Genomic DNA, 128918 nt, shown 5'->3' on the forward strand with positions numbered 1-128918 from the left:
TTCGGAATAAATGTGCATCTCTGAATTATAAAACAACCATAAAAAGACTCAAAGGACCCGTGTATGGCGCTTTTGGCTGGACTTTCAGAATCTCTAAAATCACTGCTTTGAGGTGTAAATCTGTAAGATAACTGGTTTTCTCCCCAAGGCTTTCTATTTGTGAGGGAGACAGACACTGCAAACAGCTTCCAGCTAAGAATCGCTGTAGGAGACAGGGAGAACAAGAGAGCAAGAAACAGAAAGGAAAAAAGGAGAGAGAAAAGAAAGGGAGAGGACGTGGGAGGAAGAAAAAAATAAAAGAGAGGGAGAGAGATAGAAAGAGAGAGAAAGAGCGCAAAAGCGTCTGATATAGTAAACATCATCATTGCCATCCGGTAGTGTCGTAGTCTGTCTAGCTCTGCGCTATACAGTACATGTTACTGGAACACTGGAGGGGCAGTGGAGCAGCAGCAAGATACATCTAAATCAATCAAGTGTCCGGTCGGTGGGGAGGAGGGTGGGCGGGTGGTAACAGGGTGTACCCAGCCTCAGGGCGTGGGAGGAGCGTTTGAGGGGAACCAAGGGAGGGGGTGAATGGTGCACAGTGTCAATGGCCCTATTGAGGAATAGCATGAAGAGACAGTGCTAATGAGAAGAGCACAGTGTAAAAGTCACATTAGTGTTGTATTGTGCAGTAGATAAGAGGGAGAGAGACTGTTTAATAGACTTATGTGTTTAGCAGCTTTAATTGGCTCATGGCCTAACTTTATGGTAATGATAGCCATCTTGTCCATATTACAGTCTTATAAGAAGTTGCTGTTTGACTTAGTAAGAGTGGGCTCGTGATCCCTGTCATTATACTGTAAAGACAGATATGTTATAATAGGTAATTGATGAACCTATGATGAACCTACATACATACTTCTAAAGGTCCAAAATCTGTCAAAACAGTGGAAATATATTTTTCCATTCCTCTGAAACGCCATAAATAGAAAGGTGAAATATAGACTACATGGCAAAAATAAAAACGTTTCCTACCATGAGCTTTACCACACACAACACACAAACATAGAGCTCATTAAAGCAACAAAGTCTCACGAACTGAGAAACACAGTTATCCCTGAATCCCCCCTCCTCTCCACCAGATCCTCACCTACAAAACAACATCTCCAAAACGAGGTGAACGGTCGCTCAAAATAGGCCCTGTACAAAATAACCATAAGCCATTACACCTCCAACACCAATTGATCAATTGTAATTACCTACCTGTGTATTAGCCTAGCACTGCTAATGCTGCTTCTTAGGCACCTGGGGCTGGTGCTATAGACAGACCTGGAGCCTGAGAGCCAGTCAGTAGAACTCCATAGGAAGGAAGGGAGAAGGAGCTTTTAATTGCTTTGTGCACTGTGTGTAATTGAAGGTTGAAGTGTGTTTGCCATGAGGAGTGTGACTTCACTTGGCCCTGTCTAATTAATCCTGTCACACGAGCCTTCTGCCTTCAATTTTCACTTTGCCGCTCAGCATTGCGAGGTGAGAATACAACTGGAAAAATAGGTTGGTAACTGTATACCGCTCACTGGGCCAGATGCAGCTCAAAAACAGCAATATGGAAGGGAGAGAGAGAGAGAGACTCTGTTCCTGTTTTTGTCAATGTGGGGGGAACACATATTGGGAGATGTTTGATTCAATCATCAAGCTTTAGCAAAGCAACTGTCCCAGTACACACATTTGATCCCAGTTTTTTTTTGCTATAGGACCAATACTGTAGGTTCAGGTGTATCAATACTGCTTCATTAGCATAGAGATTAATTACATTTTTAATGAGTGAAATCTCATATAGGATGAGGATGACTCATTCAGACCTTCTGGCTTGAAGATGTATATATCTTTCTTATATGATGAAGTCTTATCTAAAGATAAGAAGTATGCAGATGCAGAATCTTAATTTAACCTATATTGTCACAGCAAAATCCTGCAGCAACAGGATTTGAAAGTTTTGTCCATAATGTTGCTTGATCGGTGGTTAGGCTATTAACTGGCCAAAAGCAGGCTACATGAAAAGTGCAATGCTGTTAATATAACCGTGTGAAAGTGCGGGTTTTCAGTGAATTTATGTAAATCACGAAGCTCATCTGCATTTCCTACGGTGCAGGAAAAGTCTTGGCAACAAAAGAGTGATCAAATTAAAATCCTACATCTGTAGATAAATACTTGACTTACTTCTCAGTACACTAGAAAATAAACACCTACTCATAAAGTAATCACACATCTTATAACCATAACCTCTCCATCCTACAGACACTGAAGGGCAGAGCCAGAGACAAAACAAACAACCTCCTGCCTCCCCACAGACGTAATGCTGACATCTTTGGCCCACATTCTGCACAAAGACTTCTGATCATTATCACTTTTTACTATTTTTTCCCCATTTCCACTGTTTTCCCTGCCTGGACTTGCAGGAGGAGTGAAGATGAGTCGTTGCCCATAGTGAGTCTCCCTGGCACAGATATACATGGGATGGCCATGCAACAGTATGTACAGCCTGTCTTCCTTCTGTTAGCAGTGCATCTGAAGATAGCAAACTGCACTGTTGCTCGCACTCCCCGATCCTGTTGTTGTCATTGGCCAGCAGCCACCACTATAGCGAGCCAACTGAGTTAACAGACACTTCCGCTCGGCACATAAGGAACCATCTGTTTAAAGGCAAAAAATAAATAAATAAAGGGCCTCTCTATACCACCCGTTTCCTCCCTCCTCCCATCATTCTATGGCCATGCTACAGTAAACAGTGTTTTACAACAGGGCTACTCCTCATACTTCACTGAATAGCAAATGAAATAGTGTTAAGAGTGAATAATGTGCCTATTGTCTCTATCTTAAAGGAATGACTTAACAACTATTTCTCGACACCTAGATGGGCTTGATTCAGGACTCTCATCGCTGTCTAATAGGCTTTATTTAACCTCAAATGTTGATTTATATTATCCTTTTCTGGCCGCAACATTATTAATTGGTTGATTTCACACAATAAGTGTTGTTGTCCCTTATGAATGATTTCATTGTCATGTTACTTACTATGGCAGAAATAACAGACTTCTGCCAGAGTCTTTGAGCAGTAGAGTACTGTGGTCAATGTCAAGTAGGGTTTTGAAGCCTGATGATCCTAATGTCTCGTTGTGTTTAAACCATGGTTCCACAGTAGCCTTGGCTCTGTAAATCACCTCAGACATGCCAGCTTGTAGCTAAATAAATATTGGCTGAGGGGCATTTGAAAAAACATATTGTCCTGGCTCGACATCCCTCTGCCCTCTGTTGCCAAAACAACACGATGGGGGTCTACAGCAGAATTTCTCCTCACATGAGTGGGTTTGTAATGGTCAACTCAAACTCACTGCCATGGCTGTCTCTCAGGCTTTGTTCAGGTTTTGTGTATATATCATATACTGTTTATATCATATATAGGCACATATTACACTGTCATATACAGTTCCTTCGGAAAGTATTCAGACCCCTTGACTTTTTCCACATTATGTTACGTTGCAGCCTTATTCTGAAATTGATTAAATAAAATAAAAATCTACACTCAATACCCCATAATGACAAAGCAAAAACAGGTTTGTAGAAATGTTTGCAAATGTGTTAAATATTAAAAAACAGAAATACCTTCTTTACGTAAGTATTCAGCCCCTTTGCTATGATACGCTAAATTGAGCTCAGGTGCATCCTGTTTCCATTGATCATCCTTGAGATGTTTCTACAATTTGATTGGAGTCCACCTGTGTTAAATTCAATTGTTTGGACATGATTTGGAAAAGCACACACCTGTCTATATAAGGTCCCACAGTTGACAGTGCATGTCAGAGCAAAAACCAAGCCATGAGGTCGAAGGAATTGTCTGTAGAACTCCGAGACCGGATTGTGTCGAGGCACAGATCTGGGGAAGGGTACCAAAAAATGTCTGCAGCATTGAAGGTCCCAAAGAACACAGTGGCCTCCATCATTCTTAAATGGAAGATGTTTGGAACCACCAAGACTCTTCCTAGAGCTGGCCGCCCAGCCAAACTGAGCAATCGGGGGAGAAGGGCCTTGGTCAGGGAGGGGACCAAGAACCTGATGGTCACTCTGACAGAGCTCTACATTTCCTCTGTGGAGATGGGAGAACCTTCCAGAAGGACAACCATCTCAGCAACACTCCACCAATCAGGCCTTTATGGTAGAGTTGCCAGACGGAAGCTCCTCAGTAAAAGGCACATTACAGCCTGCTTGGAGTTTGCCAAAAGGCACCTAAAGACTCTCAGACCATGAGAAAGAAGATTATCTGGTCTGATGAAACCAATATTGTACTCTTTGGCCTGAATGCCAAGCGTCACATCTGGAGGAAACCTGGCACCATCCATATGGTGAAGCATGGTCGTGGCAGCATCATGTTTTTTTTTTTTCAGTGGCAGGGACTGGGAGACTAGTCAGGATCGAGTCAAAGATGAACGGAACAAAGTACAGAGAGATCCTTGATGAAAACTTGCTCCAGAGCGCTCAGGACCTCAGACTGGGGCGAAGGTTCACCTTCCAACAGTACAACGACCCTAAGCACACAGCCAAGAAAATGCAGGAGTGGCTTCGGGACAAGTCTCTGAATGTCCCTGAGTGGCCCAGCCAGAGCCCGGACTTGAACCCGATCGTATATCTCTGGAGAGACCTGAAAATAGCTTTGCAGCAATGCTCCCCATCCAACCTGACAGAACTTGAGAGTATCTGCAGAGAAGAATGGGAGAAACTCCCCAAATACAGGTGTGCCAAGCTTGTAGCGTCATACCCAAGAAGACTCGATGCTGTGATCGCTGCCAAAGGTGCTTCAACAAAGTACTGAGTAAAGGGTCTGAACATTTATGTAAATGTGATATTTTCGGTTTTTATTTTTTTATAAAATTGTAAACATTTCTAAAAAAAATGTTTTTGCTTTGTCATTATCGGGTATTGTGTGTAGATTGATAAGGAAAAAAAACATTTAATCAATTTTAGAATAAGGCTGTAACGTAACAAAATGTGGAAAAGGGGTCTGAATACTTTCTGAAGGCACTGTATGACGTTACGTCATGTAAGCTTGTGGAGGAGCCTGGGTGTGCCATTTACAATATCACACAGTGCCTTTGTTGTTCCCGATATGGTTAACGAGAAGAGGGGGGTTCTTGTTCTTCTGTCTTCTGTTTACACCTTGAAAGAAACACATTCAGAAATATATTTGTCTCCCTTGTTTATGACATGTATTTTGTGTTCTAAATCTGACAGGCGCCACACTGAGGTTTATTTTTCATCTTTAGATATCATTGGCCAGGGTCTGTGTAGGCCTCCGCAGACAATTGTTTGCTTGTGCAATTTCATATGTACACTCTTTTGAGCATTTTGTTAAGCTTAAAATCATAGTGTTTCTATTTTTGGTTTAGCTTACTTTATTGACTCTGTTAGGTTCCAATATATGCACATTCTTAGAATCTTGCAAGGTCCTGGATTGAGCTAACAAACCAAAGCTAACTTTTCTCTGCCTACCTTATTTAACATTAGGGAAACTTTACCATTGAGCTACAAAATAATAAAATAACTTTAAGAGAAGTATGATTAGAATATTACCACCTGTAGTCAATCTCACAGGTGAATGTCCCATAAATTCTCATCATAAAGAAATTAAGGTGTATTGTAATAGGTGCATTATTTAGTACATTTGACATGGCTGCCATATATTAACACAGCGACTGCGTCTGTAAAAACTCCACAGAGAAAGAAACGGATAATTTTCTCAGAACCTATTTCTATTTCTCCTCTTAAGCCTATTTTAAGAGCATTAGGTCGTTATAAATGTGAGGTGGTCTAAATTTAGCCATGCAACATCTATCATCATCCGACTACATTAGTGTACTTTCCAGGCTCTGCACTGACTAAACTCTCTCTATGAATTAAACGAGTGGATTCCATGACTCTTATATTTAAAAAAAGTTACTTCTCCCAGATAAATTTTTCTTAGAGTTGTCTTTATTATTATTTACACTACCATATCGTATCTATACAATACATATCTATATTGCAGAAAATATTTGTTAAACGGCTGAAATGGTAGAAAAATGAATTATGTATGTATACACTGAAAAGCAGCCGTCTGAGAATTATGTAGCTAGGACTCCATTTTGTGCCTATTAAGAGCCCCTCTGAGGTACAGTCGCTGTATATAGCAGAGCTAATGGTCCAGGGGAGGGGAAACTGTGCGTGCGGAGGTTGGGCCCAATGCTGCTAAGGTTTCCGGGCCCGGCGACAGATGGTTAGCCACCACACTGACACTGGGTGGCTGTGTGTACTAGGGTCTGTGGTGTTGGCGTGGCAGAGATCAAACGACATTGTGGAAGGTGAAGAGACGGGTCGAGCGCCAGGCCAACAGTGTGACACCCGGAGAAGGAGATGCGAGACGAGGCGCTATCGTGGCAACCCTGCCTCGACTGTTGGTTTTGACAGCCTCCCGTTTGTGTGTACAAAACGTCTCCGGAGTCGAGCGTTGGCTGGCAGTGAATGTGGCATGCCACATGGTGTGTTGGGGCTGTCGTGTGAGAGTGTTAACCCTCACTACTCGTAGTCCAGGCAGGAGATGAAAAAAGTAGCCACACTAGCAATAAGTACAACAACAAATTATCACCATCATCATCACTAAATGCAAAAACAATTTGCAGATGCAGGCAGCAATCATGGCTTCAAGCTCTGTGAACAATAGATGCCATGCTGCTATACAATCACAGATCATCATCATGACACAAACACAGTGTCAGTAAAGGGGTTGTTTAAATATATCACCCATTTTGACAAAGGATATTGTGTAAACGTAACAAAGATAGGCCTACATATTGAATGGCAAAATACATTTGTTTTCATTTAATGGTAGTAGACAAAATTAGATGAATGTGATACATCCCCATTGAAAACAAGCAGGGTATCCATTCTACAATAGATCCACCCTCTGGATAAAGGATAGGGCCGCTAAGCGATTACTACCCCGTCTTACATTCCCAATGATCAGATTATCTTCTGCCCACAGTCTAGTCAGAAACCAATTCGACCCGACGCTCCCACCTAAAAGCATCTCAATATCCAATTTCACAACTTTCTAAACATGGATCATGCCCCTGTTTATTACTACCATGATCTTTGTGTCAGTCTCAGTCAGTCAGCCCCCAGTCTGCTCTTTGTGTTTCATCTGCTCCAGAACAGGAAGATGGCAACCAGATCAACAGGGGGAACAGTGTAATGAGCGTGGATGGAACCACCGGCGATGCCTGGATCTGAGAGGGCTCCTCGTAAATTACAGACGACGCTGTTCGTCTCAGGAGTCAGCAGCTTCTCTGAGACCTTTGATCCATTTGCTGTGAATGAGTGGCTACTGGAGAAAACAATTACAACAGCCTGTACAGTACACAATCTGGATGTGCTTGGTGCAATTGATGAAACTGTTGTAGATGTAGGCCCACCTACATTGGACATTAAAGGGCCAATGTGAATTTATGAAAATGAGTTTTTTCAACCAGTTCAGAGAACAGAACAGAAAACTGGCAAAGAATGACATTTTTCAAGGAACAAAAATGGAACCTGGAACGAAAGTGATCCACACTGTTCCAGAACATAACTGTTATTTTAAAAGCATGGAAACCGGTTAATAATGTTATTTTAAGTTCAAGGCATTTCTTTCTATTCCAACAACAAAACGCAACAAAGCGCCTGCCTGCAAGCTAAAAATCTTTGCCTGTGAGTGTTTAGGCTACCTGCCCCTCCCCCTCCAAAGCATAGTCTACTATAGCTACTGACGTTACAAGCATGATTCAGAAATTAGGGAGATAGATTTTTATAAGCTAGAGAAGATTGGATTAACTTGTTCAATGCTAGTTAAGGATCCTATTGGCCTAGTTACCACTTTTCACGTTGGATTAAAAAATTACAAAAAGGTAAGATGTGTTTTTAATTCTGGTGCCGCTCTGAACACACAAGCTTGTTAGCTAGCTAGCTCAACCTTGTTAGCTAGCTAGCTCAAAGGACATTCAAATTTCCTCTATAGAAGTGGCTTCTCCTAGGTATAATTCTGTAGACCTAGTGCATATAATGCATGTCATAACAAGATGCCCAGCACTTCAAGCCTCCTCCTCAACCCTCTCTCACTCTCTCCCCACCTGCAAAATTTCAGTTGGATCTTGCGCCACAGGCTACACCTTTTTTTTTGGTTCAATCCGGTTCAGAACTTTAATTTGTTGGTCGGAACAGTGGAACGAAAAAAATAAATAATGTGTTTCTGTTCAGAACGAAACAATTTGAAAATATTTCGGTTCCAACCCCTGGTTATTTTTTTTATCAGCGGACAGGGCCTATAACTGTACCATCAGCTGTAATGGGCCTGCTATTACAGAGGCTTTATTATCTCCCTGCTTTTCCTTGTAAAACCACTGTTGTTCCTCTGATTTACCCCTGAATGATTTATGCTCACTGGTCTGGCCACTGATAGACCCTGGCAGGAAAGATAGAAACACACTTAGGGGCTTTCTCGTGGGTAAACACATCATATTAAAAGCCAACTTGTTTCGAAAGCCCAAACACATTTGCTACCTGGGGGTGGCCCAATGTCATTTCACTTGTCAAATACCACAGTGTCAGAGCCAATCAGGCAACACGGCTGGCAATACAAGCCATTTAACCTGAGCAAACACGGCGTGTCATAAAGCCCAAAGAGAACTTAGAGCCTCTGCAAACACCGGCGAGGTATAGCGAGGACCATCGGGCACGAATCAAGGCAGCCACGGTGAACACGAGTCACTCCCGTAATGGGTTTGTGATGACTCAAGAACCAAGGGCCATCTGCTTGCTCCAGTGGGGGAGGACAGAATGGACAGAATCACAGTTCAGAGACACACGAATCAACCGATATTAGCATGATTGGTAGTAAAGGGAAAAATTGGGCTACTGTCACAGAATGCATAAGGTTGAAAAATATTTACATCTTAAAGTGATAGTTCAGTGATTTGACATATTAATATACGTGTTTTCTTTGAAAAGCAGTATATGCACAATGAACGAAAATATGTAAAATAGCTGAACTATCCCTTTAAGCCATATTCTATGTATTGTAGCCAGATAACAGGATTAGCATGGTGATTTTCAGCTACTATACAAGAAGCCTAGAAGACATCACAAAATTAACCCCTTTCTCCGAAACCCATTTCTTTCTTTGTGAAATAAAATGTTATAAGATCTCTATAAGCTCTCTTGCTTAGTGCTCTTTTGTAGGGTATTCAATTTCCCTGATGACATGAACGCTCACCACGTATTTAAAACACAGAGGTTTGCATGGGATTTCAATGTGGAACTTTGAATAAACCACAGTCATTTGTGTCCGCTCTGCAACCGTGAAGTTCATTTCAACAGCCAAAGTCAACCACAGCCTCGGACACACACAACTGAGATGAGGCACCAGAACAAAAAGGCTTTTCTCCTGGAAGCACAAGTTTGACTGTACGGTCGTTCCACAAAAAGAGTGCCTTTTGCTTACTTTTAATATTTTAGGTAGAAATTGTGCATCAATATCTAATTTTAAAAGCCTGCTATATCAAATGAAATGCCCTTTAATATAGACCACATGGAGAATTCAGTAAATCACATTTGTAATATGAACAGAGGCTTGCTAAAGTGAAAAAAGTCCAAGTTTCACCATCATTGTAAAGCCCTAGTTATTTTGTTGCTTTGATAAAGTAATTTCTGAAGACTATTATTTATTTCATGTTGATTAGTGACTCTGTCCCTCATTTTAAGGTCAACCCTGTTACATGAACTGAACTTTTGTTTGAATATAGTGAAACTATTCCTTGCATTTTTTTCAAAAGAAGCATTGAACATCTAATAGTAAAATCATAGTGTAAAATCAGGAGAGCTGGTTCGACTCTTTTTGGCCATTTTCTGATGTTTTGTGGTGGAAAACTGAGCGAGTCGAGCATACCACGTTAACCCTGTTACCAATAGATAGACAGGCTATAAATATTTTTGCAATTAATTTGCCACTCCCTGTTGCACACAACAAGATTCCTTCCTCCTGTCACGAGGGGATTTATGGCTGATTTAACATGAAATCTCTAACCCTGTTACGGTCAACCCTGTTACTTTTATTTGGCATTTAATAGGCACTTACTATAGTCCGTTTTTATTTAACCTCTTGAGATGGGAAACTTGTTTTTTATGTATACTGAACAAAAAGGAGTATTTCTGTTTGTAATAAAGCCCTTTTGTGGAGGAAAACGCATTCTGATTGGCTGGGCCTGGGTACCCCGTATGCCCTCCCAGGCCAAACCAGGGCTGCGCCCCTGCCCAGTCATATGAAATCCATAGATTATGGCCTAATGAATTTATTTCAATTGACTGATTTCCTTATATGAACTGTAACTCAGTAGAATCGTTGAAATTGGTGCATGTTGAGTTTATATTTTTGTTCAGTATAGTTGAACATGTGCTCTTTATGAGTTACACTCAAGGCACCGAATTGGTGGAACAACCCTGTAATCAAATAATATGTAATCCATCATATTAAAAGTTAGGTGTTAAATGCTTCAAAAAAGCAATCAGATGGATAAAGTTAAAGGGGCGATACATTGCACTATAGGCAATCAATAAAAACATCTAAGAGTAGGACATATAATAGGGTTTGCCTGTAACCTGGCCTGACAAATTAAGGCAAGCTGTGTTTTTTCATTACTTACACATCCGTTTTCATTTTTCCCCCAGTGAAACCAATTAAACAACGCTTCCTTAAATTAGCCATTGATTTTTTGCGAGTGACACTTTACACGAGGCAATAATAACTTTAAGGCAGTGTTACTTTTTCATTACTGACACTCCAGCTTTTTAAGAGTAGGAACAAAAGACACAAACAATTGTCCAACATGAAAAAAATACTGCCTTAAATTAGACATTGATTTTTCTTTGGGTGTCACTTTTGGCTAAATGCTTTGTGGTAGGGAGTATCCCCACCAACCTGGAAATTGACAAGTTACTTTTCTCCATTGCACTTCACTACACCAACACACACATGCTTGGTTGAACTGCTCTAAATTTGTCTGTGCCTGTCAGTAAATCTATGAACTACAACCTATTATCCTTACTGAGTAATGTGGTTTTGAAACCTTACAGAATATATGTGTTTTATGCAACAAGAGGTTTCGTGGTAAGATTGGCTGTGGAAATGACGACAAAAATGTTATTTTCTATTTCAGTAGTTGCCATAGATAGCTCAACCAAGATCCCATACTTCGATTCTCTTTAAACATGTTTACTTGTTAAGAAACTTAAATAAATCTGAAAATATTGTATTCATGGTAAAAAAAATACATATATTATTTTCATGGGTGACAATCACGCATATACCAGTTTTTCAGCACTATTTTATTACAGAATTTTGGCTATTGCTAATCCCATCCCAACCTGTATACTTTTTACAGAACTTCATCATGGTGACTTATTTTTTTTCATTTTCGAAGAAAACAAAACATATGTATAAACAAAACACTTAAACATAGAACGCAGAATTGCAGATTGCAGTTGCCATTATTTTTAGACTATAAAATGACAGTTACAATTAGAAGCAGCAACCAATTTACCTGATTATACATGGAACCCTATTTCAGATATAACATGGATCTTTATCATACTATAAAATTCTAAATATTTCTGATATCTTTTTATCAAAATGCAACCCAAGTGATGGCAACGATGTATGCAACATTTTCATAATTTGTCTACAAACAAAAAGGAAAAAGTTAGATATTTTTGATTTCATTTTGCATGTTTTTCTCTTTTTTGTATGCATTCCTCAAATTACATTTGATTTTAAAAGGGGAAAGCAACATCGTGTGATAGGATTGATTTAAAATAAATGTTTGTTTTGTACATTTAACCCATTGTGGCCTTCAAATATCGGATAACTAGTGAGTGTTATGGCTGAATTTATACACATCATTAACATAAAAACCATTTGTGTCATATAATGTAGGACAAATCAGAATTAAATGTTTGTTATAAAAATGTAATTCATTAAGTTGACTGCTGGTGTGATATACACAAAAATGCAAAGGCTTAATGAAGGTACAGTGTCTGCATTACATATGCAATTATAAAGTATGTTTAGGGTGAATTTGATTGCATCTGATCGTTTGTGTCGAATTTCTACAGGTCTACACTGTCAATGCAGTTTTGAAAAGGAACCCAACATCCAGTCATATCATGATGTACTGTGGGGCAGTCAGTATTGGCAGATAAAGGGGCACATTTAAAACAGGTAACAAGGCAGCATGTAGATGTCAACTAAGAGTGTTATAATTACATTACTGTTTCAAGTCTATAATTATGTCACTTCACCATAAAAGTATCTTAAAAGCATGTCATTACAATACATTGCATTATTCACACAATGAGTAAGAAAGTACACATGATGGAGATAAAAGGGTAATTGAACAAAAAGATAATTGAAAGAAATAATTGAGGATGCTTCCTGTAACTGTCGAAAAGATCAGGATGATTTTTTTCTTTAAGCTCTGAGGATTCACCTGCCTAGACTGCAGGAATATGTCCATATGTGACCGTTGGTCTTTGAGTCCTGTCTCATACAAATACGGCATGCTCGGGGGAAAAAAATCCCTCCTTTAATATCAACATAAACATCTGAAACGACCCAATTACATAGCTAGCCCCCGCAGGTTCACACACTGTCAGTCAGTCCATAAAGTGCACTCTCCATCCTGCAGTACAGCTTGGACGTCAAAAAAATAAGAAGAAAAAAGTTTGTGAGAGAGGGTGAGTCGGGGTCCTCTGAATGACAAAGTATTTTCCCCCGCTCGTAGCCACTGTGAAGTACATTGCAGTTCGGCGGCTTGGGGCTTTATGTTAATAAACGTAACCCTCGCTGTACGGGTGTGGCGGGTTGCAGTAGGGCCCCGCCTCCTGCACGTAGGTCATGTTCTCGTCAAAGTGTGACAGCGGCACTGTGTCCTCCTCGTTGATCTGCCGCTCGATGTCCGTCTTCAGCACGGGCCGCTGATTGTCAGGGAAGGCCATGGAGAACAGAGCCTCGGGGTCGCACACAAATTTGTACACGTATCTCTCCCCTGCCACCTGGAGATAAGATAAGATTAGATGAGATAAAATCAGATTAACTTTATTGTCCCCAAAGGGACATTTGTCAGAGCACATGGTTGACTATGGAGAAGAAGGTATTACAGCTAATCAAACGCAGAAACATTGTCATATGTCTCTTGTCAGGGTGCAGCCTTAGGCCTCTTTTACCTTCTGCATAATGCCTTTTTCGTAGTAATAGCGTAACGATCGGCTGAGTTTGTCATAGTTCATAGCTGGTCGATTCTTCTGGATTCCCCATCGACGTGCAACCTTTGTTACACACACACATTAACAGACAGACACAAAGGGGAAATGGTCATGGTGTTCATTATTAGAACCAAAATGTCATAGAAATATCACATTTATTATGTTTTGTACAGATTTGTGGCATTAGTCTTGTAAAATATTCCTTATCCATAATAAGAGCTGACAACATAACACACTTCCTGTTACACAACTTCCCAGTAAGAATGCAATGACGTTGTCTAAATGTCAAAGCTTACTAATCCATATTTCCTAATAACAGCAATTAGAGTGGATCCAGACTCCACACCCCTTAACAGGGATGTGTTCATTAGGAACTTGTCACCCACCCAGTGGAGCAGGCAGCAGATGTTACAGCACCTGTCTACCAGACCACACACCCTCACATCCTCCATTCTAAAGCCCTACTCCTACTCTGTGTACAGCTCTCTCTCTCTCTCTCTCTCTCTCTCTCTCTCTCTCTCTCTCTCTCTCTCGCTCTCTCTCTCTCTAACCCTGTCTCTCTCTCTCTCTCTCTCTCTCTCTCTCTCTCGCTAACCCTGTCTCTCTCTCCCTCTCTCTAACCCCCTCTCAATCTCTCTCTCTATTTTGCTCTCTCTCTCTCTCTGCCTGGACCCAACACTAAAAACGTTGCACCCACTTTCATGTCCTCATGCTCATTCATGTGATACACCTGCCCGGGCCAAAGGCAGAATTTACGGCCACCCAAAGCCCAAAGTAAGCGCGTTTGGTCACCTGATGGTATGAATGGCCCCCCTGTTCGCTGCAGCTGGCTGGTCCCACTGAGTTGGGCCATGTGGACTGATGCCAAGTTACCCCCCCCACACACACACACACACACACACACACACACACACACACACACACACACACACACACACACACACACACACACACACACACACACACACACACACTCCTCTAACCATTACCCTACCAACACACCGGACATTGACCGTGCCTCTCTGTCTGCTATGTAAGAGCACAAACCCAGACCTGTTCCATTTCAAAGGGCCGAACCGTCAACACCGTTTATATTTTTAGGAACAGGTTCATTTAAATATTTAGTAGGCCACTCTCCGGTTGACAGTGTGTTTGATTTGATCAGATTACATACTTTTAGCACGTGGTGGGGCAATAAAAAAGGAACTTCAGTACGGTACATTGCTTCGTTCAAACATTTCCTAACATGTTATTCTGACCCTTTGAAGAGCAGATTTCACCTCAAATTCACATCAATGATCAGAATAATCTGGTCACTGTTGCTTGAAGGGACTAAGATACTCTATGTGGAATATGATGAGACAGACATGCTCTCACCTCCTCTGGCTCGATGAGTTTGAACTCCATACCCCGGCCGGTCCAGGCTATAAAGTGAGAGTTGGACGGGTCGTCCAGGAGTGCCACCAGGAACTGCCAGAGCTGCAGAGATCCTCTGCGCTGGTAGGTTGGACCTTCACGGTACAGACCTGACTCCTGTTTTATATCACCTAGTGGAGGGATGGAGGGACGGGGGGATGGAGGGAGGAGGATGTCATTTCACATGTTTTAATTACTTAAAATGTCTTTGATTGAAATTACAAGTGAAAGCAGCAGTTTAGGTTTATGTAACGACTCTTGGACGACTCACCTTCAACCTTTTCGGGGACCACGCAGGTGTCGTCGTAGAAATGTCTCGTGACTTTATCGAACATGCAGCCTGAGAGACGAGACAGTGTTGAGAAATCACATTAGGAAAACGGCAACTTGAACAGGATGAATAACCCAACCAACATGCATATCTCCAAGTGTCATCCCTCACCTTCAGTCCTGCTGGTGTGAGCCAGATAGCCGTCTTGCCTCAGGTAGACAGAATGGCAGCTAGGCACTTCTGCTGGAGACAGGGAAGAATGGGTGTTAGAAGCCCTTAAGGGAGCATTAGGACAGTATCAGCTATCTGAGAGCAGTCAGTTACTGCTCACTCACTGCACCACTGCCCCTGATTAAAGAACATGTCTTCTAGCATCACACTGGAGCTCAGCCAACAGTAAGTGTACAATATTACACTAGTACTGAACAGTGTAATATCACAGTCTAGGCTAAGCTCAGGATAACCTATTAGCAGCATTGGAGTAAATGTAGCATAACATTTTGGGCATGTTTTCTGCTTGTTCTGTTTCTTCAGCAGTGAAGCATGATGGCTGTGATGGCTTTGTTTCACTGGTACTATTTACAACAGTATAATACTATACTGTATATGTCTGGGCCTCCTACAACATTACAGATGCTGGTTACAATCAAAGGGCAGAAACAGTTACAAAGTGAATGTTCAATAAAATGACTAACCCCGTTAATTTAGGGCCATCAACATTTCTCTGAACTTCATCAAAGTAATGGACTTGTGGAGGAAATTACTTCTAATAAAATTACCAGGCTCCCTTCCCATCCTCTCAACAGGCCTGTTCTAGTAAACAAGCTGCAGAATGACTGCTAATAAATTCCCCTAAATGGTCAATCTGGTATAGAAAAGATGCTGGAAAAGGCCTCCTCCCTCAGTTCATCCATGCCATTGAGAAACATGGAAACCTGGGTAAATGTTTGCAGGGTAGTGTTCATTAGGCACCAAACTGAAGAAAACAGACTGAAATAAACTGTCCAGTGTGGCTCAGTTGGTAGAGCATGGTGCTTGCAACGCCAGGGTTGTGGGTTCCATTCCTCCGGGGACCAGTATTGGAAATGTATGCACTCACTACTGTAAGTCACTCTGGATAAGAGAGTCTGCTGAATAACTAAAATGTAAATAGTGAGGACTACCTGGATATAGAAACATTTGTTTTCTGTTGCGTGCTCTTATGAACATGTCCCTGTTGAAAAGGGCTCATGTTACAGAGAGAAGGCCAACTCAAAGGGAGCTCAGTGCTGTTTATATTGAAATCTTTCTCTGCAGGAGGCAGCAGAGTGGACGCCACATTCCACTCTGACTGGGCACACTATTACACCACTCCACAGTAATCTCTCCTTGGCTCTATGTTATGAATGAAGCCAGCAGTCCAGTGCAGGTTCATTCATTCATGCCCTGGCGTGGCCTCAGGCCTCAGGCCTCTGGGACCCGGGGGGGGGGGGGGGGGGGGGGGGGGGATTATAACCCCCCCACCACCCCTTCTGCGGGGGCGGACTGTGACCAGGCACAGACATTAGTGCACCACAGGAAATGGAGCCCGGCACAGACACCCAAACCAGAACCCCCTGCGCTAATAATGGGTTAATCCAATCAACATGCTCATTCCTCAAATGACAACTATCTGGTTTGATTAAAAAGAGGGTGGCTTGATGCTGTGGTGGTTCCAAATGCACAAGTATTTGGTTATGTTATTGAGTGAAAAGAGTGTTCTTTGGTTGAATTTGTCATATTTCTCTAATGGTGGACACTAAAATATAAATATACAGTAGGCTACATTTCTTTACAGTCCTTACCCTAGTTATAGATTCAATGGTTGTAAAGATGGGGAGAGGTCTGTCCGTAATAAAGAGATGTTCTGCTTTTTTGACATGTAGACTATGTGTGCCGTTTTTAAATGTATGTAGTTCTGTCCTTGAGCTATTCTTGTCTATTAATGTTCTGTATTATGTCATGTTTCAAGTTTTGTGTGGACCCCAGGAAGAGTAGCTGCTGCTTTCGTAACAGCTAATGGGGATCCTAATAAAATACCAAATACCAGTTACAATGACATAATGACATCACAATATTAAACACAACATATTTTACTGTATCTCTCTGACAACCACCTCCTCCCCCCAAAAAGAAGAGGACACCCAACACACCCACTCACCTGAGTCATAGGTGAAATCCCTGGGCTCTTGTTTGATCATCATGGAGGGGGGGTACGTGTGGGGGATTGGGGCCCCCACCATGGCAGGGTGCTCAAACAGGGGGTCGGGGTACTCCTGCTTGAAGCCTTGTGGGGGGAAGGGGATGTTGGGCTCAGACATCTGTCTGTGGTACATGGGCCTTCCATCCCGAGACATCGCCGGTGGGGAAGGGAACGAGTGACAGGGCTCCGACAGCTGACGTCGAAATCTGTCACAAATATTTTCACTCATTTTCATGATAACTGATTGAGACAGACGGACTGACAGAAAGGCACATTTTTAAACCTTAACAATGTATACAACCCGTTGTGTCTAATTAGAATGGTACATCTAGATTCTGGTAAACTGTACTGAATGTCCTAAAATTATCAAATAAACGTCAAATGTGCACTTGAAACTATGTCAATAATGTTTTGTTAGTGACATTTTAAAGAGGATGTAGTGGTAGCCTACAGTATACAGTAGCTGTGTAGCACAGTACCTGTGGTCCATGGAGTAGGCGCTGTCCGGGAGGGGCTGGGAGGGCTGGAGGTGGGGGTACGTCCTATCTGGTTTAGGGGTGGGGACGGCCGTGGGGGAGCCATGATGAAGGGGGGACACGGGGGTGCTGCAGGGGGGTGTCGCTGGGCTGGAGGGCTTCATGCCTGTGGGGTGTTTGTGCTGCTGGTAGGCACTGAGAGACACACGGGGTGGAGGGATCAGTCTCTTGTTGTTTTTAGATTATAGCCATGCATGTCATTTGACAGAAGCCATTGTAGTGTGGCCTAGTATTTGAACGCTGTCAATCTTTTTTTATTTAATAGTTATTGTCAAAATGACAGTTTAAAAACTTTTTTGACATAGGCTCAGAATACATTTTGACCAAAAGCTTGACGAATTTGAATTCTGACACATTTTCCTTCTTTAAAAAAATATATATTTTTGCGTATGTTGAGGGTTTCAAATAGTCTTGTGTCACCTCTTCTAGAATACTTCTTCAAGATGATCCTTGACGTACATGGTACTGTAATATCATAAGCATATATCACAATGCCATATATCACAAGTCAAATAAATTCAAGATTTAATGTAACTAGGCAACTCTTGTGCCATGGGCATTTTGGTTCATTTGAAAAAGCAGTTCATTGAATTTAATTGAACTTGCACCTTAGGTAGACAGTATATTATCGTAGATTCCCCAAGTCAAGTGCATCCCACTTGAAACATTTTGCACAGCACCTGGCCTTTTGTTTCATAGGGAATGGCTGCAATTCCAATGTCTTGAATTCTCAAAATGGAAGGAAGTAATACAACATTGAAAACAGAGTGGGAAGCCAGAAGTACTGTAGTTTATCAAGCAATCATAATGAAGTAGTCATTATCCATCCAACAGTGTGGAGATATATTAGACAGCCCGTGGAGATGAAAAAAGACTGTACAAAGTGTGTTTCATATTTTTTTCATCAAACCACATTTACCTGCAGAATCCTTGTGAGTGTCACTAAAGGTAAAATAAATACTACAATATCCCACAGGATATTTTCCAAATCACCAAAACCTATGGTGTTCATTTTTGGGTGTTAGTCTATTTCTTTGTGTGCAATCTGGCACTGTTGGTTCCAGACTGGGAAAAATGGAACCGCATCTGATATCATACTGGCTGATGCAGAGAACTCTGATGTTTTCAACCTGTTAATACTTATTTTATCAAGCTGAGGCTGGTGCTGTGGCTTACCTACCTGATGTTGTACAGGCACTTCTCCCCATAGTGGAGTTTGAAGGGCCGCTCCTGGTTACAGGTGGAGCCCAGCTCGGAGCAGGGGCTGTGGGGCTCTTTCTTGATCTTCAGCTGCAGTCCGTGGAATGCTACTACGACATATATGTGTGAGAAGGAGGGAGGGAGGGAGGGAGGGAGGGAGGGAGGGAGGGAGGGAGGGAGGGAGGGAGGGAGGGAGGGAGGAGACAGGTGGAAAGGTACATTAGATAGGTGATGTTGAAAAATTTATTCAGTAACTAATTCATTATTTATCAGTACTCTATATGTCCAAATGTACAATAGTCATATCACCATGGAAAGTAAACCTATTCTGAAGGCCCTTCCACCATATAAAACATCCTTATTCGACACTTGGGTAATAGGTATACATAAAAGCATGTCCAGCACTTCATCGTACACCACTGCTGTCCCCAAGGACAGGGCCGGGAATATCTAGTCCAGAATCCCAGTCTTCATCACTCACTGTAACTCACAATGGGAATCTCTTCCTTCATGAAATATGACAATCTCAAAGCAGGTCTAGACTCCACTAAATCCCTATCATGTTTCAGCTAACTGCCAATACTGTCCAGACAACAACAACAAGGCCCATTGATCTGAGCCCACTCTCTGTACCTATGCCCAGTTGCCCACAGTGGCCTGTGCATTTAAGAAGCTGTTAAGTGCCAAATCAGTCCTGATTAACGTCCCATCATCTTGAGTCATGATCAACACTAATTCAATTGGCCACGCTGATGAAAACCAAGTCAGTCAGGATCAAGTCAGTCCTGGGTACCTGGAGAGCTAGCGTGTCACCGCTAATAAACACACATAGGCTATGAACGTGCACAAACATGCACACACAGTTGCACCAGGCACACGCACAACTACTGAGGAGAGTATAAACCCAAAGTGCTTTACTTATGCAGAGAATAGGGCACAATCATTTCCTCATTACAGTTGACAGGAAGAGGTGTGTCAATCTTCATTTCAAAATCCGCATCAGACACACTGTGACGTCAAAACAAATTAAATACCGATCTTGAAGGGAAGTGAAAACCTAAACAAAAAAATAAAATTGCTTGTCTTTTCTCTGGTTATTTAGGGCTAGAACCATGCTAAAATGTCTACCTGGGGGATTGCCAGCCCAGTGTATGTTTTTCTTGAATGGGCCTTGTAAAACAAGTCCATTCCGGGGCTGATGACTGAGGAAGTAGTTTAGGGGTTGAGGAGCTGAGGAGCTGAGAGAAGCGGATGTTTTGAGTTTCTCACTGCTGACTGACAGCTTGCCCTGTGTGACAGTGTCACAGTCTCTTTGTGTGGATGAGTCGATCTGTCAACACCCCATCTGACGCCTGGGTCCCAGGGGACTGATGCACGGGGCACGTTGTGGCAAAGCACAGGGGATGTTCACAGGTCTCCCTGGCCTCAGTGGGGCGCGACCTTTACGGGTCATCGATCGGAGGTCAAAGTGGTACTTCCTGAGGGAGACCTTTGACGAGGTCGAACGGCGTCACAGGCGTCGCAGACACAGAGGCTGCAGCCTTATCTGGCTAATTAAAGGCTTATGACAAGAGGGACAATAAGTAGCAGAGACTTATTGTGATGATTGTGTCTGTTCATTTCACTATCGAGAAGCTAAAGGTACAAGTTGTTTACTGTTTTATGATGTACATGTATTTATCAATGGACATACACTGAACAAAAATATAAATGCAGCATGTAAAGTGTTGGCCCCATGTTTCATGAGCTAAAATAAAAAAATCAAATTCAAATTCAAATCAAATTTTGTTTACATCAATGTTAGTGACCATTTCTCCTTTACCAAGATAATGGCATGATAATGGCATGATAATGTGTGGCATATCAAGAAGCTGATTAAACAGCATGATCATTACACAAGTGCACCTTGTGCTGGGGACAATAAAAGGCCACTTTAAAATGTGCAGTTTTGTCACACAGCACAATGCTACAGATGTCTCAAGTTTTGAGGGAGCGTGCAATTGGCATGCTGACTGCAGGAATGTCCACCAGAGCTGTTGCCAGATAATTTAATGTTCATTTCTCTACCATAAGCTGCCTCCAACGTTGTTTTAGAGAATTTGCCAGTATGTCCAACCGGCCTAACAACCGCAGAACGCCAGCCCAGGACCTCCACATCCGGCTTCTTCACCTGCGGGATTGTCTGAGGTGGGGGGGGCCTGGCTGCCAAGTGGATGGCCTATGCCCTCCAAGGCCCACCCATGGCTGCACCCCTGCCCAGTCATGTGAAATACATAGATTAGGGCCTGATTAATTTATTTCAATTGACTGATTTCCTTATATGAACTGTAACTCAGTAAAATCTTTGAAATTGTTGCATGTTGCGTTTATATTTTGTTCAGCATAATTATGCATTATGAAATTATGTATTTGTTATACAACATAGTAAGTTAATATGTACATGAACTGAATGAGCTACAATGTTAAGAATAGCTCATGCGCTCTAAGAGAGGCACCTAAAATAGAGATGGAAATGTCACAATAGATTTATCAGTTGGGTGCCAAGGTACACCAATCAATAGGGAAGACATCACCTGTAACTAGAACAGATGAATCCCTTTTTAGAATGTCAGGTCCATCAATGTTAAATTGCTGTGATTATCTACAGATTGATTTATCTAAATGACTGTGTTTTTTAAGAACAAGCATTTATGACTTCTTTGGCTGGTTTTCTGTACACAAATGAATATGTGTTATGCTTGCCCACATTAATTGCATTTTGATAACAAATGACTAGTGTTTGTTTAGAGCTATTCCTTATTTAGAAACCAAAGCATACATTTGGTTCAAAACAACCTTTTGATCATAGATTTTTTTAAATACAGATTTTAGTCTATTTGCATTTTGTCTCTGACTTTATGCTTTGCAGTGCACAAAGTAAGTGCACACACTCTCTTTCATTGATTATTTTGGTTCCCTTATTTAAATAATATTTGAAATACCCCCCAACCAGCTATGCCATTCACAGTGAATTTTCTCAATACAGCCACTATATTAGCTGCAAGCTAAGAAATGTCATTTTGGTTCCAATCATTCCTAATTACCACAAAACACCCTTGAGGGCAACAGTTGTGTGTGTTGGGTTGCAAACTGTGTATTTTGCCATTTACAGTGAAGTCTACTTTTGGCAGATATTTCTCCAGTCCATTCATAAAATATCTGTTTTTTGGCAACAGGGAAAAAACCCTGCGAATTTTCACAAACTGTAAGTGCTCGCCATTACTGTTAATGTTAAATGTTAGTAGCTCTTATCCGCTGATTACATGTGGTCTCATTTTACACCACCTACAGTACTTCTTCATACCCTGCTAAGTTATGCTAATGAGAGCTTGGAAACCACTAGAAAATATTTCCTCCATGTGCACAGCCTGAAGATTCAATGGCTGGTGTGTGGAAGTTTCCCCTTCAAATTTGATGATAAGTATGGTCGATGGACCTGGAAAAATTGTCCACAAGTGAGGTGATAAAGTGAGGACATGAATGCTTCTTTCATCTCTATGAAGCGCAAGAACATATGTCAAAAATATCTGATTATATTAACAGTGTTCTCAAAGTCTATTTCCACGTTTCCACCTATTCTCAATGTCTATTTCCTCATACTGTAAGTGACTGCCATACACCTCGTTCTACCTCTATTGACCTCTAAACAATCCCACCATCCTCTCTCTCTCTCTATCTCTCCTTGGTGAAACCCATATTGGAGTGCTGCAGGCTGGGACGCCTGCTCGAGAGCCCAACCACGGTGCCCTCGCCCTCCCTCCCACCATCTGTTTGTATCTCTTCAGTCTGGTCCAGCATGCCAACAGGACATTTCCTATGGTCAGCAGTCTCCTACTACAACGGACATGATGGGCCCTGGATGGCTTTGAAGGACATGGGGATGGTTTCTGTGACCTCAAGACCTTATGGATGTTACTGTGCAACCATTTTGGATCCTATAGTGGATATGTACCACACTGTACGTCTATGGAGCACAGAGAAACTGGTATGCGGTTCCTCAAAGCCAAACAGTTCCTTGAGACAAATGTAGAAATAAAAGTAGTGAAATGAATAAAATATTCTGAGGTGAATATCAAACATGTGAGTGATAGAGGGAGGTAATAGTTATTATAGACAGATAGAGCACTAAGGGCGTGGACACAGTTTCCTGCTTTCTCACTGTTGCATAGGCCTTTTGTCTCATCTGAAAGACATGTGCTAGCACTGGATCCCACTGAGCTCCACTCACTCCAGTTCTGTCTACACGCTGGCTGACTTGACTCATAACCACATTGTGCCAACAGCCTCGTCTCCACTCACTTTAAAGGCTCACTGTACTGTACCACCAAGTGCATTATAATGTCTAATGAATACATTTAAGTAACGATATATTTGATTTTTTCCAGTATAACCATCACAACAAATACTGACAGTTACAAAGATGTCTTTGTTTCAGATGATAAAAACCTGTTGGAAAATATTGAGTTTGAGAAAAAATAAAATAAAAATTAAACACTATCTGATTATTATCACTCATTGCAAATGACTCCAAATATTTTTATGTTTTCCTACATAAATAAACCCCAGTGCTATAATATCACAGCTACCTCTTCCACCCCCTCTCTTCTGCACCTGTCTGCCAACCCGCAAGACTAGCTCTCTGGAGAGCACATGTGAGAGTGAATGTGGGGGTACTGAGAGACATGGAAAAACACACACTCACACATACACACAAGTGCAAACACACACACACACACACAAACACATAGACTCACACATGCATACACAAATACAATAACATTGTGGCATCATATACTCACAGTTTTCAGTCTGGAAGTCTGGGACAAACTGCTCGTCATTGTCGGGAACTTGAGCTAGAGAAAGAAGCAGAGAGGAGAGGAAAAGGTGATTTTCATGCCGATGGACAACACCAAACAATGATATCTAGTCTAACCGTCTCAATCCTTTCCTTTGGCGAAAAGCCTCTAAAGACATTAAACATCTCTTTATGGACATGTATCTATTCATGAACAAAGCAATGTAACTGTAGAATCCTCCCAATGTTTATCTAATGTATAATGCACCGATGGACAAATAGAATGCAAATGGAGCAGCTAAAAGCTAAAATAATGGTCTCTAGGGAGAAATAATGTATTGGTTGTCTAGTCTGTTTTTTGATTATGCTGTAGCTTCAGGAGGAGTTTGCTATCTCCACGCCGATAGCAATAACACCAATTGTTAACAGTAGCTAATTGGGTTCCTCCCCACTGCTGAATCCACCTGTACCTGCCTAGTTAGCTCTATTCCAATCCAGAGTGTTTCACCTATCATACACTCCTGTGCTTTCGGCTAATGCTAAGATAATGAAGGCTCTGCACAGGGTCCAATTAGGCATGTACATATTTATATCACACATATTTGCACTTTTTAGGTCCCTGAAGTTTGACGAGTTTGGAGAATTGTGGCAAACGGCAATATGAGAGATTTAAATGTGTCATTAGCGCGTCTATTTTTAAGCACAAAGAGGTGGATTCTCATTATCACTGAATCAGTAACATGTTGAGGCAGGTCTGTATCACATGATCAAATTCTGTACTTTCACTTTCAAAATGATCTTGATGTTTTTTTAAATCTGGTGTGAAATGATGAGAGAGAACAAACAATACAAGAAAATAGAAAAATAAAAGCTCCTATTTTCTCACAATATAAGTGGTGTAAAAACAACTGAAAAACTATTACATCAAGCCTTGTGTGAACTAATGTTCACTGTAACCAAGTGTCAATACAGTACACTGTTCTGATACACACTAGGAAATACGAATTATATTGTATGGTGCAATACTGTATAGTAATAAAGATCAACATAACAGCAACTGAAGTATAATTGTAAAACCCTGTGCACCTGCTGACTTCAACTCTTTGTGCCAGCCAAGCCCCCTCTTGAGGGTGTGTGGTGTGCACTGTGATTTCTGCATCAATATGGCCATTGTAAGAACTTGAACCGCTTCATACAAAGCACCCTTTAGTGCAAAATAATGTCATACCTTGCCACTATATATAATTACAGACCAGAACTTTCTCTCAATTCAAAATACTGGCTCCACCACAATACCATGACTGGCAAACATTCACCCAGTGCAAGCCTGACCACTCAAAGAAAATAAAACAACAACGTCTCCACCACAACCATGTACAACTTCTTTCTACCTCAAGTTTGCTAGCACTGTGTAACACACGCACACTGCAGACATCACAAAGTCGCAAGGTTCAAAGCGAGAGGGGAAGAAGAATGGAGACGGACAGGCGGAAACGAAAGGAGAAGGGGAGAAAAGTGATATTGCAGCCAGAAGGAGCTGCAGCAGGATGCATGAGTCACTGGACCCAGTCTGTGAATGGGCCAGCTGATCCCTGCAACAATTCCTGGGGAGAGCACCAAAACTGGAACTCTGCCGCCATTCACAAAAAGAGAGAGAGTGAGAGAGGGAGAGAGAAAAAAGAGAGAAAAGAAAAACAGCAAAGCCCCATACACAGGCCCTGAGTAGTAGTGGCACATCCTTTGTCTTTTTCTCAACCCGTTCTTTTCATCTCAGCCCTGTTGTTGGCGCGCTAGCTAGATTTGTTTGAAACCCAACACCATCGGCCTCCTGTACCTACAAGTGCTGTGTGTCTGATTGTGTTGGGTTTCAAACAAATCTAGCTAGCGCGCCAACAACAGGGCTGAGATGAAAAGAACGGGTTGAGGAAAAGATTTACCGTCTCCTTTTAAAACTTTGAATTCAATAGACCAGACTACATCAACTATCATTTTCACATTTGTGTCAACATTTTCTTTAAAAAATGACAATATTCTAAAATTGTGGTAACCTCACTGAATAGATCTCAAAGTCAAATTGATACTTGAAGAGCTCCCAAAAAGAGAGAAAAAAAAAGCCTTGGCCAAAATGGCCAGGTTAAGGACCCTTCAACCTCTCAGACTATGATGTCGGAAATTCAGTCCGTCTCCCATAGTTCCTCCTCTTATTTCCAATTACCTGAATTAATAAATCTTTGAAATAGGTAGCTAGGTATTCCTTTTTATCTTAATGGACAGGAAGTCATTTATTAAATCTACTTCAATCTTGAGACGTACATCACATTGATCCACAACAGGCAGAACTGTACTCCTTACAGTAATATCTATATCAGGAACCAAGGGCTTTTTTTCTCACTTAAATATTAAAACGACGTCTTATTCTTTTATAAGCCCTGCGGTATATACTTCATAATCTAACTGGCAGAGAGTAGCTGGTAAAGTATTCCAATATCTATTTCAAAGCATACTTCTCATTTTTAAAACCACTAAATTACACTGCAAGCATTTTTAAATGTATTAAAGAATAGATGAATCTCATCAATTATTAAGTTGCCTATCCACCTGTGCAAAGCAGGGAGCAATATTTTTCTACCTCTTTGGAAAATGTATTAAGATAACCTCAAAAAACTTACCAGAAAAACATTAAAGTTGATAGAGTATAATAAAACTGTATACTATTAGTTAAGGATCTGCTGTACACTTTAGACCTTAACATTACGACTAGAATCATCTGCCAGTAAAGACTAAGGCCTACTGGATAAAGAAGCAGGTTGTCTTGTTCAATTCTAATATAGTGCAACAGTAGAGCTGAAGAAAATATTCAAAAAAATGTATGATAACTACACATTTTTCTATATGAATTAGAAATATGTGGTCTGAATATAAATAATCAAAAGGTCAATCTGTCATCAAACCTTGATTCCCCTCAAAGCTTGAGAGACCAACAAAGGAAAAAAGCCATGACACTGACATAGATTGAACAACAAATGAATGATGTCATTACTGATACCAAATGTAGCATAATTCTAATCCAAACAATATTTGTTTTAAATAGTTAGCTGACACAAGATGTTGGCATGTTTTTATCTTCCATAATGCAGTCCACATAAATCAACTATGTGTTGAGCATATAAGGGGAAAAGTAAATATGCAGTGCATTGAGAAGGATGTCCCACATACAGAGATAAACGCTGTTATACTATGTGTAGAAAGGGAACTCATGGTACATTTACAATACGAGTTAAGGTGATGGGCCCAAATTATACAGCACAAAATGTTGTGGGCTTGTTTTGGTCCCTAAGCAGGCAGCAAGTACAAACGTCAAGATTTGTCATGCATGCATACAATCAGATTGACATTGGAAATTATAATGATTAAAAAGTAATGCAGATTACTTTTATAAAAACTACAAAGAACTCACACGTTGAATCCACATCCTACTTCATATTTACACCACTATTTACTCAGTCAGAACCTTTGTGATTTAATGTTTTAAAACCTAATGCCAATAACATAGATTGGACATACGGTATATTAGAATTTATAGGTCACTCTAAATGTAATCAAAACAATAATAACATCCATAACTGTAGCAACAAAAGTTTTAAAGAATAAAAGGCCATGTTTTTCTGTAAACGCATATTGCAGCTTATTAGCAATCAATTGTAAGGAAGAAACATTGCAAACTAATAAAAATGTTCCATGCGAAGGAAATAATTTTCAATATGTAAATGATATTCAAGAGAAGATGAACAAACGTAGATACAAATAGCAGACTAATACGTTTACAAACTTAGACATGCACAAACACATGAAACATGCATCTTACGTAAATGTTACAGGCACAATATGATCAATATTCTTTACTAACCAAAACTTCTGTGCTGCAAACAGGGCGGAAAGAAGACACCCGCGCTTAAATCCTGAAGCATCACGTCTGAGTTATACCACACAGAGCAAGTCTTGCCATTAGAAAAAAAATGTTAAATAAATAAATAAACTCTCAGAAAAAATCTCTGTTGCTGATCACAGACCAACTGATTTTTCTAAGTAAAAAGTAAATCCGTTCTTTTTCTTCCAAAAGAAAAATAAAGAAATGGAGAGGACAGCTGATACTATAGATATAGCGGATGATCTTTAGAGAGAGATGCACTTTGAGGAAAATAAAGAGATTGAGTGAGGGAGTGTGAGAGAGAGGGAGCAAGAAAGAGAGAGAGATAGAGAGTGAGTGAGAGAGAGGAGATGGTAGAGGACCGGTGGAGGTGGTGCGGTGGTGGCGGCTCACGTGCGTTAGCTCTTGCCAAAAGCAGAAGAGACAGTGAGCAGCGGAGAGCTTTCTCCTGGTAATTTGTGATGACACTCTGGGTAGAGCCTCCTCAGTCTCCCTCAAGACCACGCTCATCACAGTCTCTAATGTATGCATGACACACAAGGTGCCTCTTCCACACAAGCTTTAATTGGACTGCACGTTAGTAGGAATGTAACTTGGGGCCGATTTTTTCTACGTCTCTACCGTTCCCTTTCCCTCTCTTCAATTCTCTTACTCTGTCTTTCAAACCAAGTGAGCTTGTTGACCTTCGACACTACAGTAAATGGGTAAACACTTACCTTCAGCCAGCCAGGTCTCTTGCAGTTGACTGAGGTCCTGGAAGAGTTCTAGGGGAATAAAACAATGGAGGACAATCATGGAGGGGAAGAAAAAACACGACAAAAAAGCTTCAGACACAATTCCTTCCACTATGACAGAATGATAGGCTTAGAGTGTCATTGGAGGCTTGGCCAGATGATTCAGAGGCACGTGTGCAGCTAATAACAACTCAATTTGTGTCTGTAGCCACTGACAGATGCTACTTGCAATCTTCACAGGTGAGTGTGTTGTAATTGAGATTTTGCTTAAGAGTGCAGGTGGCCACAAACCAATTGAATTTTGCTAAATGTTAAGAAGCCGTGAAATTAACTTTTCCCTCCCCTCTGCTCTACCTACCTTCAGTGTCCAGGGCCAGGTCAGAGTTAATGAATTTTCTTTTTCTGTCATTTGCTGGTCTCTCGCTGCAAGACGTCTTCCCTTGTGGCCTCTAAAAGGGAGGAAACAAATCAATTTTTCCCACTGGAGTGATTCTGTTGTGTACTAGCACACTTACACAGAAGACAGCTGAGAGAGCAATATATGGCCATCAATCACACAGCTCACACACTTTTAAACTTGACCATGTCCCCTTTCTTTACCTATAACTACAGAGGGAATACAACACTTCAGTGATAACTAGTAATAATATTATTACAATATTTCTTTGAATATATAACATCATGTTTTACACAGTAATAGTTAAAATATTAGGCTATCCGTTCAAACATCTGCACATGGATGTGACTGAGGATGTGACTGAGTGACCAGCTTGCAGGTTTTACATCAACTTAGTAACACAATGATGAATAACAATTTCCTGATATCTAAGTGCTGTTTATTTGTTATTTGGTCTTGGGTTATACGTAAAAAAAAACGTGTCTCTCACTCACATTGGATTTAATATAAGGCACTTGTTGGTCTTGAATCCCATCCATTCTGCAACGCTAGTGCTCTACTTTAATTGATAAGCAATTAGCCAGAAATGTCCGCCGAGTGTGCCGTCTGACCACCCTATATCAAGATGGATTGGGGGGAAAAAACATGAATGGACCGTCTAAACCTGCCGAGGTAACCGACCTAAAACAGTTTCATTCATAAAGGAACTTGTACTACGATTAGCCCACTACAAAAGTAAATAAATGATATATTAGCTGCATAGCTCACAATGAGTTGTGTTTACTAACCTTTGTAAAGAGGTAGGCTACGCACAAGGTTGTTTACTAACGGTCCACTTCTAGCTATAGGCTGTGCGCACGGATGGCGATAAATATTGAGAACAACCACCTAACGTGACCAAAAGCTCTCCTAAATAATATTCAAAGGCATGTTGTAAACACAAAATAGAAAAGAAAAGGATAGGATATGGACACTCACCTAATTAATATACGACGCATTCATTCACGGGTTTCTGTCTGTACTTAGTAAGAAACAAAAGTCAGCGATGTGAAGCCCACTGCTGAATCTGCCGGCTGAAGCTCGCGCACACTCAGCTCTGGTGTCGCTTTCGCGCGGCTTGGCTTCTCCTCCTGGGGCCTCCCATGGAAAAAGAAGGCGCTCCGTTTCCTATTGGTTGTCAATGTCTTTCACTGGATCAGATTTCCACCCTTCAATCAGACACAGTTTTAATCATGTGTGTTGAACTTCTAAAGAGAACAACTTGTGAAGAACAGTGTCACAACTGTGTGTGTGTCTGTCTGTCTGTGTTTATGTGTGTGTCCGTGCGCATGTGCGTTTTAAACTTTTATCACTTTGCACAATGTTTCTCAAAAATGGCATGGGGCTTTTAAAAAGCCACTTTTTATACATTTACTTGATGCTACATTTGAAAGAAGGAAATAGGCTACCTGTGTACAGAACCTGTTTTGTTTTGTTTGAGAGCATGTTTCTCAGAGCATGTTCTTGATCACACACACACCACTCTCTCGATCTCTCTCTCTCTCTCACACACACACACACACACACACACACACACACACACACACACACACACACACACACACACACACACACACACACACACACACACACACACACACACACACACATTTATGTTCTTCTATTTTCCCTAAACCCTAACCCTAAACCTAACCCTTACCTTAACCCTAACCTTAACCCGTAACCCAAACCCTAAACCTAAACCTAACTCCAAACCCTAAACCTAACCACTAACCCCTTACCCTAAACCTAATTGTAACCCTAACCCTAACCCTAATTGTAACTCTAACCCTAAACCTTAAACTTAAAATAGCCTTTGTCCTCATATTCCCACGAGGAAAAATCCTTGTTCTACTATCCTTGTGATTTTAGGTCCCCACAAGGATAGAAGAACCAACCCCCCCCCCCCCCCCCCCCCCCCCCCCCACCCACACACACACAGACACACACACACACACACACACACACACACACACACACACTCTCACCTGGACCCTTAGCCTTAACCCAAAAACCTAAACTTAACCCTAACCCTAAACCTAACCCTAGCTCCTAACCCTAAAACTAACCCTAGCTCCTAACCCTAAACCCAATTCTAACCCTAACACTAATTCTAACCTTAACCCTAAACCCCTAAGAAATAGCATTTGACCATGTGGGGACTAACAAAATGACCCCAGTTGGTCAAATTTCTGTCCCCACAAGTATAGTTAAACATGTCCACACACACACACACACACACACACACACACACACACACACACACACACACACACACACACACACACACACTCAGACATGCACGCACACACACTCATACTCACTATCTCACACACAAACACACACTCCCTCTGTCCTTCTTTCTCATTCAGAAGCAACACACACACGTGAACACACACACTTTGTGACCATGGAAACAGTGTTTTGAAGTGTTTCCAGAGGGACTTGCTAAAGCTGCAGCTCTCCCCTAATGTAAGGGCTACATTATTGAGTGTGCCTCAGACCTGCAGAAGGCACTGACCTGTAAGTAAATCACAGGTCACTGGGCAACTGAGGACAGGTTTGCGCACCGACAATGGGACACTAACACACACTGAGAGCAGTCTGGTGCTTTATAGGTAGCTTAGTGGTTAAGAGCGTTGTGCCAGTAACTGAAAGATCGCTGGTTCTAATCCCCGAGCCGACTAGGTGAAAAATCTGTCGATGTGCCCTTGAGCAAGGCACTTAACCCTAATTGCTCCTGTAAGTCGCTCTGGATAAGAGCGTCTGCTAAATGACTAAAATGTAATAAAAGAAAGATATCACTAACACTCACACTTGACTCCCCCCCCTTAATAGCGCTGACTTTGCTGATAGCTACAGTTGAAGTCGGAAGTTTACATACACCTTAGCCAAATACATTTAAACTCAGTTTTTCACAATTCCTGACATTTAATCCTAGTAAAAATTCCCTGTCTTAGGTCAGTTAGGATCACCACTTTATTTTAAGAATGTGAAATGTCAGAATAATAGTAGAGAGAATGATTTATTTCAGCTTTTATTTCTTTCATCACATTCCCAGTGGGTCAGAAGTTTACATACACTCAATTAGTATTTGGTAGCATTGCCTTTAAATTGTTTAACTTGGGTCAAACGTTTCATGTAGCCTTCCACAAGCTTCCCACAATAAGTTGGGTGAATTTTGGCCCATTCCTCCTGACAGAGCTGGTATAACTGAGTCAGGTTGTAGGCCTCCTTGCTCGCACATGCTTTTTCAGTTCTGCCCACAAATGTTCTATAGGATTGAGGTCATCGCTTTGTGATGGCCACTCCAATACATTTACATTTACATCATTTAGCAGACGCTCTTATCCAGAGCGACTTACAAATTGGTGCATTCAACTTATGATAGCCAGTGGGACAACCACTTTTTTTTTTTATGGGGGGGAGGGGAGGGGGGGGGGGTAGAAGGATTAATTTTATACTATTCCAGGTATTCCTTAAAGAGGTAGGGTTTCAAATGTCTCCGGAAGGAGGTCAGTGACTCCGCTGTCCTGGCATCATGGGGGAGCTTGTTCCACCATTGGGGTGCCAGAGCAGCGAATAGCTTTGACTGGGCTGAGCGGGAACTGTGCTTCCGTAGAGGTAGGGGGGCTAGCAGGCCAGAGGTGGATTAACGTAGTGCCCTCGTTAGGGTGTAGGGTCTGATCAGAGCCTGAAGGTAAGGAGGTGCCGTTCCCCTCACAGCTCCGTAGGCAAGCACCATGGTCTTGTAGTAGATGCAAGCCTCAACTGGAAGCCAGTGGAGTGTGCGGAGGAGCGGGGTGACATGAGAGAACTTGGGAAGGTTGAATACCAGACGGGCTGCAGCGTTCTGGATAAGTTGTAGGGGTTTAATGGCACAGGCAGGGAGCCCAGCCAACAGCGAGTTGCAGCCAAGGTTCTTTGCACTCTGGGAGGAGGACACAATGGAGTTATCAATCGTGATGGCGAGATCATGGAGCAGGCAGTCCTTCCCCGGGAGGAAGAGCAGCTACGTCTTGCCGAGGTTCAGCTTGAGGTGGTGATCCGACATCCACACTGATATGTCTGCCAGACATGCAGAGATGCGATTCGCCACCTGGTTATCAGAAGGGGGAAAGGAGAAAATTAATTGTGTGTCGTCTGCGTAGCAATGATAGGAGAGACCATGTGAGGATATGACAGAGCCAAGTGACTTGGTGTATAGAGAGAATAGGAGAGGGCCTAGAACTGAGCCCTGGGTGACACCAGTGGTGAGAGCACGTGGTGCGGAGACAGATTCTCGCCACACCACCTGGTAGGAGCGACCTGTCAGGTAGGACGCAATCCAAGAGTGAGCAGCGTCGGAGATGCCCAACTCGGAGAGGGTGGAGAGGAGGATCTGATGGTTCACAGTATCAAAGGCAGCAGATAGGTCTAGAAGGATAAGAGCAGAGGAGAGAGAGTTAGATTTAGCAGTGCGGAGAGCCTCCGTGACACAGAGAAGAGCAGTCTCAGTTGAATGACCAGTCTTGAAACCTGACTGGTTTGGATCAAGAAGGTCATTCTGAGAGAGATAGCAGGAGAGTTGGCTAGAGACGCCACGCTCAAGAGTTTTGGAGAGAAAAGAAAGAAGGGATACTGGTCTGTAGTTGTTGACATCGGAGGGATCGAGTGTAGGTTTTTTGAGGAGGGGTGCAACTCTCGCTCTCTTGAAGACAGAAGGGACATGGCCAGCGGTCAAGGATGAGTTGATGAGCGAGGTGAGGTAAGGGAGAAGGTCTCCGGAAATGGTCTGGAGAAGAGAGGAGGGGATAGGGTCAAGCGGGCAGAATGTTGGGCGGCCAGCCGTCACAAGTCAAAAGATTTCATCTGGAGAGAGAGAGGGGAGAAAGAAGTCAAAGCATAGGGTAGGGCAGTGTGAGCAGGACCAGCGTTGTCATTTGACTTAATAAATGAGGATCGGATGTCGTCAACCTTCTTTTCAAAATGGTTGAAGAAGTCATCCACAGAGAGGGAGGAGGGAGGGGGAGGAGGAGGAGGATTCAGCAGGGAGGAGAAGGTGGCAAAGAGCTTCCTAGGGTTAGAGGCAGAGGCTTGACATTTAGAGTGGTAGAAAGTAGCTTTAGCAGTGGAAACAGAGGAAGAGAATGTAGAGAGGAGGGAGTGAAAAGATGACAGATCCGCAGGGAGTCTAGTTTTCCTCAATTTCCGCTCGGCTGCCCGGAGCCCTCTTCTGTGAGCTCGCAATGAGTTGTCAAGCCACGGAGCAGGAGGGGAGGACTGAGCCGGCCGGGAGGATAGGAGACATAGAGAGTCAAAAGATGCAGAAAGGGAGGAGAGGAGGCAGAATCAGGAGATCGGAGGGAGAAGGATTTAGCAGAGGGAAGAGATGATAGGATGGAAGAGGAGAGAGTAGCGGGAGAGAGAGAGCGAAGGATGCGATGGCACATTACCATCTGAGTAGGGGCAGAGTGAGTAGTGTTGGAGGAGAGCGAGAGAGAAAAGGATACCTTGACTTTGTTGTCCATAAGCCATTTTGCCACAACTTCGGAAGTATGCTTGGGGTCATTGTCCATTTGGAAGACCCATTTGCGACCAAGCTTTAACTTCCTGACTGACGTCTTGAGATGTTGCTTCAATTTATCCACATCATTTTCCTTCCTCATGATGCCATCTATTTTGTGAAGTGCACCAGTCACTCCTGCAGAAAAGCACCCCCAAAGCATGATGCTGCCACCCCTGTGCTTCACAGTTGGGATGGTGTTCTTCGGCTTGCAAGCCTTCCCCTTTTTCCTCCAAACATAACGATGGTCATTATGGCCAAAAAGTTATATTTTTGTTACATCAGACCAGAGGACATTTCTCCAAAAAGTACGATCTTTGTCCCCATGTGCAGTTGCAAACCGTAGTCTGGCTTTTTTATGGCGATTTTGGAGCAATGGCTTCTTCCTTGCTGAGTGGCCTTTCAGGTTATGTCGATATAGGACTCGTTTTACTGTGGATATAGATAATTTTGTACCTGTTTCCTCCAGCATCTTCACAAGGTCCTTTGCTGTTGTTCTGGGAATGATTTGCACATTTCGCAACAAAGTACGTTCATCTCTAGGAGACAGAACGCGTCTCCTTCCTGAGCAGTATGAAGGCTGCGTGGTCCCATGGTGTTTATACTTGCGTACTATTGTTTGTACAGATGAACGTGGTACCTTCAGGCGTTTGGAAATTGCTCCCAAGGATGAACCAGACTTGTGGAGGTCTACAATTTATTTTCTGAGGTCTTGGCTGATTTCTTTTGATTTTCCCATGATGTCAAGCAAAGAGGCACTGAGTTTGAAGGTAGGCCTTGAAATACATCCACAGGTACATCTCCAATTGACTCAAATGATGTCAATTAGCCTATCAGAAGCTTCTAAAGCCATGACATCGTTTTCTGGAATTTTTCAAACTGTTTAAAGGCACAGTGAATTATAAGTGAAATCTGTCTGTAAACAATTGTTGGAAAAATTACTTGTGTCATGCACAAAGTAGATGTCCTAACCGACTTGCCAAAATTATAGTTTGTTAACAATACATTTGTGGAGTGGTTGAAAAACAAGTTTTAATGACTCCAACCTAAGTGTATGTAAACTTCTGACTTCAACTGTACTTTATTGAGGAAAAAAGTACTTGCTATGTGATATGAGGTTGTCCTACCTAGCTATGAATGCACTAAATTAATGCACTATCTGTAAGCGTCTGCTAAATGACTAAAATGTAAATGTCAAATATCAAAATCAAATGATTTATGGGAAATTCTAAACAGTTATTCCTAATATTATACAAATTGGTTTTTACATTAATCAATTCACTTGCATGGCTGATGAAAATACCACAGAAACACATGTAATGTTCAGTTGAAATGGTGCTATATGTCAGTAGCAATATTGAAGCCATCCTATGGACATTATTTAAAAGAAAGGTAAAATATGTTTTATTGTGACATACACTGGATAGGTGCAGTGAAATGTGTTGTTTTACAGGGTCAGCCATAGAAGTACGTCACCCCTGGAGCAAATTAGGGTTAAGTGCTTTGCTCAAGGGCACATCGACAGATTTTTTCACCTTGTCGGCTCGGGTATTCAAACCAGCGACCTTTCGGTTACTGGCACAATGCTCTAACTGCTAGGCTACCTGCTGCCTAAGATGTTGATGGGGATAGGAAGTGAAGTATCATGTCACTCCAATGGAACCCCCCGGAGGCCTGAGAAACACAGGTCAAGCGTAGGTGTCCTGTCCATCTGACACCAAGCGAAGAGGTAAACACTAATGCAACACTCATTTGCAACATCCCTAGAGAGTTAGGAAAACAAGCATTAGCTGTGTGTTCCAGTTGATATTTTACATTTTATTGAATGAGTAGCAATACCATGTAGTTACTTAGTGCAGAAGGCATTCATTTTTGTATGTATAACATAAGCCCACAGTAAAAATATAAATGAGATCATAATGAATGAGGAGTTAGGAATGAAATTATGTAATCTAATCAAGATTATTTTCATTATTTTAAAAGTAGTATAGGCTAAGGGAAATTATTAGGTTTGGTAAGGGACATTTCTGACTAATCATATATCGATTTAGTTGAATCAAGCAACAAAAAAAAAAGCATGTTAAAGGGTAATTGAAGGGTCATCGCAGGGTCAGGGTGTAAACTGTACACAGCACTGTCAAGTGTGACATACCATGAGCCATAAGACAGTTTGACAAGCATCTCTCGTGGCTTGAGTGTATCCACTGTATAAATAGCTTTAGAGCAGGTGTAAGAACACTAACAGGATAGTGAGTGTCCTGTCGGTGACAGTCAACCCGTCTCAGGTGACATTGAGTGACAGGGTTAAAGGTAAAAACTCATGTAAGCGAGCATGTCAAACGACAACAACATTTTATTATTTTATTATTAGTTTCTCAGTCAAAATAGGCAGGCTCTTTTTGAACAGAACAACACATTGGCGTGATTTACAGAGAAGAGCAATGCGTTATGCAGAAAAATAACATTGTGTACAAAAATACAACTTCACTGTACTAAGCCAACACTGCACTTACAAAGCAAAGTCATGGAAAACTTGGCGGAACCAAATCTTCCATAAGCAGGATGGCACTTTGAACAGAGACAGAAATCCAATACAGTAATCTTCTATCCTTGAATTGTACTTAGAAAACATGCAGGAATGCATTTCAGTTGAAAACATGTATCTATTCATGTACTGTATGTGTGTCATTCATGTGTAACAGATTTGAAGAATTTCAAACAGTGTATGGATCTGATCTGAATATGGCCTTTTGTTCTGTTTATCTTTGGTAGTATATTATATTGAGGTAAAATGGGTCAGTGGTTTAGGTGAAAACTGGAGGAATTATGTCAATATAATAACAAGTCACTATAGATTTCTGAAATTAAAAATACAAAATACTATTCAGAAAAGGTTCACAATATCAGGACCTTCTTATAGATAGTCTTACTTATATGCACATCTAGTGCAAGACAAAATAGCCTCTACAGATATCTAGAGGCAGGACACAGAGCTTATTCTTGTCTCTGAATAACCCAGTCATGCAAATTGATTAGACTGATTCTCAAGATGGATCTTCAATTCCAGCTCAATAGTAATTTCACATTTGGACTTGAGTTCTAATTGGTTAATGTATGCATGTATGAGTGATGTATTGTAAACATGCTCAATGGCAAACAGCTAAAAAAGACTGAACAAATCAATGACCTAAGGAGGTCAAAATCTGCTCTGGAGTCTCGACTGTGCTAATTGTACTACATTTACATTACATTTTAGTCATTTAGCAGACGCTCTTATCCAGAGCGACTTACAGTTAATGAGTGCATACATTTTTTCATACTGGTCCCCCGTGGGAATCGAACCCACAACCCTGGTGTTGCAAGCACCATGCTCTACCAACTGAGCTACACAGGACTACTACATGGTGTACTCAATTCTATTCTTTGAAAGGTTTTTGTATAATAATAGTTATTGTTTAAACCTTTGAGCAATATTATATCTTAAAAATACCTGAGTACCTGCCCTTGAAAAACAGGACTCCCTGACCACAAAAGGTTGATTTCAGGTTGATATGATTTCATATAGTGTGAGAGAAAGGCAGTAGTTGAACCCTGACAAAGTATTTTACTTTCAAAATGACCAACACAGTACAATTCCACAGGTTCAAAAATAGATCTTGGTTATCCATGCAACTCAAGATGTGCACAGCACAATTAGAAGAAATTGTCTGGATATCCCGTGCAATATAGAAAAAGTGTATATGTCATGTGACATGTGTCATGCATTTGTTACCAATTAATATTCCTTAATTGTTCTATGATCCTTAATATAAATAGTTTATATGATCCAGCTGCAAGACATTTGAGCATCAACCTGTCAAACATGTTTAGTGGGAAACCTAACAAAGCCTTTAAGATTCTTAAATCCATTCTCTGATAAAGTCAACATTGAAGAGAAAGTCAGTGCCCGAAGAATTGCGTAGCAAATAACCTGAAACTTTACCTTAGACCAAACACTTATACTATACGTCAACTCAATGTCATCACTGTCCTTATGCACCCTGAAAGATATGTTCACCCCATAAACAGTAATCCAAAGTCCATCATGCATTGGGGTGTTCAAATGCAAACACATGAAAAACATTGATGCAGCATAAATCAATACCTTCTCATACAAATGACTTTCAATGATTGACAGAAATGTGTCGCTTCCTTCAAAGGACTTGATCCACATGGCACGTTGCACAAGACCTCTCTAAAAATGACATTTCGAAAAAAAACATGCCATCGTAACGGTATAAAGTTGTAATCTGGGAAGGTAAAAAACTGTTCCAGAGGGACAATGCCACTGCGTTGGCATTGTGGAGTGGCACCACATCATGAACCAAAGCCTCTGTTCCTCACTCTAATTAAGTAAGGGGGGGCACTGACATTTCCATGGCAGCTGTAGCATGCACAGCTACAGTATGCTATTGAATGGAGCTAGGCTAAGAAATTGGAATCCTAGCATCATAACGTAGTGACCCAAATGGAGCTAGGCTAACAAATTAGCATCCTATCATCAAACCTAGCGACCTCCATGGGTAAGAGGGCTTGTTTCTCTGGAGAAGAAGTCTCTCTCTCAGTCTTTGCTCTCGCTGCATGTTCGTCGGATCACAGAGGAGAAGAAGCTGTTGCCTTGTGGGGGACCCATCAACATCGGGGCCTGGTTCTTATGCACTATTTCAATCTGGTGTGGACAGAGAGTGAGGGAAACAGGATAGAGTTACATGGTGGTATGGTATGGTATGGTTGGCTGAATGCTTTCAAAACATGGAGCACACACATTTTTATGGACCCACTGAACATACACTGTACAGCAAGGGAGGTCATGGTCTATGTGTAATAATGTAATCATGCCATTCCAATAAGCGACCACAGAGAAAAGCTTAATGCTTGAATTCTATGAGTATTAGATGCTATTAGTATTTCAGAATAAAAAAAAAGTGAAACTACCACAGATCAATGAAATGGTGAATACCATCCATCAAGGTATGCCCTGACCTGTATGTAGCTCATTATACTATAGCCCTCGTTGTACAAACAAGCATAATGAGCAAGGTAAATGGAATCATCAGCATAAAAGAAACCCTTTTACTTTAAAGAGAAGCATGCCATTCATCGTTCCTGAACTCTAACACTGTAGTGGACGTTATTGTGTATGGGCTTGATGTCCAAATTATATTCAACATGATTGAACTTAATGTTACTGGAGTATCACTTAATTGACAAATTAACCTTTCCATGGGAATTGAGGTCAAAAAAAGGTTCAGCACAAAAGAAGGACTTGAAAGAGAAGCTGAACATGTTTGAAAGCTTAAAGGGCTAAAATAGTTTGTATTTTATGGTAAAGGGGAAATATTTAGTTGAAACCACAATAAAGCGGCTACCCCGCCACTGTTTTGGTAAATAGCTGAGGGATGGGGCTGGAGAATGTAACCACTCTGAAATTCATCAAAACTGGGATTGACCATCCATTAGATGAAAATATATTTTTAACCATGTTTTAACGCTACACAGTCAGTGTTTGTTTACAATTGCATGGTTTACAAACAATAGAGTAAAACAAATGTATATTTTGGGTTGAACTAAGATAATTAAGGAATTTATAAGTTATACCCTTCAAGAATCAATGACTATATATAATTAATTTAAAAAATGTATTCCCCTTTAATGGTTATGCCAGTGTACAATAGAGATGTAGTAATACATGTTATAAGTGCAAATTAATGGGGTTAATTATCTTATGCATGCAAAACATGATTTGCATAACCGTTCTTGTTAATAATTAGTTGGATATCATCCCATTTTAATTGTACTGTTTTTGTGAACATTTAACAGGTTGACTGTAACTCACCATGGAAATCACGCAACACACAATTATGTATTGTCAGAGCCTAACTTTGATTTGTGGAGTTTTGCCAACAGACACAAGTGCACTTATAAACTACTTGTTTTGTCATGCACTAGATTCTCCCACATTGACTGAAAGATCTGTATGTAAATTCTGTCTCCACTTCATCTGTGATGCTGTCAGAGAAGTCACATTGTAATTAAAAGTAAACACTGGTTTAATCAGCACAAATTTAAAACAGAATAAACACTTGTACTTGTGTAGGGGAGTTGTATGAGGGACCAGGTGAATACATTAAAAGAAAAGGTTTGTATTATTACATATCAGTTATGATAAATTACGAATATGTATAAAACAATGCAACTTCACTCTCAAGAACTTTAAAGCATTAATATCTGTGGGAGCTTAGAGTGCAGCAGATGATGAACTTTCTATATGAACCACCTGTGTGTAGCACATTGTACATGCATTAATACCACAATAAACGGAACATTGACATGACCTACAGTACAGGGAGTCTGCATCCAGGGCTCTCCATCAATCTGCATGGGGAGGGCTTTGGTAGTCCTGACAACGACAAACAAAAATCCCTCTTAAAACATTATTCTTGACTTCTGTAATGTCTTCCATCTAGATTGTTTCTATGTTGTTAAAAAGTCTGAAGGTTGAATGGATGGGATAAAACAAGGTAACTTCAAGTTCCTTGGTGTCCACATCACCAACGAACTATCATGGTCCAAACACACCAAGACAGTCGTGAAGAGGGCACGACAAAGCCTATTCCCCCTCAGGAGACTGAAAAGATTTGGCATGGGTCCTCAGATCCTCAAAAAATTATACAGCTGCACCATCGAGAGCATCCTGACTGGTTGCATCACCGCCTGGTATGGCAACTGCTTGGCCTCCGACCGCAAGGCACTACAGAGGGTAGTGCGTACGGCCCAGTACATCACTGGGGCCAAGCTTCCTGCCATCCAGGACCTCTATACCAGGCGGTGTCAGAGGAAGGCCCTCAAAATTGTCAAAGACTCCAGCCACCCTAGTCATAGACTGTTCTCTCTGCTACCGCAAGTCTAGGTCCAAAATACTTCTCAACAGCTTCTACCCCCAAGCCATAAGACTCCTGAACAGCTAATCATGGCTACCCGGACTATTTGCACTGCCCCCCCACCCCATCCTTTTTACGCTGCTGCTACTCTGTTAATTATTTATGCATAGTCACTTTAACTCTACCCACATGTACATATTACTTCAACTACCTCAACTAGCCGGTGCCCCCGCACATTGACTCTGCACCAGTACCCCCCTGTATATATAGCCTCCCTACTGTTATTTTATTTGACTTCTGCTCTTTTTTTTCTCAACACTTTTTTTGTTGTTGTTTTATTTTTACTTTTTTTTGTTAAAAATAAATGCACTGTTGGTTAAGGGCTGTAAGTAAGCATTTCACTGTAATGTCTGCACCTGTTGTATTCGGCGCATGTGACCAATACAATTTGATTTGATTTGATTTGAACTGTGGTCAGACAGTGATCAGTGGTTGTGGTCAAGGGGTACTGACCTGATGGTGACCGAGGAGCACTGGGCCAGGCGTCTTCCTGCACTCCTCAGGCCGATATGGATCTGTCCCATCTCCATGGCTCCCTCCAGACCCACCACCTCCAACAGCTGGTCTGACGGGTCTGCAGACACAGAGCCATAAACACACTTACACATAGAACTCAGACCATCTCTCGAACATCCTGTTGACCTGAGCTGAGCATTACAGTTTGAATCGATCCTAAATCAAGCCATTGGTTAACTCAGGAATCCATTCACCTTGAGTAAGAAGAAGGAGGAGGAAGAAGAAGAAGAAGAAGAAGAAGAAGAAGAAGAAGAAGAAGAAGAAGAAGAAGAAGAAGAAGAAGAAGAAGAAGAAGAAGAAGAAGAAGAAGAAGAAGAAGAAGAAGAAAGATGGTGAGAACAGGAGGGATAAAAGAGGCGAAAAGGAGGTGTGCCTCATTTTCAAGGTACACAGTTTGCCTTCCGCTCTCCAAAGCCTGAATATTCACTGTTGAAAGGAAAAAAAGAAGCAACAAGAACAACAACCAGCAGCCATAAACAAAACACCTATTAATTAGATTGCGCTGGCAATGCAAACCAATCTTGTCTTCCTATAATTATTAATTTATTTTCTGTTTTGAAGTTATGAGCATTGATTTTGCCCCTGCTGGAAGCCCAGTGTCGCGCTGAGCCCATCTGTTTCAGCAGGCCTGTTATTCCTCCTACTCTCAGACTACTCGCCCCTCCGCAAATTAAGCCCTGTTGGGAGTGCAGAGAGACACTAATTGAAACTAAGACCCATTTTAGGGCCTTGGTGGGTATGGTAGAACAAACTAGCATGCTGTCATTGTCGTGCTAAGTTGCTAATGCTAGGTTGCTGCTGCTAGGGCCAGGTTCATGTTAAGGACTTCTAAGATGTTTGAGTGTTGCCTTAGATTACCATAGTTACCATACAGTGAGGGAAAAAAGTATTTGATCCCCTGCTGATTTTGTACGTTTGCCCAATGACAAAGAAATGATCAGTCTATAATTTTAATGTTAGGTTTATTTGAACAGTGAGAGACAGAATAACAACAACAAAATCCAGAAAAACACATGTCAAAAATGTTATACATTTATTTGCATTTTAATGAGGGAAATAAGTATTTGACCCCCTCTCAATCAGAAAGATGTCTGGCTCCCAGGTGTCTTTTATACAGGTAACGAGCTGAGATTAGGAGCACACTCTTAAAGGGAGTGCTCCTAATCTCAGCTTGTTACCTGTATAAAAGACACCTGTCCACAGAAGCAATCAATCAATCAGATTCCAAACTCTCCACCATGGCCAAGACCAAAGAGCTCTCCAAGGATGTCAGGGACAAGATTGTAGACCTACACAAGGCTGGAATGGGCTACAAGACCATCGCCAAGCAGCTTGGTGAGAAGGTGACAACAGTTGGTGCGATTATTCCCAAATGGAAGAAACACAAAAGAACTGTCAATCTCCCTCGGCCTGGGGCTCCATGCAAGATCTCACCTCGTGGAGTTGCAATGATCATGAGAACGGTGAGGAATCAGCCCAGAACTACACGGGAGGATCTTGTCAATGATCTCAAGGCAGCTGGGACCATAGTCACCAAGAAAACAATTGGTAACACACTACGCCGTGAAGGACTGAAATCCTGCAGCGCCCGCAAGGTCCCCCTGCTCAAGAAAGCACATATACAGGCCCGTCTGAAGTTTGCCAATGAACATCTGAATGATTCAGAGGAGAACTGGGTGAAAGTGTTGTGGTCAGATGAGACCAAAATTGAGCTCTTTGGCATCAACTCAACTCGCCATGTTTGGAGGAGGAGGAATTCTGCCTATGACCCCAAGAACACCATCCCCACCGTCAAACATGGAGGTGGAAACATTATGCTTTGGGGGTGTTTTTCTGCTAAGGGGACAGGACAACTTCACCGCATCAAAGGGACGATGGACGGGGCCATGTACCGTCAAATCTTGGGTGAGAACCTCCTTCCCTCAGCCAGGGCATTGAAAATGTGTCGTGGATGGGTATTCCAGCATGACAATGACCCAAAACACACAGCCAAGGCAACAAAGGAGTGGCTCAAGAAGAAGCACATTAAGGTCCTGGAGTGGCCTACCCAGTCTCCAGACCTTAATCCCATAGAACATCTGTGGAGGGAGCTGAAGGTTCGAGTTGCCAAACGTCAGCCTCGAAACCTTAATGACTTGGAGAAGATCTGCAAAGAGGATCCCTCCTGAGATGTGTGCAAACCTGGTGGCCAACTACAAGAAACGTCTGACCTCTGTGATTGCCAACAAGGGTTTTGCCACCAAGTACTAAGTCATGTTTTGCAGAGGGGTCAAATACTTATTTCCCTCATTAAAATGCAAATCAATTTATAACATTTTTGACATGCGTTTTTCTGTTTTTTTGTTGTTGTTATTCTGTCTCTCACTGTTCAAATAAACCTACCATTAAAATTATAGACTGATCATGTCTTTGTCAGTGGGCAAATGTACAAAATCAGCAGGGGATCAAATACTTTTTTCCCTCACTGTAGATACAGTATATAAATCAACCATAGTTGTATTTCTATGGAGGTTTCTGTTGAGGGGTAGTGTCCAGCTGTCACTATAGCAACAGGCTGGGTCCACACCCTCTGTGTTAAATTGCGAATGGAGAGCTTGCCTGGCATGAGAGCTAAAAAGAGAGTTTGTGTGCGTTCGCACATGCGTGCTTGTGTGTGAATACATGTGTGTTCACACCTGTGTGTGTATGTGTGTGTTTATGCATGCATGCCTGTGTGTGTGTGTGTGTGTGTGTGTGTGTGTGTGTGTGTGTGTATGCATGTGTGTTTGCACGTGCGTGGCTGTGAGTGTGTGTGTATGCCTCCGTGCCTGTGCATGTACACAGTGTGCTAACCACCTGACACTGGGCCCTCCCTCCCAGCATGCCTTCTCACGTTAGCGCTGCTGGCTTACGCAGCCCCTGGCTGACACGTATGATGGACAGTGTCACTATGGCGATGGATAAACGTGTGGAGATTCCTGGTTGCCCGGGGCTACACACAGGTCATATAGTATACCCCAGAGTGCTTACTGTGGGAAAGGCCAGGAGCGTGATCTGCTCTCAGCAACCAAGGTCAGGGCAGGGAGATCATCAATGGACATTTATGAATTTGCCTATGTTTGAAAATAACAAATGATGGGTATATGATTATCATAAACAGTGGTGGTTGTATTAGTATTTTCATGAGGCTACTTCAGTTGTTTAACCTCTAAAAGCATAAGCCGTTGGGGGGAGGGGTGGGGGACTAAGCTAACATATGAAATTATTTTAAGATGGTCATACCATGGATCATTTAGCTATTTGATTTTGAATTTTAGGACCCCTTTAGGTATCCCCCCAAAATAAAACGTGTACTATTTTTGGCCTTTACTACTATTGCCCATAGAAACACATTGAATAACACATTCATTAATAGCAAAATACACAGTAAAAAAGATTTAACCCCGTATTTTTGGGGGCACAAAACTACCTCCATACTTCCATTCGTTTGTATGGGTTACCTTCAGACGAGCCCCGTGACACTTGTGGGTCGTAGATATCTCTAGCTTTAACTGACAGATTTTGATGGGGATTTTTTTACTATGTTACTTAGATTGACGCACAGGTGCGTCAATAGACTCTTAAGGATTAATGAATGCGTGTATAATACAATCTGACTGTTACAACCAGTGCAGTGCCTGTTTAATAATAGTGATGGATGCCTGGTCTGTAGTCTATAGTCATGGAAGAAAGAACAGACTCCAGTTTTGATTTGATTTGAAAAGGAAATCATGTGAGCTCAGAGGCACTAGTTGCACATGTCAGACGAGAGAGAGATTAAAGATATATTTTCTTTCTTATTTTCAAGTGATAAAAAAAAGAAAAGGTCAACACTAGTGACACCAGCACTTCCGGACAGGTTTCTCTAACTCAGAGCCATGTAAATATATGGGTCTGCTCTCACTAATCTGTCTACATCATTCTGGTCAAGTGTTATTGGTTGAGAGTTGGTGATAGCGAAGAGGTTTTCTAACATATCATCAAGTGCTGTACTCTGAGAGAAGACCCACATTCACTCATCATGCAGTGTTTAAATGGGTAAAAGGTGGAGGGTGAAGTGGAAACATAGATCTAGCAAAAATAACAACTTGTTAGTGTTGAGCGATTAGTGCTTTTTGAGGTCGGTTCTGTTTCGGTTCGATTACTACAAAATAATCATGGATTTCGATTATTATAATAATTTTTTACATTAAATTAATTATGAAATAATGACATTTAAATGATTTTAGAGCTTTTTAATGGAAATTGCAAAGCCAAAAATAGTGATCATTTAATCGCCAAAACATTGAAAATATTCCATTGTCTCTGTCAGGTCCACACTGGGTAGACATCAACAGAAACATAGGAAATTACTATGAAATAATACAATATTTCAGTTGTGTATATTACTTCGTTTTTATTTGATGGCTTTATTATTTTTCATTCCTTAAAGTCATCATCTCATCTCTGCTTAGACAGTAGCAGCCATACTGTACTGTCTGTAGTCATCCTATTTAACTAGGCTAGCCTGCCTAAGTATGCTGCAGAGCTGTCTGACGAAATCATTTTACTAGTTCTTCAAAGTAGATAAGGCATACTTTCACAAGCTGTCTCTATCTCTCTCACTCGTAGTTGTGTTGTGTACATTCCTCTCTCATGTGGTCTATGCGGTCTCTGTGTATCTAATCTAATGTAGCAGGCGTAAAAGTGTATCCATCTCTGTCTGAGCCGGAAAGAACAGGTGCAATAGGTTATGGTCATTATAGTTAATTACCACATTGCTGCTCTGAACTAGGTTGAATATTTGCTTACTGAAAACTACAAGTCCCTTCAGCCCAGCATCCCACATAGCTCTTGACTTGATTTCTCTCATTAATAATTTGATTTTGCTCTAGAAAAATGGCGCATTGTGCTCACAAAAAAACATAACTAAATGGAATTCAAGTAATTGAACTAAAGTCTGTCAATTACTTGTTTAATAACCGGGGGGGGGGGGGAATGACATTTTAGTTAATCGCTTAGCACTACAACTTGTCCTCTTCATACATCAACCCCACTTATCTTAGATAAATGGAAAATACAGAGTCATACAAGTAATAGGAATTTAGTTTTACACTCATAGTAGTTTCAAAATAATCTGTTTAGAAGAGGGGACCAAATAAAGACCAAATCATTCCTGTTCACACATCAACATCACTTATCTCAGATAGAAGACAAGACCGAGTCACAGAGATGTTGCAGTTGCTTACGCACACAGCCAAGTCCTGCATTAAGCAGCCCACGCCTCATAATCGAGTTGTCACAGTGCAAGATTAGTCCCAGCATCTTTGTCATTGTCAAATACCTGTCCAGGGCAGTCTCTACTACACTGACAACATGCAGAGTGACAGAGAGGGAGTGGGTGAACTACGTTGAGACCACCTTTGGAATCTCCGTGGTACATGTCTCAGGGCATCAATCCCCCACACCCACCCTCCACGCCCCCTCACCCTCCCCTTGTTACCCTTCCCTTCTGCCCCCGTTCTAAATAATTCACCCATAGCCATTCCCTTCCACCTGAGGGGCTTGTCTCCTGGCGTCAACAGCGGGACGACTTAACAGCTCCAGAAAGGTCAGCCGTTTTTTCCCAGTTTGATCCACACTTTGCGCTCCGTGCTCTGGGTATGCGTATAGCCACCAGCCCCCATGGCCCCCAGCCCCAGGGCCCCCCAGGCTAATGCACTCTGTGTTTATGGGCCCCTCTAATACGCCATTCTCTGATCTGACAAGTTGGGCCTCTCACCTTGAACATACCTTCAGCAAGGGCAACCAGCAACCAGCACTCACTCACTGGCCACTAAGTGCCTTTTCAGGTTCAGGCTGAGGGTTAGGATAAAAAAAATCCTTTACACCAAATCAAATGATTTTTGGGTGAATTAATGGAAGGGAGTGACTACTGTAGTGTATCGATGCTGTGTGAATTGATCATCTCCGACCACCACTACCATCTTAAGCCCTCTTGCCAAAGCCGTCATTTACAGTGAGGGAAAAAAGTGTTTGATCCCCTGCTGATTTTGTACGTTTTCCCACTGACAAAGAAATGATCAGTCTATAATATTAATGGTAGGTTTATTTGAACAGTGAGAGACAGAATAACAACAACAAAAATCCAGAAAAACACATGTCAAAAATGTTATAAATTGATTTGCATTTTAATGAGGGAAATAAGTATTTGACCCCTCTGCAAAACATGACTTAGTACTTGGTGGCAAAACCCTTGTTGGCAATCACAGAGGTCAGACGTTTCTTGTAGTTGGCCACCAGGTTTGCACACATCTCAGGAGGGATTTTGTCCCACTCCTCTTTGCAGATCTTCTCCAATTCATTAAGGTTTCGAGGCTGACGTTTGGCAACTCAAACCTTCAGCTCCCTCCACAGATTTTCTATGGGATTAAGGTCTGTAGACTGGCTAGGCCACTCCAGGACCTTAATGAGCTTCTTCTTGAGCCACTCCTTTGTTGCCTTGGCTGTGTGTTTTGGGTCATTGTCATGCTGGAATACCCATCCACGACCCATTTTCAATGCCCTGGCTGAGGGAAGGAGGTTCTCACCCAAGATTTGACGGTACATGGCCCCGTCCATCATCCCTTTGATGCGGTGAAGTTGTCCGGTCCCCTTAGCAGAAAAACACCCCCAAAGCATAATGTTTCCACCTCCATGTTTGACGGTGGGGATGGTGTTCTTGGGGTCATAGGCAGCATTCCTCCTCCTCCAAACATGGCGAGTTGAGTTGATGCCAAAGAGCTCCATTTTGGTCTCATCTGACCACAACACTTTCACCCAGTTCTCCTCTGAATCATTCAGATGTTCATTGGCAAACTTCAGACGGGCATGTATATGTGCTTTCTTGAGCAGGGGGACCTTGCGGGCACTGCAGGATTTCAGTCCTTCACGGCGTAGTGTGTTACCAATTGTTTTCTTGGTGACTATGGTCCCAGCTGCCTTGAGATCATTGACAAGATCCTCCCGTGTAGTTCTGGGCTGATTCCTCACCGTTCTCATGATCATTGCAACTCCACGAGGTGAGATCTTGCATGGAGCCCCAGGCCGAGGGAGATTGACAGTTCTTTTGTGTTTCTTCCATTTGGGAATAATCGCACCAACTGTTGTCACCTTCTCACCAAGCTGCTTGGCGATGGTCTTGTAGCCCATTCCAGCCTTGTGTAGGTCTACAATCTTGTCCCTGACATCCTTGGAGAGCTCTTTGGTCTTGGCCATGGTGGAGAGTTTGGAATCTGATTGATTGATTGCTTCTGTGGACAGGTGTCTTTTATACAGGTAACAAGCTGAGATTAGGAGCACGCCCTTTAAGAGTGTACTCCTAATCTCAGCTCGTTACCTGTATAAAAGACACCTGGGAGCCAGAAATCTTTCTGATTGAGAGGGGGTCAAATACTTATTTCCCTCATTAAAATGCAAATCAATTTATAACATTTTTGACATGCGATTTTCTTGATTTTTTTGTTGTTATTCTGTCTCTCACTGTTCAAATAAACCTACCATTAAAATTATAGACTGATCATTTCTTTGTCAGTGGGCAAACGTACAAAATCAGCAGGGGATCAAATACTTTTTTCCCTCACTGTATAAGGCTCTGCCAATTGCCTTTCTCCCAGCCTATAAGAGTAGAACTCCATGAAATGGATGATGCCTTAGGATATTAGAAAGAACATGCATGATCCAAATGGGTGCATTCATCAGTCCTTGACTCATATTGACTGAAATTAAAGAGCAGGGGGAATCTCTTCGATACTCCACTGTTGGCGAAGCACACAGGCAGATAATGGATTTGGTACATTGATTTTAACTGAGAAGGATATATATATATATAATCAATGGGTTGCCTATTATAAAGTGCAGTGTACATCGCAGTGGTACTAATTCATGAAAACATCCTTGGTATAATTTTACATTTGACTGTAAAAAATTGTCACATGCCCAGTCTTGTGTGATTTGACTTTAACTATACACTGTATGAATCTGATTTGGTTGATCTATGATCTAATCAAGCCTGGACATAACACACCAGCAAAATACTACCACATACTACAGATGTAGAATATTAATTTGATCACTCTTTTGTTGCTGAGAATCTTCCTGTGGCGAAGGAAATGCAGATTAGCTTAGTGATGTACATACTTTCGCTGAAAACATTAACATTATTGCACTTTTCATGTGGCCTACTTTTGTCCAGCTAACAGCCTAAACACCAATCAAGCAACATTATGGACTAAATGTTCAAATCCTGTTGCTATTATTTCGCTACAACAATACTGGTCAAATTAAGATCCTGTATCTGTACAATGCCCTTGTAATAAAATACTGTACACCTTTCAATACAAATACTCCCCTAACACCTTGATCACACCTACAGCGTCATTGCGCAAAATGGTATGCAGCATCATCTGGATATGCGTGCAACAAAAGTTTAACATTCACCTTCTGCTACCATTTCTGTCAAGCGGTCTACGCATACAGTTTGATGCATACGTTTGATTAATCCAACGTATGCACCTCACAGAACGCACTGCAACTGCCTCTGCAACGCAATGCTGCGACGCAATGACGGTGTGATCGAGGCGCAAGGAGTAACCCTAGTCCACTGTGAATTACACTCCCCTACATTATGCTGCTCCATGTGAGGACAACCCTCTACATAATATTGTATAAGAAGTTGATAAATGCTTGTTTACAGTAACTTAACTAGTGACTAAGGTGATCATCCACAAACTAGACATGAGTAGACAGTTTACCAGTTTACCGTCTGACGTTAACTCCTCCTAAACAATCATCTGTGTTAATTCATAGATTCTCATTGATGGGCTCCCTTCTGACATATTTATGTATTCAGTGCCCACAAAGGCAGCAGAATTCACACTGAGCTCCCACAGTCTGCTCCTATTAGGCTAGGTTGTCCACTGCCGCCTACACAAGCCATTACCAGTCTAGTGACAGTGCGAATCAGTGACATTAAACCGTACCCCTTCATCCCAAACCAAATCTAAGCACTGTGATTTAACTTGTCATTGGTGAAATATTCATACCAGTGCCATGGAAAACTTGTCCCAAAGTTTGTCTCTGATCTGTCTAATGTGAGCTTGGACAAGGTCTTGCCTCTTAGTGTCACAGATTATTAGGAGAAAGGGTCTTCTATGCTCAAAAATCTATACACAAAATGGCAGCCGATCAGCCATGGAGTTGTAGCATTTCAAGCCTGGTGTTACCCTGTGTATGCTTGGTTGTAGTACTGATCTGTAAGAGGCATACCTGAATATGACCTAGCCTTTGACATTTTAAAAGACCTTAAAGGACCTATGTAAAATACTCCATGTAAAAGAAATTGACAATGTGAACAATGTTTCCTCAAAGTTGGAATTGCAATAAATACATTTTAATTTCACCAGTATCCATCATTACAATAGCTACCTTGGACAGCAAATTGAAGCTCTTTGGGGTCCAGCACTGTTGTCCTCTTATCCTGGGTCTTCTTCCCTCCCCGGCGGTTGCTCCGCCTTTTCCTGCTCTCACCCCACAGGTTGGAGCCGCCATGCATGCTGGGAATGTTTAAAATTGCGATACCTTCCAAAGAGATGCTGTCTAGGTCCAGAGTGATGCCATCGCACTTTACAAAGGACAAGGGTCAGGAAAGAAAGCAAGAGAGAGGGAAGAGGGAGGGAGCAAGAGAGAGAGTGATTACATTTACGTCATTTAGCAGACTTACAAATTGGTGCATTCAACTTATGATAGCCAGTGGGACAACCACTTTTATTTTATTTTTATATGGGGGGGGGGGGGGTAGAATGAATTAATGTTATACTATTCCAGGTATTCCTTAAAGAGGTAGGGTTTCAAGTGTCTCCGGAAGGTGGTCAGTGACTCTGCTGTCCTGGCGTCGTGGGGGAGCTTGTTCCACCATTGGGGTGCCAGAGCAGCGAATAGCTTTGACTGGGCTGAGCGGGAACTGTGCTTCCGCAGAGGTAGGGGGGCTAGCAGGCCAGAGGTGGATGAATGTAGTGCCCTCGTTTGGGTGTAAGGTCTGATCAGAGCCTGAAGGTAAGGAGGTGCCGTTCCACTCACAGCTCCGTAGGCAAGCACCATGGTCTTGTAGTAGATGCAAGCCTCAACTGGAAGCCAGTGGAGTGTGCGGAGGAGCGGGGTGACATGAGAGAACTTGGGAAGGTTGAACACCAGACGGGCTGCAGCGTTCTGGATAAGTTGTAGGGGTTTAATGGCACAGGCAGGGAGCCCAGCCAACAGCGAGTTGCAGTAATCCAGACGGGAGATGACAAGTGCCTGGATTAGGACCTGTGCCGCTTTCTGTGTAAGGTAGGGTCGTACTCTGCAAATGTTGTAGAGCATGAACCTGCAGGATCGGGTCACCGCTTTGATGTTAGCGGAGAATGACAGGGTGTTGTCCAGGGTCACGCCAAGGTTCTTTGCACTCTGGGAGGAGGACACAATGGAGTTGTCAACTGTGATGGCGAGATCATGGAGCGGGCAGTCCTTCCCCGGGAGGAAGAACAGCTCCGTCTTGCCGAGGTTCAGCTTGAGGTGGTGATCCGACATCCACACTGATATGTCTGCCAGACATCAAATCAATAATCAAAGTGTCCCTCTTGAAACATTTCTTTAGCAATAAAATAACATAGATCATGCTAATTATGCTTGTGTAACAGTGTTGCTTCCATCCCTCTCCTCGCCCCTACCTGGGCTTGAACCAGGGACCCTCTGCACACATCGACAACAGTCACCCTCGAAGCACCGTTACCCGTCGCTCCACAAAAGCCGCGGCCCTTGCAGAACAAGGGAAACAACTACTTCAAGGTCTCAGAGCGAGTGACGTCACAAATTGAAATGCTACTAGCGAGCACCGCCAACTAGCTAGCCATTTCACACCGGTTACACTCACCCCCCTTTTGACCTCCTCCTTTTCCGCAGCAACCAGTGATCCGGGTCAACAGCATCAATGTAACAGTGTTGCTTCCGTCCCTCTCCTCACCCCTACCTGGGCTTGAACCAGGGACCCTCTGCACACATCGACAACAGTCACCCTCGAAGCACCGTTACCCGTCGCTCCACAAAAGCCGCGGCCCTTGCAGAGCAAGGGAAACAACTACTTCAAGGTCTCAGAGCGAGTGACGTCGCCGATTGAAATGCTACTAGCGCGTACCGCTAACTAGCTAGCCATTTCACACCGGTTACACTTGAGCCAAAGCATCTCAGTTAGGTGTTTTCAAAACTTTACATGCTCATCTGACAGCGTTCACTGCTGAGTGATGATTTACCATCTATGTCGAAGCCATTTGATCTTTGGCAAGCTGGAAATGTCCACCAGAAGGGGCCCTGCCACCAGCCATGACTCCTAACAACCTTATACTAGTACGGCATCCATATTAGGAATTCCCTCAGTTGCCAGCTGTATAATAACAGGCCACTTCTCTGTCCTCTCTCAGTTGATTTTAATACAGAGCCTGTATTCCACACTATACCTGCTCCCCTTCAGTACCGTACTGTCCACAGCTAATTAATGAAGACCTCTGCCACCGCTGATGGCTCTGAGGAGGGGGAGATGGATCGGATAGACACCACCTTCATTATCCCTCAATATCACACACAGCAGGGTCGTGCCGGGATAATTACCTGTGTGTTGGGCTGAGGATCAGTTAGGGGAGTGGGAGGGGGAGAGGGGAGGCCTCCCTCCCTCCTCAACACTTCCAGAGTGAAATTGGTACAAATGGAAGGCTATTTGTGGATCAGGAGGTGGCTGGTGCTCAGTGTCTTAAAATGGTGTGCACTAAATTAGAGGCATTATTCTCTCTCCCAGGGAGATTGTACATAGGTGTTTTACTTTTTGCTTTTTGTTCTCACTGCACTGATGTGATGATTGTGTCTGCTTTCAAAGACTTCATTTTTCATGTTAACAGTAGGTGTTATTGTTGCAGAGAACAGTACAAGTGAGAATAGTTTGTTATATTATTACTTATTTATTACACAGTAGTGCAATTAAATGGTGACAAGTCATAGCATTAAATAGCATACAAATACTTAGTCCCAATCTCCCAAAATTGAAAGCAGGCAGTTGTATTTACCTCAACCTCCAGAAAGTCGTGGAGCTTCTTGCATGTGGCCGAGAAGGTCTCAGAAGTGCCAAACTCAAAGTACCACAGCTTATTCTTTGTTCTGAAAAACAAAACAACAAGAAGTGTAAGGGGACTAGGAGGAAACAAAAATCTATCTCTCCCCACATCAAAATCTACTGCCATACAGTGAGCAATACAAAAAGTGGACAAAAAGTGGATAAAAAGTGATTTCCCTCTCTCTCCTCGCAATTTCTCTTTTAGTCAGTCTGGGTTTTATGGAATAGCTCTCTGTCTATAATAGCTTTGATTCATGTACAGTTTGTCAGAAATGTATTTATTTCAGACTTTTCAGAATTTATTTGGAAGTATTCTCCACCATTTTTTATCAACAAAAATATATATTACAATAAAAAAAGTTTTATTGTCACATACACCAGATAGGTGCAGTGAAATGTGTTGTTTTACAGGGTCAGCCATAGTAGTGCGGCGCCCATGGAGCAAATTAGGGTTAAGTGCCTTGCTCAAGGGCACATTGACAGATTTTTCACCTTGTCAGCTAGGGTATTCAAATCAGCAGCCTTTCGGTTACTGACCCAACACTCTAACCGCTAGGCTACCTGCTGCCCTACAACCCACTACTGTAAATACCATCCACTATTGTTTGAGAATTTAAAATACATTTGATATTGGATTTAAAACATATTCACAACATCTCCAAAAACATACGTCATTCATTAACCATAATGTCTCACACACGTAGAAGCCCAAAGGCTAACGTAAAGCCGATTAACCACCAGAGTATGTGGGGTGGGTACCTAGCATTAAAACACAGCAAGGGGTGAGAGAGGGTAATCTAACTGGCCCTTCAATTAACTGAGGACTGAGGTGCTGCTCCCCTGTTTTCCTAGGGGCACACTCTCCCAGAGCTAAGCCTGATGATCAATGACCCTGCTAGTTAGAGTCACCATCTGTCTTTATAACAATGTGATACTCTGTATAGAGACTATATGCTTTTACTTTACTGAGCCGTGTTGTATTTATTAAGCGTCTCAGAATAGGAGTCCGGGACTAGGATCAGGTTCCAACTGTCCATTTATTACAATCTAAAAGGCAAAACTGATCCTAGACCAACACTCCTACTCTGCGATGCTTTATGAATACTGTCCCTGACGTTAATCTGAGGATTGATGCAGAATGTAGGCTACACATTAAGACAGAGCAAGCTGTAAAACAAAGCAAATAGAAATTCAGAAATAATCCACATGGACTGTTGAGTGAGAATGGATAACTGTAGGCGTAATACCCAAAGGGAAATGTTCATACAGAACATAGAACAAAAATCTCTATGAAGACAGGATTTCTTATAGACACTCCAAGGTTTAAAAGGCCTACAAGGTGAATCAATATTGCTAAACGCTCTGGTAGCCACAGTTTGGCCAGCAAAGATGAGTTGTCTCAACTTATTGCACTCTGCCCATAGAGTTAGTGAGCTTTGAAAGATTCATAATAACTCGCAGCTCCCCCTGTGAGTATGAATTAAGTGGGGAAAGAAAATATCTATCAACATGTGTTAAGAAAGATGTTCAAACTTCTTTCGCCTGGCAAAAACAGATGGAGCAATCTTTGAAGGAGGAATATTAGCTACTCTTTGTAGACCCTGTACTGTACATGTAGTACACATTGAAGTGAAGTTGAATAAGTTAATTTAATGAGGCATAAAACAACGATGGTGGACTGATTGCGAGATTTCTTTGAAAGCACACCTCACAGCCATTGGTTAATTTAGCCAGAAACCCCAACAGAAGATTTATCATCATGGGGCTTTCGACAGAGAGAAAAAAACAACCTTACAACAGTGCTGACATGCAGAACTGAATACAATAAAAAATGTCCTTCTTTTTGCTGGAATCAAAGCCTTACAAGCGGGATGTATTAGTGTAAGCAGAGTAACAATCACTAAATGATTGATTTCCTCATTAGGAATTTTGTCAGGACCATTTAGCCGCTTTGTAAATGAGCTTTCATTAGCCACTTGCAGGATAGCCCGGCCCGATGTTGATTTATAATGTGCAACATGGTCAATAGGTGCGGAAAGAGAGGAGTAAGGAGAGAGAGAGAGAGAGAGAGAGAGAGAGAGAGAGAGAGAGAGAGAGAGAGAGAGAGAGAGAGAGAGAGAGAGAGAGAGAGCAAAAGAGAGCGAAAGAAAGAGTGAAAGAGAGAGAGAGACAGTGGGGGGAGACATGGGGCATGCTGAGAGGGCCTACTACACAATAACACATCTACCATCTCTCAAACATGACTTCCAACAGCTGCCCTGGGCTCCATGTGCAAACCTCACCATAAATCTGTGCGCTTAGCAGACTTGGGTTCAAATATTATTTGAAATAATGTAAAATACTTCCATTGTGCTTGATTGAACTTGCCTGTTGCAATGTACCAATAGAAAAGTCCCCAACATGCAATTCCCCTGACCTTACACTTAAGGCAGGCTAAAGCAAATGCTCAATGTAGGCTATTTCAAATATTTCAAATACTATTTGAACCCAGGTCTGGTTCCTACTCACAAGAAACTTGCCTATGGCAGCCGAGAACGAAAACACACAAGCACTCCTGTTGCAGACAAAACACAAATACAGACGTGAGCATAATTTGCAAACAAAAAAATGCGGTGGCCTATTCACCAGTCTATTCAAAAACAAAGCAACTAGTGGTGTGACTGAAACTAAATGATGTGCAGTCTTTACACCTGCAGTGAGCTGTTGGACGAATTATTTCCAGCACTAGCTGAGGTGAAATTATTTTGGTTTGTTTTTGTTATTTTCAAGAGGCTCTCGCACATCTGAAGCCCTGCGACCTTTAAGACACAGGGGAACTACCCAGGTCTCCAAGCAGCTGTATTACTTGGTTGCCAGGCGGAAAGTTTCTCTCTGTTTACATGAGAGGCAAACTCAACAGGAGGCTATTATTCTCCTCCGATGTACAGTACCTTTTGTACAGCGCACCACTTATCACCACAGTAATAGGCTTAATACAGCATGTCTAAAACACATAACATACAGTACACACAGCACACACAGTACAATATAACCAAAACCAAACACAGCACTTTGTAGACAGTCTCAAGTCGAATGGGAACAGATAGTCGAAATCTAAATGTCCTGTTTGTTCCCTCCACTTAATGTAGGATGTCTAAAACACGTGTAAAACATACAGTAGTTTATACAGCAAATTCACTCCTTTACAGTACAATATCAAGTTTATATTGTACTATAAACAGAACCAAAACACAGCACTTTGTCGTCCTCAAGTCTACTTAATGTAGTTATACAAGGGAATAGATAAAGTCAAAATCAACATATACTACTAGAACATTGACTTTTTTACAGTACAATATAACCAAAACCAAAACGCAGCACTTTGCCTTCTTCAAGTCTACAACTTTGTGTAGTAGTTAAACATGGGAATAAATAGAGTCATCTGACAGTCCTGTCGATTCCCTCCACTTAACCTAACAAGAGAGCCATGGCAACAAATCACGGCCTTATCTCCCTGTTCATTAAGTAATTAGGAGCATCCCATTGGCCCCATCGGATTCCCATCCTTTTTGTGCTGATAGACTGGCGCTCAGCACCATGATCTGACACACAGCTGGAACAGGGAGAAGCTCCAATGAGATGGCCATTGAGGATCAATGGAGAATCAACTGAAAATGATGGTCTGAACAGGTTGATACTTTTAATGTGGGTCAAGAGATTTGAATATAAAGGGGTTTCATTAACCAGAGTGTGTCCATAATATCATAACATATAATATATCGCAAATGTAAGTTAATTTTGAAGATCAGATACACAAAGAAAGGTACTTTTTCCACCATTGAGTGCATTACAGACAATTTGTATGGGCGGCAGGTAGCTTAGTGGGTAAGAGCGTTGTGCCAGTACCTGAAAGGTCGCTGGTTCTAATCCCCGAGCCGACTAGGTGAAAAATCTGTCGATGTGCCCTTAAGCAAGGCACTTAACCCTAATTGCTCCTGTAAGTCGCTCTGGAAAAGAGTGTCTGCTAAATGACTGAAATGTAAATGTTGTAGCTACAACTTCAAAGACAACACTCTCAGGTTTCAGCAAGCAGCTCCCTGAGCAGACTTAACACAGTATTATGCCCCTGTTCTCTCCTCATTAGTCAACTCATCTACTTTATAAACCCCTGTCTCGTCACTGTATTAAAAAGTGTCAAAGGCAAACAGGCTTCAGTGTAGCATGGCTAGGCTATCCCCAGGCCACAGCACCTTGTAATGCTCTTTAATGCTCTTTCTACTGTCCACTGTTAGCATGAGGCACAGAACCATTGATTTTTCCCTCTGACACTTAATCTAAGCCCCCATGATCTATGACCTTATTTTCACACTAATTAATTTTTTATCAGAGGTGATAAATATCACATTGACATAACCAACTCTTTGTGCATTGCATCAATGCACTGTTTTGTTAAACATGACACCGCCCCGAGTGCTACAACACTGACTGGAGCTTGAAAAATGGCCTGTGTTGTGTTGTCTCCCCTTTCTTAAAGAGATAACGCCAAATAAAACAGTACAATGAATGGGTTTGTTTGAACTACAAGCAAATGATCCCTGGGTGTATTTATAATATCAGTATCATCCCAGCAAAACAAAATTGGTTCTGTGAAAGTTCCCAGAACATTTGTTAAGTTGCAGCAAATGTTCTCATAACACAAAAACTGTCCAGTCTTGCTGATGATTATACAATGTTTGTATAAAACATTCGCCTGATGTTGCGAGATCGTTCCCAGAGCACATTTAGTCTGTTCTTTAAAGGTTCCCAGAATGTTTCATTAGATTGTGGGAACATTGTGGGGATACGACAAGGTTCCCAAAACACTAAAACTGTCCAGTTGTGCTGATATTCAGATAATGTTTGTATCAGGGTGCACAAAACATTCCTTTGATGTTGCAAGAATATTGACAGATCAGCGTTTCTGAGTACTTTAAAGGTTCCCAGAACATTTAATTAGGTTGTGGGAACAGTGTGGGTACAAGATATGCTCAGTTGTGATGACATTCATACAATGTTTAAGTTAGGGTGCACAGGACATTCCCTTAATGTTGTAAGAATGTTGACAGAAAACCTGCTAAAAATTCCCAGAACATTTAATGAAGTTATGGGAGTTGTCTGGGATGTTGCAAGAATATTCTTGTGATACTCACATATTGTACTTAAGAGATTGCACAGAACATACCCACAATATTGCACGATGTTCCACAATTTCCAAATAAGTCTGTTTTTATTACTGTTATTTGTTTTATGTTTAGAATACTATTCCATTGATGTTCACACAATATATATTTTACCTTGTCTTGGAGGTAGCCTGATGAGGACAGCTTGTCTGTCGAAAGGTTGGTTATTAAATGATTGCATCTGAGCTCCTAGAGTTTGCGGCTCTCCTTTTCTTTTTCAAGTGTTCTACTCCGCTAGCCAGCACCTCGCCTAAACAGGTGTGCCTTTCTTTCACCTTCAGATTAACCTTGTCTTGGAGGCCCTCAGAACATTTCAAGAAAGTTTAGAAAATGTTCTATTTAAGTTTTACCTAATATTACCACAACATTCTCAGCATGCACATTTCTAGTTCCTTGAAGCATACTAATGGCAATTTGCATTTGAGGATTGTATTGTAGGCCCACTACAAGGTGATATAGACACACAGCATTTCATTTAATCCATTTAATGTAATTTTTTCTTGTCCAATATTGAAATACAAATAATCCTAGATTCATCACAATACATATACTGAAGTAACAGAATGGTTTGGAAGGGATATGGTCCTATCAATTGTTATAATATAGGGACTACAATAATCAGACACATAAAATCTAAAAACTAAAAATCTATCTAATGTACATTATTTGCAGTCTGTTATCTCTCACCCTAGACGTGAACATACTGCTGGTGGGAAGGTGTGAGAAGGGAACCGTGTAGCCAGCTGGTGGCTCTGCAGGGGCCATGGGGGCTCGACAGAGGCTGGGGGACACAACAGGGACTAGGAGACTATCGGAGGAGTGATGGGGAGTCAATATGTGGTTGGGGTCTTGGACAGTAAGAGCTGCTGCTACAATGTGAGAAATCAGAGGGCATTGAGACTACTATAGGGGTTTCATCTTAGAAAAAAAGGGTTCCAAAAGGGTTCTTCGGCTGTCCCCATAGGAGAACCCTTTTTGGTTCTAGGTAGAACCCTTTTTGGTTCCATGTATCACCCTCTGTGGAAACGGTTCTGCATGGAACCCCAAAGGGTTCTACCTGGAACCCAAAAGGGTTCTACACCATTTTTAATTAGAGTTTATGGGATTTACTGAAGACTGGTGGCTCACTTCTGAGGTCCAGACAAGTGTGAAACTATGTTTATATAGGATATACGGCTGTGTGTGTGTGTGTGTGTGTCCATGCATTAGTGAGTGTGTGCGTTTGTTCATTTTTGTGTGTACAGTATATGTATGCGCTCACTGCGTATGCACGTGTGTGACTGTGTGTATACTCACGCTGGGCTGGGGACAGGGCCACAGGTGAGATCTCTCTAAATTACACTCACAAGTGGCCATTAATTATAGATGACATCCTGGTCAGACAAACGATTTCATCCTCAAATGAGGTCCGAGGGCGGCCCCTGCCCAGGTCCACAGGGGCCCAGCGGGGAAGCGGTTTGGGAGTGTGTGTGGCAGTGTGTGAGTGGATCTAGTGGGCCCTGTACGCACGGCAGGCTTTGATGAACACACTCATTATGCTAAAGAGCGCTCCATGCCTGGGCTTCCCTGTGCCTCCAGGAAAGGTTAATGCCGGAGTGGTTCAACAGCACAGCCACAGGCTACATGAGGGAGAATGGTAATAGAACCAGTGCCTAAGACAGTAGTAGTAATAGTAATAGATTGTCATACATCAAATACAATACCTCAGGCTTAGAACACAGACCTGTGTTGGTGGCCATTGAACTGTTGCTAACAGGTTATTGAAATTGGGTGAAAGTGTAACTGCTTTTGAGTGTACAAAGGCAAAAACAACGGGAAAATCTCTATCTCGCTATAATCACCTCTCTCTCTCTCTCTCTCTCTCTCTCTCTCTGAGGCAGAGATTAGTGTGTAATTACATGGGAGATCAGTAAAAAGAGAGAGAAGAAAAGGAACAGTGTATTTTAACTAGGCAGAGGGAGGTAGTGTGTGGTGTCGTCAAGGACCGACTGATTGTCTTACTTTTAATCCTCGACCTCATTATCACCTCTTGGTCAGGCTGCAGTCAGTAAATGAATCTATCTGCCGACGTGTCAAATCTTCACACTTTCTCCCTCATAATCACACAGAGGTGCCAATACAGCCCGGCCCCAGCATTCATTACATTCAGCAACCAAATCCCTTCATTTCATAATTAAAAAAACAATATGCCATTATTTTGTTGCTAATTAAACCTGATCAAATATGTATGTCTTCTTTAAGGTCAACCCGAAGACAAATGTAATTGATATCCTCTGAAGAATGAGAGAAAGACTGAAAGAAAGAAAGTAGGGCAGTGTCTGTTGTGATTTCTATGGGGGAGGAAGGGAGGAAGGGAGGAAGGGAGGAAGGGAGGAAGGGAGTGGTGGGATGCTTCTTCCATTCATTGTAGCTTAGTAGCCTCCCATGCCAGTCCTGATGGCTACTGAAAGACACTAATACAGTAACTGAGAGACTGTGAATATATATGATTTGGAAGAGTCATACATTTATGTGCAGTTCAACTGTGACACTCGTAAAACTGGGGGTTTTGTGGGAATGTGTGTTGAGTTGGGCCTGCTGTGAACCTTCATGTGTCTTGGCGTTGGCTTTACACAGGCCCAAATGTTCTATCCTGCACAGACAGTGTTCTCTGCCTTACACCCGCTATTGAACACTGTTCATACACTCGGAAGGAAATGGCTCCATGATAAGTTGCATTCTACTTGCAATGGACATGAGCCCATTGGACAAATCCAACAAAATATATGCTACCTTGAAAAACTATAATCATGCATTATTCAATTGGCAAGGATAGTGTGTAATAGAGAGATCCTAAACCCATTCCCTCCTGTAAATTATTCATTGAATTCAAATAACAGATGGTATAATTTTCTTAAAATATCTCAATCATTTTTCACATGGGCTTAAAATGGTTTAAAACAATATATTTGATGTCTTTGTATACATTATTTTTGTCCTGTGTATTAATATATATAGCCATATAATGTAATTGATTGATATTAACAGTTTGGGAATTTAGATTTAACCCAATGATTTAAAAATACGCAGTGTGGTTAAACCTGTACCTTCAATGTATGGCTACAGTAGCATTCAAATATGCTTAAAAGACACATATTGTAAAAAAAAAAAAAAAAAAAAAAAAAAACATGCAATGCAAGGAAAATTTGAGTACTCTCCCAAATTTCTCTTTGTACTGCAGCAATCCTTGCAGATCATGTAGCCTAAACGAACCTTTGGATAATAGTTCGCTAAATGTTGAACTAAAGTCAGAGTAAATATGATATATTAGTACAAATGGGATTATTAGGAGACTGTGTGTCATCACTCCGACAGATACAGTGGGGGAAAAAAGTATTTAGTCAGCCACCAATTGTGCAAGTTCTCCCACTTAAAAAGATGAGAGAGGCCTGTAATTTTCATCATAGGTACACGTCAACTATGACAGACAAAATGAGAATTTGTTTCTCCAGAAAATCACATTGTAGGATTTTTAATGAATTTATTTGCAAATTATGGTGGAAAATAAGTATTTGGTCAATAACAAAAGTTTCTCAATACTTTGTTATATACCCTTTGTTGGCAATGACACAGGTCAAACGTTTTCTGTAAGTCTTCACAAGGTTTTCACACACTGTTGCTGGTATTTTGGCCCATTCCTCCATGCAGATCTCCTCTAGAGCAGTGATGTTTTGGGGCTGTCGCTGGGCAACACAGACTTTCAACTCCCTCCAAAGATTTTCTATGGGGTTGAGATCTGGAGACTGGCTAGGCCACTCCAGGACCTTGAAATGCTTCTTACGAAGCCACTCCTTCGTTGCCCGGGCGGTGTTTTTGGGATCATTGTCATGCTGAAAGACCCAGCCACGTTTCATCTTCAATGCCCTTGCTGATGGAAGGAGGTTTTCACTCAAAATCTCACGATACATGGCCCCATTCATTCTTTCCTTTACACGGATCAGTCGTCCTGGTCCCTTTGCAGAAAAACAGCCCCAAAGCATGATGTTTCCACCCCATGCTTCACAGTAGGTAGGTATGGTGTTCTTTGGATGCAACTCAGCATTCTTTGTCCTCCAAACACGACGAGTTGAGATTTTACCAAAAAGTTCTATTTTGGTTTCATCTGACCATATGACATTCTCCCAATCCTCTTCTGGATCATCCAAATGCACTCTAGCAAACTTCAGACGGGCCTGGACATGTACTGGCTTAAGCAGGGGGACACGTCTGGCACTGCAGGATATGAGTCCCTGGCGGCGTAGTGTGTTACTGATGGTAGTAGGGGTGTAACGATCCATCTACTACATCGATGTATCGATTTATATTCCTATGATCCAACTACATCGATCTGTGCTCGGCGAGTTGGCCTTTTGGACAACATATATCAATCTAACATCGTTTTAAAATGTAATAAATCGATTGTATCGATACTAGGAAATAACCCATTGGATTTAAGCACGTCAGACTTTATATGGATGTTTTTTCTTAGCACTTTTAATGATAAAGGCTTTAAACATTACTCAATTCAGTCTGCCTATCCGTGACGTCATCGCCCCGCGCCAGCAGCAGCGCAAAGGCGCAAAGACAACAAAACATAGCATGGCGGACGACAGAGGAGAAGCCGACGAGCGAGAAATTATCAAGCCACCATTGCGGTCCTTACAAGAAACAGGAATCTAGGAAACTTCACCTGCACTGTCCAGTATCCAGGTATTTATTTCAGTCACACTGGTAGAATTTTTGGCTAAAAGGTTACTGAATCGATTTCAAGTCACTGAATCATTTCGGATCGTATCGTTGTAAATGAACCAATATCGTCCTTGAATCGTATCGACAACCACGAATCGTGATACAAATCGAATCGTTGTTAAAACAAATCGTTACACCCCTAGATGGTAGGCTTTGTTACTTTGGTCCCAGCTCTCTGCAGGTCATTCACTAGGTCCCCCCGTGTGGTTCTGGGATTTTTGCTCACCGTTCTTGTGATCATTTTGACCCCACAGGGTGAGATCTTGCGTGGAGCCCCAGATCGAGGGAGATTATCAGTGGTCTTGTATGTCTTCCATTTCCTAATAATTGCTCCCACAGTTGATTTCTTCAAACCAAGCTGCTTACCTATTGCAGATTCAGTCTTCCCAGCCTGGTGCAGGTCTACAATTTTGTTTCTGGTGTCCTTTGACAGCTCTTTGGTCTTGGCCATAGTGGAGTTTGGAGTGTGACTGTTTGAGGTTGTGGACAGGTGTCTTTTATACTGATAACAAGTTCAAACAGGTGCCATTAATACAGGTAACGAGTGGAGGACAGAGGAGCCTCTTAAAGAAGAAGTTACAGGTCTGTGAGAGCCAGAAATCATGCTTGTTTGTAGGTGACCAAATACTTATTTTCCACCATAATTTGCAAATAAATTCATAAAAAATCCTACAATGTGATTTTCTGGAGAAAAAAAATCTCAATTTGTCTGTCATAGTTGACGTGTACCTATGATGAAAATTACAGGCCTCTCTCATCTTTTTAAGTGGGAGAACTTGCACAATTGGTGGCTGACTAAATACTTTTTTTCCCCACTGTACATGATGTCAAACTACCCAAGCAAATTCAATTACCCACGCCATTACTCCATACTGCTAGTGGAGACGTATTGGTCACGTTAAATATTGATGGGAACATAGATGCCACATTTGTTCATCTCCAAAGGTGAACACATCTATTTAAGGTAATCACAGATGCTAAATATGAGGCAAGTCCATTTACTGTATCAAGTGGCTACTGAAAAAATAAGAAGAAAGAGTCTATTGCAATGCGAAGGTTCTAGCCATGTTTTTAATGGACCGAAGTTTAGTATTGTATAGAGCTTTCTGTCTTGGTGAGTATTTCTGTTCATAGATGTCACACAATCAGAGGTTTTGAATGTCACTTTTTTCTCATATTGCTAAATGAATGATCAACTTCAGAACCATCCCTAGTATGTTTTAACTATACACTTTGACAGAACCTACTGTATACATTGACCAATCAAACAATCTAAAAGTCCCCCTGTACCAATGCAAAATCCATTTGACTCATACATATGTTTGATAAGTAAACAAAATAAATCAAGTTAGATATGGGCTAAAGTAAGAGGAGAGAGAGAGAGGGAAATGTAGCATCACTTTATACCAGTGCTAACCATATACCAGTTAGAAGTGGCAGCTTCACAGGTACTGACAGTCAACAGGGAGGGAGGAGTTAACAGGAAGTGTTGGTTAAAACCCAACAATACATACCTGCTGTTAAAGCGTTCAGGGTGTCTCTCCCTCATCATGTGGAACCGATGTGCAATGGAAGCATCCTTAATAAGGGAGAGAAAATAACATGGATTCAGCAATGACTTTGATTTTGATACTCATTTATACAGTGGAAAAGGCCTATTAACCAATGACTATATAAATAAGGGGTATACATATATTAGGGGTATAGAACTATATAAATATTTTCATTTTTAAATAAGCTACAAGACTAAAAGGGTTTAAATATTGTAATTTCAATTAATTAATTTATGAGATATAAAGATGTAGCAAAATACAGGCAAGATGTTGGTACTAAAAACAATACGATGGCTTTTAAACACCAATTAAAGTCAACTTCTTCCCCTCTGCTGATAAGCATCTCAGCCAACTTTCTATTGCATCCAAAAAACGACACATATGCCTGATGCATATTGATATGCCTAAACAGAACCAGGGTGTTTTGAATTCCTGGCCAACTGGAAGGCGGGCGGTGGCTTAGGTTTGAGCCAGGGATGAGGGTATTGACAGAGAGCTTGACGAACAGCACGCCGTCTTTCCACACAGGCTAATTAATTAAACACACATCGCTAGTAATCACAGCTCCCAACGTACAGGATGCTGCCGGCTCCCCTGGCAACCAACTTGTTCTCTCTCTCTCTCTCTCTCTCTCTCTCTCTCTCTCTCTCTCTCTCTCTCTCTCGGCTAGAAGTGCACCACATCGGTAGACTCACAGGCAGTGGTGGGTGTTTGTTTGGGTGTTTGCGTGCATGCATGTGTGATGACAATGACAGACTGTGAGATTGACAGCTACTCCAGTAATCAAGAGAATCTAAGGAAAGAAAATCTGTGCCTGTTTGTTGAAAATTCAGTGTATTCTGTGAAATGCTACCAAAAAAGTTGACTACCCTTGGGCCATTTGAAGATGAAACCTCACTAGAATTTACCATGGTCTTTGAGAGTCACGATGATTGCCAAGTAAAAACAACAACAACTGACGAATAGTCTTCAACCACAAAAAGGGGGGAAACTTCAGGAAACTTTTGGGGTTTGTTCCTATCCCCCCACTTGAGAAATCTGTTTTGACCCGCTCCTTCTTGAGTGGCTCTATTGAAACACCAGCCACAGGGAGGACCCCCTGCTAGCTCTCAGTACAAGATGTAGGAGAAGCCCAAAAAAATCAATGCCGTTTTTCTTGATGTCTTTTCAAGACGCTGTTAAATAAAGACCAAAGAATTTCCAAGATCCCCGCAGACTCTATTTATCTTCAACACAAGCCAGAAAAGGTGAGATGATGGATATATCTGAAAGATTGTAACTTGATTTTCTTACAAACAGGACAATAACTGAAAACAAGAGAGCGAAACGAAGGAGGGGTTGTTTCCCTTTTGGTTTGAAATCTGTGAAAATATACTGTAGCTCAGAAACCAGTGAGCAACCACTTCAAGTAACCTCCAAATTGAAGAGGGTACACTATAACCCTGTATACAGTATGTCAAATCAAAACGAATTTTATTGGTCACGTACACATATTTTGCAGACGTTATCGCGGGTGTAGCGAAACGCTTATTTTCCTAGCTCCAAAAATGCAGTAATACCTAACAATACAAAACAATACACGCTAATCCCCAAAAAATTTAAGAAAGGAATTAAGAAATATAGAAATATTAGAACGAGCAATGTCAGTGTCCGGTGTATATAGACATTGGTGTGTATAGACATTATGGACAGTATATTAATAGAAAAGGTGTGTACAGCAGTAGTTATAAAGGATGAGCCTTGACTAGAATACAGTATATACATAAGAAGTGGGTAAAACAGTATGTAAACATTATTAAAGTGACCAGTGTTCAATGACTATGTACATAGGGCAGCAGTCTCTAAGGTGCAGGGTTGAGTACTGGGTGTTAGCCGGCTAGTAACAGTGACTAAAGTTCAGGGCAGGGTACTGGGCAGAGGCCGGCTAGTGGTGACTTTTTAACAGTCTGATGGCCTGGAGATACAAGTTGTTTCTCTGTCCCAGCTTTGATGCACTTGTACTGTCTCCGCCTTCTAGATGGTAGCGGGGTGAACAGGCCGTGGCTCGGGTGGCTGAGGTCCTTGATGATCTTCTTGGCCTTCCTGTGACACCGGGTGCTGTAGATGTCCTGGAGGGCAGGCAGTGTGCCACCAGTGATGCGTTGGACTGACCGCACCACCCTCTGGAGAGTCCTGCAATTGAGGACGATGCAGTTGCCATACCAGGCGGTGATACAGCCCGACAGGATGCTCTCAATGGTGCATCTGTAGAAGTTCCTATTTTTCCTATTGAAGTTCCTGTCCGTTTCTATTGTAACTAGATGGACTGCTTCTGCATATGTGATGTACTGTATGTGCTACTACATTCTACTAAAGCTACTTTGTCTCTTAGGGCCAATGTAATGTAGAGCAAGTTCATATGTACATTAAGAGGACATTAGCAGTAGATCATCTGAACTGATGATACAAACATCTTCAACCTCAATCCCCAAACAGCAGTAGGGCAATGGAGTCTCACTCTCACACTCCCTCTCACTCATCTTGGGGCCGCCTTCAAATAATTACCATTGTAAAGCTCTGGCACCCAAATTAATACAGGACATGTGTAATGTAATGTGCCCTCATAGCTCAAAGTTTAGTCCAATTATGAGTGGTGCTCAGGCAGCTGACGACTCTCCTTCACAGGGAGAGTAATGACTTTGACATGCGAGCCCGGGTCATTAGGCGAATTGACTGCATCATCTTAGGACCTCCTCTGTGATTAGGTCTGTCCCTCAGCACACTAAGCCCTGATTGAGATCATTACACTTCACGTCACTTTAACGTCTTCATAACGGGATGGCGCCATTAATTCCATTCAACTGGATGGAATGGCTAGATTGGAAGGATAGGAACAGGAGGTGTGCTAAAATAGTTGATGATGTGGTCGGATGATGGTCTATTGGGGAGATTTTATGACTTGGCGTTTGGTGTAAATCTTGTAAAAATGGAAGAGGAAGTTGTAGGTGATCCTAGTACTTTGTGAAGTTTGACAGGAATGGTGGGTTCAAAAATACGTTTTGAAATATACTGTCCCCATCCAACACTGTTACCCATTCATTCACCAACCCCAGGGCTTGTACAAGTTCAAACAGACGCCTTTCGGTTTGTGCAATGCCCCAGCCACCTTCAATGCCTGATGCAATGGCAGGTTGATGCTTATTGTCATGAATCTTGCCCTGGAGGCAGAAATGAGCGATTTCTGCTGGATGGGCCAGTTGCAAAGTCAAAATTGGCTGTATTGTAAAAATTCAGGAAAACAAAAATGATATTTTTGGTCTTAATTTAAGGTTAGGGTTAGGAGTTTAGGGTTAGCAGTGTGTTTGGTTAAGGTTAGGGTTAGGTTTCAAATCAGATTTTATGACTTTGTGGCTGTGCCAGCTAGTAACCATTCTGCAGAGCTGCCTCCAGTGCAAGATTCATGACAATAAATGCCAACCTGTGATGCAACGCTTAGAATTTTAAAGATAAACAGATATGTACACTCAGTACATGAAATGTTTTAAATCCAAGAATAAGATGCTTATGATTACACTTTTCTGTGCCTCGACATACTGAAACCTTTTGGTTACTACTGATCTTCAGAGTTTGACTCTACAGAAATGTCATTACAGAAACAATCTTTCTTCATCTGCATAATCTCTGAGGTAATTATTAGCATGACTTGTTTTGTAATCTTTATTATATTCAGTGATTTCTTCCAACGGAAAACAAAATCTGATGTGAAATGTAACACAAAATATATCACACTCAATTCCATCGAGGGCTCAGCATCTTCCTAATCCTGGGCAAACAACTTCATTTGTCAACACTTTCGTTAGATACTAATCCCACTGTTAGAAGGCCATGAAAATAGTGTTATAGCAATGAAGTCTATTGGTTGCAATGGCTTAAAGTAATACTTCTGCTAAGGCTGCTACCCTTGTTTGGTTGAAGGGTATTGCAATATCTGACATACATTCAGAAAACATGTTTTGCCTCAAGCCATGACGAATATTGAGGAATTATGAGAGAAATTATCTTTATTTATTCCCATGCTTACAACCTCTTCGTCTGTTAAGTGGACCTACCTTCGTCATTACGGGACAAAGCCAGGGCATTTATTTGACTAACATTTGTAAAGACATGCATCACTCATTTCCCCGTCATGTTCGAATGTCACAACACCAAGATGCCACCGTCTCCCAACCTGCAAATGTCAATTACCATATTTCCCCTGACATTTATCAGTAATGACCCACATGAGCTGGGTGTAATCAGTGTCATTATGTTGAAGATGGACAGAGATGGGCCTGACTCTGCTGTTGATGAGTTTAAAGGTACGTAACACCATGCAGATGCACACAATACAACATATTTTTCAATCAAAGGTGGTTGAAGCTTAAGCACATCTCAATAAAGGCTTATTAACTAGCATCTGATCAAAATGAGTAAGATTACTCAGAAGAACATATGATTATGTTGCTGCTTTAAATTCGGTATACAGTATTTATCCAGTTGAGGCCTTTATATAGAGTATTCGATTGAAATGGATGATCCACGATAAGCATGAAGTTGTCAGTCTTGTTGTTTTAGGTGAGCACCTTAGATCAAACATGGCCCTCTCCTATTGACTAGTCCAGTTTGTTGACCCACTGTTCTTGCTTAAAGGGATAGTTAATCAATTTTAGATATTTAGATATGTGTTTTACTTATCTTGAAAGCCATCTATGGACAAGGAGTGACTGCAATCCACACTTTAGTTTTGTTAAATAGCAACTGCCAAGATTTGCTAATGTTAGGAAGCAAATATTTCAAATCGCTGAACTATCCCTTTAATGTGACACACTCTGTAAATTAGTGTAAGTAACTCACCACCCCAATAGAGAAATAGTTGTTGACGATGCTGTAAGGCACAGGGTCTCCCCTCTCTTCTTTGTCCGTGGGTGTGACGTCAATCTTCCAGCGGTCCAACAACACCTCAGAGCTGTTCTCTATGTCCCTGAGGATATTCAGAATGCTCTCTCCCTCATAACCTAACACACAAACAACATAGGATAGCTTATAATACCCCAGACCAGAAGATAAAATGCATTATAGTATAGGCCATAAGTATTTTAATATAACATTATTCTCTGGAATTGTATTTATTCCTACTGATTTATTCCTACATGAAAACATTGGTACAGTCAAAGGAGAAAATTAATATATGGTCAAATCTAAATTCAATATCATGAATCACATAATTTGATTTTTTGCACACTTTGGGTCAGTAAATTGCCATTAAACATACCTCCTCCCCATCGCAGACACCTTGCCAGGTCATTTCCTGTTCCAAGGGGAAGTACACACACAGGGGGGTTCCTGTCCAGGTTGGCCTTATCTACACAAAAGGTACAAGAAAAACATAATGACATCATACTGAATTACTATTATTATGCCATTTAGCAGACGCTTCTTACAGTCATGCATATACATTTTACATACGGGTGGTCCTGGGAATTGAACCTACTATCGTGGCGTTGCAAGCTCCATGCTCTACCAACTGAGCTACAGAGGACCACACCCTCACATTCTGACCACAACAACAAAATTGAACACGGATCCACTTTAATATACTGTATTTAATTTTTTTATTTAACTTTGATTTGCCCAGGTCTCTGAGTAAAAAAAAGAATCTCTATTGGACCTAATCCAAGTGCAGCACGGTCATCTGACCATCACTTAAATCTAAACACAAGTACACAGTGCAGCTCTGACATCTGTGCAACAACAGATAGACCTTGACTCGACGTGAATGTCCAGTCTCGCAGGCTATTTCAGGAGAAGCATTCATTCTGTCCATGTTATTACTTCTTTTTGTTTTGATTGATAAAAAATTGAGGCAATTTTTTAAAGGCAGAAAAGGGAATAACTCTTCAAGAAAAAATTGACTTCAGGATATTTCTCAAATGACGACTAATATGTCGATTTTGATCATCCTGTTTTATTTTCCTTGAATACGCAGGCTTGGATGTAATGAACATGTTTATATTCAAATCATAGAAGTTTATTTGATGATTTCTTGCAAAATCACGAGTGCACTGTTTTTTCACCAAAGTAATACAAATTAATAATAATTGAAACGCACAACAAATGTCACTGTACGGCACAAATGTACTGTTTTTAAAGAGAACACAATCAAATGTTAAGGAAAGGGGAAAACTGTTATAATGCAGAAGTTAGTGGAAGTGCACACTCACCTATAAAATCCAGAATCCAACCGACTGTCCCATCCCCACCACAAGCTAACACTCTGAAATCTGGAACCTCTCGGAAGAAATTCAACCTTGAACGCAACAAAGAAATCATACACACAATATCAATCATGTAATGCATGAAATAATCCCCTTTTAGAGAGAAACATATTATTTTCTTGATCTACTATAAATTCATTACAAATCTTTAGACATTTTGTCCTGAAAAATGTTACTATTTTGTCCAATAGTAAATTGAACTCAAGGCTACCTTATTCAAAGCTAAGTGTTTGATCTCCATACTTATCCCTATTTTATCTCACATCTATATGGTAACTCTGCTGCACTGGAGCGGCTCTGCAAAGGCCCCTGTAATCTCACAAAATAACACATATCACATTGACAATTATTCCTTCAGCCAGCTAGTCTGTTCAGAGGCTAATCGGATCAAGATGGCCAATGTTCAGTCCAACTTCTTCCGTTCCTTCACAATAACAAAGCCCTAACTGAATGAGGGAGCCTCCAAGCCTCGTATGGCGGATAAATGATTCGCTCAATTACTCTCCAACTGGGACCGCAAACCGTATTAGGTGCAAAACAGACGGCCGCGAACATGAAAGGCAACTTTGGGGATATTTAAATACCAAGAAACAAACACTTAATTTGGGCTAATTGCGTTAGCGCTAGCGCTAATTGACAGCAGTGTGTGCGGCTGCCTCGGCCTGCTAGTGGCCACGGTGACCAGTCACCTTGTTAATGCCAACCGCATTACATACACTTCACCAAATATTAACAAGGTTACACCCGGGCAAGGTCATCTGGAATGTTCCCAGCTAAAGATAGAGGGGCTTCTTCTGAGTGCAACAAGTCTCTTAGAGCCTCGTCAATAAACATGGCCTTCCCAGCCAACAAAGCTCAAAACACAGAGAATCAATAGTGAAGACACAATATGGCCGACAAGGTCAATTTCAAATCTTACAACTGTGTAAGATAGATCTATGGAGTAAAGCCATTATGTACACCTTATTTTGCCCCTCTGGGCCACCGTAATTATGAACACAAACTAAACCTTCTACAAAAGTTTATATTGGACTTTTCCTCTTCGCAAACCATTTACATTCTGCTTTTAAAAACTAATCAAAGTCCAGCAACATCAGAGCACGAAAGTGATGCGTTCTTGCATTTCAGAATGTTCTGAAATTGGTGTGTCTAAACCAAAAGGGACGGAACCTTGTGCATCGAAATGATCTGCTCATCTTCTTAATCATAGACATGGATGGTCCACAGCCCCATACCCATGCCTGTGCAGCCTACAGCGGTATGCGTGATCACACATCAGCATGCCTCGCGTCACTCACAATGTATCGCTATTCCCACACACTGTAACCAATACTAGACTCAAGCACAGTGTTGTTGTCTCACTGTTTGTGATGTCTAATCTCACCTTTCAATCACGTCTGCATATGAATCCTGATTGAGTGAAACGCTCAAATTGAGAGACCTCCCTTGCATGAGATGTTGGATATTATGACTGGCCAACAGCGGAATACATTAGGGGTTTGTAAACAGTCGCTCATCCACCACTCTGATTCCACATGTAACTTGAGGGTAATATTGATAGTTGAATCATGACTGCAGAGTGTTCTGTGCACTTTAGGTGATGTTACGGAGTCTGTGTGAGATGATTAGAGCAGAACTTACCCAGGCATGGGTCCGTTCTTGGCCAGGTTGTATACCTGCCGAGGGTTTAAGAGGTACTGGAATTTTCTGTAGATCCTGGAGGAGAGGAGAAGAGAAGAGAGGAGAGGAGGAACAAGAAGAAGACAGAAGAAGAAATTGTGACAACCAGCAATACAGTGTTGAGTTGACCCACAGAAACCTACTGAAGCATCTCCCCCTTACAGCTACCACAAAACATCTGGACCATGAAGAAAAGTCAAAATGCAAACACTTAATTGAAATGTGATCAACTGAACCCTACACTGTCTGTATGCCATTTTGCTACAGTATGATTGACAGCTCCAATGCCCTATCAAAGTGTCATTGTCAGCAACTGGGAGGGCTATAGGAAGAAGTCATTAGAAAGACTAATTCATTTTAATTTCAATTTCATTATATCAACTGGCTCAAGTCATATTTTGATCTCATCATTTAAACAAATGAGGACTGAATTAATAAGGAGTAGAATGAATATATTCAGTAATAACCCAATTAGGCCCTGGGTTAAAGAAGGAGGCCTACATCTATATACTGCCAACCAGCGATGTGACAGTCAATGATAGTGCCATCTAAGAACCTCTGCTGAATCAGGCAGGAGTCCGTAGGTAAAAGTTATGGTGTTTCTATTTGACTAACTAAGCCATGAGCACTCTGTGTGCAGCCAGGGGCTATGCAGCTCTTTTATTGAAGAGCAGTTCTGAGAATCCCTTTTTACAGAGAGGTAGAGTGTAGGGAGAGAGTGTGCTTACCTGTCTCCCTGCTTCCCTCCACTCTTTGGATTCACAAACACTAGCAGAGGATGAGTTCCCTCTATTGTTGTGATCTATGAAAATATATCAAAACAGAAAGAGATTTCAGTCCAATTGCTTATAATGTAGTAGGCTGATCTTACGTTAGAGTATAGCGTAAAATCATTATTATAAACTGTGAATAAAAAATATTAATATTTATTTAAAAAAATGCCTGGCTGCTTCCCCCTTGTCCCTCTTGTTACTGGTATCGACAATTAAAAGTGAAAACATTTCTCATATGAACAACAGACATACAACACCCATCAAAATCCCAGGAAATCAACTGAACAACGAAATCCCTCCTAATTCCAAGTTATAACCATCACCATCTCCTGATTGGGAGAAGCAGTTTGAGTCTTGAGTGACTCGGAGGCCATCCGTAGGGACCAGCCTCCCCATCGCTACCTCTGGTAGAGTGGATAGAGTGAAGCAGTAGGCCTCTACCACGCTGGAGGCAGCCAGGGCTGAGGCATAAACAAAACAAGCCCTAATCGCAGGCTGTAGCCTACAAGTTCCTGCCGCTGAGTGGCGGGCGGCGGCGACAGTACGCCCGTGCAGCTCCCTGACACAGATGAAGCTCTTAACTCTCCCTGTCTGCTATCCCAGCAGGCCGAGCGGTGGATTAATGAGCTCTCTGTCCAGCCAGGAGTGATCCATTACTTCCTCTAATTATAAATAATAATCCTGATTATTACGCTGGTTAGCCAGAGAGGGCAGAGATGGATGTGGCGGGGAGATGATTCAGGTTGATTGTCACCGGTTGTCTGTCTGTTAGATATTAGGGAGGATTTGGATGGAGCTGGTTCTTGTTTTGTTCACCAGTAGAATCTAATCTCATATTAATCCCACCAGTGTCATTTCATATTATCCTGCACTCATCAAAATAAAAATTGTGGTTAGATTAAAAATGTCAATTTACAGTACACATTCTTCACTCAATTCTACTAAATGTTACCCTGATGCTTCTTTTGAAGAAAAATAAAAAGGTTTGGATTGTCACCTGTAGTCCTTGGCCATCCACTGTGACTGAGTTGGCTCTCTGCATCTTCCCTCTGCCTCCTGATTGGCTGGATCTGGAATCTTTCCTCACCGTAGACTGTCTTTCCTGGGGGTCAAAGTGCACAGACACAGTAGAAATGGGCATCTTGAAAACAATCTAATACACGTTATCAAAAAGATCAACAATTTAAAAAATGGACATTGCCTCTATAAATATGGGAAACTGTGATCTATGTATGAGGAAATAATATATTTTCATAAAGCTATCCTGTGGTAAATTTGTATATAAGCAGAATATGGTATCGTTTTGAAAGTTAAACTCACCAGTACGACAGGACAGATTGTGTTGGGGGGCAGGATATGGTCCTTCAGCGGTCCACAGTCACACTCAGGTTTCACATGGGAGGCACACTTATTATGAAGCTGGATGAGGGGAAGCAGTCAATTACAACCGTATTAGTATTAGGGTGAAATTCAAGATCATAACATACTATTCAATGTTACATTTCATTTGATTGTAATCTGTAATTTGATTTTACAGTTCAACAAGATTCAGTTCCTTTTAAATGTATGGGGGCCATAAAATATAACGTTCAGTTTGTATCAGCTATTTAGATACAAAAATGTTTAGCTAAACACCAAGTGCTATTGAGTAATAAGCAAAGAGCATGTTGTGTGATTTACAAAAACACAACCGGGTTTATTTAAAAAAGACTGATATCAAAACACATTTTTACTGTTGTTTATTTTCAATTAGCAGAATACTGGAAATAACTGTTACTTGGTGTAAATTGGTAAAGTGAGAGTACTCAGATAAAAGGTGCAAAAAATAAATCATAAACAGCAAGAAACAGTGGAAAATAATGAGGAGGCTGATTCTTCTGGGGGGGGGCGTACCGTGATTTGGCACCACACACAGTGAAGCCCAGTCAGACCCTGGTAACACTTAATGGTTTTGTGACACTTGTCACACTTGGTCGGGCAGTTCCCCTCCACCCAGAAATGGTGCATCACCTGTGGAGCGAGAAACAGAGAGAAACAGAGGAGAAAAGCATGACAGAAAACAAGTGAGAAATAACATAATAGCAAGAAAGAAAGAAAGAAAGAAAGAAAGAAAGAAAGAAAGAAAGAAAGAAAGAAAGAAAGAAAGAAAGAAAGAACTTTGAACAATGTTTGTGATTTGGGCATGTATTTAAACCAGACTAAATATTGTAATTAGCTATGCTCAGTAGCAGAATGAGTTGTTTAATTCCATTAGTGAGGAAGGAGCCCTGGGTCTAAGCTCCGTGGAGCATCGCTGATCCGAGCGTGCCGATTAGTAAACACTCCAATTGGACGCACCTCTGTGTTTTTCTTGGTCTTCACGTAGGTTTTGATGCACGACGGAGGAGCACGGGCCACACAGCGCTCATGGACTGTATACTTGCAGACTGGGAGAGGTGGAACCCACATTTTGACCCCAAAAAATCACAAAAAACAACTAAGAATAGCAAACATTAAATTGAGGTTGGCGATAGGAATTTTCGAGTGGTGATTTGGGTCACAAAAATGCCTTCTTAATGATGAAAAAGTGCATGGAATAAACCTTGAATTAATGGTAAAAATGAGAGTAGACATGAGGAGACAACTGTTAATGTTACCATACTCACATGAGCAGCACAGTCCTTGCTTCCCCAGGCCTATCAGCATGTTCAGACACAGGTTACAGTAGGCCGGCTTGTTGAAATGCTTCAGTCTCCACACGTGCTGCCCATCGTCTTTCACATTCTAAAGGAAAGATTATTGATTGGTTTGATTGATTGATTGGTTACTTATTGACTGGTTGATGGTTGGGTGATTAGTTATATGGCATGACGCAACGTTTTGGAACTTTCAGATATAACTCGGCCATGTAAAACAAACATGCCTCTCTGACATGTACAATAAGGAATCACATCGGCTCTATTCATGGCATTTTTATCTGCAGCGTTCGACAACGTTTGGCAACTGAATGTGGCCCATGTGAAAGATTTTGATAACTATTTACTGTTCTCCAAAGCCATCAACTTTAGTGGGGAGGATTGCCTGGGCTCTTCCCTTTAATCCTGTGTCATTAATCATGTCATCTATTATGTCAATCACAGCAAAATGACAGTCTGATGTTACTGTAAGAGACTATCTCATTAGCCTGTGATAAGTGAAGACTTGTTCAAGATCATTGAAGACAAAGACAGTCAAAAACTGAACAGATGACTCCATCTAGTGGACAAAGAGAGCTGGGACATCAGTGGTACCATCTGAGGCAGTTATTGACAAGTTAGATAGTGGTGGGAATGTCCAGACCTTGTACCTGATTCACACTATAGGGCCCACCCCAACCATACCGTGCTGGCTCAAATATTTTTTCCCAAATTGTAATTTCCAGCACGGTTCCAGCAACTATGGTGGATGAGGAACCAGGCTGGCCTAATACAGCTTGCCTTGGCTCGGTTTGGCCTGGTAGTGTGAATCAGGCTATGGTGTGTTTAAAGTGAAGTCAAAATTCAGTTTTTCCTGTGTTTTGTATCATATTATACAACAGCTGATGAAACTAACACTGTAAAGGTCTGGATTTTTTAAATCTGTGTTATTTCCTGATAGTTGGGTCGTTCCACCAATTCTGTGCCTTTTGAGAAGTGTAACTTGGTCAATTTTCACCTAGTTTTAACATTCAGTCATAAAGAGCACATGTTCAACTTCATTAAAAAAACACGTTTTCCCATCTCAAGAGGTTAAATAACAAAAATGACTAAAGTAAGTGCCTATTAAGTGCCAAATAAAGCAACAGAGTTGACTGTAACAGGGATGACTATTTCATCTTAAATCAGCCATTAATCCCTGCGTGGCACATGGAATGGAAGCTTGTTGTGTGCAACAGGGAAGGGCAATTGAATGCAAGTTTTACAAAACAATTACATATCTAAAACATTTCTAGCCTGTCTATCTATGGGTAACAGGGTTGATGTGTTATGTTCGACACGCTCAGTTTTCCACCAAAAAACACCAGAAAATGGCCAAAAATAGTAGAACCAGCTCACCTGCTTTTGCACTATGATCTGACTATTAGATGTTCAATGTTTCTTTATAAAAAAATATTTTAAAAGGAGTAGTTTCGCCATATTAAAACAAGAGTTCAGTTCACACAACAGGATTCTCCTGAACATGAGGGACGTACGTAAATCAATCACTAATCACATGAAATCAATCATAATCTTCAGAGATGACTTTGTCAAAGCAACAAAAATAACTAGGGCTTTACAATAATGGTATAACTTGGATAAATGTTTTGATTAAGTAGATTGAAATCTTGGCACTTTAGCAAGCCTTTATTCATATTAAAAATATGGTTGCTGGTTGAAAATACAATCTACACAGGACCTTCTAATCAGCCATTTTTGCATGAATGGAGTTTCGGCTTCCCTGGTGACATCACCAGGCGGTAAATAAGTTAATAGACCAATAACAAAGAAAGTTCCATACCTGCCTGCCAATAATAGCTAGTTTTCCGTTTTCAGACAGTCCTAGCAAAATTCTTGCTTGAGAAATAGCTTTAGCTTAAAAGCTATTTTTGTTTCTTTTTTACCATTTTAATGAAAAAATATAACAGTAAGGTACTTAATTGTTACCAAGATATGATTTGATATTGATATAAAAATGGCTGCATTGGGCCTTTAACTGAGCTTGAACTAAATCCTGCACACACTATGGCCTTCCAGGACCAGAATTGGACACCTCAGAGCCATACATAGACATTCTCAATGGCTCTGGTCTAGAAAATCAGCCATTGAAAGTAACAACAGTGATGATGTTTAGGTAACACATTCTTGACTACTCACCGTCTCTAGGCCCAGTAGTACCAGCAGGGGGATGGTCGTGCTTCCTCCCTGGATCCACTCCTCTAGAGACACAGTGCCGTCATGGTCATAGTCGATCTCCTGCATCATCTCCTGCAGAATCTACTCACAACCAATCAGAGACAGTACAGTGGGATCTCTCAACACAGATTATATATACAGTGGGGAGAACAAGTATTTGATACACTGCCGATTTTTCAGGTTTTCCTACTTACAAAGCATGTAGAGGTCTGTAATTTTGACCATAAGTACACTTCAACTGTGAGAGATGGAATCTAAAAAATCCAGAAAATCACATTGTATGATTTTTAAGTAATTAATTTGCATTTTATTGCATGACATAAGTATTTGATCACCTACCAACCAGTAAGAATTCCAGCTCTCACAGACCTGTTAGTTTTTCTTTAAGAAGCCCTCCTGTTCTCCACTCATTACCTGTATTACCTGCACCTGTTTGAACTCATTACCTTTATAAAAGACACCTGTCCACACACTCAATCAAACAGACTCCAACTTCTCCACAATGGCCAAGACCAGAGAGCTGTGTATGGACATCAGGGATAAAATTGTAGACCTGCACAAGGCTGGGATGGGCTACAGGACAATAGGCAAGCAGCTTGGTGAGAAGGCAACAACTGTTAGCGCAATTATTAGAAAATGGAAGAAGTTCAAGATGACGGTCAATCACCCTCGGTCTGGGGCTCCATGCAAGATCTCACCTCGTGGGGCATCAATGATCATGAGGAAGGTGAGGGATCAGCCCAGAACTACACGGCAGGACCTGGTCAATGACCTGAAGAGAGCTGGGACCACAGTCTCAAAGAAACCCATTAGTAACACACTACGCTGTCATGGATTAAAATCCTGCAGCGCACGCAAGGTCCCCCTGCTCAAGCCAGCGCATGTCCAGGCCCGTCTGAAGTTTGCCAATGACCATCTGGATGATCCAGAGGAGGAATGGGAGAAGGTCATGTGGTCTGATGAGACAAAAATAAAGCTTTTTGGTCTAAACTCCACTCGCCGTGTTTGGAGGAAGAAGAAGGATGAGTACAACCCCAAGAACACCATCCCAACCATGAAGCATGGAGGTGGAAACATCATTCTTTGGGGATGCTTTTCTGCAAAGGGGACAGGACGACTGCACCGTATTGAGGGGAGGATGGATGGGGCCATGTATCGCAAGATCTTGGCCAACAACCTCCTTCCCTCAGTAAGAGCATTGAAGATGGGTCGTGGCTGGGTCTTCCAGCATGACAACGACCCGAAACACACAGCCAGGGCAACTAAGGAGTGGCTCCGTAAGAAGCATCTCAAGGTCCTGGAGTGGCCTAGCCAGTCTCCAGACCTGAACCCAATAGAAAATCTTTGGAGGGAGCTGAAAGTCCGTATTGCCCAGAGACAGCCCCGAAACCTGAAGGATCTGGAGAAGGTCTGTATGGAGGAGTGGGCCAAAATCCCTGCTGCAGTGTGTGCAAACCTGGTCAAGACCTACAGGAAACGTATGATCTCTGTAATTGCAAACAAAGGTTTCTGTACCAAATATTAAGTTCTGCTTTTCTGATGTATCAAATACTTATGTCATGCAATAAAATGCAAATTAATTACTTTAAAATCATACAATGTGATTTTCTGGATTTTTTGTTTTAAGTGTACCTATGATAAAAATTACAGACCTCTACATGCTTTGTAAGTAGGAAAACCTGCAAAATCGGCAGTGTATCAAATACTTGTTCTCCCCACTGTATATATATATATATTCAAGCTATACAAAGTTACAGTATTTTCTTGTTATTCATATAACTGACACTAGGGGGCCCTAGAGCCTAATACTTTGCTCTATATAAGGCCCTATAAGAAAATGTAAATGTTAACCATAATATGTACAATGGTTATGAAAAAATATGTATTTTACCGGCTTCAGTTCTGTCACGTCCCATTCCAAGTACTCAGCAACATGCATCATTTGAGAGATGATGTGCTCCAGTTCCTAGAAGTAGAAAACAAATCTTGTGTCAAAACACACTACCGGTCAAAAGTTTTAGAAAACCTACTCATTCAAGGGTTTTTATTTATTTTTACTATTTTCTACATTGTAGAATAATAGTGAAGACATCAAAACGATGAAATAAAAGATATGGAATCATGTAGTAACCAAAAAAGTGTTAAACAAATCAAAATATATTTAATATTTGAGATTCTTCAAATAGCCACCCTTTGCCTTGATGACAGCTTTACACACTCTTGGCATTCTCTCAACCAGCTTCACCTGTAATGCTTTTCCAACAGTCTTGAAGGAGTTCCCACATATGCTGAGCACTTGTTGGCTGCTTTTCCTTCCCTCTGCGGTCCGACTCATCCCAAACCATCTCAATTTCGTTGAGGTCAGGGGATTGTGGAGGCCAGGTCATCTGATGCAGCACTCCATCACTCTCCTTCTTGGTAAAATAGCCCTTACACAGCCTGGAGTTGTGTTGGGTCATTGTCCTGTTGAAAAACAAATGATAGTCCTACTAAGCCCAAACCAGATGGGATGGTGTATCACTGCAGAATGCTGTGGTAGCCATGCTGGTAAAGTGTGCCTTGAATTCTAAATAAATCACAGACAGTGTCACCAGCAAAGCACCCCCACACCATAACACCTCCTCCTCCATGCTTTATGGTGGGAAATATACATGCGGAGATCATCCGTTCACCCACACCGCGTCGCAGAAAGACACAGCGGTTGGAACCAAAAATCTCAAATATGGATTTCCACCGGTCTAATGTCCATTGCTTGTGTTTCTTGGCCCAAGCAAGTCTCCTTTTCTCATTGGTGTCCTTTAGTAGTGGTTTCTTTGCAGCAATTCGACCATGAAGGCCTGATTCACACAGTCCCCTCTGAACAGTTGATGTTGAGATGTGTCTGTTACTTGAACTCCGTGAAGCATTTATTTGGGCTGCAATTTCTGCGGCTGGTAACTCTAATGAACGTATCCTCTGCAGTCTTCCATTCCTGTGGCGGTCCTCATGAGAGCCAGTTTCGTCATAGCGCTTGATGGTTTTTGCGACTGCACTTGAAGAAACGTTCAATGTTCTTCAAATTTTCCGTATTGACTGACCTTCATGTCTTAAAGTATTGATGAACTGTCGTTTCTATTTGCTTTTTTGAGCTGTTCTTGCCATAATATGGACTTGTTTTTTTGCCAAATAGGGCTATCTTCTGTATAACCCCCTACCTTGTCACAACACAACTGATTGGCTCAAACGCATTAAGAAGGAAATACATTCCACAAATTAAAACTTTTAAGAATGCACACCTGTTAATTGTAATGCATTCCAGGTGACTACCTCATGAAGCTGGTTGAGAGAATGCCCAGAGTGTGCAAAGCTGTCATCAAGGCAAAGGGTGGCTATTTGAAGAATCTCAAATATAAAATATATTTTGATTTGTTTAACACTTTTTCAGTTACTACATGATTCCATATGTGTTATTTCATAGTTTTGATGTCTTCACTATTATTCTACAACGTAGAAAATAGTAAAAATAAAGAAAACCTTGAATGAGTAGGTGTTCTAAAACCTTTGACCGGTGGTGTATATCTATGGTACAATAGCCATTATTCAGTTGATGACAAACATCAATGGTTTTAGACTGATGAACGGCGTGTAATGATCAGTTGGTACAATCTTCCCTCTCCAAAAGAGAGTTGTACAATGCACAACAAAAGCAGCTTGAAAACTGATACAGACTTGATGACTTAATTACAATGGTTGCCCTATTGGAGGGCAATTATCGTCTAGTGGAGAGTCGCCACATGCAGACCAGAATAATGAACATGAGACATTTACTCGCCTGCTCCTCTGCAACAAGCCCAAGCTTTTTAGAGTGCTTGTGCAATGTTACTTTAGATTATATAGTACAAAATATTCTAAATTTCCATATGTCATGGTTAGAATGACTAAGATTCAGATTTCCAGAAGGTCCTCTATTGCAGAATTGTATTTATAGTACATTAGGTACCTATTATGTACCATTGTACACAGCATCATCACGGACAACTTTAGCATTTTAGCTAATCAGCAACCTTGCAACTACTTACTACTTTTTAGCTACTTTGCAAATAGAAGCATGTTAGCTAACCCTTCCCCTAACTCCTAACCCTAACCTTAACCCTTAACCCCTAACCCTAACCCCTAGCCTAGCTAATGATAGCAACCTAGCTAATTGGAATTCGTAACATATCATACGTATTGCAAATTTGTAACATATTGTACGAATTGTAATTCGCAACATATCATATGAAACAAATTAATACATACCATACGAAACGTAACATATCATACTAAATGGAGTGACCTGGATTTCCATTTACTATGTTAAGTCTACCCTTGAGTCCAGGTTGCAGCACCAATAATTCTTCAGTACAGTAAATAACGTGGCGTGTATTGGACAGAACCATACATGGCTCTGGTATAGGCTTTAGCAAATAACAAAGATGATGTTTCATGTAAGGCTGTGTTCATATAATTTGTTTGGCATATTTTTTGAATACGTATGAAGAAGGAAGAATTATTACCGAACTATCCAGAGACCCATTCCCATCAGTATCATAGAGACGAAACATAACTGTAGAGAAAGAGATCAAACATTTATGAGTTTCAATTGTTGTTTGAGATGCAATTAATGTCATTGAGACACATTTTTACTACCAATTTTGTTTCATGAAGGCACTTTACTATGTTGAAGAACAAAAACTTCCTTCAGCTATTGCACTCCCATCAATTCAAAGCAATGTTTCCCCTCATAAAAGTGTTCTTAGCATCTCAGAGTTGAAGTCTTATGGGTTCCTCCACTAGCCTCCAGCCACCACTCAACACCATCACCATGGAAACAGACAGCTCCCTCACCAGAACAGTGATTGGCTATCCAATACAAGAGTGACACACACACACAAACCCCAGTCCTATAGTAATATAATCGTGACAACACTCTCCTCTGCCCCAAGTAATTTACATAATAATGGTTAGTCCCTATGCGTGGATAAAGTGTTTTTAGCCCAGTCTCAGCGTGATGCTACCCCCTCCCCCAATCTCAGTAGTGGTGCGGCTCATGACAAACCCAGCTGGATTGAGGAGGGTGAGCCGGTGAGTTCACTAAGGACTCGAAGAGGGGGGTTGTTGATTTCATATGGGGTTGACGTCAAGCTGCTGTTTGTCAGACCCTAATGAGGAGCTAATTGACAGCTTCCTGCTGTGGTGCGGTCAGGTCGGTCCTTTGGGGCCGGAGGAAGGGGAAGTGAGGTAGATGCCTGGAGGATTGGGAACTCTGCTGGAGCTGGGAAGGTGTTTGTGGTGGTGATCCAACGTTGCCACAGAAAGGTGATGGTGTGTGTAGAGATGGGAGGAATGGCATTCAGTCGAGTTACTCAAAAAAAGCATAGAGCCAAGTTGTCTAACCCTATGAACCTACAGTATAAAGACTATTATTTATCGTTAGACCTCATCACCTCACCTCTTCAAAGCTGACGTAGGACTAGTTGCAACAACAATAACTGAATCCACTGTAGTGACATAGGATATATTTCCTCAATCATACAGAACCAAGGGAATTTAGCTTGCTACTGATGATGATCAATACTCACTTTTTAGATGTTTCTCTTTTTGCCATGCATTCCCTGACTGTGCACAACGTATGTAGACCTACAGATATAGTAGCTAAAATGAATGTACTGTAAGTGTAAATTGAAACCAGTAATTCTTAGAAGAACCAGCAGAGGGCCCTGTTTAGCTCCACAAGACATCAGTGAGGCTAGACGGAAGGAGGGGTAGGGTGGGCAGAGTGGGATTCTCTCTACAAGGAGAGATACTGTAGCATCCAAGGCTAAACCAATGATGTGCTCCCTGGGCCAGACCAGCTAAATTATTAACACACTTTATGCTTAATGAACAGCTCTGCTCTTCAATTATTCAGCAGTTGGATGAGAATTATAAGAACACATAAAAAGTCTGATGTTCAATTATCTAATATAATCTCATGAATAAATAAGTACACATCTAAAGTTTAAGTAGAATAAAGAGATACCATGGCAACGCTAATAAGGTCTTTCAGTAAACATAATGATTCAAGTAGACTACTGTGAAAAGGCTAGCCTGCTACTCCTGCTTAGGTAATGGGAAATATAGACCAGTGTATTGGGATGAAGCTCTATCTCGTTTGGCTATGAGTGTTTGTATCTAGGGTACACAAATGTCATTATTCTCATGGATAAAACACAAAATAACATTGTTGTTCTGGAAAGCCTAATTCTGCATTATAGCCAAAGGAGCTCCAGTATATTCCCCTTTTAGAGGAAACACACAGATATACTGTACAATCATTAGTACTCACACTCCAGTTTGTCCTCGGGTCGGCCACCCTCCAGCAGTGAGAGGTAGCAGACGATGTCCTTCAGTTGAACCATACCTAGAGGTCTGGGCAGAGTCCTGGGTAGAGTGGGCACCTTCAGAGGGGTCGAGTTCCCTTTGATCAGCTTGAGGCCTGCAGAGAGAAGAAGGCCAGGGAAGAAGGTCAAAATGTAGGCCGGTTATGATCATTGCTGAGCTTATGCATCTAATGTCAACCTCAAACTGTCTTTCAAACTGTCTACCAATAAATCAAAAATTAATGTTGTGAAATTGATTACAGATGTTATATAGGTATAGTTTTTGCCAATACAATAGTAAATGTTGACTAGACAGCACCGTTTTAGTTTATGATGATTGTACTTAGTACCTCAGGACACGTACAGTTTGGACATTTTGTGAAAAAGTACAAGCTGATGCTACATACACTGCACTCAATGACTTGCCTGCAAGCTACAGTCCACAACAACAAGGCAATCTGGGGTGGTCTGATGACAGAGTTAACAATACTGAACCAATTACAACAGCATCACCCAGTGAACATGCTCTTTGTGGTAAGAGTAAAAACTAAAGCAGACCTAAACAGCTCTAGGCTTTTATTTGATGTTAGAGAAATTGTTTGTCTGCTGCTGAGGTCATAGAATTTCTATGCCTTCTTGATCTGTTCATTTGGGTTTGTCTGAAGTGAAGGTACAATGGTCCTAAGGGCAAAGTAGCTTTAAAAATTAAGCAACAGCGCACACAGACAATCTAAAGGCTACTTTGCTCCTTAGGGACACCATATGAAGGTTATAGCTAAAGTGCAGGGTCTTACCAGTAACTCTGGGCTTGTCTATGGAAGAGGGGCTGGGTTTTGGTCCCTTGTTACTGAATGATAAGAAGAGGTGTTGACAGAACTCCTCTGCCAGCTCGCTCTCCAGAAACGTCTGCATGAAGACCTTGAAGCCTTCAAAGTCAATCTCCTGAAACAAGACACAGAACATGATCCTGGTGTGTATAATTCTTATGAGGGAAGCTTTGATTACCATATCATGTCTGGGAGAACATGAAATTACATTACCTGATTGAGTATGTCCTGCTTCTATGCAGCATTGAATAAAGACATTGGGCATCAATACATCAAACCTCCAAAAAGTACATTAGTCATATCCTGTAAAGCATACAAATAACCATGGTGTGACATTTTCGGCATCCCCACTATAACCAAAGTAAGTAGTGGACCTCTTACTTTCAAATGACAAAACCAAACAAAGATATATTGGTCTGAGGTGACTATAGACCAATACCATCGTTGAATGTTGTTGATATCAAAATAACCAAGAATTGGTAGCAAGTCTGAAGTGATGGTAGTGTTCTACATTATGAAGAAGCCTCAAAGTAGTTCTACAACGGTTCATGCAATACTAATGATGCCACATCACTACCAGAACAGTCAGAACAGTGTCTTATGGAAAGAAAGACTACCTCCTCTGGGTTATATTTCGCCAACACTCCATCTCCATGGAACTCCTGCAGCACATCTTTCAGCTTCTTGGTTGAGTCTAAAAGAAAAACATTCAGCACATGTTATAACCATAAAGGCTTCCAATTAAATAGCAATTGATATCATCATGTCTGTGGAGGGCGATCCCACTGCGGGATCTCATCCAATTATCTCTAAACTTGGAGTTAGAGTGCAAAAGGTCCAGTCTACAGTTCAGGAGGATTTAGATCTGACACCCATCTAAATCACAGGAGGAATCACCAGACTCTGGAACGGGTAGCAGGTTAGACTCCTCTGCCTGGTCCGTTTGGTCTGGTTCCTGTCAACGTCTCAAACTATGGGAGTTTAGCCCAGGAGTGTCCTGGCAGGACTGGTCCATTGGGCTCCTGGTGTACACATTGTTTTATTATATTATTCCAGCTGTTCCATTATGATATTTGTAGCTTCTGGAGCAACAAGACTAGATTTGGAAGGATGACCACGCGAGACCATGATACGTGTGACTGAGTGCCAGTGTGATAAACCCACCAAAAATACGTTAAAAAGTATTAACTCATGCACCGTTTTCTTATCACTCCTCTACATGGTCAAAAAACGGTAATGTTATCCTAATACTAACACTTCAAAGGAAATGACTTAGCGTAGGTTACTTTAGGCCAAAATGCATGTCACATCATAGTTCTTTTACACAGCACCTGGGAAAATACAAACCGCAATGTCTCTGTGCAAAAAAATCAATTCTAATAATCGTCTCTGATTATGAAATCATAACTGCAGTGAAGTAGACTGTAGAGTACTGGTGCTCATGCAGTATGCGAAGTGAGGAAAGTGTGCAATAGAGCTCACTTCACTTTTTAATGAGAAGAGGGTGGTGGTGGGGGGGTAAAGTGTGCTGGGGGGACTAAAAAGGAGGGAGAGGTGGAAACAGCGGAAGGTTCTTTGTTGCAGTTCAGAGAATGGGATATTTTATAACCTGTCGCTGCACAGGGAGCACAATGACTAGCTCTGAGCCCATCGAAACACAATTATCCAAATCTTTCTATTACACACTCACCCTCACTCTTTATTTCCATCTCATTTCCCTTCGGTCCCACACCCTGTCTCTTCTCAGACCTTCAGACATTATAGTGAACCTGGAGTTGAGTTGCTAATAAAAGCCTCTCTCAATTCAACCCAATATGCAATTCAATTCCACAATGCTTTATTAACACAACTATACATAACAGTAAACACTGCCGAAGATGAAAAATCGATCCCAATCAGAGACAGTAAAGAGAGGCGGGAGAGCTGCTTACAGTCGGCGAAACAATGTTGTCACAATGCGTAGAGCAATTAACGAGAGAGATGTCAAAGTGAAACGCTTTGCCTGCAGAAGAGATCCCAAGCAAAAAGCATTAATTATTTAGATTTGGACTGAAGTCTGTTAATATCTAATAAAATAACCACCAGTTAAGATGCTATATACACTACTGTTCAAAAGTTTGGGGTCATTTAGAAATGTCCTTGTTTTCCATGAAAACATACATGAAATGAGTTTGAATAGGAAATATAGCAAAATGCATAGGAAATGTAGTCATTGACAAGGTTAGAAATAATGATTTTTAATAGAAATAATAATTGTGTCCTTCAAACTTTGCTTTCGTCAAAGAATCCTCCATTTGCAGCAAATACAGCCTTGCAGACCTTTGGCATTCTAGTTGTCAATTTGTTGAGGTAATCTGAAGAGATTTCACCCCATGCTTCCTGAAGCACCTCCCACAAATTGGATTGGCTTGATGGGCACTTCTTACGGTCAAGCTGCTCCCACAACAGCTCAATAGGGTTGAGATCCGGTGACTGTACTGGCCACTCCATTATAGACAGAATACCAGCTGACTGCTTCTACCCTAAATAGTTCTTGCATAGTTTGGAGCTGTGCTTTGGGTCATTGTCCTGTTGTAGGAGGAAATTGGCTCCAATCAAGCGCCGTCCACAGGGTATGGTATGGTGTTAAAAATTGAGTGATAGCCTTTCTTCTTCAAGATCCCTTTTACCCTGTACAAATCTCCCACTTTATCACCACCAAAGCAGACCATCACATTGCCTCCATCATGCTTGACAGATGGCATCAAGCACATTTGGTCTGCGTCTCACAAATGTTCTTCTTTGTGATCCGAAGACCTCAAACTTCGATTCGTCTGTCCATAACACTTTTTTCCAATCTTCCTCTGTCCAGTGTCTGTGTTCTTTTGCCCATCTTAATCTTTTATTTTTATTGGCCAGTCTGAGATATGGCTTTTTCTTTGCAACTCTGCCTAGAAGGTCAGCATCCCGGAGTCGCCTCTTCACTGTTGACGTTGAGACTGGTGTTTTGTTGTACTATTTAATGAAGCTGCCAGTTGAGGACCTGTGAGGCGTCTGTTTCTCAAACTAGACACTCTAATGTATTTGTCCTCTTGCTCAGTTGTGCACCGGGACCTCCCACTCCTCTTTCTATTCTGATTAGAGCCAGTTTGCGCTGTTCTGTGAAGGGAGTAGTACACAGCGTTGTATGAGATCTTCAGTTTCTTGGCAATTTCTCGCATGGAATAGCCTTCAATTCTCAGAACAAGAATTGACTGACGAGTTTCAGAAGAAAGTTATTTGTTTCTGGCCATTTATATTCTGTAATTGAACCCACAATTGCTGATGCTCCAGATACTCAACTAGTCTCAAGAAGGCCCGTTTTATTGCTTCTTTAATCAGCACAACAGTTTCCAGCTGTGCTAACATAATTGCAAAAGGGTTTTCTAATGGCCTTTTAAAATGATAAACTTTGATTAGCAAACACAACGTGCCATTGGAACACAGGACTGATGGTTGCTGATAATGGGCCTCTGTACGCCTATGTAGATATTCCATTAAAAATCAGCCGTTTCCAGCTACAATTGCCATTTACAACATTAACAATGTCTACACTGTATTTCTGATCAATTTTATGTTATTTTAATGGTCAAAAAATTTGCTTTTCTTTTGAAAACAAGGACATTTCTAAGTGACCCCAAATTAGCTCTGTTGTTTTATTATCCTCTACTATACTGGGATGAAGTTCTTCTTGTTGTGGTTATGTTGGAAGTCTTTTGAGATTCCTTCCTTTCCGAAAAATTTTTAAAAACCAAAATAGAATAAATACTGAAAATAATAATGCTGTTAAACCTAATTGTTACCCTGGAAACAACCAATGCAAGAAAGGCTTTAGTGTATTTCACTATTCCCACTAGTGCTGAATTCAAAGGCAAAACTTGCACAGTCAAATATTTTATTTACGAAAACCTGATTCCTTGCAGTAGCGTTCTTGAAAATAACTTCAAGATGTCCATAACTCTCTATGGCCCACAGGGGAAGCTGTTGTGTTATGATTAATACTTTTTTAACATAAACAGCACCAGGGCACCAGACAGATGTCATGCTTGAGCTGGTATGCTGCAAAATCAGCAAGGGGCTCCAATAACAGATTACAGACATACGGATGATTCCAAGTCATCAGAGAAAGAGGGGGTTTTGTACTGTTTGAGCTTTACACCAAATCAAGTTTGATTAGGCTGTGTTTCATAACGCAGTGGCAGTGCATGGAGATATTCTCTGCTTTGCTCTGATGCAGTCACCATTACAGTAACTGGGCTCTGTTGTCCTGCCATAGCCAAGCAGTAGGAAAATCTCTCTCTGTATGAGGTGGATTAGGACAAACTGCTGAGATGGGCTCTACAGTAGTTTACTAATACAGTGTCACGTTTTATACCTGACTAGATTCAATTTTCAATGAAGTTTAGACTTGATTGTGAGCGTAAAGTGACGGTGTACGTGCACGCACACACACACCACACACACCACTCACACACACTGTCACAGACACAGACTTACATTGAGCATACTCCTGCAGAAGGGAGAATTCAGCTGGGGTCAGAGTGACCCACTTGTCCTGGTTGGTCATTGTGATGAGTCCTCTTCTCCCTCACATCCCCAAACTATCAGCCCACAGTCCACTCTGTGGAACAGAACATATATAAACATGTTAAATTATTAGGCCTCTTTCATTATAGTCTCTTGTGGCAGACTGTTAACAGAAAGAGATTTGGTTTGGCTTCCAACATTCATTCCATCATCACTGGTCATAAAATTGCACAACATGATTGTATATTGATCCTCACATCATTACATTGCTGTAGTATAGTATAGTATAGCATAGTTTAGCAGAAACCAAGAAATGCTGTATGTCCATCTGCAACCAAAAAGTATATCAGTCTGTCAGTCAATTAGACAATGAGGCTGGGGACTTGTTTGATTCATAATACTTACTGAACCACCTAATGAATGCATTTTTCATGCTATCATAAGTATTTCATCAGACAAGTATATTACTCTTAGTATGACTGACAGCCAAGCTAATGCTATCGTGTCCTATCCAGCACTATGTACTATAGCTAGCTAACAATTTGCTAACTGGCATGTCAATATCCAACATGAATTTACCAACTCACTGCATTATTTGACGTCTGTCCTACTTACAGATGTAGGATCTTAATTTGATTTCCTGCAATGCAGGACATTTAAAACATGTAGTGTATTTGAAGTTTAAAAAAGGCTTCTGAAGTTTGAAATTTCCACGTTGACTTTATTTTCCCTTACGGCAAATGTATCAACCCCTACAAAAATATCCATTAATTATAATCCACATCATAATTCACATTTCCTGTTGCTGCAGTATTATTTCCCTGCTTTAGCAAACTGGCTCAAATGAAGCTTCTACAGCTGTCCCTATGACAACATTTAGCTTATGCGTAAAGAAGAATTTATGACAGACAGTATAAGGGACATATAAGATTTTGAGTCATGATTGTTCAGGACTGCTGCATGTCCTGTTTACAACAACAGAATGATGGGCCGGCTGCCAGGGGACAGCCAGCTGGCATCACTGATTATGGGCAATGCCATGGTGACAGAAGATTGGACAGTGTCAGAAAAGAGGGGATGTGATGCCACTTTTCCCTTGTAGTAGACCCCCTCCCACACACACACACACACACACACACACACACACACACACACACACACACACACACACACACACACACACAAACACACAACACACACACACACACACACACACACACACACACACACACACACACACACACACTCAATGGGTTAGCACAATACAAGATATGTTTAATGTAAACTTAATCTGTACTACATTGTAACTAATGTAACTACTGGGAAGGGTTCAAAAAGCATTACACATTTATGTAAGGAGAAATAAATAATGTGTGAGTGTTTTGGGGTTGTCGGTTGCTACAGTATATAGCCTAGAGTATTGTGTTCTGTGGACTACTGAAGCTGAATGTATTGTGTTCTGTGGACTACTGAAGCTGAATGTATTGTGTTCTGTGGACTACTGAAGCTGAATGTATTGTGTTCTGTGGACTACTGAAGCTGAATGTTCCGCTCCCCCCTCCTCTCTTAACGCACCTGTGTTTGTCTCAGAGTCTGCTTCCTTCCTTTCTGACCCAAATCCTTCTGACCAATTACAAAACCTCACAGCAACAAGTGCATGCAACAGTACTTTACCACCTCAGTTTACAACTATTTCCTAATGAAAGAGCTGGCATGGAATCATCCGTGTGTGTGTGTGTGTACTAGCAAGCGTGCATGCGTGTGTGTGTGCATGTGTGTGTCTGCGCATATATGTGTATCTGTGTATGGGCGTAGTTTGTACGTGGATGTCCTGAACATACCCATAGTAAACACACATTTCTAACCTTAAGGAACCCCTGTGACACTTGAATTGGCACATACAGCCTTATTCTAAAATTGATTAAATTACATTTTTTCCTCAGCAATCTACACACAATACCCCATAATAACAAAGCGAAAACAGGTTTTTAGAAATTGTTGCACAGACCCTTTGCTATCAGGTGCATCCTGTTTCCATTGATCATCCTGTGGTCCTCTGTAGCTCAGCTGGTAGAGCACGGCGCTTGTAACGCCAAGGTAGTGGGTTCGATCCCCGGGACCACCCATACACAAAAAAATGTATGCACGCATGACTGTAAGTCGCTTTGGATAAAAGCGTCTGCTAAATGGCATATTATTATTATTATTATCCTTGAGATGTTTCCTTGATTGGAGTCCACTTGTGGTAAATTGAATTGATTGAACATGATTTGGAAAGGCACACACCTATCTATATAAGGTCACACAGTTGCATGTCAGAGCAAAAAGCAAGCCATGAGGTCGAAGGAATTGTCGAGACAGGATTGTGTCGAGGCACAGATCTGGGGAAGGGTACCAAAAAATGTCTGCAGCATTGAAGGTCCCAAAGAACACAGTGGCCTCCATCATTTCCTTCATATCAGATTTGCACCTGTGTTACCTGGGCTTCCTGTGTGTCAAGATGACCCTACAACACGTGCAGATTGGAGTCCAATTGAATACTTTTCACAGTACATTGACAACAAGGTCTTTGAAGATTTGGCAACATACACAAATCAAAGAGAGCTGCAAATCAAAGGAGTGTGCATGAACACCACGCCACAAGAAATAAAAATCTTCTTGGGCATTTCAGTCCACATGGCCTGCCTTGGCTATCCCAGAATTAAAATGTTTTGGGCCAACAAAACTAAAGTGCCAGTCATAAGTAGCAAAATGACTAGGGATAGATTCTTCAGGATAAGAAATTCCCTCAAGATTGTCAATGACCTGGCTGTAACAGAGGAAACAAAGAAGGCAGATATTCTTTGGAAAGTCAGGCCAATACTCGATCGTGTGCGCCAAGGCTGTCTCAGCCTTGCAAAGCCAGAAAGGGTCTGCATTGATGAGCAAATCATCCCATTCACAGGCCGTTGTCCAGTCAGGCAATATGTTCCCGGCAAGCCAAACCCTACTGGCCTAAAGGTCTTTGTCCTTGCATCCCCAAATGGTCTGATGCTTGATTTTGAAGTCTACCAAGGGAAGAATACCTTTACAGTCCAAAGGTTAGGAGTTGGAGCTGCAGCAGTTCTACGCATGGTTGAATCTGTTCCAACAGGAAGCCACATATTCGACAACAAACCAGTGCTCATGGCATCCACTGTACATGGGAAAGACCCAGAAGACATCTGTACCAGATGGTCCCAGAAAGAAAAGCACCTGGTCCAGGTTAAAAGACCAGCAGTAATTAAGCAGTATAATGATAACATGGGTGGCGTAGATCTTTGTGATCGCATGCTTAGCTTCTATCGTATGTCAAGCAGGACCAAGAAGTGGACATCGCGCGTGATCAGTCACTTCTTTGATGTTGCCATCACCAACTCCTGGATACAATACCAGTCTGACAGCAAAGCTCTGCACAGACCATCCAAGAACACACATCAGTACCTGGACTTCAAACTACTCCTAGCTGAGGAGCTGTTGTAGAGTCCGGAACTGGAAAACAGCTGTGAAGAGAGTGAGGATGAGTATGAGCCACCATCTAAAATGAGGATCCCACAACCAGAGCCATCTGTGCGCAGACTAGGAGCCATGCACATGCCTGAGATGATGGATACCAAGCATGCAGAAAGATGCAGAAATAAGGGCTGCAAGAGCAAGACGTACATGAGATGTACCAAATGCAAGATGTTCCTCTGCATTACCAAAAAGAGAAATTGCTTCCAGGACTTTCACCACTAACAAAGAAAATACTAAGAACAAAATGAAGAGTGAAGGAAAAAGCTAGATTTGATTCAGTTTGACAGAAGGAAAAAATCCAAAATAAATCTGTTACACATTAGTTATATGTTCATTGTTCAAATAACACTGAAAGGATTCAAGGGGACCAATCAAAGGATATGGACATAACAAAGTGTTAAGCTTTAATAGTAAAGCTATCCTTGCGAAATGTAAGGAAAAGGATTCAAGAATGATTCATGTGTATTGTATAATCAAAATGTCTGTATTCTTGGATAATAATCAATCTACAGCCCAAAATGTATGTATTCTTAGTTCATAAAAACTCTGTAATCTGTAAGAACTCTGTAAAAATTTGTATCTACCAAATGTGTCTCTTTTCGTACTCAAATGATCCTGCTGTCCACTACAGTGGACATGCTGTAAAATAAAAAATTAAAATTAAAATTAAAATGTGGAAATTGTAGGATGCTTTTTTTAACCCTAAACAGTTATTGAATCACAAAAAATATGATTAGGAAAAACAATATTTTCCTTGGTTCTCAGGAGGATGATGCAACTGTACAGTATAGACAGATGACTAAAGAAGAATATACTGTACATCTCTGAAATACATTCAGTATCTGTGGCTAAATAGACCATAATGTGGTGGCGTGTATGCATTATGATGCTATTTAGACTGTGCAAAATCACAGAAGTCAATCAAATTGCTCTAGGCATTGGTACTCCCTCCCATAAACTTTGATCTATTACTTGTGTGACAAATACATACCCCTACTCTGCAATCCCTCTCTGGGACTCATACTTATTGCTATCATAAATACTAGTTGTTATATTTGTCTTGTAATACACATTTACAATCCATTCCTAATGAGTGTTAGATATAAAGGAAAGCAAAATGCTCAAAATGATTCTCATTCTCTATTGTTTATAACCCGCATACATTAGAGGAGGCTGGTGAGATGAGTTATAGGAGGACAGGCTCATTGTAATGGCTGGAATGGAATCAATGGAACGGTATTAAACACATAAAACATTTGGAAACCACGTTGTACTCCATTCCATTTAATTCATTCCATTCCATTACAATGAGCCCGTCCTCCTATAGCTCCTCCCACCAGCCTCCACTGGTATACATACAGTATAATGTACATATCCTCCGCATAATGCAACAACAGTAGCACAACAGTATTTCAACCCTTTAGCAAATTTCTCAATGCTGCGAGTCTAATTCCACAAGCAGTGTAGTGTATCTGTAGTAGCAGCATTGTGACACTGATAGGCTTGATTCATTTCCAGTGGAGCAACAGCAGGTTATCAAACACTTTAGCTCTCCTCCTCTCTCTCAATCTTTGTATCTATCAATGAATTCATCGGCAATATCTCACCCGGTAGAGGACTCTACTGCAAGAGACACCAGCGATGCAACTAGAGAGTAGCTGACACTACACATATATATAATATACCCACTACATTACACACACATTACATACACACTTGCATACAGTCAATGAACAAGCTCTATTTGTACCACAACAAACAATAGAATGCAGTATCAACATGATCCTCACCTGCTGGATAGCCAAGGCAAACTGCCAGGAGCAGGGAGTAGTCTTCCAGTCAGATGTTTATAGATGACGCTTACACACTCTCACACACACGCATCTTGCTCTCTCTCACACGCTCACATTCAAATACATACACACTCACTCACATCATGTCCCCGCTGAATGTACTGGAGGAGAGCGTAGAGGGTTTGTCATCAGATGGTGTGTGTGTTTGTGAGTGAGTGTGTATGTGTGGCTGTGTGTGTATGTGAGTGTTAGACCCCCCCTATCTGCTGTGTGTGTGTAAGAGTATGCGTGTGTGTTTGTGTGTGTGTGTGTGTGTAAGTGTGTGTTTGTTCAGAAGCAGTCAGTGATCGAGGATAGAAACTCCAATAGAAAAAGGGGGAGTGTGTGTGTGTGTGCGAGAGGGAGAGAGAGTGATAGAAAGCACAGAACGATCCTCCGCTTGTCCGCAATGGTAATCAGTTCCCGTACTCACTGCTTACGTCACCCTTCTCCCTCCTCTCTTCCTCTTTCTGCTCCCCCTCTATTCCCTCGTGAGGCTGATGTCCTGAGCTCCCGCTCTCTCTCTCCCTCTCTCTCTCCCTCTCTCTATCCCTCCCTCTCTCCCTCTCTCTCTCTCCTTCTCTCTCTCCCTCACTCGCTCTCCCTCTCTCTCTCCCTCTCTCTCTCCCTCTCTCTCCCTTTCTCTCTCCCTCTCTCGCCCGCTCTCTCTCTCTCTTCCTCACTCTTTCTCCCACTCTCTCTCTCTCCCGCGCTCTCTCTCTCCCGCTTTCACTCTCCCTCGCTCTCTCTCTCTCTTCCGCTTTCTCGCTCCTGTTGCCGTGGCACGTGTCACCATTAGCATTCAGCAGGCAGGTGTTAACCGCGGCGACGTGTGGGAATACCTCTTGATTGAACTGATGGGATGTGAAAGGGGCAGGGGCCGGGGGTCTAGGGGAGGGGGTGTCGTGTTCAACAGACATGAATCAGGAGTAATATTCTCTCATCACTGTGCTGCTGCAGCTATGGAGAGCTATTGGACAGCAGCCCAAGGCCAATTTCATTCAGAATCAATAGGAAAAAGGATAGGCAGGGTCCTTGACATTTTAGATACTTCAAATACAGTACATGTTTTCTATGGCTTTAGCTGAAATGCAATGGAAAAAGACTGGAGCGCTATAATATTATGATATTATAGTTTGACGACACACGTGTTCACCAAGGAAGCACACATCATATGAATACAATAATAGCTATAGCTGAAAAGCAGTGATATTATTTCTACTCATACAGTATGTACAACTTGCTGCTGTTATGTACCAGCCTTACAAAAGAGAGAACATGTCGGACAAAACACTATGCCTCCCAGCAGTCTACTCTGCTATTTGGACCAAAGCTAATACCCACCAATTCATTTAACAGCCCTGGATTATACATAGTCAGCTCTCTATTGCCCCCTACACCTTTCACACAACCTCCCAAATAATGGCTGTCTCATTTGACACTAAGGTCTCAGTGACACGAATGATCTGTTTAGTGTGTTATCATACTATTGGTGTGTCTTGGCAGTGTCTTCGGCCGTGCCGGCTGTAGCACGAAGCGAGCTAACTAGCCGTTTTTTCGAACAGTCAGAGTCAACACAGTAGCCATTGTGTGCCGGGTGTAGCACGAAGCTAGCTAGCTAGCCGTTCTTCAAACAAAGTCAACACAGTGGCCATTGCTAGCTACCCAACACGTCCAGCTAACTGTACTGTAGTAGCTAAATACAATATACTTGTCCTAGCTAGCCAACGTTTAATCATTGCTGCGTCATGAAAGGAACTTGACACAGACACGAATGATCTGTTTAGTGTGTTATCACACTATTGGTGGTTTGTTGTGACCAAGTGTTTGTGCTAAACTGTGTGTTACTGGATGCTAGCATGCTAGTTAGCTAGTTAACACACTATTGGTGGTTTGTTGTGACCAAGTGTTGGTGCTAAACTGTGTGTTAAACTGTGTGTTATTGGATGCTAGCATGCTAGTTAGCTATGGTGTCATAGTTAGCTAGCTGAATAAAGTGGGTTGAGTCTATTCCTTTAAACATTGAACCGCTGTGGTTCACAACAATTCTGATTTCTAAAGGTGGAAGTTGGGAGAGTTTTTGTTCAGGTGGTTCAGTGAAACAATTTTAGTTTCTGAGGTAGAAGTTTTTGGTGAGGGAGGCCCTGCTCTCTCCTCTCCCAGATGCTTAGCTCATTTCATTCCGATCTCCTCTGCATTTTTGTAGCCATTTGCTACAGCCTGTCAACTATGCCTCTGCCTATCCCTGTTCTCTCCTCTCTGCACAGGCTACACAAACGCACCACACCGCGCGGCTGCTGCCTCTCTAACCTGGTGGTCCCTGCACGCACCCCTCACCTGGAGCTCCAGGTCGCAGGCAGCCTCTGGAACTGCCGTTCTGCTGCCAACAAAGCTGACTTCATCCCAGCCTATGCCAACCTCCAGTCCCTCGACTTCCTGGCGCTGACGGAAACATGGATCACCACTGAAAACACTGCTACTCCTACTGCTCTCTCCTCGTCTGACCATGTGTTCTCGCATACCCCGAGAGCATCTGGTCAGAGGGGTGGTGGTACAGGAATCCTCATCTCTCCCAAGTGGACATTCTCAATTTTTCCCCTAACCCATCTGTCTATCTCCTCATTTGAATTCCATGCTGTCACAGTCACTAGCCCATTTAAGCTTAATATCCTTGTCATCTATCGCCCTCCAGGTTCCCTTGGAGAGTTCATCAATGAGCTTGACGCCTTGATAAGTTCCTTTCCTGAGGATGGCTCACCCCTCACAGTTTTGGGGGATTTCAACCTCCCTATGTCCACATTTGACTCATTTCTCTCTGCCTCCTTCTTTCCACTCCTCTCCTCTTTTGACCTCACCCTCTCACCGTCCCCCCCTACTCACAAGGCAGGCAATACGCTTGACCTCATCTTCACTAGATGCTGCTCCTCTACTAATCTCACTGCAACTCCCCTCCATGTCTCCGACCACTACTTTGTTTCCTTTTCTCTCTCGCTCTCCTCCCACACTACTCACTCTGCCCCTACACAGATGGTAATGCGCCGCCGCAACCTTCGCTCTCTCTCTCCCACTACTCTCTCCTCTTCCATCCTATCATCTCTTCCCTCTGCTCAATCCTTCTCCCTCCAATCTCCTGATTCTGCCTCCTCAACCCTCCTCTCCTCCCTTTCTGCATCCTTTGACTCTCTGTGTCCCCTATCCTCCCGGCCGGCTCGGTCCTCCCCTCCAGCTCCGTGGCTTGATGACTCACTGCGAGCTCACAGAACAGAGCTCCGGGCAGCGGAGCGGAAATGGAAGAAAACTAAACTCCCTGCCGACCTGGCATCTTTTCACTCCCTCCTCTCTACATTTTCTTCATCTGTTTCTGCTGCTAAGGCCACCTTCTACCACTCTAAATTCCAAGCATCTGCCTCTAACCCTAGGAAGCTCTTTGCCACATTTTCCTCCCTCCTGAATCCTCCCCCCCCCCCCCCCCTCTCTCTCTGTGGATGACTTCGTCAACCACTTTGAAAAGAAGGTTGACGACATCCGATCCTCGTTTGTTAAGTCTAATGACACTGCTGGTCCTGCTCACACTGCCCTACCCTATGCTTTGACTTCTTTCTCCCCTCTCTCTCCAGATAAAATCCTGCGACTTGTGACTGCAGGCCGCCCAACAACCTGCCCGCTTGACCCCATCCCCTCCTCCCTTCTCCAGACCATCTCCGGTGACCTTCTCCCCTACCTCACCTCGCTGATCAACTCATCCTTGACCGCTGGCCATGTCCCTTCCGTCTTCAAGAGAGCGAGAGTTGCTCCCCTTCTCAAAAAACCAACACTCGACCCCACTGATGTCAACAACTACAGACCAGTATCCCTTCTTTCTTTTCTTTCCAAAACTATTGAGCGTGCCGTCTTTAGCCAACTCTCTTGCTATCTCTCTCAGAATGACCTTCTTGATCCAAACCAATCAGGTTTCAGGACTGGTCATTCAACTGAGACTGCTCTTCTCTGTGTCACGGAGACTCTCCGCACTGCTAAAGCTAACTCTCTCTCCTCTGCTCTTGTCCTTCTAGACCTGTCTGCTGCCTTTGATACTGTGAACCATCAGATCCTCCTCTCCACCCTCTCCGAGCTGGGCATCTCCGGCGCCGCTCACTCCTGGATTGCGTCCTACCTGACCGGTCGCTCCTACCAAGTGGCGTGGCGAGAAGCTGTCTCCGCACCACGTGCTCTCACCACTGGTGTCCCCCAAGGCTCAGTTCTAGGCCCTCTCCTTTTCTCCCTATACACCAAGTCACTTGGCTCTGTCATATCCTCACATGGTCTCTCCTATCATTGCTACGCTGACGATACACAACTAATCTTCTCCTTTCCCCCTTCTGATAACCAGGTGGCGAATCGCATCTCTGCATGTCTGGCAGACATATCAGTATGGATGACGGATCACCACCTCAAGCTGAACCCTGGCAAGACGGAGCTGCTCTTCCTCCCGGGGAAGGACTGCCCGTTCCATGATCTCGCCATCACGGTTGACAACTCCGCTGTGTCCTCCTCCCAGAGTGCGAAGAGCCTAGGCGTGACCCTGGACAACACCCTGTCGTTCTCCGCCAACATCAAGGCGGTGACCCGCTCCTGCAGGTTCATGCTCTACAACATTCGGAGAGTACGACCCTGCCTTACACAGGAAGCGGCACAGGTCCTAATCCAGGCACTTGTCATCTCCCGTCTGGACTACTGCAACTCGCTGTTGGCTGGCCTCCCTGCCTGTGCCATTAAACCCCTACAACTCATCCAGAATGCCGCAGCCCGTCTGGTGTTCAACCTTCCCAAGTTCTCTCACGTCACCCCCCTCCTCCGCACACTCCACTGGCTTCCAGTTGAAGCTCGCATCCGCTACAAGACCATGGTGCTTGCCTATGGAGCAGTGAGGGGAACGGCACCTCTGTACCTTCAGGCTCTGATCAGTCCCTACACCCAAACGAGGGCATTGCGCTCATCCACCTCTGGCCTGCTGGCTCCCCTTCCTCTGCGGAAGCATAGTTCCCGCTCAGCCCAGTCAAAACTGTTCGCTGCTCTGGCACCCCAATGGTGGAACAAGCTCCCCCACGACGCCAGGACAGCGGAGTCACTCACCACCTTCCGGAGACATTTGAAACCCCACCTCTTTAAGGAATACCTGGGATAGGATAAAGGAATCGTTCTAGCCCCCCCCCCCCCCAATTGTAAAGTGGTTATCCCACTGGCTATAGGGTGAACGCACCAATTTGTGAGTCGCTCTGGCTAAGAGCGTCTGCTAAATGACGTTAATGTGCCCTTGAGCAAGGCACTTAACCCTAATTGCTCCTGTAAGTCGCTCTGGATAAGAGCGTCTGCTAAATGACTAAAATGTAAATGTAAAAATGTATTGAATTGAATATCAGATGCCTGAAACAATTAGGGAAAATAGAGGCGAAATCATTGACCAATGTGCCAAATCTGCCAATACTGTTTATGTTTTCAGAAACACCTACATGCTCTCTCTCAGTCTTTAGCCAACCGAGGCCAAGGGTATTTGTGTTGTTTGCCAGTGGGCCCGGCTCCAATCTAGGTATTGACATTTTCTCCCATGTGACAGTGTGGGGTTGGGAGAATGCTCATCACATTGACGTAGAGACCATATCATTCCCTAGCAGTTGGTTATCACATTTTATCAGCAATAAAGAACATGTACTTGTCATATTCCACTCCAGGTTTCAAATTGAATATGGATTTACAATACAGTGTATGTCAGTGCTAACCCATGAATGAGCAATTAGTGCATATGGTAGGGTGGTAGTGGCTGGCTTCTTTTTGGAGGGAGCATGCATGCATAAGTCATCCTTGCACAAGCATCACCCATCCATGCTATGGATGGACCCAGTCACGCAGACCAAAACAATGGTGGCTGAATGACATGAAAGCACCACTACGTAAATGCTAATAGAATTGCATATGATCAACATGCAGTAGCTAGATGAGTCAGATTGTCTGTCTGTTGTGCCGCGCTTACATCATCCCTACTATGAATGAAAACAGTCAGTCGCTGTGGTGATGAATAGTCACTCAAGCAAAGTATGAACCAGGGCACAGATTAGACCTACGTCACTTCACTTCCTGACACAATCATTATTGATCTTAGCGTCACTGTATAATTGACTTTTGTCATCCACCACACAGATGAGGCTTTAGCCTGTGGGCTTACTAATCAAATATTATGACTTAGCAAATATAAAGCTATATGATAAAGCTATAAACTGTATATAAGCTATATACTGTAAACATTTACCTTTACATTTACATTTACTGTCATGAGCCTCTCACTCCACCGGGTTACCACCTTTATTTTCTTCCACTCTGCTCACCACTCTCTCTACTCAGCCTAACTAGCTCCACCTGTCCCTGCTCTGCTCTGCTCTAATTACTCTGCCAGCTGCGCTGCATTACCCACTACCTCTCCCAGTATTTAAGGCCCTGTCTTTCAGCTCTCCGGTGTCAGATCGTCTGCAAAGCTCACACCCGGAACCTGTTTGCTCGCGCTTCTGGCTCACCCTGGTTTTGTGACCCCGGACCTGCCTGATTTTTGGATACTCTTCTGCCCCAGGAGATCCAGACCTGCTTCTGCCATAACGACTCCTGACTACTCTTCAATCCCGGTAACTCTGACCAGCCTTCTGCCTTGCTACTACGTATTTTGGATTTCCCTTGAACTGTACTGCTGCCTTGTTTCATTCCGCCCTGTTGTGTCTGTGTCTCCCCCCCCCAGGACTTCTGGACCACCCACCACCGGCTTCATAGGACGCATCGCTGCCACTGGGGGGGGCACAGACCCAGCACATTGGACGGGATCCCTGTTACCCCTGGAGCCTTCATTCACTCCCTACTTCCCCTTTCCCTTAAGTTTTAATAAACTTTCTGGTGTGACGCAATTGTGGTCCTCTGGTCGTCTGTCTGAACCGTGACAGTACGATCTGACCATTATGGACTCAGCGCACACTTTCCCCGACATGGAAACCGATGAGCATGAGCAGCAGTTCCAGCAGCAGCAACAACAACTCGCCATGATCATTCAACTCCTCACCAACCTTACCCCAGCCAGTCTGCCCACCAGCCCTGCCCCCGAGTTACCTGCCCCGGTCATTGCAGCCGCTGCTCCGGAACCCAAGATTGGAAACCCCGAGCGGTTCAACGGCGATTCAACCCAGGTCCGGCCATTCCTGACTAGCTGCCGACTTCAGTTCTCCTTGCAGCCAAGGACCTTCGCCACGGAGGGGGCTAAAGTTGGGTATGCCATCACTCACCTGACGGGCCGAGCTCGACTCTGGGGAACAGCAGAGTTCGAACGTCAAACCCCCGCATGTGCAACCTTCGACCTGTTTGCTGAGGAGATGCTGAAGGTGTTTGACCTGGATTCACCAACCGCAGAGGCGTCTCGTGAACTGTTCAGTATTCGACAAGGCAGACGTACAGTCGCAGACCATTCCATCGACTTCCGAACCCTGGCTAGACGAAGTTCTTGGAACACACCATCGTTGGTGGACGCGTTCTTCCATAGTTTGGCTGACTATATCAAGGACGAGTTGGTCTCCCATGAACTGCCTTCCACTCTTGATGAAGCCATCGCACTGACTGTCAGGATCGACAGAAGGATACAGACCCGTCGTCGTGAGAGGGGGCGCCAAGGTCCACCTACTACCGGCATTCGGAGAGATCCGACTGGGCTCCTGTCATCTACTGCCACTCACCCAGGTCAGCTTGATCAGTCTGAGCCTATGGAGATTGGGCGAGCCTCTCTCACTCCTGCAGAGCGCCAGCGCCGCTTCACCTCAAACCTCTGCCTCTATTGTGGAGGTGATGGACATCGTGTGGTAACCTGCCCTTTAAAGGGCCGAAGCTCACCGGGCATAGGGGGAGTCCGGTTGAGTTCAATGACCATCCAGTCCTCCGACCGCAAACCCCTGCTGCAAGTTCACCTCCGCCTCTCTGACTCAACTCACACCCTGGCTGCTCTGGTGGATTCTGGCGCCGAAGCCAACATAATGGACATCAAGCTGGCACGCCAGCTGGGACTGGAGAACCTCCGTTTGACACCTCCTATTCCTGCCCGGGCACTGGACGGACACTTACTCGGATCGGTCACTCATGTCACGGCCCCGGTCTCGATGGGTCTGTCCGGAAACCATCAAGAAACTATCCAGTTTCACCTGCTCCCCTCTCCAGGCCAACCCCTCATCCTGGGTTACCCATGGCTCCGCCGGCACAACCCTCAGCTCGACTGGGTGACCGGGGTGATCAGGGAGTGGGGAGAGGACTGCCACCGAACCTGCCTGCTTGCTGCCGCACTACCCCCTCGGCCAGTACCTACTAACTCCGCTCCTGACCTCTCCAATGTCCCAGAATGCTACCATGGTCTCAGAGAGGTGTTTAACAAAGCAAGAGCCACATCTCTGCCCCCTCACCGACCGTACGACTGTGCCATCGACCTCCTCCCTGGAACAGCCCCTCCAAAGGGTCGTCTTTATTCGTTGTCTGCTCCTGAAAGAAAGTCCATGGAGGACTACATCAATGGCTCTCTGTCCGCAGGATTAATCCGTTCATCTTCATCTCCTGCTGGTGCTGGCTTCTTCTTTGTGGGGAAGAAGGACGGATCTCTTCGCCCCTGCATCGACTACAGGGGACTCAACGACATCACAGTGAAAAACCGTTACCCTCTGCCTCTGCTCACCTCTGCTTTTGAGTTGCTCCAGGGAGCCACTGTTTTTACCAAGTTGGATCTCAGAAACGCTTACCACCTAGTGCGGATCCGGGAGGGAGATGAATGGAAAACCGCATTCAATACACCAACAGGCCACTACGAGTATCTGGTTATGCCTTTTGGCCTCACCAATGCTCCTGCTGTGTTCCAGGCTCTAGTGAATGATGTACTGCGGGACATGTTAAACAAGTTTGTCTTCGTTTACCTGGATGACATCTTAATCTACTCCAGAAACCTGTCTGAACACACCCGCCATGTCCAGCAAGTCCTTCATCGTCTTCTGGAGAATTCCCTCTACGCCAAGGCAGAGAAATGTGAGTTTCACGTCAAGACAGTGGCCTTCCTGGGGTACATAGTGGCAGAGGGAAGTATCCAAATGGATCCTGCCAAAGTATCAGCAGTCACTTCATGGCCAGTTCCGGAGAACAGAAAGAAGCTGCAACAGTTTCTGGGGTTTGCTAACTTCTATAGAAAGTTTATCCGGAACTACAGTACCGTTGCTGCCCCTCTCACTGCTCTAACCAGCACCAAGCAACCCTTCACCTGGACCCCAGCAGCCGACAAAGCCTTCAGTACCCTCAAGGTGAGGTTCACCTCCGCTCCCATCCTCCAGATGCCTGATGTGGACCGGCAATTCATTGTGGAGGTGGACGCCTCGGATGTGGGAGTTGGTGCTGTGATTTCTCAGTGGGCTGCGGAGGATAGGAAGCTCCATCCCTGTGCCTTTTTCTCACGTCGGTTGTCCCCCTCTGAGTGCAATTACGACATAGGGAACCGTGAGCTGCTGGCTGTGAAGCTTGCCTTGGAGGAGTGGCGTCACTGGCTGGAGGGGTCCACCATTCCATTTCTCGTTTGGACCGATCATAAGAACTTGGAGTACATCCGCACGGCCAAACGGTTGAACTCCAGGCAGTCCCGCTGGGCCCTGTTCTTCACCAGGTTTAATTTCACTCTGTCATACCGGCCTGGATCACGCAACACCAAGCCAGACGCCCTCTCCCGTCAATTCCAGAAGGATGACACCCCCTCCAAGGACCCTGTGTCGATTCTGCCAAGTCCCTGCATCGTTGCAGCTCTGACCTGGGCTGTTGAGGAACAGGTGCTGGAGGCTCTCCGTAACCAGCCAGGTCCCAGCACTTGCCCAGCTGACCGCCTTTTTGTCCCCGAAGACCTGAGGTCCCAGGTCGTTCAGTGGGGACATGACTCCCGCCTAGCTTGTCACCCTGGCTCCACCCGCACTTACAACCTGCTCGCCCAGAGGTTCTGGTGGCCCTCTCTGAGAAAGGATGTACGGGAATTCGTCCAAGCCTGCCCCATCTGCAACCAACACAAGTCGTCCTGCCAGCCCCCAGCCGGATTGCTGCAGCCCCTGCCTGTGCCCAGACGTCCCTGGTCTCACATCGCCCTTGACTTTGTCACGGGGCTGCCCCCTTCAAGAGGCATGACCGTCATTCTCACCATAGTTGACCGTTTCAGCAAGATGGCACACTTCATTCCCCTCCCCAAGCTCCCAACCGCCAAGGAGACCGCCCAGGTGGTCCTGGAACACGTCTTCCGGATCCATGGACTGCCAAAGGATGTAGTTTCTGACCGTGGTCCACAATTCTCCTCCGCTTTTTGGAAGGAGTTCTGTCACCTGCTGGGAGCCACAGTCAGTCTGACTTCCGGATTCCATCCCCAATCCAATGGGCAGTCAGAGCGGGCTAATCAGGAGCTCGAGAAGGCACTGCGATGCATGACTTCACGCAACCCCCACTCCTGGTCGCAGCAATTGACATGGGTGGAGTACGCACACAATTCTCTGACCTGCTCTGCCATCGGTATGTCCCCTTTCCAATGTGTTTATGGATACCAGCCTCCTCTATTTGCCAGCCAGGAAGAGGAGGTTACTTGCCCATCTGCACTTGCTTTTGCCCGTCGATGTCGCCGCACCTGGTCACAAGCCCGAGCCACACTCCTCAGATCCGTTGCCAGCTACACTACCGGGGCCAACCGTCGGAGAATTCCTGCTCCCACCTACCATGTTGGTCAAAGGGTGTGGTTGTCATCGAAGAACCTGCCACTCAGGGTGGAGTCGCAGAAGCTGGCACCTCGGTTCATTGGCCCATTCCCTATCATAAGAGTGATTAGCCCAACTGCTGTCCGGCTCCAACTGCCTAATTCCCTGAGGGTGCACCCCACTTTCCATGTGTCTAAGATTAAGCCCATCCATGAGAGTCCGCTGGTCCCTGCTGCGCCTTGTCCTCCTCCTCCACGGCTCGTCGATGGTGGTCTGGTTTACACCGTCCGCCGCCTGCTTCGGTCCAGACGGAGGGGTAGGGGTCTCCAGTACCTCATTGACTGGGAGGGCTATGGACCTGAGGAAAGGACCTGGGTGCCAGCTAGTCGGATTGTGGATAGGACTCTCATCACCGCTTTCCACCAACGGCATCCTGATCAACCTGCAATCCGTAGGGGCCGCCCCAGAGGGGTCCCTAACCGTCCTGCCCGCTCGGCTTCCTGTCCTGTGCCTGATCCTGTCTCGGGACCTGTCCCATCTCCCGACCACGGCCCTCCGGCTTCCTCCGAGGATGAGGACGTTCACTCGGACCGTTCGGAGGAGTTCTAGCCCTCCTCCGGCTCCCCTCCTCCCGCCCGGCGTGGTGTTGCTCTTGGGACTTCTGGGGCCGTCCCTTGGGGGGGGGGTTCTGTCATGAGCCTCTCACTCCACCGGGTTACCACCTTTATTTTCTTCCACTCTGCTCACCACTCTCTCTACTCAGCCTAACTAGCTCCACCTGTCCCTGCTCTGCTCTGCTCTAATTACTCTGCCAGCTGCGCTGCATTACCCACTACCTCTCCCAGTATTTAAGGCCCTGTCTTTCAGCTCTCCGGTGTCAGATCGTCTGCAAAGCTCACACCCGGAACCTGTTTGCTCGCGCTTCTGGCTCACCCTGGTTTTGTGACCCCGGACCTGCCTGATTTTTGGATACTCTTCTGCCCCAGGAGATCCAGACCTGCTTCTGCCATAACGACTCCTGACTACTCTTCAATCCCGGTAACTCTGACCAGCCTTCTGCCTTGCTACTACGTATTTTGGATTTCCCTTGAACTGTACTGCTGCCTTGTTTCATTCCGCCCTGTTGTGTCTGTGTCTCCCCCCCCCAGGACTTCTGGACCACCCACCACCGGCTTCATAGGACGCATCGCTGCCACTGGGGGGGGCACAGACCCAGCACATTGGACGGGATCCCTGTTACCCCTGGAGCCTTCATTCACTCCCTACTTCCCCTTTCCCTTAAGTTTTAATAAACTTTCTGGTGTGACGCAATTGTGGTCCTCTGGTCGTCTGTCTGAACCGTGACATTTACGTCATTTAGCAGACACTCTTATCCAGAGCGACTTACAAATTGGTGCATTCAACTGATGATAGCCTATGATTTTTTTCTTCTTTTTTTTATGGGGGGGGTGGGGGAGGGGGGGGGGGTGGGGCAGAATGATTACTTTTAAACTATTCCAGGTATTCCTTAAAGAGGTAGGGTTTCAAGTGTCTCCAGAAGGTGGTCAGTGACACCGCTGTCCAGGCGTCGTGGGGGAGCTTGTTCCACCATTGGGGTGCCATAGCAGCGAATAGCTTTGACTGGGCTGAGCGGGAACTGTGCTTCCGTAGACAAATTATATAAGCTATATACTAAAGATATAAGCTATATTTAAAGTAACTGTCCAGTGTTTCCAGATTTCTATGAAATATTACCTATAATTAATTACAATATGAGTTAAATCGTTTTAAAAAGCAGCTTTTCTCTGTTGGAATGGTGTAGCCGTATTCCAACAAACAGAATGGTGTGGGCGTATACTGGTCATTCAAAATATTCATGTAAGTAGACCACTGATTGGCCAGCTCAGCCAATGAGCCAACATGACATTATGATCTATGGCCACAAATGTGACTATAGGACGAGTCAACAACATTATTTCAGTATGAGTTAACAGACTATTAATTATTTCTTTCTTTTTTTCTATTAACTTTTTTCACTGGACAGTTACTTTAACGATATCTGTACAGTAATCCTATGACCTAGCCTCACTAATGGATGGCAAAGCCTGTAGTCTCACAAATAGTACATATGGAAGGAAGTATGCTCCTTCAACAGACAAATATAATGACTACCCCACCTAAAGCTGCTTCCTGTGCTAAATATAGCCACAGTATAGTGGTTGGAGTCTAGTATGGCTGGCTGACTGGCTGTGTATAATAATATAATATTACATAAGTGCCTTCCCCAGCATACTACAGCAACTAGGCATGGGTCCCTAGTGGCTGGCGGTCTGTGTTCATTGTTACCTATTGGACAGTTGGTCCTCTCATTGTGTATATGCCCCCAGAGAGGTGCATTGGAGCATGAACTTTGAAGGGATTGACAGTTGTTCTCCACAGCCCTCCTCCATACACAGCCTCTATGTTCTCTCATCTTCTCCATCTGTCGATCCATCACTCAATGATATAGTATAAGACAGGGCACAAGGCAATGCAGTGTTATGGTTTGAAGAGATTGGAGATGGATGGGATGGGGTAGTGGAGATTTGTCTGATCGATGTGTCCGATTGAATGTGTGTGTGTGTGTGTGTGTGGGCGTGTGTGCGCGCGCGCGTGTGTGTGGTATGTGTACTACCCCTTCCAGTGCCATGCTGACAGTTGGTAGCACAAGACTATTACCATAACATGAGTTATGGTAATAACATGAGAACCATAACACTATAACATTTTATGGCAGTGGGAGAAGAAAAATCACATTTGTCGTTGTGGCTCTGCCCATCTGCTGACTGGTACCGTAGTAGAAGAAAAACCCAGAAAAATAACAAATCTACTAAATATCCATGATTATATCATATCCCCCAAGGTTGTTTTAGTTTTTTACTATATGGCTATCGATGCAGGAAAGGTGTTACGGCTATTTCAGACAGCATATTCTCTCGTATTTATGTTCAGGTTGCAATTACTGAAATGTCAGAGGTGAGAGATACTGAAATGCATTGCACAGGGGAATGCCACAGTGTGTTTCAGCTGACTGCTAATGTGAGTTAGTGTTGGTCGACTGAGTGGAATACTCTTAGACTCACACAAGTGCTTTGATGATATCACACTGGCATAACATTAGCTTCATACAGAGCCAGTGATGTGGGAAGAAACAGTGCAGTGTCTGTAATTCATCTCCTAATGCTGAGAGCTGGGAAGCAATGGAGGGGGGATAAAGGCACTGCATTGCAGTGCTAGCTGTGCCACTAGAGATCCTGGTTCGAATCCAGGCTCTGTCGTAGCCGGCCGCGACCGGGAGACCCATGGGGCGGCGCACAATTGGCCCAGTGTCGTCCAGTGTAGGGGAGGGAATGGCCAGCAGGGATGTAGCTCATTTGGTAGAGCATGGCGTTTGCAACGCCAGGGTTGTGGGTTCGATTCCCAAGGGGGGCCAGTATAAAAATAAATAAATAAAACATTTAATATATAATGTATGCACTCACTGACTGTAAGTCGCTCTGGATAAGAGCGTCTGCTAAATGACTAAAATGTAAAATGTAAATGTAATAAAGCTACAGTACACTACATGACCAAAAGTATATGGACACCTGCTTGTCGAACATCTCATTCCAAAATCATGGGCATTAATATGGAGTTGGTCCCCCCTTTACTGCTTCAACAGCCTCCACTCTTCTGGGAAGGCTTTCCACTACATGTTGGAACATTGCTGCGGGGACTTGCTTCCATTCAGCCACAAGAGCATTAGTGAGGTCGGGCACTGATGTTGGGCGATTAGGCCTGGCTCGCAATCGGCATTCCAATTCATCCCAAAGGTGTTTGATGGATTTGAGGTCAGGGCTGTGCAGGCCAGTCAAGTTCTTCCACACCGAACTCGACAAACCATTTCTGTATGGACCTCGCTTTGTGCATGGGGGCATTGGCATGCTGAAACAGGAAAGGGCTTTCCCCAAACTGTTGCCACAAAGTTGGAAGCACAGAATCATCTAGAATGTAATTGTATGCTGTAGCATTAAGATTTCCCTTCACTGGAACTAAGGGGCCTAGCCCGAACCATGAAAAAATGCCCCAGACCATTATTCCTCCTCCACCAAACTTTACAGTTGGCACTATGCATTCAGGCCGGTAGCGTTCTCCTGCCATCCGCCAAACCCAGATTAGTCCGTCGGACTGCCAGATGGTGAAGAGTGATTCATTACTCCAGAGAACGTGTTTCCACTGCTCCAGAGTCCAATGGCAGCAAGCTTTACACCACTCCAGCCGACGCTTGGCATTGCGCATGGTGATCTTAGGCTTGTGTGCGGCTGCTCGGCCATGGAAACTCATTTTATTAAGCTCCCGACGAACAGTTCTTGTGCTGACGTTACTTCCAGAGGCAGTTTGGAACTCGGTAGTGAGTGTTGCAACCGAGGACAGACGATTTTTACACACTACTCGCTTCAGCACTCGGCGGTCCCGTTCTGTGAGCCTGTTTGGCCTACCACTTCACGGCTGAGCCATTGTTGCTCCTAGACGATTCCACTTCACAATAACAGCACTTACAGTTGACCGGGGCAGCTCTAGCAGGGCAATTTTTTGACTTGTTGGAAAGGTGGCATCCTATGATGGTGCCACGTTAAAAGTCACTGAGCTCTTCTACTGCCAATGTTTGTCTATGGAGATTGCATGGCTGTGTGCTCGATTTTATACACCTGTCAGCAATAGGTGTGGCTGAAATAGCCGAATCCACTAATTTGAATGGCTGTCCACATACTTTTGTATATATAGTGTAATTACAATATACTGTGCCATCCTTTTCCATATTATAGGCATTTACTCAGAATTCATCCTGGAGTATTACTCAGTGGGGGATGTTTAAGACAAGAATAGAACAGAGATTGAATCAGTACAAAGAAGCATTCAGTCTTGGAAGACATTATCACAGTAAATAGCATTAGTGTCTATGCATTCTTATTGATGTCTGCCTGTTATAAATTCACAAGAAGGTGATGAAAAATACCTTTTTATATGGTTAAAACAACATATCTGTGTTAGAAAATGGCTTTAATAGAATGTTGTTTGCTACTGATGCAGGTCAATTTACAGCTGAGATATCGTGTTGAAGGCTTGGAGATGCAGAGATGCTTTACTCACCCAATAACTCTGTCTGCAAGTGATAAATGTGGGCATGTAGAAGACCTTCATTTGTTGGATGATATCATGGAGATTTTTTGATTGTTTTAGACTGAGATAGAGAGGAAACAATATTTTCTTTAGTCAGAGAAAAGGCTTTTGTAAACTTCCATCATAAAAGCTATATGTCATATTAACTACATAACAGATGTCATAAGAAGATAGCTAGTATCAACGTGTGACAACTGACAAAATGACGCCGTCATAACACAAAACATTGTTGTGTTGATATCAGCTACAGGTATAACATGCTGTCTCTCACTGCAGCTATTGAAGAGGCCAAAACAAAACAATTCAGGTACAATACAATTACTGGATAATATCTCATACAGAAAATCTCACAAATAGTGGTGTCGTGTACTGGGTTTGACACCTATGGGCATCCTTAATGTGTGATGTCACTACTTGATGCGTTGTACTCTGGGACTAGGGAACAGATGCACATGGTGTGCCATGCAGTAAAGTGGACATCCATGCAGTCATGCGGTCTGAGTCTTATTGAATTCATTTATGATTTAGTTCAGTCCGTCTAATGAAGTATTAAGATGGAGACAGAACAAGTGGAAGTGTCATTGGGGTATCATTATGTTTGTAGGGGAAAATGACTGTTCCTAATTGCATTGTGTTTCCTTTGGCACAAGGGGGTGCCTTGTGAGATCATATTCTTATTGATTGTCTTTCCTTTTTTATTAGGGTAAACCCAGGAGGAGAATTCTCCCACACCCTTATAACTAACAATGCTTTGTGTAGAGATGCAACAAGCCCAATTCAGATATACATGATAGACCGATACACAGACAACGGGCCTAATTGATATTTAAAGACAAACAGTACACATCTGGAAGCAGCATAACAAACAACCTTGCAAACGTATGTAGCCTACACACTCGGTACATAACGTAGAACGTTGCAACACTACTTCCAGACTCATTGTGCTTGACACATTCTATTCAAACATTGAGTCTGGGATTTGTATGCCTTTATTTCCAAATAGAGCCTTGGAATGGTGAGAAACTCTTAGAAATGAGATGGCATGCTTTGGCTAGTCTCAATCATCAAGTGATGATAGGTGGAGTGAGTTAGAGAAGTAATCCTATCAAATTGGATTCTGAAGCCTAGTTTTTCATGTCATATGGTTGTAGCTTAATTTCTATCTAAAATATACATTGATCGGTGTCACAGAGCTTGTGCCCTACTCATTTAAAGGTTACACTACTGTAACGGAGTTAAGAGTGTATCGTAACATCACTCCACAGCTAGCTTACAATGTACATTTTGTAAAGCTCAAATGGCTCGTACGTTGTCAAGCGGGCGGTCATGTGTGTTGGCGAGTTAGAGGACTCTGGTTCAAGGCCAGTCAGAGGCAAGTTACAGGAGGAGGCTCTACATGCTAAGCCAGAACACTGACACCGGTTATACTACATCCAATTTTGGACTCATAAATCAGTTGATTCTTGAAGAATTTTACTTAGAAATGCCTCATGAGTTTAGTTCAACAATTGTACCCGTTCAGAACCAAAAATATAAGCTTATTTTACTCCAATGTTTGTAAACAAAGTAATGTAAACAAAACACCATATAGCCTTAAAACTATAATTTTGATATCATGGATGGTCAGTCCTTTTGATATTTCGGATGGTTACATTTCTGCTGCCTGATTGGCTGAATATCCTTTGTTGTTTAACGCAACGTTCTACATGCCATTCCAAAATGGCTGCTGTGGCTTCTGCTACCTAGCATGAGGACGAAAAATGCAGTTTAATAGAAAACTAGCAGTATTTCAATCGTCTCAATTTGTCAACCGGGATAGTTAGTAGTACAGCGACATCTTCCATCCCTGGATTGAGGTACGTTGTCGAGCCATATCCAGCCCCAGCTCCGCAATGCTCTGATTATGGCAGCCAAGCGTTCCGACCTGTAGGGAAAAATGTAGGGCTAATCTTCTGCCTAGAGTGGCTTGCGAAAGTATTCACCCCTTTGGCATTTTTCCTGTTTTGTTGCCTTACAACCTGGAATTAAAATAGATTTTTGGGGGGGGTTGTATCATTTGATTTACACAACATGCCTACCACTTTGAAGATGCAAAATATTTTTTGGGGTGAAACAAAAACAGAAAACTTGAGCGTGCATAACTATTCACCCCCCCAAAGTCAATACTTTGTAGAGCCACCTTTTGCAGCAATTACAGCTGCAAGTCCCTTGGGGTATGTCTCTGCAGCTTGGCACATCTAGCAACTGGGATTTTTGCCCATTCTTCAAGGCAAAACTGCTCCGCTGGTGTACAGCAATCTTTAAGTCATACCACAGATTCTCAATTGGATTGAGGTCTGGGCATTGACTAGGCCATTCCAAGACATTTAAATACTCCAATCTCCACTGTGGAGCTTTGCAGCTCCTTCAGGGTTATCTTTGTTGCCTCTCTGATTAATGCCCTCCTTGCCTGGTCTGTGAGTTTTTGTGGGCGGCCCTCTCTTGGCAGGTTTGTTATGGTGCATATTCTTTCCATTTTTTAATAATGGATTTAATGGTGCTCCGTGGGATGTTCAAAGTTTCTGATATTTTTTTATAACCCAACCCTGATCTGTACTTCTCCACAACCCTGACCTGTTTGGAGAGCTCCTTGGTCTTCATGGTGCTGCTTGCTTGGTGGTGCCCCTTGCTTAGTGGTGTTGCAGACTCTGGGACCTTTCAGAACAAGTGTATACAGTGGGGAGAACAAGTATTTGATACACTGCCGATTTTGCAGGTTTTCCTACTTACAAAGCATGTAGAGGTCTGTAATTTTTATCATAGGTACACTTCAACTGTAAGAGACGGAATCAAAAATCTAGAAAATCACATTGTATGATTTTTAAGTAATTAATTTGCATTTTATTGCATGACATAAGTATTTGATACATCAGAAAAGCAGAACTTAATATTTGGTACAGAAACCTTTGTTTGCAATTACAGAGATCATACGTTTCCTGTAGGTCTTGACCAGGTTTGCACACACTGCAGCAGGGATTTTGGCCCACTCCTCCATACAGACCTTCTCCAGATCCTTCAGGTTTCGGGACTGTCGCTGGGCAATACGGACTTTCAGCTCCCTCCAAAGATTTTCTAATGGGTTCAGGTCTGGAGACTGGCTAGGCCACTCCAGGACCTTGAGATGCTTCTTACGGAGCCACTCCTTAGTTGCCCTGGCTGTGTGTTTCGGGTCGTTGTCATGCTGGAAGACCCAGCCACGACCCATCTTCAATGCTCTTACTGAGGGAAGGAGGTTGTTGGCCAAGATCTCGCGATACATGGCCCCATCCATCCTCCCCTCAATACGGTGCAGTCGTCCTGTCCCCTTTGCAGAAAAGCATCCCCAAAGAATGATGTTTCCACCTCCATGCTTCACGGTTGGGATGGTGTTCTTGGGGGTTGTACTCATCCTTCTTCTTCCTCCAAACACGGCGAGTGGAGTTTAGACCAAAAAGCTCTATTTTTGTCTCATCAGACCACATGACCTTCTCCCATTCCTCCTCTGGATCATCCAGATGGTCATTGGCAAACTTCAGATGGGCCTGGACATACGCTGGCTTGAGCAGGGGGACTTTGCGTGCGCTGCATGATTTTAATCCATGACATTTACATTTTTACATTTTAGTCATTTAGCAGACGCTCTTATCCAGAGCGACTTACAGTTAGTGAATACATATTTTTTTTATACTGGCCCCCCGTGGGAATCGAACCCACAACCCTGGCGTTGCAAACGCCATGCTCTATCAACTGAGCTACATCCCTGCCGGCCATTCCCTCCCCTACCCTGGACGACGCTGGGCCAATTGTGCGCCGCCCATGAGTCTCCCGGTCGCGGGCGACAGAGCCTGGATTCGAACCAGGATCTCTAGTGGCACAGTTAGCACTGCGATGCAGTGCCTTAGACCACTGCGCCACTCAGGAGTACTGTGTGTTACTAATGGTTTTCTTTGAGACTGTGGTCCCAGCTCTCTTCAGGTCATTGACCAGGTCCTGCCGTGTAGTTCTGGGCTGATCCCTCACCTTCCTCATGATCATTGATGCCCCACGAGGTGAGATCTTGCATGGAGCCCCAGACCGATGTTGATTGACCGTCATCTTGAACTTCTTCCATTTTTGAATAATTGCACCAACAGTTGTTGCCTTCTCACCAAGCTGCTTGCCTATTGTCCTGTAGCCCATCCCAGCCTTGTGCAGGTCTACAATTTGATCCCTGATGTCCTTACACAGCTCTCTGGTCTTGGCCATTGTGGAGAGGTTGGAGTCTGTTTGATTGAGTGTGTGGACAGGTGTCTTTTATACAGGTAACGAGTTCAAACAGGTGCAGTTAATACAGGTAATGAGTGGAGACCAGGAGGGCTTCTTAAAGAAAAACTAACAGGTCTGTGAGAGCCGGAATTCTTACTGGTTGGTAGGTGATCAAATAATTATGTCATGCAATAAAATGCAAATTAATAACTTAAAAATCATACAATGTGATTTTCTGGATTTTTGTTTTAGATTCCGTCTCTCACAGTTGAAGTGTACCTATGATCAAAATTACAGTCCTCTACATGCTTTGTAAGTAGGAAAACCTGCAAAATCGGCAGTGTATCAAATACTTGTTCTCCCCACTGTTTATACTGAGATCATGTGACACTTAGATTGCACACAGGTGGACTTTATTTAACTAATTATGTGACTTCTGAAGGTAATTGGTTGCACCAGATCTTATTTAGGGGCTTCATAGCAAATTGGGTGAATACATATGCATGCACCACCTTTCCATTATTCATTTTTTAGAATTTTTTAAATTTCACTTCACCAATTTGGACTATTTTGTGTATGTCCATTACATGAAATCCAAATAAAATTCCATTTAAATTACAGGTTGTAATGCAACAAAATAGGAAAAACGCCAAGGGGGATGAATACTTTTGCAAGGCACTGTACTTCAGCCCCATTCCTACGTTTTTTACAGGGGTGGGGGAGCACGCTTTGTTATTGTTTCAACTGCTGATTGCTGCTAAACGAGCCATTTATTAAAACAGTTTATTGGATATGAGAAAGACATTTACTTATTGTATAATGTCTGATATTTTCCCAAAGTTGTTGATCCCCCGTGAAAAGAGAAGAAACGTGTTTGTGGTCAAAACGCCGGCAATAGGTTTGTCGCCAAAAAACATTCTGCACGTCAGGTACAAATAGGCTACCCTTCCTGTTCATGCATTTTCTGATTTAATGTTGCTACCAAAATTGATCATGTTTATCAATTAAAACGCTCATAGCTAAGCTAAAGAAATGTTAATGCTTAATTGTTTTTCCACGTAATTGGAGAGAGAGGTCCTTCATGTTTCCTGGTCAGAGATTGTGAAAGGCCATATTTCCATGTTACAGCGCTTGTTTACAAAAGCAGAGGCGACCACCTGTTCTTATGAGATATCTAGCGTCTCCGAACACCTGTGTGTAATGGAAAGTTTTGTAACTGAAAATAAGTGTATATTTTGCATTTGTGAAAATATTTTGATTTGATATGAAAGTAAAGGGCTTTATGTTTCTAGAACTGTATCACAATGAGATTCGATTCACATTTAGATGTTTTGGCATAAGTCTAGGGCCCTGTGTTTTATGTCAGATGGTGCAGTACCATCCTATGACAATTGATTTATTGTGTAAAAATAAAGGTTCAAATCCAGGTCAAGTGACATGATCAACCAAAACACAGGGCCCTAAATAACATAACATATAAGGTCCTTGGACGTAAAAAGGAGTATGCTCGCCTACACTCCATAACAGTACATATTGGGCTAGGCCTAGCCTACCTTACAGGTAAGAGGCAAAATCCTATTAACTGTGTATCTCCAAATAACAGTGCATGTGATATCCTTTCCTACACCAAAACAACCTGCAGTAAATACTACTGACTGAATTGGACACATATTTTATTTAGCTTTGCTCTCTGGTGGCATATGCTGTGTAAAATACTGGCATTTTGAAACGCGACTGTGCAATATCAAACAGTGCTGAGGGAATATGTGAGACATTTTTAATAATTCACAGTGTTTTCACACAACAACAGAACACACAGTAGCATCAATTGACCAGGGCTCAGCTGGTGACACTAGTCTCTCTGATACACTTCTATACCAGGGTCATGTACTGCAGAGACATTGTTTCAAGTTTCAAGTTATATTAGTCTAATGTACGGGATACACTTGGTACACACCGTCCAACGAATTGCTTACTTGCAGGTTTCTTCTCGACAACGCAACAATAAGAAATAATAAAATATAAGAATAGGAACATAAAGTAAATGGCTCAGTAGAATAGAATAAACATTTTAGCATTAGTATAATACAGGCACAATTTATCGTCCAATATTTACACGTGTTTTGGGGATGGGGGGATTGGGGGGCAAGTGTTTAAATTGTGCAGTACTTAGAAATCATAGAGTCTGGTAGCAGCAGTTGTGATGTGTGTGTAGCATGAATGTGTGTGTGTGGATGTGTGTACACTGAGTATACCAAACATTAGGCTTGTAGATAGAAACTGTCTCTGAGCCTGTTGGTATCAGACCTCATGCTCCGATACCGTCTGCCTGACGGTAAGGAAGTGAACAGCTCATTGGACATTGAATAACAGGCACCACAGATATGTACTGTAGGCCTACGAGTCTATTCACGTGTTTCTGCCATTCGACTAGGCTTCTATTGGGTAGGCTGCCTACACTGTTTTTTAGTTTGTTTAATTCTAGGACCAGGCCAGCTGCCTACAGTCTGATGTACAGGTAACTGCCAAAATAAAGGAAACACCAACATAAAGTGTCTTAATAGGGCGTTGGGCCACTACGAGCCAGAACAGCTTCAATGCACCTTGGCATATATTCTGGAACTCTATGGGAGGGATGCGACACCATTCTTCCATGAGAAATTCTTTCATTTGGTGTTTTGTTGATGGTGGTGGAAAACACTGTCTCTGGTGCCTCCCTAGCGCCACTCCAGTGACCATGATTGTCCTGTGGATGGGGGCATTGTCATCCTATGGGGGCATAGCCAGGGCAGCCAAAATAATGATCAGCCCAGCATTTTTACACATGACCCTAAGCGTGATGGGATGTTAATTGCTTAATTAACTCAGGAACCACACCTGTGTGGAAGCACCTGCTTTCAATATACTTTGAATCCCACATTTACTCAAGTGTTTATATTATTTTGGCAGGTACCAGGTACAGATCTTCAGCTTCTCCTCCTCCAATCCTTACCTTAACTATTATTTGGGAAAATACAAAACTGACCCAAGATCAGAGTCTAGGGGCAACCTTATTTATAAAATGAATGCAGTCTTAAGGCAACAATAGTGCCACCTGGTGCAGAATCCCGAAACTATTTTCCAGCCCATGGTAGTGAAGTAGAGAAGGCTTCTACTGTAGTGTTACTTATTCAGATACCCTAATACTCATTAATCACAGTTTTAGTTATATAAAATACATGAATATCTAATACAGCGTTTATTTCTGAAATGTGTCTTATTTAGTCGATCATACTGTACTGCTGGCCTATAGACCAGCTAAATTGATGAGTGAGACTGGTAACAGAAAACTGTTTAGTCATAAATGGAACTGAAAGATATAAAGTTAAGTATTACATTTCATGAAAAAGGGGATCCTAGGAAAATAATCAATCAATCAATCAATCAGCAGCACCTGGGGACCTGACAATCTCATGTTGTCTTCTTCTTGACTGCAATCAGTTGGCTGAATGTCTGCAGGCCCCAGTACAGCAGGGAGATGGAGACAAAGGCCTACAGAGAGAGAGAGAGAGAGAGAGGAGGTTAGGCCAATGTGTTCTTTACTTTATTCGATGTCTATGAGTACTGACTGACTCATTTTACACCTCCATCTTGTTGTGACTAGATGCTGTTCGTGAGCACTTACACCAAACAAACTTTCAATTTCTTACGTATGTTTCCAAAATAGTCTGGATTGCTTTGAGGTAGATTAGATTTGCTTCATTCTCATACCCTCATTTTTGGTGTACCATTGTACAGTGGGGAAAAAAAGTATTTAGTCAGCCACCAATTGTGCAAGTTCTCCCACTTAAAAAGATGAGAGAGGCCTGTAATTGTCATCATAGGTACACGTCAACTATGACAGACAAAATGATATTTTTTTTTCCAGACAATCACATTGTAGGATTTTTTATGAATTTATTTGCAAATTATGGTGGAAAATAAGTATTTGGTCAATAACAAAAGTTTCTCAATACTTTGTTATATACCCTTTGTTGGCAATGACACAGGTCAAACGTTTTCTGTAAGTCTTCACAAGGTTTTCACACACTGTTGCTGGTATTTTGGCCCATTCCTCCATGCATATCTCCTCTAGAGCAGTGATGTTTTGGGGCTGTCGCTGGGCAACACAGACTTTCAACTCCCTCCAAAGATTTTCTATGGGGTTGAGATCTGGAGACTGGCTAGGCCACTCCAGGACCTTGAAATGCTTCTTACGAAGCCACTCCTTCGTTGCCCGGGCGGTGTGTTTGGGATCATTGTCATGCTGAAAGACCCAGCCACGTTTCATCTTCAATGCCCTTGCTGATGGAAGGAGGTTTTCACTCAAAATCTCACGATACATGGCCCCATTCATTCTTTCCTTTACACGGATCAGTCGTCCTGGTCCCTTTGCAGAAAAACAGCCCCAAAGCATGATGTTTCCAGCCCCATGCTTCACAGTAGGTATGGTGTTCTTTGGATGCAACTCAGCATTCTTTGTCCTCCAAACACGACGAGTTGAGTTTTTACCAAAAAGTTATATTTTGGTTTCATCTGACCATATGACATTCTCCCAATCCTCTTCTGTATCATCCAAATGCACTCTAGCAAACTTCAGACGGGCCTGGACATGTACTGGCTTAAGCAGGGGGACACGTCTGGCACTGCAGGAGTTGAGTCCCTGGCGGCGTAGTGTTTTACTGATGGTAGGCTTTGTTACTTTGGTCCCAGCTCTCTGCAGGTCATTCACTAGGTCCCCCCGTGTGGTTCTGGGATTTTTGCTCACCGTTCTTGTGATCATTTTGACCCCACGGGGTGAGATCTTGCGTGGAGCCCCAGATCGAGGGAGATTATCAGTGGTCTTGTATGTCTTCCATTTCCTAATAATTGCTCCCAAGGTTGATTTCTTCAAACCAAGCTGCTTACCTATTGCAGATTCAGTCTTCCCAGCCTGGTGCAGGTCTACAATTTTGTTTCTGGTGTCCTTTGACAGCTCTTTGGTCTTGGCCATAGTGGAGTTTGGAGTGTGACTGTTTGAGGTTGTGGACAGGTGTCTTTTATACTGATAACAAGTTCAAACAGGTGCCATTAATACAGGTAACGAGTGGAGGACAGAGGAGCCTCTTAAAGAAGAAGTTACAGGTCTGTGAGAGCCAGAAATCTTGCTTGTTTGTAGGTGACCAAATACTTATTTTCCACCATAATTTGCAAATAAATTCATAAAAAATACTACAATGTGATTTTCTGGATTTTGTTTTCTCTGTCATTTTTGTCTGTCATAGTTGACGTGTACCTGTGATGAAAATTACAGGCCTCTCTCATCTTTTTAAGTGGGAGAACTTGCACAATTGGTGGCTGACTAAATACTTTTTTCCCCCACTGTATGTATACATTCATGTGCACTGGACATGATTGATGGTCAGATGGACAGGTCTAGATACGTAAGGAAGGATAGCACAGCATCAACTTTCACTTAATACCTGATTGAAAGAAAACACAGAAGGACTGCGAGCCAGACATATTAGCACGGACATATAAGGACTGGCAAAGGTTAAGGAGTAGGGCAAAGTAATCTCCCATGATGCTCTCATGTTGGGGTCAAGAAGTCGGACGCCATGGGGGAATATGCCAGAAAATTCTGCCAAAAGCTGTCCTGTGGCGCCTGTCCCCCCCCCCCCTTCCCTCTGTGTTCTGGCTCATAAACTGCATCCTACCTCGCAGCGCAAGCCAAACCAGGCCCCTGTCCATCACAGGCAACGGCCTGATGGGAAAAAAGCAGCATTTCCTCTGGACACCACAGCTGTTTTCCTCAGAGAGGGAGAGTGGGAGGGAGGGAGTAAGAGAGCACAACAGGGCCTGGAATGTCCCCCCGCTTCTCCGCCCCTCACTACCTGTCCTGGCAACAGGTTCCCCACTGAGGGAAGGAGAGGACGGAGGGAGGGAGGGAGGGAGGGAGGGAGGAGGGGGGGGTTGAAGAAAAGAAGGAGAGGGAGGCAACCTGGGCCTGAGACCAAAGTCTTCACGTCTAGGACGGACCGACGTTTTTACACTGCAGCACTTTACAGAGACATGAAGTTGTGATGTGTGCTGTACCCATCCCGGAGATGGATTGGGATCGAAAGTGAAGCAAGGCCTCAGGAGTACCCCACAAATCACATAATAGGCCCGGCTAAACATATCCATGACAGACACTTCTATATCAAAACAGTATGTTGGATCGCCCGGGGGTACTGTATTGGTTCTGCTCTCATCTCTCGGTTGGCCGTACTACGCTACATTTTAATAGACTTCTCTGGGAAAATAATGCATGTGGGATAGATTACATGCGGAAGCGGCGAGCAGAGAACACTGGTTCACCAAGTAGGAATCTCAACAAATCCGCTCTCACTCACTTTGTTTTGATTTCAAGAGAGGGTAGTTCGTTAGAGCACCAATGAGTCAAACAAATCGTCTCAGAGCAAGACAAATGAAAATGCATGTGGTAGATCTTTATTTCTGAGTAGTTTCAGTTTTCTTGTGTCTAAATCATAAGATATGGAACATACTGTTCTACCTTTCAGAGCAAGGAGGAGAAACTTCTACCGTATTGTCGAGACCCCATTGACTATTCTGCCATCATGTGATAAATAAAGTGATATATTGAATAGTCAAGAAACCTGCCACCAGGTGAGAGGGTTCCTTTCTTCTCATACTCCCCACCTCCCTACACTGGAGGTACCTGTAGCAGTCCTGGGCAGTAGTGGGTTAACATGGTGGAGCCCTGAGTTCTCCCGTGCAGATGCACTCATGATTGAAATGAAAACAGCGCAGAATGGGTGCTGTCAGGAGTGTGATATATGACTTGTAATGGGATGTTTCCAGAGCTCCCCTCCCGTCCATATGGCTAGCCTGCCTGCCTGCCCTGCCTACAGTACACATTGAGAGAGAGAGAGAGAGAGAGAGAGAGAGAGAGAGAGAGAGAGAGAGAGAGAGAGAGAGAGAGAGAGAGAGAGAGAGAGAGAGAGAGAGAGAGAGAGAGAGAGAGAGAGAGAGAGAGAGAGAGAGAGAGAGAGAGAGAGAGAGAGAGAGAGAGAGAGAGAGAGAGAGATGCAATACTCAGACATCTGCATAACAGGGCTAGGAGATTCTTAAACACACACAAACACATACTCCCCTCAATCGCAGGCAGGGATAAACACATGAGCGCACACACACGCATGTGTGGATATGCATGCATGCACACAAATACACACACATGCTCGCAGGTAGGCACATGCACATATGTATGTAGCAAATACACACACACACACACATAGCTCTCCTCCTCCTGCTGGGTCTAGTTCCTGTCTCTTCACTATAAGCAGACACACTTGACTCCTTTCTTTGAACCCAGTTAACAGAGAGATGCTGAGCAGGTTAATGTCTCTCCAGAGAGGCTGCTCTGTCTGGGGCTTAACAACTGTTACGAGAGCCATGGAGAAACGCTTCCCAACACACACACAGACACACAGATAAACGGACACACACACATTGCTTGTACAGTAGTAATGTAGCAAAATAGTCATGATGAAGTCACAAAGGGACTCCTTCAGCTTCTCAGTCTACTCTTTCCACTCTTATCAGCACTATTTCCTCCAAGGATGTCAGGGGACAGATCCAAGGTCACTACAAACCTATCCCGTCCATGAGGCATTTCTACTGTTCTGGGGTCAGCGAAAGTGAAGGATAATTCACCATCCCCGACCTCCTGGCTGTGTGTGTCTCCACACTATTACACTGTCATTACTGCAGAGGCCATGGGCTTGGCACATTCTAAAGCCTCAGCCATGTCTCAAATGGCACCCTGTTTCCTTTATAGTGCACTACTTTTGAGCATAAGGCCATAGGGCTCTGGTCAAAAGTAGTGCACTTTATAGGGAATAGGATACCATTTGGGATGCACATTGTAAGCCTCAGCCATGAAAGTCTCGATCTTACTAATACCCATAATGCTCTGGGTGGCTCCAGTGGTGAGGCGGCCCACTCTGGAGAGAGAGAGCGCAGGCGGAAAGTTGGCAGCCGCGGCGCGACGGGAGCGGGTCCAGAAACAAGGGATGAAAAAACAAAGGAGCGAGAAGGAGAGAGAGGGAGAGAGGGGGAGACTTCTGCCTTGCAAAATCAAGCCCGGTGTGCTTTGATGGAGCAATCAGGCCAAGCCAGAGCCCTAGAACTAGAGTCTCAGTGGACGTTCTGTAAATCAGTTCAATGGGATTCCACAGAGAAGGGCAAAGATGGATGGAACCCTAGGGGGCTTGTAAGAGAGAGAGAGAACTATCCTTCCCTCCCTCCTTCCCTTCCTTCGCTCCACCTCCACCTCTGTCTTCTCCTCCCTCTCACCTTCTGCTCTGTCAGCGTATTGTACTGTAGGAACCTGGAGCCTGATCACATTCAAACATCCTGGCTAGTGGCTAGTACTGGGGTTGGAATAGCATGACAGATTAGCGTAGGGGTTTGTGGTCTTCCTTAACTCCTCGACATCCTCTTTTTCCTCATCTACCTCCTCATGAGTCAATGACAAAACAACAGTGACAAATTCCCAAGAACAGCATAAGGAGAAAGTTACAGATGCACAAATATCATAACCCCCCAAAAATGTTAGCATGTCTTGGGGGTATGATATTTGTGCGTCTCTAACTTTCTCAAATCCAAAGTGCTGCAGTACAGAGCCAAAATAATTAAGAAATGTGTCACTGTCCCAATACTTTTGGAGCTCATTCTATATGTTATTACATTGATTAGATTAGAGAGTGAGAATGTGTGTTGTGTGTGTGTGTGTGTGTGTGTGTGTGTGTGTGTGTGTGTGTGTGTGTGTGTGTGTGTGTGTGTGTGTGTGTGTGTGTGTGTGTGTGTGCATGTCTGTGTCTGTTACTTTTTTAAGGGGGAAAATAAACTCCCTGCAACAATGATTGCCTTGCATTATATGATTGACTGTGAGCAAGGATCTCTACACTCTTAGAAAAAAGGGTTCCAAAAGGGTTCTTTGGCTGTCCCCATAGGAGAACCCTTTTTGGTTCCAGGAAGAACCCTTTTGGTTCCAGGTAGAACCCTTTCCCCAGAGGGTTCTACATGGAACCCAAAAGAGTTCTACCTGTAACCAAAAAGGGTTCTTCAAAGTGTTTCCTTGGATTGTAAATTTGCGATCTAGTCATGTTGTATATTGTTGCTAATGGTTTTGTATTTCATTGATTAATCATTTACGATTAAGGGACAATAAATTATTTAAACTCCTAAGACAATCATTATGGTGTGCTTTGGTTTTTGAGGATATCAAGTCAGAGCCATTATTCATAGTGCCTCAGAGTTGGAGTGCTGATCTAAGATCAGTTTAGCCTTTATATCATCATTAATATGATTATATGGACAGGGGGGCCTGATCCTAGATCAGCACTCCTACTCTGAGACGGCTTTCAGGAATTAGCCCAAAAAACAAGCAATCTATTTAGATTTCCATGGCCTTACCTGGCATGAGCTTTGACAACACATATATCAGTTCTTACTGTTGAGTGACATGAACCCCAGCACATTGACTGATACTATTTCACACAGGCAGTAGTTTGGACTGTTTACTTGGAGAAAACACTATTATTACCCCATACTTCTATTTAAAATCCCTCAATTTTTGCCAAAGAGGAGATTTCCTTTCCATCCCTGGGAGCATTCAGATGATGTCATCCTCTCAGACTTTCCATAGCCCCAAATGATCCCTTAACCTCAGGCGTTTCAGTGTATTTCTGCTACCAGGCATTCTCTCCTCAAAGGGCACTAACGCTAACCTCTCACACCTGAAAATGAGCTAGTCGAAACAGAGCTCTCAGATAACAGTGTATTTTCACTGATTGCTGTCTTATCTTTTCATTCAGGGTTGGGGTGCCAACAATGGGGGGAACTATGGGTTTATAGGAGATATTGTTTTTGTAAATGGGTCAGGTGTTGGGCTAGATAAGAGCTGCCGTAAGCTGAGATGAGCTTTGGTGTTCACGTGAACATGATAATTGTTCTGACCTCTTTGTCTTCGACTCAATGGAATATTTTCTTTCTCTTCAAAAAGTTAGAGAAAATAAGAATAAGTGTTACACAAAATAGAGGAAGAGATCAAATATGATGAATTAATAAGTTATTCTGATGATTCTTGGCATACTTGTGGTTTGAGTTATTTACTGTTATGTGAGCCCTGCTCACAGCGAAAAGTGCCAACTGCAAACAGACTCTCATTGGCAAAGTAGCCTCCTCATGATACAGAATCAGACTACAGACAACAACTCTTTTCTCATTGATAGTGCAGTGAGTGACTCAGTTTGAATACTAAGTGGTTCATCATTCCTGGTTCCTTCATCATTCCTGGTTCCTTCTCCACAGGTCCATGGGACAGGTGTATTTTTTATTAGCTCCCTTAAATTGCTATGACTTCACTAGTTAGGGGGTTAGCCTGTTGGGAGAGTAGCTCCTTAATGACTGTGGGACAGAGTCTAACCCAGCTCTACAGCACGTTCCCTTATGCCTTCAGGCCTTCAGGCAGACAGACCATGGGCCTAAAAACCATATGTTTCATCATTACATGCCAGTCCTCAACGCCAGCCCCTAATCCTAACCACACACATGGACACATGCACAAACACACACACACATACGCACGCACGCAAGCATGCACGCCCACGCACACACACATATATATATATATATACACACACACACACATATATATTCTCTCTCACACACACACACACACACACACATATATAAACACACACACACATATACACATACACACACACAGACACACACACACACACACACACACATATATATTCTCTCTCACACACACACACACTTTACGCATGTCCACACACCACCATTCTACCTTATACAGCCTGGCTCCATGTGTGCCACTTAGACATTGGGTGTGGGTGGGTAAGGGAGGGTGAGAGGTACCCCAGTCTTGGTTTACAGGTCAAGCCTGCAGCTTTACAAGGGAAATCTCCAGAGCCACTATAAATACCACAGTGAGCTTTAAGGGTGCTGTATATCACGCCAGTGGGCTTTGAGTGCTTCAACTCAACCTATTTTTTGTAGTTCTTTTTTAATAGTGGAATTGAATGAGTGACTACAATTAAATGTGAACTTCCCTCCACTTTGAGTCCCCAGCTTGAATTGATTGGCGCGACTTCAAAATGACTCCCCCAGCAACAAAGAGCTGGCCGTTCACCTCACGCGTCAGGACAATATATCATTACTGTACCTCGGTTTCTTTGCTGCCTCACTTGTAGTAATGGGTAACAAGGTACAAAGTCAGGAACCGTTTCATGAAAATGGTGATGCTTTTCAATGGGCAGCACCTGCTTAGGTGACATTTATTCTGCTCCAACTGAAATACTGAGACATTGAATAGGGCCTAATGAATCATTCGCTGAAAGAGTATATAAAACAAAGATGTCATGGAGAAAATACTGCCATGTAGCATGTAGTGAATAAATCACGATGAACACGTTTTTTCAAGTCGAAGTTGAATACATTTGTAATTAATTCACAGCATATTTTGTTTTGTTTTTATCATCTTGAAAAATAATGTGTCTGGGAAAAAACTCCAGTCTCCTTTTTGAACACCTGAGTGTGCAGATGTGGAGTCACACAATAAAAGTAGCAATTCAGCCGCAGTGCTCACGTGCAAATCTCATCAGCCAGCTTTGGTTAGCGGCAGACAAGACTAATTGGTTCCAGAAGTGTTGCAGGTTTGCAGTTCGCACTGCCTGGGATGGCAGGGAACAAGGGAGTAAAGGAGGGAGAGAAGAGAGAGAGAGAGAGAGAGAGAGAGAGAGAAGAGAGAGAGAGAGAGAGAGAGAGAGAGAGAGAGAGAGAGACGAGAGAGAGAGAGAGAGAGAGAGAGAGAGAGAGAGAGAGAGAGAGAGAGAGAGAGAGGAGAGAGAGGAGAGAGAGAGAGAGAGGAGAGAGAGAGAGAGAGAGAGAGAGAGAGAGAGAGAGAAAGAAAGAGAAGGCAAGTAATGAGAGGTCAGCCACGATCTAGAACTCCGCCGCAAGTGCCAGAAACGCACAGCAATTTTATGCAGTCAATTGGGCCGTGCATCTGGAGTCATCCCATCACAGGTAAATGTGGGGCCGAGCCAGTGACGGTTCACACACACACACACGTAGTCTCTCTCTCACACACACACGCTAACACATACGCACAAACACAATGAGGCACAATGGACACATACAGGGACACATACAACTACAGTAATGGCATACTGTCACACCTGAACACAGTGCAGCTTCATCCACAGAGCATTGGCTGGCT

The 128918-nt window shown here is 42.8% G+C and overlaps 2 protein-coding genes and 1 pseudogene across 8 annotated transcripts in view; all 3 read right to left on the minus strand.

The window, feature by feature from the left end:
- Positions 1-12921: 12921 nt before the first annotated feature.
- Positions 12922-29435, minus strand: LOC311139106 (ETS translocation variant 1-like; the record flags this gene model as incomplete). Of its 4 annotated transcripts, XM_084173992.1 has the most annotated exons (12): positions 12922-13149; positions 13321-13422; positions 14737-14906; positions 15047-15115; positions 15218-15286; positions 17226-17473; positions 17747-17938; positions 18984-19113; positions 23842-23895; positions 28482-28529; positions 28858-28948; positions 29391-29435. In XM_084173992.1, the coding sequence occupies 12 exons, from the start codon at positions 29433-29435 to the stop codon at positions 12922-12924; spliced, it is 1446 nt and encodes a 481-aa protein (XP_084030118.1). The 4 variants fall into 4 exon arrangements, with proteins under 4 accessions (XP_084030118.1, XP_084030119.1, XP_084030120.1 ...); XM_084173993.1 differs by lacking the exons at positions 28482-28529; positions 28858-28948; positions 29391-29435 and adding an exon at positions 27745-27805; XM_084173994.1 differs by lacking the exons at positions 23842-23895; positions 28482-28529; positions 28858-28948; positions 29391-29435 and adding an exon at positions 27745-27805.
- Positions 29436-36827: 7392 nt separating this feature from the next.
- On the minus strand, positions 36828-96763 carry LOC311140825 (diacylglycerol kinase beta-like). 3 transcript variants are annotated; one of them, XM_084176068.1, is made up of 24 exons: positions 96378-96763; positions 91024-91147; positions 87126-87202; positions 86476-86623; positions 85648-85797; positions 83837-83886; positions 81193-81267; positions 79263-79382; positions 77058-77175; positions 76750-76838; positions 76306-76422; positions 75733-75831; positions 75410-75514; positions 74368-74441; positions 73601-73675; positions 71906-71991; positions 70957-71046; positions 70539-70699; positions 65628-65692; positions 54102-54192; positions 51439-51634; positions 41914-42034; positions 40859-40919; positions 36828-39188 (listed from the first exon to the last, which is right to left on the minus strand). In XM_084176068.1, exons 2-24 carry the CDS (start codon positions 91091-91093, stop codon positions 39081-39083), a joined length of 2346 nt encoding a protein of 781 aa, XP_084032194.1. In that variant the 5' UTR covers positions 91094-91147; positions 96378-96763; the 3' UTR covers positions 36828-39080. The 3 variants fall into 3 exon arrangements, with proteins under 3 accessions (XP_084032194.1, XP_084032195.1, XP_084032196.1); XM_084176069.1 differs by lacking the exons at positions 87126-87202; positions 91024-91147; positions 96378-96763 and adding an exon at positions 86722-86808; XM_084176070.1 differs by lacking the exons at positions 36828-39188; positions 40859-40919; positions 41914-42034; positions 51439-51634; positions 54102-54192 and adding an exon at positions 60434-61786.
- A 23255-nt stretch (positions 96764-120018) lies between these two features.
- Positions 120019-128918, minus strand: part of LOC311140706 (alkylglycerol monooxygenase-like) — a 44032-nt pseudogene continuing 35132 nt past the window's right edge. The window contains exon 13 of the transcript XR_014615500.1: positions 120019-120139. The product of XR_014615500.1 is annotated as an alkylglycerol monooxygenase-like (transcript). The remainder of the gene's footprint in view (positions 120140-128918) is intronic.

This window comes from Coregonus lavaretus (genome assembly GCF_964263955.1).
Source record: "Coregonus lavaretus genome assembly, chromosome: 13".
Classification (NCBI taxonomy): Eukaryota; Metazoa; Chordata; class Actinopteri; order Salmoniformes; family Salmonidae; genus Coregonus; species Coregonus lavaretus.

Excerpts from the sequence above, each read along its gene's own strand:
- LOC311140825 (XM_084176068.1), bottom strand. The coding sequence starts at position 91,093 with ATGACCAACCAGGACAAGTGGGTCACTCTGACCCCAGCTGAATTCTCC. Across the intron at positions 87,203-91,023 it reads TCTGCAGGAGTATGCTCAAT|ACTCAACCAAGAAGCTGAAA; the intron begins GTAAGTCTGTGT and ends TTTTTCTTTTAG. Across the intron at positions 71,992-73,600 it reads AAGAACGGACCCATGCCTGG|GTTGAATTTCTTCCGAGAGG; the intron begins GTAAGTTCTGCT and ends GTTGCGTTCAAG.